General features: G+C 48.7%; 1 protein-coding gene and 3 long non-coding RNA genes across 7 annotated transcripts; 3 read left to right on the plus strand and 1 right to left on the minus strand.

Annotated features, from left to right (window-relative positions):
- Positions 1-4,789: 4,789 nt before the first annotated feature.
- Positions 4,790-20,325, plus strand: LOC134482964 (uncharacterized). The gene is made up of 2 exons (XR_010059745.1): positions 4,790-9,866; positions 9,989-20,325. It is a non-coding gene; the product is annotated as an uncharacterized LOC134482964 (long non-coding RNA).
- Positions 20,326-27,727: 7,402 nt separating this feature from the next.
- On the plus strand, positions 27,728-49,434 carry LOC103694249 (uncharacterized). 2 transcript variants are annotated; one of them, XR_005496432.2, is made up of 4 exons: positions 27,728-33,146; positions 39,821-39,924; positions 45,156-45,279; positions 46,135-49,434. It is a non-coding gene; the product is annotated as an uncharacterized LOC103694249 (long non-coding RNA). The 2 variants fall into 2 exon arrangements; XR_010059744.1 differs by lacking the exon at positions 27,728-33,146 and having other exon boundaries at positions 37,690-39,924.
- On the minus strand, positions 42,262-106,423 carry Ctdp1 (CTD phosphatase subunit 1). Of its 3 annotated transcripts, NM_001414395.1 has the most exons (13): positions 102,914-103,373; positions 93,468-93,551; positions 92,742-92,835; positions 92,204-92,332; positions 89,627-89,777; positions 86,491-86,581; positions 84,523-84,689; positions 82,567-83,613; positions 81,552-81,693; positions 79,988-80,197; positions 68,588-68,750; positions 54,664-54,851; positions 42,262-43,078 (listed from the first exon to the last, which is right to left on the minus strand). In NM_001414395.1, the coding sequence occupies exons 1-13, from the start codon at positions 103,225-103,227 to the stop codon at positions 42,937-42,939; spliced, it is 2,922 nt and encodes a 973-aa protein (NP_001401324.1). In that variant the 5' UTR covers positions 103,228-103,373; the 3' UTR covers positions 42,262-42,936. The 3 variants fall into 3 exon arrangements, with proteins under 3 accessions (NP_001401324.1, XP_006255005.1, XP_006255006.1); XM_006254943.5 differs by lacking the exon at positions 68,588-68,750 and having other exon boundaries at positions 42,266-43,078; positions 102,914-106,423; XM_006254944.5 differs by lacking the exons at positions 42,262-43,078; positions 54,664-54,851 and adding an exon at positions 75,744-75,903 and having other exon boundaries at positions 68,613-68,750; positions 102,914-106,423.
- LOC134482963 (uncharacterized) lies at positions 70,648-75,614 on the plus strand. The gene is made up of 2 exons (XR_010059743.1): positions 70,648-74,906; positions 75,453-75,614. It is a non-coding gene; the product is annotated as an uncharacterized LOC134482963 (long non-coding RNA).
- Positions 106,424-144,179: the final 37,756 nt, after the last annotated feature.

The raw sequence follows: 144,179 nt of genomic DNA on the forward strand, positions 1-144,179 counted from the left end.
CCCTTTCATGACTACGTTAACATATTACCAAAATCCAACTGGTGTATTACTAGCAAATAATTACAGAAGTAAATGGTGCCTGGATCTGAAATTGAAAATTGATTTCTTTGAAGAAATAGGAAATTATGAGCATGTTTGCCTCTCCGTCTTTGCAAACACTGGCCTGTGGGGCAGGGACATATTTTATTTTTACATCATTGATCCTTTGCACAGAGCCTGTGGTGAGTGCTTGTAAGTTAAGTGGTTTGCCTCAGTGAGGAGATGAGTGGATACTGTTGTGAGTTGCATGTCATAAAGTAAATAGAGGCACAATAAACTTGTAGAAACAGTGAGCCCATAAAGATTAGCATACCAGGGAACTGCAACCCGGAAGTTGCCTCAGGAACCAAGGGAGGCTGTTACAAGACCAATCAATACAGTGTAGCAAACAACAGAAGTCTGATTGGTCATGATGGTGGAACGGCATAGACAGCGTCTCTCTCTGCTGGAAAGCACTTGTTACGTAACACGACTGCCAGAGCTTAGGCTCTGTTTCTCTTTAACACAGGCATTTGCGAGTCACAGCCAAGTGTTCCTGGTGTTTGCAAACCAAGTGTGCTGGGTCACTTCAGAGGCCTGCCTGGTTCCGTCTGCTCAGGATTCTTCAGGCTTGGGACTCCATTTTTATCTAACATGAGCGCATATCAAGTTTCTTTCGTTGCTGGCGTTTTTCTAAATCGGTGGTTTTTCTCCTAGACATTTAACTATACTTTTCACTTCTTGGCTGCTTTTCAAAGGAAGATGATCTTCTCGTTCTGTTGCTATTAACAGTTCCAATGAGATCCAATTAGACACTGTGCACTTTGCAGTGGGCAGTTCTGTGGCTCTTACCAGGTTCATAGCCACCTCTAAGGTTTTCTATGCCTGTCGTCCATAAAGGAACTCTGGACCCTTCTCCCACTCTGGGTACTTGTGGTCCTTTCTGTTCATCGTGTCTCTTTCTGGATCAGTGCTTGCGGAGCCTGAAAGAGCTTGTTCCCTTGGGCCATGTATGCAACCTGCTCTTGGCCAAATGTCCACATAGGGCACTTGTGTTCTTTTCTAAGTCTGCCTTTCTCTGGAGTCCCCATGGTTCTGGATGACACAGCTCTGCTTCTAAAGCCTGAGCCCCCTCTGCCACTGGCCTTGCTTCTGTGAATGCAGAGCAGAGTCCTCTGTGAGCTTCAACATCCCCACAGCCTGCCAGTCTTTCCCTGTGCTCCGTGGATGTGTGTGATCATCTGTTGTTCTGGTCTCCGGTTTTTCTTTCTGTCAACTGCTTGCAGCTTTCCACACCTTCCCTCTGTTACACAATTGCTCCGAATGCTCCTCTCCCATCGGAGCGCTCGTCTGCCAGCCACACCCGTTCCTTCTTCTCTCAGCCATGCAGCGTTTGATGGATCAAACGTTCTTCATCCCAGGGAATTTGTTCTCTCTTTGAGCTTTCTCAAGTTCCCACCTTTGTTCACTACTTTGAATCCTATAGCCTGGACTCCACGCCACCTCCACGTTTATCCTCCCTATGTGTCCTTACCTCGTCTGGGCTCCAACAGGAGACAATCGAACTCACCCCTTCAGCTTGTCTTCCCATCCCTGAGCATGGACTTTGCAAGGCAGAGCTCCTTCTGTCATTTGTGCATGTGCCTGCACGCAGAAGCAGTATGCGGTCTCACTGAGGAAAGCCATGTGCTCCTGAAATCTGTGGAAACTGAAATCCTGTCTGCCTACCTGCATGAGAGTCCTGCAGAGAGGAGAGTCCCCTGTGTACCGCTTCTGCAGAGAGGTCCTCTCTTTCTTCTTCTCTGGGATACGCAGCTAGTTTTTCACTTAGCTTTTGCAAGGGAGGGGTTTCTCACCTTGAATCTTCTTATCCAGGGGACAAGGAAAAAGTCACCTGCTTCATCTGTGACAGGGTCCCTCCCTATCCCCCTGCAGTGTGCATCTATGTTGTGGCTGAACCCAGGCAGCATTGCTATATGGTGTTAAGCTTGTGAACTTACATGATCAAGGTCTAGGGAAGGAATCACATAACATTCACAATACAGCTTAAGTTTTTGTATATGAGTGTGTGCCTGCTTGTACAGATGTTTGCCACATGTGTGCTTGGTACCCACAGAGGAGAGAAGAAGGGGTCAGATCCCCTGGAACTGGAGTTATGGATGGTTCTGAGTTACCTGGTAGGTTCTGAGAACTGAACCCAGGACCTCTCTCTACAAGAGCAACAAATGCTCTTAACCATTGAGCCATCTCGCCATCCTCACAACACAGCTTTTGCTATTCAAAATTGTGCCCAGCAAGCATCTGGAGTTTCTTCTCCAGCGTCGCATTGCTCTCTGGTGGAACACGGGACTCTTCACTGTCAGTACTGCGATGCTGACTGGTTAGCATTCAGAACTCCCAGTGCTTAGAAGCAGTCTCAAGCTCGGCAGAGTCACGTTGAAGTATTTGCTTTGCCTCGTGCTGACTGGTAAGTGAATGAGGTTCCTGGTGATGGACATCTGCTTTCTCCACATCCCACGGAAATAGAGACATTCCAAAGACAGTCTCCTGCCCTGCACGTAATGGAACCCCACTCTGCATTTGGGGATAGATCATTGTCTGTCTTCAATCTATTAAATTTACCTGCTCACATGTCACATCAAGGAATGCCAGCCGCCCCCGCCCCAAGTCAGATGTTCTGGACACAGATGTTTCAAATAGTTATTGTTATTGAGAGGCTTGAGGCTAGAGAACTGTCAAAGAAGAGAACATTTTGGGTATTCAGCCTTGTGAAAAGTCAAATTCACTGGACAGTTAAAAAGGAAGCTAGAGAGAGAGAGAGAGACAGAAACAGAGACAGAGATAGAAAGACACACACACACACACATAGAGAGAGAGAGACAGAGATAGAAAGACACACACACACACAGAGAGAGAGAGATAGAAAGACACACACAGAGAGAGAGAGAGAGAGAGAGAGAGAGAGAGAGAGAGAAAGGGAGAGAGACAGAGACAGAGATAGAAAGAGAGAGAGAGAGAGAAAGAGAGAGAGAGAGAGAGAGAGAACACAGTGCCTGTAGGCTTCTGCTCCTCCCTTAAAATGATCTTTAATTTTTTTTTTCCTCCTGGGCTCAGTCACAGAACAAAGACCCAGCACCTAAAGAGAGCCTGGACTGTGAGAGCACAGCCTTCTCACCCCCAGAACCCAATTAGAACATAACCATTCTCCATGAGTGAACAGCTACCAGCAGGGGTTTCCTGCCAGTGAGAGAGATGGTCACCTTCCTGTGGAAGTTAATGAACCTGCAGAACTGTAAGAAAGGCCAGTCCTTCCTGCAGTAAGGCTGGGGCGCAGAAGGGGTCTGGAGAAGATTAGGCAGAAACAAGAGAGGCGCAGACAGCTGAGCATTAATGGCCGCTCTGGCCACAGGGCTGTAGGGGTGAGGAGGGACTACCCCAGACTTGCCCCTAAATTCCCAGCCTGCTGCTGGGATGCTGTTGGGCTAACTTCCCAACTTCCTCATGGGGCTCCTGAAGTCTTCAACAACGTTTACATCTGAGACTGTATTACAGAGCTGCTTTCACAATGCTGAGAGATCAGAACCATCGGAACCAATACAGTAGATTAATTTGGTAGATTACGTGATAACCACAGGATACTCAGACATAGGCACCCACTAAAAGTATTCCCAGAAGTTGGACACAGCAGTGCACATGTATGATTTCAGTGCTTGGGATGTGGAAATGGAGATCACGTGTTTAAGGTCACCATCAGCTACATAACCAGTTCAAGGGGGCAGCCTGGGCTACGTGAGACCTGGTCTCAAAAGGACCCCAAAGCAAACATTAACAGAAAAATCCAAAGAATGTCTTATAGCACTGGCATAATGTGTGACACTGTGGTGAAAGGCATTTGCCAAACTATGTGGCCTGAGGTCTACCGCATGGGAGAGTAGACCTCGAGTCGGGATGGGACAGGCGCAGCTGTTAGTAAGTTGATGGGACACCTCCCCTACTGTCTCACTTCGCCATCTCTGGGAACTACAAGACTCTTGAACTTCACTCTCTTGCTCCGTGATTCCGAACTTTGTGCAATTGTCCAGCGAGGGTGCTGGGTACCTGAGGGACTCTAGAAGTACTTGGTAGCACAGGCCACCCCATGTGGATAAGAACACAGGGCAGGAATCTGTGCTCTGGGGGACCCTTCAGGATTTGAGTGACTCTGTTTCCCTTTGGCCTCTCTGTGTCTCTCATATTTTCTACAAGGAACTTTGGTGACGCCTGTAGTCATGCACAGTGAGAAGTGTCCAACGATTGAAGGATCCTGCCATCCTCTAGTCACCCCATTTCTGCAGACAGTCCTGAACCCACCCCGCAGTTGACTTTTGTGGGGTATCCTGTGGTGTTCTCTTCTGATAGGCAGAGTGGACCCCAATGCATGGAGGCCTCAGTAATGTTTCCTAACAGATACCTTATAATTTAGTAAAATACTAAGAATTTAAAGTACTATTCTTAACTATGGAGCAACTGAATGACTATTAAAAAAAAACAATAAAAACAGAAAGAACTCCTCCCCCCCACCCCAATTTATAAGACTTCCTTACACTGATTTTAAAAAGGAAAAGGACCACATTAAACCAACACCAGGCTTTCTGAAACCCTCTGGTCTGCCCCCTGAGGTTTTAACTGTGGTTTCATGTTTCATTGCAACATCTTGCCTTTCACTAAGGCTGGACTCTTACTTGAAATTGAGGAACACTTTCAAACCCACGTGATGTGTGCAGACCTCCATCGCCAACATTCAGGGGTGACGGTAAGCCATGCTGCCCTTCCTTCTCCTTTGTCCCAACTCAGCTGTCAATGCTCCCATGCCCCCCACCCCCCCAGTGACTCTGAGCTGTGTTGTAATAACTCTATTCAAGTAAACGTTCTGGCAGGACTCTTGGGGAGGCTCTGACTGGGGCTCAAATGCTCTGTCCCAAAGCATGGGGAATACTGAGATGTTGGGGAAATGGGTTGGCTCAGCAGAACCACGTGCTTCAGGTTTCTGAGGAAGTAGGGTCTGACGGGGACTGAGGCTCTTGTGGAACCAGTGAGCGTGGCCCAGGTGGCACAACACTGCTGAATTGCAGTGATGAGTACACCTGGCTCTCGGCCTCCATTGGAAGGGCCATCCGGGAGGAGCTACTGGCAGAGGTGTCTTCTGCCCTGATGATCTTTGAGGGGGCTCTACACTGTGCAACGTCCCTTTTCCGAATTCTCCATTAGAGTAAAACTATATTTATACACTGCGCACTAAAGCTGAGCAGAGATTCGATGTCACTTAAATTAATGTTAGCAACTACTTGGCCCCGCTCTCCTTTCGCAGGTGAGGAAAGCTTAGAATCCTCTCAAATATAATTGGGAGAAAGAAATAGGCAAAGCCCTCCTTTGTGCCCGTGCTCGCAGGCCTGACTGTTCATTACGACGAAGGGAAACATGATCCTGACGATGACCACGGGAGAAAACGGGCTAAGAAGCGACCGCAGGCAGGCGAGGACCTTCGGTCCCCTTCCCAGGCCTGTGGACCGGCCCTAACTGTGCAAGCTAGTGACGGCCCTAATAGTCCTCAAATTCCCCAACCTGCAATACGGGGATTGCAGGAGCTAAAAATAGAGCCGTGAAGAGCTCCGGGGTAATGACTGCAGCCTGCCTTTTCCCTGCTCGGAGCTAAATAGTTCCACTTCCGCTAGCAATTTTTCTAAGGCTATATCCGCCAGCAGTCTAATCGACTGTGAGGCTGCGGATTACCCGCCCCGAGACTTCCCTCTTCTCTCGCATTGTGGGTCCAGAGCGCAACCCAGTCCTGGATCTGTCAGAATCGAGGCTGGATAATGGGGAGGAAGCAGGCGCGTTCCTGAAGAGACGACCGTCTCCAGTGGAATAGAGTTTCAACATATCTCAGAGAAAGCCTTCTTCTCATCAGGCAAGAGTGAACAGGGGCACAGCATGAGTGTGTATCTGTCTGTCTGTCCTCCACAGACACTTTACTGTAGCTTAATCGCTGTGACCTGCCAACATCCCAGGAGCGCCTGCTCTTGTAGCTGTGGAAGCTGTCGAGTAGATTTCCCTTATTGTAGAAGAACTACGCTTCCCTTAACTTCACACAGCAGCTGGTGCTCTGTCAGGGGTTCTGCCTTTGAGGAACTGCTCTTCCTAGAGGCGAGAAAGTCTCCTAGACAAGTGACAGATGGGACTGAGGAAATGCCCTTCAGGATGGATTGTTCTTTGACCCTCTCTTCCCGGGTGGACTTCCTGTTGTCTTGAAACCTGCAGGCCCAAGTGATCTGAAGGAGGGAACCAACCGCAAGGGGCCTCTTGGGTGCCTTCACTCTGAGTGATATCACAGGTGGGCCCAGGGGCAAACCCCTAGATATACAGTCGGTCTTCCATTCTCCTCCCCTCCCCCAGTCAGCTCTCTCCGTTGCTACAGCTTTCCACAAGTCCAGAGGCTTTCCAGCTTCCTGCCTCCTTCTTTTCCAAGGCACTGACCTCTCTTCAGTCACCCTTACCCATCAGTTCTGTGTCTGTCTAGAAATCTCCCAGGCCATGGCTTACTTCCTATCTAGAAAGTGCTGAGTAAGATCAGGCCCAGTGAAGGCTTCTCCACACCTCTGCCCCAGTTTGCAAAGTGACAGCTCACCGGAAAGGTCAAATCTGAGCTTGTGAGTTTCTTTCTCCAAACTCCCTTCCTGCCTGGAGGGAGTCAATCCAGGGCCATTTCTACACTGCCTTGGGCTGCTCTCCAGCTCAGCTCACTCGGAGCTGGGTCATCTGGCCTTTGGGCCCATCTATTTTCAAGCCCTGAAGAAGAGATAAACTGACAGCCAAAATATTAATATTTGAGGCCGCCGTGGACCGACTGCTTCATAAATACTGCTGAGTCGGGGGTTTATACCATCCCTTAGCTTCTCTGGCTTATGGGAGTGCAGGTGACTTGGTGTGCGGCCCATGACCTGTCCCTCACATAGCAGTCAAGTAGCGCATGAGGGAAGTGCTTAAATAGCCTTGTGCCTTTTGAATATATCTCTCTCATCTCATCCCTCCTCCACCCCCCACCAACCCACACAGCCAACTCGGGCTCCTCCTGAAGCCTGTAGATCCTTCCAGATGGTTACATCTCTCAGAAGCAAAAGGAACGTACATCTCAGCCTGCCTGTGTACATGCACATGTCCCCACAGCTTATTGTCTGAAAGCAGTCTGTATTACGGCTGACTCCTATTTGAGGGGGGAAAAAATCCAAATTAGTAACTAAGTACTGTTTTTACTCTGCCACTCTTGGAAAGGAAACGTGGAGCCCGTCCACCTCTAGCTACAATCCAGCCTGGCTAGGCCCTATCGGTGGCAGAGTTTTTCTTGTCTCTCAAAAGACAGAAGGGGTGCCTCCCCTGGGTTAGTCAGTAGATGCAGTTAAAGCTGCATCAGTGTGTAACAACAGACACGTCCCGCTGCCCTCTCACATGTGAGAAGCCATCTGCTGAGAACTGGCATGAGGGCCCTCAGTACAGTGCGGTCACGCTTCAGTCTGAGCCTGAGCCCAACAGCTGACTTTGGCTCCAGACACATCCCCCAACTGCCATCACCAGCCTGGATTTTCAGTCACTTAGAAAGTGCAACAGTGTGATTTAGGGAGGTCCTGGGGTCCTGAGGTTGGGCCTCATCTAAATCTGTGCACCCTCCCCCAGGCAGGCTCCCTGGAGAAAGCCCACTGTCTTAGGGTTTCTATTCCTGCACAAACATCATGACCAAGAAGCAAGTTGGGGAGGAAAGGGTTTATTCAGCTTACACTTCCACATTGCTGTTCATCACCAAAGGAAGTCAGGACTGGAGCTCAAGCAGGTCAGGAAGCAGGAGCTGATGCAGAGGCCATGGAGGGATGTTACTTACTGGCTTTCTTCCCCTGGCTTGCTCAGCTTGCTTTCTTATAGAATCCAGGACCACCAGCCCAGGGATGGTACCACCACCATGGGCTGGGCCCTCCCTCTTGATCACTAATTGAGAAAATGCCTTACAGCTGGGTCTCATGGAGGCATTTCCTCAAGGGAGGCTCCTTCCTCTGTGACAACTCCAGCTTGGGTCAAGCTGACACACAAACCAGCCAGTACACGCACCATGTTGTTACCACTGATCATGGCAGGGATAGCACCTCCTGGGTTACCTCATTAGGCTGGCATTGTCTGCCCTTCTAATAGGAATACAAGATGGTCCATGAGCTCTACCTCACCCTGATGAACCAATCTCCTCTCTGAGGAGCTTCAGGGCCTGGACTTGGAAATGGTATTGGGAGGGCAGGTGGCCTCGATGATTCCACACTAAGCCAGCATCTCTTCCCACGATCTTACCTGTCCTGTATGCTTGCAGACATAAAGAAATGTGGGCACTACATTAGACCTTTCAAGCTCCACACCACTATCTATGACCCCTGTACCCTAAAACAAGGGCTTTGGCCAGGTGTGCTGACTGTAGCATCAAGAACGCCATCTTAAACCCACAGCACAGCGCCTTAGGCTTGTTGGGAGCAGAGTAAACAACAGGGCAGCTTTCTCTTGCTCTGTGGCCTCCCCTGAGTATCTTCTCTTTTTTCACTCACCATGTGACATCACTCACCATGTGACATCACTCACCATGTGACATCACTCACCATGTGACATCACTCATTGCGTGACATCACTCACCATGTGACATCACTCACCATGTGACATCACTCATTACGTGACATCACTCACCATGTGACATCACCCATCATGTGACATCACTCATCACGTGACATCACTCACCATGTGACGTCACTCATCATGTGACGTCACTCATCATGTGACATCACTCATCACGTGACATCACTCACCATGTGACATCACTCATCGTGCGACATCACTAATCATGTGACATCACTCATCATGCGACATCACTAATCATGTGACATCACTCATCATGCGACATCACTCACCATGTGACATCACTCACCATGCGACATCACTCACCATGTGACATCACTCACCATGCGACATCACTAATCATGTGACATCACTCACCATGTGACATCACTCACCATGTGACATCACTCATCATGTGACATCACTCACCATGTGACATCACTCATCAGGTGACATCACTAATCATGTGACATCACTCATCAGGTGACATCACTCACCATGTGACATCACTCACCATGTGACATCACTCACCATGTGACATCACCCATCATGTGACATCACTCACCATGTGACATCACTCACCATGTGACATCACTCATCATGTGACATCACTCACCATGTGACATCACTCATCACGTGACATCACTCACCATGTGACATCACTCATCACATGACATCACTCACCATGTGACACCACTCATCATGCGACATCACTAATCATGTGACATCACTCACCATGTGACATCACTCATCAGGTGACATCACTCATCACATGACATCACTCATCAGGTGACATCACTCACCATGTGACATCACTCACCATGTGACATCACTCATCATGTGACATCACTCATCATGTGACGTGAATGTTCTCCCCACACTCACTGCCGGGTGTCCACGCCACAGTCACACAACCCCATGTACCCTCTGTACACAAGAGCAGACCCAGGAGGTAAGGGAGTGAAGAGGAAGAAGAGGATGTGAAGGAAGAGACAAGGCCTGGTCCAGCTCTTCCGTTGGCTGGAGCTCCCTTACGCTTCCCTGATCCTGCTCCTTCCCTTCAGGTTACCTAAGAACAACTACAAACCTGAGCACTGTGTTTAGATATACAGTGATAATGGTCACTGGTCACTTCAGAGTGACAGGGGCACATCCAACAGGCTCCAGAGCACCAGGTACATTGTGTCTACAGCGGGGAGGCCAGGATAGAGTGGTCCGGGGACTTAGGGGGACTTCTGAGATTCCCCTGGGCCCTCTTACCAGCTGAGGTCCTTCTGTTCTTGTCACCATCTGACAGATTACAATCAAAGCATTGGACAACGGACATTTGTGTGCCATCACCCATGTCATGCCAGATGACACCATCGGTTATGACGTCATCTCACGTGATGCTACCTCCCCTGATATCACCGTTTGTGGTGCCGTACCATTTGATACCATCTCTGTGACAGCATCCTGTGTCATATTGTCTTGTCTCATGTGACGTTGCTTCCATGTTTGGTGCTGTTTCGTGCGATGTCATCCTGTATGACATGACTAGTTATTTCTGTGGGGTTCAGACCGTCCTCAGGGTGACTGTAGGATTTCCCTGTACCCCGATGTATGCCTCCCCACTTAGTAACATTTGTGAATGATTTGGTCGCCACTCAAAGACCTAAAGAAATTATTTTTTTATTACATTAAAAAATTTTAGTGTGTGTGTGTGTGTGTGTGTGTGTGTGCGTGTGTGTGTGCTCACGCGTGCGCACACATGTATGTATGCCAAGCCACATATGTGGAGGTCAGAGGACAACTTGTGGAAGTTATGCTACTTGGTTCTCCACAATGTGCATCCTGAGGATTTGAACTCAGGGCTTGGCAGAGGTGACTTTACCCATTAAGCCATGTCACTGACTTGGAAAGTCTTTTTTTTTTTTTTTTCCGTTTTTGCATCTGAAGGAATGTTAATTCCAGGTGTGCTTTGATGATAACATTGTATTTGATTGCTGTTACAATAGCAACAATGTACTGGTTAGTTTTTATCAACTTGATACAAACCAGAGTCACTTGAAAAACAGAGAAACTATAGAATTTCTACGGGACATTTTCTTTTTAAAGATTTATTTATTTTGTTTTGCGTAGTGAGTGTTTGCCCACACACATGTTATTTGAAAGGTCTAAAAGAAGGGATTAGAACCCCTGGAATGGGCTGTGCACTGCCACACAGGTGCTGAGAACTGAACCTGGGTCCTTGGTCAAGAGCACCAACTGCTCTTAAACCACTGAACCATCTCGCCAGCCCAAGTGAGGCAGCTTCTTGATTGCTAATCGCCAGGCCATGGTGGGCAGGGCTCTCCTCATCAGGCAGTCCTGGCTGTGTGGGAAAGCTCACTGAGTGTGAGCTGGTGGGTGCAAGCTGGTAAGCAACTTTCCTCCACGGTTTCTGCTTTGAGCTTCTGCCCTGGCTTCCCTGATAAGCTGTACTGGTGGCTGAAATAAGCCCTTTACTCCCCAAGTTGCTTTTGGTCAGAGTGTTGTGTTTTTGTTTCTTTGTTTTTTTGAGGGGGGTTGTTCTTTGTTCATTTGGTTGGTTGGGTTTTGTTGTTGTTCTTTAATCATAGCAAAGAAAGCCAGCTGGAACAAGCAATGAGTCACTCTTTTAAAAGACCACAGTGGGGGTCCCCATTGGAGGAGTTCGAGAAAGGATCGAAGGAGCTGAAGGAACTTGCAACCCCATAAGAACAACAATACCAACCAACCAGAGCTCCCAGGGACTAAGCCACCACCCAAAGACTACACATGGACAGACCCATGGCTCCGGATGCATATGTAGCAGAGGATGGCCTTGTTGGGCACCAATGGGAGGAGAAGCCCTTAGTCCTGCCAAGGCTGGATCCCCCCAGTGCAGCGGAATGTCAGGGTGGGGAGGTGAGGAGTGGGTGGTTGTGGGGGGACACCCTTATAGAAGAAGGGGGAGGGAGAATGTCCTAGGGGGTTTATGGATGGGAAACCAGGAAAGGGGATAACATTTGAAATGTAAATAAAAAATCTAATAATAATAAGAAGAAGAAGAAGAAGAGGAGGAGGAGGAAGAGGAGGAAGAGGAAGGAGGAGGAGAAGAAGAAGAGGAAGAGGGGGAAGAGGAAGGAGGAGGAGGAGAAGAAGAAGGAGAAGAAGAAGAAGAAGAAGAAGAAGAAGAAGAAGAAGAAGAAGAAGAAGAAGAAGAAGAAGAAGAAGAAGAAGAAGACAATGACAGTGTTTAAGAAAACCAGAATGATTTCCATGAAACCCAAGGCAGGAGCTCTTTGACTCTTTTTGTTATTTTGTCTTTTTTTTTTCCAGAGCTGAGGACAGACAGGGCCTTGCACTTGCCAGGCAAGCTCTACCACTGAGCTAAATCCCCAGCCCCACTCTTTGGCTCTTTAAGGAAACAGCATCACCAATGGGTTTAATATGAGGACTGGCCTGGTGGGCCATGGACACAGCCTCAAGAGCACATGTTGATGGATTAATAATGGCTGAGCTCTGGTTAAATGCACTGAAGAGGTTTTTCTAATGGGAAGAACTGAGGGGTAGGCTTTCAGCAGGCATCTTTGAGGAGTGTAAACCATGGTCAGTCAGGAGGATCTGCTGATTGGGATCATAAGCCCCCAGGCAGCCTATGGCTACAGATCTTGGACAAGCCAGGGCCTTGCCTGTTCCTACAATGCCTCTTGAAGAATCAGCAACAGCAGCGATGGTTGTCTACTGGGCAGTTTCGGTACCTTGATTCTGACAAGCACTGCTACCACAGCGGTCCCTTGGATATGAATTTAGTTTGAGCATCTGAGTAGCTGAGGCTTGGACAACCCAATGAGCTACCCACAGCTCACAGGCAGGAGGAACAACTCCTCGATGGAGAGTCCAGCCGCCATCAGCGGGAGCACGAGGAAAGCCTTTGTTCAGATTGGCCAAGGGTTGGTCATCTGCCTTCTTGTTTCCTCTTCTAGCAAATGGTAATCAAGACCCCCTCCTCACCATGCCAGGCCCTGTGTCGCCTGCTGTGACTAATTTGGCCACCAAACAGTAGGCTGTGTGACCTTAAGGGCTTGGCTAACAACAGGTCAGTATGCGGATTTTGAAAATGTTTATTTTAAGAGCAGTTGTGCGGCTAGACAGGCAGAGTTCTGAGAGAGAAAAGGACCCCGTGGCAGGAGGGTAGCGCTTAAGCTTGGATTGTGACCCGGCTTAATTGTCCTGTATTTGCAGTGGAGCGGCTGGAAAATTCCTTATCCCTCAACACCTACAAGCCAGAGATTACTAGGACCAAAAATAAAAAGACGCCCCACAGCTTTCCAAACAGGTACAACCTTGATTGAAGGCTCCCCCGAGACTCCCCCAGTGTGCCTGGCAGGAACTCCGAGAAGACAGCCGCAATTACAGAAGCATTTGCTAGCGAGAGGAAAGAAAAAAAATCAAATGCTGCTGGCTTTAAAATGCTCTTGTCAGATTGGATTCGAGCCAAGTTATAAATGTGTGGATTTGGATTTTAGAAGGAAATTCAGCAGCCCAGGGCTGCAAGAGTAAAAGCCAGTCCCACAGAAGGGAGAGTGTGGATATCAACAGGGAGAGGACGTCTTTCCAGATATAACGAGTACACACACCCGGCCTTGAAACACGAGGGAGAGTCTTCTCAATGGGAGACAGGTCCAGAAACTGCACCTCCCCACCAGAGACAGACCCGGCCAGCCCAGAGCAGCTGCTGTTACTCACAGAGGCCTCTGGTTTCCTTCAAGGTAGAACAGGAGTTTGTCCCCAGCTGAGGTACTGTCCTACCTCTTACACTCCAGCAGAGGACAAGGCTGCTCCCACCCCAGCCACATGGAGGGGTGAGCCTGGTGTGCGGGCCTGGATTCTTCCCAGCACAGGAGCTCAGCTGTCATTGCTGCTGCCTGCTCTCCACACAGCTACACAGCAGCACCGTGGAGAAGGGGCTACCTCTGGAGAGAAAAAGTCAGAGACCAAGCAGCCCAATACTTAGGACAGTGGTTCTCAACCTGTGGGTCTTGACCCCTTTGGGTCAAATGACCCTTTCACAGGGGTCGCCAAATACCATTCTGCATATCCAATGCTTACATTCTAATTCAAAATGGCAGGAAAATTACAGTCATGAAGTCGAAATAAAAATAATTTTATGACTACAAAGCTTCTGAAAGGCAAAGGACACTGTTGTTAAGACAAAACGGCAATGAACAGATTGGGAAAAGATCTTTACCAATCCTACAACTGATAGAGGGCTTATATCCAAAATACACAAAGAACACAAGAAGTTAGACTGCACAGAGACAAATAACCCTATTAAAAATGGGGTTCAGAGCTAAACAAAGAATTCACAGCTGAGGAATGCTGTATGGCTGAGAAGCACCTAAAGAAATGTTCAACATCTTTAGTCATAAGGGAAATGCAAATCAAAACAACCCTGAGATTTCACCTCACACCAGTGAGAATGGCTAAGATCAAAAACTCAGGGGACAGCAGATGCTGGCGAGGATGCGGAGAAAGAGGAACACTCCTCCATTGTTGGTGGGATTGCAGACTGTACAACCATTCTGGAAATCAGTCTGGGGGTTCCTCAGAAAATTGGACATTGAACTACCTGAGGACCCAGCTATACCTCTCTTGGGCATATACCCAAAAGATGCCCCAACATATAACAAAGACACGTGCTCCACTATGTTCATCGCAGCCTTATTTATAATAGCCAGAAGCTGGAAAGAACCCAGATGCCCTTCAACAGAGGAATGGATACAGAAAATGTGGTACATCTACACAATGGAATATTACTCAGCTATCAAAAACAATGACTTTATGAAATTCATAGGCAAATGGAGGGAACTGGAAAATATCATCCTGAGTGAGGTAACCCAATCACAGAAAAACACACATGGTATGTACTCATTGATAAGTGGATATTAGCCCAAATGCTCGAATTACCCTAGATGCACAGAACACATGAAACTCAAGAAGGATGACCAAAATGTGAATGCTTCACTCCTTCTTTAAAAGGGGAACAAGAATACCCTTGACAGGGAATAGGGAGGCAAAGTTTAGAACAGAGGCTGAAGGAACACCCATTCAGAGCCTGCCCCACATGTGGCCCATACATATACAGCCACCAAACTAGGTAAGATGGATAAAGCAAAGAAGTGCAGGCTGACAGGAACCGGATGTAGATCGCTCCTGACACACACAGCCAGAATACAGCAAATACAGAGGTGAATGCCAGCAGCAAACCACTGAACTGAGAATAGGACCCCCGTTGAAGGAATCAGAGAAAGAACTGGAAGAGCTTGAAGGGGCTCGAGACCCCATATGTACAACAATGCCAACCAACCAGAGCTTCCAGGGACTAAGCCACTACCTAAAGACTATACATGGACTGACCCTGGACTCTGACCTCATAGGTAGCAATGAATATCCTAGTAAGAGCACCAGTGGAAGGGGAAGCCCTGGGTCCTGCTAAGACTGAACCCCCAGTGAACATGATTGTTGGGGGGAGGGTGGTAATGGAGGGAGGATGAGGAGGGAAACACCCATATAGAAGAGGAGGGGGAGGGGTTAGGGGAATGTTGGCCCGGAAACCCGGAAAGGGAATAACAATTGAAATGTAAATAAGAAACACCCAATTTAATAAAGATGGAGAAAAAAATAATTTTATGGTTGGGGGTCACCACAACATGAGGAACTGTATTAAAGGGTAGCAGCCTTAGGACGGCTGGGAGACACTGCTCTAGGAGGTTTGGAGAGAGTGGCTGAGCAGGGGTTTGGCACGTGGCAGGGAGAGAGGCATGGTTTCGCTTGCCAGAGCCCTTTGCTATATTTTGGTGCCAGGCATCCACGAGGGATGTTGCCCTCCCAGTTCTGGAAGCAAAGACGTTTGCCGGTTTATTGGCCCAAGGTGACGGCCAAGAATGGGTGCCAGAGGGCAGTAAGCCTTGGGATTGAGAGCAGCTGTCTTAAAAGTGTCGCCAACACAGGACAAGGCTGCGATGGCAAATTCTCACTATCTGCAGAGGCCTGGAGACCCCGTGCCTGTGGGATGTGACGCGTGGGGGATCACCCTCCTTAGCTGTTCTTAGCTGTTTACCATCATGGAATTAACCAAGTACTGTGGGGCGTTTTGTTCATAGCGTGATTCCTTACGGTTTATTTAACACACATACCCACACATGCATGTGCAGGTCAGGGAAATTCCAGAGAACCTTCATCGAATTCAATAGGAAGAAAGCTATCCCGGTAGATGGATGCAAGCTCACAGGTCTCTGTGAGGAACAGTGGATCCACCAGCACTGCCCGTGGGCTGTGGAAGCTTGGGGACACCTTCCTGAATCCTCAATTGCAGGCCTTTAGCCGGTTTCGCTCCTTGCAACGTGGTCTGGCTACTCCTGTGGACAGCGTTAGGAATGCAGGCTGAGTCCCAGCCCCGCCCCCTCCATCCCCTCCCCCACCCCTAACCCGGGATCAGGATCTCTGGCTGATTCCAAACAATAAAGGTGTGAGGAGCTTGAGCTCAGGGTCTCCGAGGGCTCATCTGACTGTGGGTTCGTTTTATTTTTGAGAAAGGAGGGGCGGGCTCTTCAAAGGCCATAAAGGGACCTCGCAAAGCTCCACGGAGTGGTTCTGGTCAGTGAGCAGAGGATTGTTACTATTGGATGCTAGCTCAGAGGGATACACAAGCGGCTAGGGCAGGCGCGGTCAGAGTGTTGGAGGCTCTCCCGAGTCAGAGAGCTATTATTATTAAAACTGAGCACTCATAAACTTCCAATTAAATATATTAAGAACAAAACTCATCGATTCCTAATTACTCCTCTAAGCCTTCTGAACGTAGCTACACTCCAGGAGGTCACTGAACAGTCGCACCGGTGTATGGAAGCTATGGAGTATGAACGAGGTTGGCTGCAGGACTCACGGGCGCCACCAGGCATGTGAGGTGCTGCCCAACAATGTTTGGTGAAGGAGTCTTGTGCATACATACATCTCGCCACACACACCTACCTCCGATATGAGCAGTGACCAGCCACCCTGTGTTTTCTCTGCATCCATGGGATATGCTTCTAGACAGACCTGCTACAGGCCTGGTGTACTGGCTGGTTCTGTGTGTCAACTTGACCCAAGCTGGACTTATCACAGAGGAAGGAGCGTCCCTTGAGGAAATGCCTCCATGAGACCCAGCTGTAAGGCATTTTCTCAATTAGTGATCAAGGGTGGGAGAACCCAGACCATTATGGGTGGTGCCATCCCTGGGCTGGTGGTCTTGGGTTCTATAAGAGAGCAAGCTGAGCAAGCCAGGGGAAGCAAGCCAGTAAATAACATCCCTCCATGGCCTCTGCATCAGCTCCTGCTTCCTGACCTGCTTGAGTTCCAGTCCTGACTTCCTTTGGTGATGAACAACAATGTGAAAGTGTAAGCTGAATAAACTCTTTCCTCCCCAACTTGCTTCTTGGTCCTGATGTTTGTGCAGGAATAGGAAGCCTGACTAAGACACCTGGGGAAGAGAGAAAAGCTCTCCTTTTATTGCTGAAGTCCCCAACCATGGCGTGGGCACCTTACACAACCAAGAATGTCCTCGAAATGTTCAAGAGGGTCATGAGTACTTGGGAGAGTGTGTGGATGGCCACAGTAGAGCAATTCAGAGGTCACAGGGACAGGTCGACCTTATGGCCTGAGCTCTACAGGTAGGATAGCATCTGGCATGGGACCCTCAGCTGTCTCCGTTACATGTCCCCACTTCCTATCAGTGCCACATACTCTCAACTCCATGGGTGAATATAAATGTCATGTTTCCATCTTCAATAGACCATGTAAGACGACTTCCTCATGTCTAGCATGCCAATGGCAAAGGAAACAATTGGCTGCTTGTGATGGTTTGCATATGCTTGGCCCAGGGAGTGGCACTATTAGAAGGTGTGGCCTTGTTGGAGGGAAGTGTGTCACTATTGGGGTGGGCTTGAAGACCCTCCTCCTGGCTGCCTGAGGATGCTCAGTCTGTTCCTGGCTTCCTTCGGGTGAGGATGTAGAACTCAGCTCCTCCTGCACCATGCCTGCCTGGATGCTGCAATGCTGCCGTGCTCCTGCCTTGATAATGGACTGAACCTCTGAACCTGTAAGCCAGCCCCAATTAAATGTTGTCCTTTATAAGAGTTGCCTTGGTCACGGTGTCTGTTCACAGCAAGAGGACCCTAACTAAGACACTGCTTGGATCCACGAGGACAGACCTGCTCACAAGGACAGTGGGCTTCCCACACCGAGGGCTGAGTGCTTCTGAAGCAGAGAAGCCAGGCTCGGGGGGGTATCCTCCCGTGTACCTGCTGGTGGGCGAGCCTGTTCACTCATCCTTTACCTGAAAGCTCCTCAGGCTGTGTGAGTGAAGCATCCTCAGAGAGCTCATTCCGCTTGCCCTGTGCCCCTCGGTGTCGAGCAAAGCTAGTCCCATCAGAACTCTTGACACGGCACAGTAAGCATCATGGCCCATCCCTGGGTTGTTAGAAGCCATGTCCTACAAGTCCCGTGCCTGGACTGACCTGGTTTCACTGGCAGCTGCAGCTCCTAGGAAGGACGCATCCTGGAGCCCAGCAGCTCCGAGAGCACCCAGGGACAGAGAGGACCACAGATCCCACCAGAAGCCAGGGGAGCCTCCTTGCTTTGTACCAGATATTAGCCCGAGCCAGCAGGGTGAGGGCAGGGAGTGAAGCCATGCACATGGGCTTCTGAGCCTCCCACATCTCTCAGTGGAAAGATCAGAAGGATCTTCTGCCCCCTGATGTGTGTCTAGGGTCAACTTCGTAACCAGCACTAACTGAACCTGTATTAAACATGCTGACGAATGAGACGGTAGCCTTCTGCAGAAGCCAGAGGCCTGAATGTAATCCGGTGTACACCAGCCATTGAACTTAGAATGTATGCAGTGCACAATGCATGAAGCCACTGGCTTGGTCTGCCAGTCAGGCTGGATGAGCAGGGTCTATCTAACACAGTGAAATCCTAGCTGAAGCAGGAAATGCCTGGGGCTAACACCGGGGTTGCTGAGCACTGGGATGCAGGCTTCACGCAACTCTACCTTTTTTCTATCATTGCTTTTGAACTGGAACCCGTGTGTGTGCCAGCGAGTGCTTGCCTGGCTATCCCCCGGGGCCTCTGGCTCTGGGTGTCCTGAAGTGGACTCTCTTTCCTCGGTAAAGAGCAAACTCGAGGCTTTTCTCCCTTGGGGTCTCCTCTGACTTCCAAGGTCGGGTTGTACATCGTGGAGGGGAGAGACTCCGTTTTTTTCTGACTCCAGATCACGAAGGTATTGTAGCATCCGCACTACCCCTAGGGGAATCACATCTCCATCAAACCGTGTATTTACACCGGCAGAAAGTTTCTCCTTCCTGGGTGGGCATGCTTACGGTCAAAGACCAGACAACAGACAACTATCACTGAGGAAACAAACTGGGATCTTCTGTCGAAGGGTTAAGACGTCCGTGGGCTTGGTTCTATTTTATTCTGCCCTGGAAGAAGTGGGGCAAACAGAAAAAGAGGCAGTTTCTATGCAGAAACGCAAAGGTGCTTGAGTTGGATACGGCCGTTCCTGATGCTCACCTCAGACTCTCTCTGTCTTTTTAGCTCTAGTCATAAGGTAAGAGCGTCTCTTGGCTTAAACTAAGTACTGTTGGGTCCTGGTTCATCATCTGGTGTCCTTCCTCTGAGGGTGAACAGCTGGGCACGCTTGTGGAGTTAGCATTTGACACTATATTCAAATCATTTCTTTTGTCCCCAGCTCTCCACTCTGGCTCTCGAGTTTCTCTGGCTCTTAGCACGGTGCCCAGGAGTAATCATATTTTCTGAGTGTGCGGAACTCCGTGTTGGCACACACATCTCCCTGTGGAGGTCGTGGATCTGTGTGTCCAGAGAAGGTAAGAGAGCTCTGATGTGACAACAGCCACCTCAATACCCTTCCAGCCGTATTCAGTCCAAATCCCAGGCCTTGGCTATGGTTCTGTCGTCACTGTGGGATGCCTCCAGTGGAGCTGAGGGTGCAGCCTCTCTTGAGCAGCATTTTTTTTTCTCCTGCTCTCAGCACTGACTTCCTGTAGAGGCCCATGCAATTCAGGGCTAATCCATGCTGCCACGCTGGTTGGCAGGCATGGACTCCACTTCCCAGAAGAAGAGCCTAGTGCCAGCTGCAAGTGGTGGGAAGTGGACCTGTTATCCACACTGGGGGATTCTGGGTCTTGTAGTCTGGTGTGGTGGCCATGGGTATTTGTACCCCAGGATTTATCCAGTGAACTGGGACACTTCAGAAGTTGTGGGTCACGGTGAGAAGGAGGTCCGTGGGACTACACATGCTGTGCTACTTAGAGGGGGTGTTGCCCCCCAGCCCACCATCGATTGTCTTCAAAGCTGGACATTGTGTTTCACATTATTTCCACTGCGTACGTACAACCAGAGGCCTACCCGCCGCCTGCAAGGATAAAGGACTGGCATTGCGTTGACCTCAACACTGTGGGAGAGGACTAATCCATGTGGATAAAGTAACAGATCATTTAGATGCCGCTGGTGGGCATGGCTGGATCCAGCGAACGCTTTTTCTCAAAATGCACAAATGTGTTTATGAAGGAATAAATGCAAACGAAAGGCAAGTCCCTGTGCCTGTGCGTTTTGTATTTATATCTTTTTCTGTGGCTGAAATGGAAAAACCACGGCTAACTGTACATGCATGATTTGTGTTGTATACAGTGTGCATTTTTCATATTCAGTTTTCTAAACGGGCTGCAAATATTGAATGTGTTCACTGGCAAACATCAGGATGGATGTTTGCTGCTGCTGCATTTCTTAGAGCTCATTCTCTCAGCTCAGAAGGGGCCTCTGATTCTGTTTTTTCCCCTCGGTTATCAGCCCCAGTGGTCCCCAGAGTGGACAAACAACTCCTCCCGTCTAGGGCACACGGAGGGTGTACAGCATTAGGCTTTCCCTACGGGATGTTTTCAATAAGACCAAGGGCCACAGCTCCAGGCAGGATGGAGAAGCCCCTGGGCCACCAGCTACTGGAAGGAAACGAGAAACCCAGACGGTTAATGTCATGACTCGTAGGTGGCAGTCCCATGAGCTCCCATAATAACCAGCAGCAGGTCTTAGGCAACGTGATCTAAAAGCTCAGCCCTTCGCCGCACCAGCCTGCCCTTGGCCGACCCTCCTAGCTGCTCCGAACCCCTCATCACTTCATTATATAAAATTTACAGAGAGCAGAGATCACTGTACTGCGCCATCCCTCCTGGGAGGGTTCAATTACCGGGTGAGCAAAGTCCTAAATGTGTGCTGTCAACATGGGCACGGCCATGAATCCCATAACCTCAGACTTCACAGGCAAATGGCAGTCTTCCCCACAGAGTAAGAGGCTCAGAAACAGGACAAAGCTTTCCTTCAATTCATGTATGGTTGTCGATAGAATATGCAGAAAATGTCAGGGTAGCTTGCTCTACTGTGTTTACTGCTCCAAGAACGCTCGCCTACAGAGATAGCCCTGCACACATTTGATAAACTTCCCTCCTGACCCAGCTATCACAAGCCCTGCCTCCTTGTTTATCTGTAATAACCGGCTTCCTCGTTCAGCTGTGTGTAATGACTTCCCCGTCCCCACCTCTGTCCAACTGCCTAGAATAAACACATTAAGCTTCTGGGGTTCCTCAGTCTATCAGGGAGCCCAGAACATGTGACCCCAGTTTTTCCTTTCCATCTGTCTACCCTCGTTCCCTCCATACCACAGTCAGATCCAGCCATGGTCCAGGGCTCAGCAGGAATGTCCGCCCAGCAATGAAGAAACAGCTACCCGGCGGAGGCTGGTTATAAACCACAGAGGCTTGGACGAGAGAGAATCCCGTTGGCTTCCACAAATGGAACAACACACTGTGTCCTGATTGCTTCAGCTGTCAACTGGACACAGCCTAGCGTTGGCCTAAGGAGGGCCCAAGTCATATGGTCTTGTCTGTAAGGAATTGTCTTGATTGTTGGTGTGGAAAGGACCGTCCAGCCCACTGGGCGTGGTGACACTGCTAAGTGTGTTGTCCAAGAAATCTAGCTGAGTGTGGGCCTGGGAGAAAGTCAGTCAGAGCCATTCCTACGTGGCTTTTACTTTAGCACCAGACTTCTCTCAAGGTTAGTTAGATTATGACCTGGACTGGTATGCCAAAATAAAACTCTTCTTCCTATTTTAACTAGGCTTTCTGTTGCTGTGGTAAAACACCCTGACCAGAGGCAACTTGGGAAGGAAAAGGTTTATTTTACCTCCAATTTCACATCACAGTCCATCACTGAAGGAAGTCAGGACAGGAACTCAAACAGGTTAGGAACCTGAAGGCAGGAGCTGAAGCAGAGGCCATGGAGGTGAAAGACCCCCGGAGTGGGGAGACCCTCACTCAAGTCTCGGGATGACACGACCCCCCAAGAACTCACACAAGACCGCCCTTGTTGTAATCACATGAGGTTTATCGATAGCAACCAGTGCACTGGGGTCGAGACTCGTATCCCACGCAGGGGCAGTGGAGTTCGACCCTGAGAGGCTGGGAGAAAGGGTATTTAAAGGGAGAAACCACAACTTGAGGGGGCAGGGATGGCGTCATTGAAAGGTGTGAAGAATAACAGTGAAAAATCGCAAGGAAAAACTCTCTGTTTTTCAAGATTGTTTCCTAGGAGAAGCTGTCTCCTACTTCTCAGATTGTTTAACTTCATTGTCCGCTAGTTCCTAGGAGAAGTTGCTTCGTGCTTCTCAAGATCGTTCTCTAAGATTTATGGTCAACTAGTTTCTGGGAGAAAGCTGTTGAGCCGGCCAATGTAATTACCCATTCTATAGCCCTAGGAGAGGCTTCTTGGAACATACAATTCTGGGGCCTAATCTGTTTTTTTTTTTTTCTTCTGGTCTAAACTTTGTGTCCTGGGTTGCTCTCACAGTTCGCTCAGCCCTCTTTCTTGTAGACCACAGAACTGCCAGTCAGGGAAGGCACCACCCATAAAGAGGTGGGTCCTCCCACATCAGTCACTAATTAAGAAAATGCCCTACAGGCTTGCCTATAGCCTGGTCTCATGGAGACATTTCCTCAGTTGGGGTTCCTTCTCAGATAACTCTAGCTTGTGTCAGGTTGATGTAAAAACCAGCCAGCACACCTCTTGTACTGGCTGGTTCTGTATGTCAACTTGACACAAGCTGGAGTTATCACAGAGGAAGGAGCCTCGCTTGAGGAAATGCCTCCATGAGACCCAGCTGTAAGGCATTTTCTCAACTAGTGATCAAGGGTGGGAGGACCCAGACCATTGTGGGTGGAGCCATCCCTGGGGTGGTGGTCTTGGGTTCTATAAGAGAGCAAGCTGAGCAAGCCAGGGGAAGCAAGCCAGTAAGTAACATCCCTCCATGGCCTCTGCATCAGCTCCTGCTTCCTGACCTGCTTGAGTTCCAGTCCTGACTTCCTTTGGTGATGAACAGCAATGTGGAAGTGTAAGCTGAATAAACCCTTTCCTCCCCAACTTGCTTCTTGGTCATGATGTTTGTGCAGGAATAGGAAGCCTGACTAAGACACCTCTCAAGTTGCTTTTGGTCACAGTGTTCACCACAGCATCAGAGAGCAAAATAGAACAGATTGGTTTTGTTCTCCACTTGAGAAAAAAAAAAAAGTAAAGCCAAGATTATTTAGATTATTTATCACTACTAATACTATTATTATTGTGAATTGCTCAATAAAGTGTGCTGCCATTTTATCAAGACATTGCAAGCAAACATTACCGATGACCATGGTTGGTAGTATGCTCTCACGGATACAACATTAACTCTGTCACAGATGTCACAAGGCTGCTCCAAGATGTGTAAAGGCTCCTGCTCTAATGACAGCTGCCTAGCATTCCAGATGTGAGAAGACCTGTGTGAACTGAAGTTCCCAGAAAACACACACATGCACGCACCACACAGTACACACTACGCACCACACACACACACACACACACACCTCCACCTCACAATACACACACACACACCTCACAATACACACACCTCCACCTCACAATATACACACACATACACACTCACACACTACACACCACACACACACCTCCACCTCACAATACACACACACCTCCACCTCACAATACACACACACACACACACACACACACACACACACACACGCACAGGCACAGGCACACCTGTATGATAGCCTCCATGAGAATGAGCAATTGATTAGAACTGTGTTGTTGTGGAGAGTTGAAAGGTCGCAACTCTGAGCCAATTATCTTGGTTTATCTTTAGTCCCTTCAATGACTGTTCATCGGACATCTAGGTGTCTGACCTGCATCCTTTAAGAACTATCAGGTAAAACTTTTGGAGTGCACTAACTTAGCAGTCCACTCGCTTCCACCAACCCAAACTCTAAAGTGTCTTTACGTAGCACCTGAGACTTAAAGCAGAGTTTCCCCAGCTTGCTTGAAACCCGTCCACCTGACGTCCCCACAAAGGCATTTGGAAAGTACATTGAATTATGATTTTTGTTTTATAACATGTGACCACCTCCATGTTGGAATGTGCCATTTGGTACACTCTCACCCAGGTCCCTGGCCATGGCTACTTTTATTCAGCTGGAGATAAGCTGTCTTGCTCCCTTTGACAGCTGCGCTGGGCTCGATACCTGAAAGCGGCTCACGCCGGAGTCATCCTCTCCCCAGGGAAAGCCACCTACCGCCCAGCCATTGATTTCGAGGCTGGAAGGTAGGGATTTTTCAGAGCACAGCACACTGCCATCCTGTAGAAGCAGTTCTCAGGCTTTGTTGAGTAGGTCAACCAGCAGGTAATAACTTTCTTCTGAAGATGAGCAGGTGTAGATCAAGCCACAGGCCCTACACTTTCAAGCAGGATGGGGGAGGTTGTTTACAGTTAGAGACAGCCTTAAAAGTCAGGACCCCTGTCTCAGCCTCTCTCATCCACCCACCCCCACTCACGACGCCTCTCCTAGCGTACGCTCACACGCATATCCCTTCAGCACAACCACAGACGCTCAGGGGTTTGGGAGGAAGAGAGGTAGTGTGTATCTGCCCACTGCCCATCCTGGGGGCCCATCGCCATGCTGGAGCTGAGCCAGGTGTCTCAGCTGTGGTCATGGACATGTTGCATTCACCGCTAGGGGCGTTCAGGGCATGTTCAGTGGCACCCCTGCCTTGCAGGATCCCTCACCCCAAAATGAGACCACCAGATATCTGTTCAGAATACTAGCTGCCCCTGAGGAACAGAGTCACTTTGCAGTCTCAGGGCTGGGCATCCGGGCACATAGCTTGGCAGCAGGGTGCCTGCCCATCATGTGTGAAGCTATGAGTTCGATTCCAGTGCCCCTCCCGCAAGGGCATAAAAGAACAAAATGACCACATACACAGTTCTGCTGGATCCCAAGAAGGAATCCACTAAGGTTGGGTCACAGCAGAGTAGACTAGTAGAGTGTCACCACCCTGGGAAGTAGACATGAAGAGCACAGTCCTAACAAGACTAGACCCAGGCTGGTGACAGATTTACCTATGGGAAGGTTTGGTCCTGGGAAAGAAGCCAGCCATCAAGGGGATCTTACCCCATCTACAAACCTACTGACTCCCATGCCTTCCAGCTTCGCCAAGGAGGAAAGTACATGCTTCATCTGGCACAGGCCTCTCTGCATGGCACCTAGTAATAAGCAAGCCCAAGGCCACCATCAGGCAGCTGGGGCGCAGTGCTTGGGTGGCCAGAGCAGGCTGGAGCATTTGCACGTAGATGTCAGGAAAGAGATCCCAACACTCACCCCGGGATTCTGAAGAACAGGCTCGCTGCAGGGCTGCTTCTCACCAGGGGGCATCCAGCCTTCCAGGCAAACATCTCACTCCCCATAGAGAGGCTCCTAATTCTACCCCACTCAGGCTGAGGGAGGGAGTGCGTGGGATGCTTCCTTCCTCATTCATTAAGTGCCTGTGGTGACATCCTGAGACTGAGCTCCCTTACCCTGTTTACAGGGAGGCTCCCACCTGCCGATGCAGATTGACTTTTTGTGTCAACTGTGTGTGGGGGGATGTATGTGTGTGTGTGTACCTGCGTATGTTTGTGTATGGTGTGTGTGTGTGCCTCTGTGTGTTTGTGTGAATATATATGTGTGTGTTGGTGTGTGTGTGTATTCGTGTTTCTGTATGTGTCTGGTTTTTGTTTGTGTGTGTATGAGTGTGTATATGTGTGTATATGTGTGTTTGCGTGCATATATGTGTATGTCTGTGTGTATGTGTGTGTAGGTGTATGCTTGTGTGTGTGTCTGTTTGTGCGTATCTGTGTGTGTGTTTGTATATGTGTATCTGTGTGTTTGTATATGTATATCTGTATGTTTGTGTATTTATCTGTGTGCATGAATGTGTTTGTGTGTGTGTTTGTATGTGTGTATGTGTCTGTGTATGTTTTTGTGCATGTGTTTGTATTTGTGCATGTGTTTATATGTGTGTGTATATATCTGTGTGTGTTTGTGTGTATATGTATATATGTGTGGTTTTTGTGTATTCCTGTGTGTATGTGTGTGTTAGGGTGTATGTGTGTTTGTGTGTATATCTGTGTGTGTCTATGTGTGCTTGTGTGCATATCTATGTGTATGTGTGCGTTTTGTGTATACATCTGTGTGTATGTGTGTGTTTTATGTGTATATCTGTGTATGTGTGTGTTTGTATGTGTGCATGTGTGTGTATTGGGAGGGGAAAGTGTGGAGTGTGTGTGTGTGTGTATCTCTGTGTGTATATCTGTGTGTGTGTATGTGTGTGTGATCATCATTTTCTTTTTCCCTGTTAGAAGCGTCATATTTAGCCCCATTCACCTTCCGATCTTATGACCTTCATCACTGCAGTCACTGTTTCTTTTATCTTCAGGAAACTGTCAAATGTGGAAGTGGGGTGTGTTACAGAGAGCTGCCTCTGGTTGAGTCTGAGGGGTCTAGTAGAAGAGGCCCTTCCATCCCTGTCTTCTTTCCTGCGTCATGCAGCCCCAGGGCTGTACCCATCATGCTCTCTTGAAGTCTGGAACACTTTTGTCCCTGCAATTGAGGGGCAACTGCTAGCACCTGCTGAGTGCAGGACCACAGGGGCCACTACTGATCACTCAGTAGGAAAGCAGGCTGGAAGATGAATGATGCTGCGTGCTCCATGAGGAGGCCGGGTCCCTCAGGAAGACCAAGCCTGTGAGCTACAGGAGCATGCAGGGATCACCACAGCTACAGTCTCAGGCCTGTGCTTCCAGGAGCCTGCTGGACTCAGGATTAGCATGTTGAGCCTGACCTGGGCCCAGCAGTCAGGGTCACACTCATTTGAATCAACTTCCGGAGAGACACACCACTGCTCCACACTGAAGCCTCCCTAGCTCTCAGAGCTTTCCCAGGAGAACGGCCTCGGTGGCTTTTCACAGCCCGTGTCCGCTGTATCACACCACAGTGCGGACTCTGGCTGCAGAGCCACTGCACAGGGGTATGTATATGTAGATATGCACACAAGCACACATAGACACACACAGATATACACACAAACACACATACACCCTAACACACACATACACACAGGAATACACAAAAACCACACATATATACATATACACACATCATATACATATACATATACACAGGGGCATGACCCTCTCGCTCCAAGTTTAGAAACCACCAATGTGAGTATTAGAGGGAGAATTGACCCTGACGAATCTAATCTGTTAGAGTGTCATCATCCCAGGCCACACGATGGGAGGAAGCACAGCCTTCAAGAGTAAAAGTGATCCAGGGGGTGCCCAGCTGTTAGGGTTTAAATCTCAGTCCATGCCGGGACAGAACACACCGAGCCAACATGGTTCCACATGGAGAGGTTTAACGAGAGAAGAGTGGAGGAGAGGAAAAGAGGCCCACCATGGGCATGTAGAGGGAAGGGGGAGGGTTGGGGAGAGAAGGGACAGGGAAAGAGGGGAAGAGAGAGCAAGAGGGGAGTAAGAGGGAGAGGAGGGGCAAGCAACTCTCTTTATAGTCAGGTCAAGCACAGCTGGCTGTTGCTAAGCAGCCGTGGGGCGGAGCATACCTGGCTGTTCCCAGGTAGCTGTGGGGGTGGAGCTTAGACAGATTACCAACACCAGCTACTTTTTAAAAAAGTTATTAATTAATTAATATTTATTTATTTATTTATTTTTACCAGGCAGTGATGGTGCAGTCCCAGCACTCAAGAAGCAGAGCAAGCAAATCTCTGAGTTCAAGGCCAGCCTGGTCTAAAGAGTGAGTTCCAGGACAGCCAGGACTATACAGAGAAACCCTGCCTCAAAAACTCTTGTTGTTGTTATTATTATTATTGTTGTTATTACTGTTACCGTTATTATTTTTTTACAAGTATTTTGTGTGTACTCATACCCACACATGCCACAGGACATATGTGGAACTCAGAGAACAACTTGAGGCAGTTGGCTCTCTCCTTCCACCACACGGGCTCCAGGTTTGGCAGGCATCTGTGCCGTCTCACCTGGCCCCCCAAACTACTCTTCGTCATGCGAACTGAGCCTTACCATTCAGTGAGGCTCTGAATTCCAGAGTTGTCTGTGGGTCAAGGCTGGTGGCAGCCAGTCACGGAGATGACAAAGAGCTGTTAGCACTGCGGTCAGCGCCGAGGTCAGTGAGTAGGAAGGAGAGAAGACCTCTTTGTCCCTGCTGGGAAAGGTTACCTCACGGCTGTCTGACTTCTCCGAATTGTGTACGGCTTCGTATTAGAACAGGCAAACACCTTCAAGATCATGCGACACCCCACCCCCCACTTTGAGCGTCTTTACAGGAAATTTGCACACAGAACCGGGCGCCCGTGACTTCATGGTGAGAGCTTCTAATTTGTTATCTGTTCCCTGTAGGTTTGGGATTCAGGGCATGTATGAAAAGACACACAAACACATTCCCACTGAGACATCAGGGCTAGCCAGCCAGCAGAGTGGGCCCTTCACTGAGCTCCCCGTGCAGCCCACGGCCGGGAACAAACACCGCCACATGGCGTTCTGTGAGCAAAACCGACACATGGTGCAATCTGTAGTCGCCGATGCCAGCACTAATTGAACGGATGCTTTCCGAACACTTGTTCACGAGTCACAGATGCCACAGAAAAACATTCCTTACGCTCAGGCAGTGTCTTCAGGAGGCCTGGGGGCGGGGTTGGGGGTCCTGAAGCTGAGAGCAGCCATTACGTCATCACCCCTTCGCCTGGCCTTTGTGATGTCAAACAGCCACGTGGGGTTTCCGTTCGATTTAGTCTTTGAATGAGCCTGCATTGGTTCCCTGGTGTGCTGGCTCTGCAGCTTTGGTGTGTCTGGGGCTGCAGCTCCTCTAGGGTCTGGGTGAAGGGAGCTTCCTTTCCCGGTAAGGGGATCTCGCGGTCTCCTTCTCTTGAGCTCTCGGCACTTGCTCCCCAAGTGCCCCAATCCACACACCTCTCGTTACGTCATAAACAGTGGCTGCTCACATGGATAGCTTCGAGGTGAAGACACACACACCATGCCTACTGGGTGACCAGTGCCTCGGGCAGGGGTATCGATAGGTGGTTTCAGGCTGACTGTGCACATGGGACCTGCCCTCCAGAAGAAGAGTAAAGGAGGCTTCCTCAAGGCCCCTCCTGCCCCAGGGTGACATGAGACCAGGCCTGAGCCCTTGGCCAGCCCTGACCTTGAGGCCCATGCAGCTAGGCCTGTGGTAAGCAGGAAGCCACGCCGTACCACGTCCTTGTTCCCCAGGTACAAATCTGGACTGACTTTTCTGGAACACACCGTCATCTCCAGGGAAGTGGGAAGTCAGGAAGCAGCATCCTGGAGAGTGACCAGGATTCTCTAGAGCCTCTCCAGGGACAGGCTGACGGGGTTTATCCCGTCATCCCACACTGTGGTGAGCTCTCAGCCTAGAACCAGTCCTAGGAAGACGTTCATTTCATCACGTGTTATTCCAGTGTAGAGAACAAGGAGCCAGACAGCTCCAGGCTCTGTGTCCTGGGGCGGGACACTGGCCAGCTTATATCGTGTCAGCATTGGCCACAGAGTTCAAGCTCCACTGGGCCGTCTGGGGTCAGAAGCCAAGAGCAATGGAAAAGTGAAATTATCAACACGGGAGAGGAGAGGCACCTGCCTGTTCCCTCCCTGAGCAGACACCTGAGGACACTGACCTAGCTGGTGCCATGGGCTCAGAGTCCGTGTGCTTAGGTGCTGTGAGCGCACACTCTAAATACACACACACGCACACGTGCACACACACAGAGACACATACACACACACACTCTAAATACACACACACGTACACACACTAAATACACACACACGCACACGTGCACACACACAGAGACACATACACACACACACACACTCTAAATACACACACACAAACACACACACGTACGTTGGGTGCAGATTCCAAGAACAATGTCCCACGTTGGACGTTTTCCAAGCCAAAAATAAAAATACTAAAAGAGACTAAAGCAAGGAGACCAAGCTTGGATTTGCGGTCAACTTCAGTGAGCCAAGGTATGGGAGGTGGATGTTGGTGACTAGCGTGCACCAAAGTTTAGATAGATGGAACCAGGACTTGAATTGTCTTTTGGGTCCTGGTCTCCCTGGGTGTCATGTGCCCTCCTGTGGTCAAGCCTTGCATCTATCAGAGACCACAGTGTCTGCGGCTCCCCTGAGAAGGAGACCTGTGGTGGCAAGTTTGGCGTTTAGGTTTCTTAAAAAAAAACAAAAAACAAAACAAACAAACAAAAAAACCAAGAAAACCCAAAAATATTATAAGAACGTTTTCACTTGAACCCCAGGTGTGGGATACGGGGCTGCTTCAGACCGTCCACAGCTGCTGACTGATTTGCCTCGTGCTCTAACAGGGGTGTGATTTGGCCAGCTGCAGACAGCTTCTACGATTGGGTGATGAACCGTGGGACTTTTCAGAGGGTGTATACATGCTAGGGCCCCGAGAGGCACCGTGGGTTGTTGTTGGTTCACCGTTGGTCATGGTTTGTTAAGTAGTCATTTACAAAGAATAAACAAGAAGAAGTTAGATATCCTGACAATGAAGATTAAACTTGCCCCAAGGAACTCAATGCCCTTCGCCAGTCCTCTCCTATCTAGTGTTAGGGGGCTTGAAAGGGTAGAAAAGGATGGTGGTGGTGGGGAGGAGAACCTACAAAGAAGTAAAAGACAGAAACACCCACCTTCTTCTGCAGCTACAGACCAACAACCTGCAGTCATTCGCGTTTCCTAGCAGAATGCCCAGGTCCCATGGACTCTTAGATTAGTCCAGCTAGTCCTAGAGCTGGGACAGCCAGGGGCTCTGTGTCCCTGGGTCGGGGGGGGTGTCTTGGGTATGAAAACAGATCTCCTGAATCCTGCCTTGGGGGCTGTGTCCTAGGACCTAAGAGGTATACATGACGGGCGGCCTGTCTGATGGCTTTAGAAGCAGAGGAACGGAAGAGGCCGCCCGATTTTGTGTTACTGGCCTTGTGGCTTAGTTGTTGATCAAAGACTAAAGAGTCCTCACCCTGTTCCTTCAGGATACTCTGTGCTAGTGGCCCTAGCGCCAACTGAGTCCTGAGGGAAATACAAACCCTCCACCTTAACCCACTGATGATTCATGCACAGGTTTGAGAAGCCGTGCCCCATAACTAAACTCACCTTCGTGAAGCACAGATTGACGCCTGAGGGAAAATATCTGTGGAGCCTAAGGTAAATCGAACCTCTCCGCTTTGCCTTGAGAGCTCCACTCCTGGGGTCTTGCGCCACTCCTGACTGGAGAATGCAGTGACCTTTGTCCAGCCTGTACAATGATGCCAGTCCGAAGGCCGTAGTTTCTCTGTAGTCTGCCACAGAGAAGAGCACATCACTGTAATGGTTGACTGTGTCTTGCTAGATGTGGCAGTAATGGGGACAAGTGTCCTTAGCCCTGTAATCAGACTTCCAGGAGGACATCCACAGCTCCTCGCTGGCCTCCTTGAAGTTACCTATCTACTTCAGTTGTACGTCTCTTCCACTGGCTGACCTGTTGTTATAGCTTCTTTATATCCTTGAGGGCAACCAAAAGTGAAGTCCCGTGTGAGAGGGAATAGCAACTTTCTCCTCATGGGGACATCCTGTGTCCCTGGACTCATGCTAACACAGCCTCTGATCCAGGGGTTGGGTAGTCTGCCTACAGAGAGCTTTTGTAGAGATGTTCAATGTCTAGCCACAAGCCAGGGTTCCCTCTCTGGCCCACCCTCGCTGTATGTTTAATGAGGAGGGCAGTGACTTAACTGTGTGGTGCCACATGGCACACAGGTGGCATACTGTAACCAACCGTGCCCGCCTAGAGCCTGGCGTGACTGGACTTAGACCAGTCCTGGCTAGAGCTGACTGGAAATACCTGGCATGGGACTGCATTTGTCAATTGCTCATGAGAACTTAGGCTCCTGGTCAGTACTATGTAAGCTTTGAAGCTTTGGATGGATAAAATTATTTCAGGGTCACTCATCCATCAAGTCGTCTGCCTCTCAAGAGCTGTGCTAACTGCTTTGTTTGTGACCTATAAAATACTGCACATGTGGTGCTTTGAATGAGAACAGTTCCCATAGGCTCCTATAGCTTATGTATCTGAATGCTTAGTCTGGAGTTGGTGCAACTGTTTTGGAAGGATTAAGAGGTGTGTCCTTGTTGGAAGAGGTGCCACTGGGTATGAGTTTTTGTGGAGGGGGGATGTAGAGGTCAACCTTGTGAAGGAAAGAAGTGGGATGGAGAACGAGGTGCCATAGGCTCTTTGAAGAGGCCTGATCGGCCATGCATTAGATCTAAACTAGCTCCGAGCACACTGGTGAGACAGCAGAAGGGAATCCAGGCCAGGGAGGTGGCTGCTTCCCGCATTTTCACAGAAGTCCTCCCAGGTGATGATACTCCCTACACTCCTGAGTTACCTCATTAGGCAGGGCTTTCAATGTTGACCTATGATTGGCTAAGGATTTAGGGACTGGGCAGTACACTCAGATCTGCACTCTGATGTCTCTGGGATACATCACATGACTCTGTCGCCTCTCACCCTCCACCCTCGGTCCTATCACCACAGGCTTTGAGGTTCTAAGAGACCCTTGTTGTTCCCAGTGAGCTCTCATTCTCTGCCTCATTCTTTGCCTCAGCTACTGTTCGGGCTCAACGTCCGCCTGCTGCCTTGCTGCTCACCAAGATGGTTGGCCATGGGCCTTACCGCCCGCCGGAACCTTGAGCTCCAGTTAAATACTTTGTTGCTGCTGCTGCTGTTGCCTTGGAGATGGCCTCTCTTCACAGCAACTGAAAAGCGAAGGTGGAAATCCTTATAAACAGAAAATGGAGTTGCGCCCATTGTTCCGCGAGGCTCCCGGGGGCCACCTGAAGTCAGATCCTGAAAGCTGGGCCGTAGCTTTTCCAGCTGGAGGAGGTTACCACATCTCAGTAGGTAATGGCGCACTTGGGAGTATGGACGTACAAAGCTGGGTGCCACTTCAGGGGACCGACCAGGTACTGGGAGAGAAGGACGGAAGGAGGCAGGAGGTCTTAGGCGATCTTATCCCTGCAGGAAGGGACATGGAGCCACCGAGGGCTGACAGGGTGATGTTAGTGACACAGAATTAACAAGGGTAGTGGGAGCAGGTAACATCTGAAATACAAGAGAGAGAAGTCTTGCCTCAGTAGGACCCCAGACTTACGGCCATTGGCATGTTCTCACTTTGGTTCCGGCCAATTTGTGTCTGAAAACCTGGCTGGGCCAGTGAGGGAATGAAGAAAGGACAGACATGTATAGAAAAGCTGGGCTGGGGTGGGTTGTGCTCACTCTGATGGACAGACCAACCACCACCACAACGCAGGACTTCGGTGTGTTTGTTGGGAACAGCCCAGGAGGAGGAGTAGAGTGGTTCTGACAGGAGGGGTCTGTAGGTGAGCAGTCTCAAGCCGTAGGCACCCAGGAGGAAGAAGCTGCAGCTGCTAATATTTGTACACGCTTGTCAGTTGCTCACCGGTGGACCCCAGAGGAAGGCTTGTTACCCCTGAGTCTCACCTGGGGAAGGCTTGGTCATTTGCATGGGTCTGAGGCATTGGGCTGTGCCCAAGTCAAAAGTATATATATTCACACAGGACTTCACTCCCCAAGGGCCTCCTCTGCTCTGTTCTAGGGGTGCCTCATTTCCTGAACTTAGTGGACAGACCAATATTGCTGCTAATGTGCCCATTCTGCAGATTGGAATGTTGTGTGCTCAGTTTCACCCTAGTTCCTTTATTATTTTTTTTTATTTATATGAGTACACTGTGGCTGTCTTCAGACACACCAGAAGAGGGCACCAGATCTCATTACAGATGGTTTTGAGCCACCATGTGGTTGCTGGGAATTGAACTCAGGACCTCTGGAAATGGGGTCAGTGTTCTTAATCGCTGAGCCATCTCTCCAGCTCCTTCACCCTAGTTCCTGCGGAGACCCTTGAGTCATAGGCTGGGAGAAGATGGTCCTTTCAGGACTTCTGGTGTCTAGGGAGACGGAGGCAAAGACTCCATTACCGGAGAGGGGAAATAAACTAATTTGGCAGGAATGGGGTGGGTGAGCTCTGCTAAAGGAAGTACTACTTCTTGTCCCACTTGGCACAGAGGTAGAGGTCACCTGGGTGTGTGGCTAACTCCCCAACATAACTAGACAAGCCCCAGTGCTTAGGGTAGATCTGGGGTCCCGGGATAGCCTGCTGCCAAGGGTCTAGAGGCATTACCTAGGGACGCTGCCCAGATAGCAAGAGTCCTTCACGGAGGTTTGAGGCTCGTTTGCTGATCTTCAATGAGGCTCCACTTGCGTGGACGCTATTGCTCTAGTTCTGGGAAATGCAGAATGGATCCGCACAGTCTCTTCTTCTGATTGGACAGGCAGCTGGAAAGTCTCAGCAATCTGTGGTGGCGCAGAAGTGACAAGGCATCAGCCACGGAGACAGCTGCTGTGGATGATCAAGGTGCGCCTTCCCGGGAACCGCTCTGAATAGAGACTGAAGTGGCGGCGTTCATTCCCACACTTTCCTCCTGCCTTGGGCTCGAGCTGCGAGTTATCGCTTTGCTTTTCCTCGACTTTTAAGATATCTGACACTTTCTGGAGAACTGAGCCATTTAAAGAAAGCACCCGCGAACAGTTCCCGGCAGACACTATGGTAACCCCGAGGGGGTTTGCCTTTGCCCAGGTGGCCCACTTTGGTACCACGCATCCGGGAACCCCTTTCTGACTGCGGACCTTTCTTCCCCCCGGGCTCCGAGATTCCCTGTGAGCCTCCCAGCCATGCCGGATCCAGACATCCAGAGCCTCCTGGCTTCAAGTGCCCGCTGCCAGCTTCTCCTTTTCCATGGCAAAACATAAACCATGAATTTTTAGAAACTAGTAACAACCAAATGATCTCGGAGCTAAAACGCTGCCAGGGCCTGCAGAAACTCTGGGATGTGGGAGGAACCACCCACGTAGGGGACGCGTAGGCTGAGATGACACACCCTCTGTTCTCAGCCATCTCTCAAAAAAGAAACGAATCTCAAGCGCACCATATATAATTTCATTTATATGACTTTCTGGAAAAAAAATCAAAACAATAAGAGACAGAAGCAGATGGTTACTAGGAGCTGGAAAATGAAAGACAAGAACTTTACTTAAACATCATCATTAAGAAAAAAATCTTAAAGTCTCTAGAATAAAACCACCGGGCAGATGTAACTACTTGACTGCTGTAGCTAAGGTTAAGTAAGATGGCCCATTGCGTTTCTCTGAGGGACGGGACATCTGTATCACCGTTAGCACAGAGTCATTGTACAGCCTGGTCTCTTAATGACCTCATCACCAAGTGTACCGTTCATACTGAGCAGAGTCATCCACTGCTCGCTCCCGTTCGCTCTCTGTCCTCCCGCTAGTCCTTAGCATGTTGTATGTAGGAGAGGGAAACAGGAAATAGGTGAGACTGGTCCACTCCACTCAGTGGGACGGTTTCCAGCTCTGTTTGTTTTCATTCTTGTGTTAGTAAGGTCGTATTCTCTATTGTGAAACGGGGTCTATTGGGTATAACTGCCACACTTTCTTTACCTTTCTATTTTTATTTTATTTTATTTTATTTATTGGTACTTGGGATTGGATCTGGGGGCCATGCATCTGTGTAGGGTACCCAGGTTGACGGCAGTACGTTGGTGTTGTAAATAGCGCTGTAATGTGCATGGGTGTGTGTGAGTATCTCTTGTGGTGTGCCTCCATTTCTTTGGGAACACAGCCAGGTGTGGGATAGCTGAGCCATAGGATATTTAAGGGGGAGAGACCGACATTATGTCCATGGCTGCCACACTACTTTACCTTCGCCCCAACGATGGATTCGTGTGTCTTTTTTTTTTTTTTGTTCTCCTCCACGTGCTCTTCAACATTTGTTGTTTCCCTAGGCAAAATTCACTGAGGCACCATCTTGGAGCTTACCCACTCCCTTGTTGTTAGCCGTTCTGATTAAGGTTCTTTTCATGGGCGTCAGATGGCTCAAGACACTGGGCACTGCCTCTGCTTTCGAGAACTGTGCGTTCATTTTTATCTGTTCATGTATTGGACTGTTTCGTTAGAATTTATTTTGTCTGAGTTTTTTTTGGGGGGGGTAGAACCTTTTTTTTTTTCTGAGTTCTTTATATATTGTAGATACTAATTCTGTCAGACGTATGGGTGCCAAAGCTTTTCTTCCATTCTGTGGTCACTCTGATTTCTGCTGGTTGTCACTGGCTGTGCACAAGCTCTTACACTTCGTGCAGCCCCATTTGTCAACTCTTGTGAGTGTGATAAGGAGTGTGTGTGTGTGTGTGTGTGTGTGTGAGAGAGAGAGAGAGAGAGAGAGAGAGAGAGAGAGAGAGAAATTGTGTGCATATAGAGCCCAGAAATGGCATGGGATCGCTCAGAGCCAGAGTTGCAGGTGTCTGTGAAATGCCTGGTTTATTATGTGGGATTCAAACCAGTCCTCATGATTTTGTCAGGAAGCAGCTCTAACCACTGAACGATCTCTTGAGCCCCCTAGTCTTCTTGGGTTAATGGTATTGAGTCTTATTTAATCTGTCCATTAGTCATGCGTGTGTGTGTGTGTGTGTGTGTGTGTGTGTGTGTCTATTATCTCATATACATTTCAAAAAATACATTTTAAAAATGACTAGATCCATCAATTATTCTTATATTGGATTGCCTTTTTATAGTTGAGTTGTAAGATAGTTCACAAATTCTAGACACTATATTCTTATAAAAGATATGCCTTGCATTCCTCCTGTTCTATAGACTGCGTTTTAATTTCTTGATGGTATATTTTGTACAAATCTTGTGGGCTTGATGAGGCCCCACTTAACCATTACTCTGTGGTTTCAGGTGCGGTAGTAACCACACTTACATCTTTGATGCAGTGCATGAAGGTTTATACCTATGTTTCTCTCACGTCTCGATGTTTCAGGTCTACATTTAGGCCTTTGTTCCATTTTGAGTGAGGGAGAGGTCTTCATTGCTTTCCATATACAGTCCAACTTTCCCAGTACCATTTGTTAAGACCTTGTTCGCAGAGGGTCTGGCTTTGTCATCCAGGCTGCCCTTGAATTCATTACACGACCCAGATGGGCCTCAAGTATGCTCTTCAAGCCCAGTGCCTGAGTGTTGGGATTACAGGGGAGGGCCACCATGCCTCTCACAACTTGCTTTTCTTTTTCTTTTTTTTTTTTTTTTTGGAGCTGGGGATCGAACCCAGGGCCTTGCGCTTCCTAGGCAAGCGCTCTACCACTGAGCTAAATCCCCAACCCCACAACTTGCTTTTCTATACTGATATTATATCCTGCAACCTGGCTGAACTTGCATCCATTTTAGGCTACTCAGAATTTTTCCTATATAAAAGTGTCCGGGTTGGGGATTTAGCTCAGTGGTAGAGCGCTTGCCTAGCAAGCGCAAAGCCCTGGGTTTGGTCCCCAGCTCTGAAAAAAACAAAAAACAAAAAACAAAAACAAAAACAAAAAACAAAAATAAAAGTGTCACCTGGGAAAAGTGTGTGTGTGTGTGTGTGTGTGTGTGTGTGTGTAGACTTGGTGGATGTTGTCCAGTCTGAATCGTCATGACCAGGGAAGAACACTTCTAAAGAGTTTCGCCTTCTCCACAGGATGCAGAAAGGCAGCAGGAGTGTCATGAAGACAAGGGTGGAGGGGTCAGGCAGAGGGAGCTCCCAATCCTGCCTGGGAGGAAGAGCCCTCATGGCCCTCCCATTAAGTGTAAGGAGAAATGTCCTGGGATGTCCTCCCAGGACCTGGGGGCAGAGCACATGGAGAGGAAGATGTGAGACGTGACAGACAGTGGGAACTGAGCTTCTCCATCAAGGCCCAGGAAAACCCAGCTGAAGCAACGGCAAGGGCAATTTATGCTAAAAGGATTCATGTATGCAGGCTTGTTCTCAAACAAAAATCAGCACGAAGACGTTACATCCAAAGAAATCCTGAAGTAAAATTATAAAAACAATGCTAAAAATGTCCTAGATGATCTGAAACATCATCTTTCACAGTCATGGCACCCATGCTGCCTTGAGGCTGGACTGACGGCTGGGCCGGTAGTCATTCTGATTTGAGAAGACCACAGTCATCTGTCTAGTCCACGGGGCTCGGAAGACAGACCAAACCAATGGCATGCAGATGAAGTGGAATTCCTGTCCCAAGAATCACGAAGTTGTGGCCCACCGAAGAGTCTTCTCTGTGTGGGCAGAACTGTGAATCCTATGGCGGCGGCCACTGCTGAGCCCACCCTCCTCTGCCCCAGCACTGGCAAAGGTTCCTAAGTTTGTCTGTCGGAGACCGTGTCTTTCCAGAAGTCTATCCGAAGGTGGCACCACGTGCTTCCAGACTTCACACAGTTCCAGTGACTTTAAAGGATTATCTGGATTGGCACGGGACAGTCTCATCCATTTGATTGCAAAGGCTTGCTCTTACCTAGTTTTATGAATTTAAAACTCATAGCCCGGAGGTGGTGGCACACGCCTTTAATCTCAGTACTTGGGAGGTAGAGGTAGGAGGACCTCAGAGTTCGAGGCTAGCCTAGTTTACAGATCAAGTTCCAGGACAGCCTGGGCTACACCGAGAAATCCTGACTCACAGAACCAACCAACTCACATGGCTACTATCTTCTTCCTATGGATCATTTCAAATCCCAAGATAGACAGGATTTCTGCTGTTCATGAACCAACTTTCAGAAGGCCGGCACTCTGCCTGCTCCTGCGTTGTGTTTTAATGCAAAATCAGACATTTTATCCATAGATGCCTCAATATTTAAAATAAAAACCCTTAAAGTACAGCTGTACCTAAAAGAAATGAACCCTTTTTTTTTTCTTTTTTTTCGGGGCTGGGGACCGAACCCAGGATCTAGCAAGCGCTCTACCACTGAGCTAAATCCCCAACCCCAGAAATGAACTCTTTAATTAATCAAATACCCACCTGCTTAAAATTCTGTTAGTGTGACATCACACTGTATCTTTCCTTAGACATTTTACACACACACACACACACACACACACACACACACACACACACGCACGCACAATTACATTTGGTCTAATCCCCTAGAAAACCCAGGAGGAAGATACACTGCTGGAAGCGAGTGATAAAAACCAGACCTCTTCAAAGATAGTATGTATGTGTGTTTATATATGTAATATTATGTGTATGTGTATGTATACATCCATATTTAAAATATTATAATGGCCTACAGGCTGTGGTCTGGCCAGTTCTAGCAATAGCTGTTCATGGGAAGGCCAAGAACCTGGCAGTTGTTCCATCCACGAGGCTGGTTGTCTCAGCTGGGCTCCCAGAGAAGTCATGACTTTGCTAGGGAGCGTGAGGGCAAGCTGGCAGAAGGCATGACCTAGATTTAGGGAAGACCGTCTTCCGTCTTCAGATGATCCAATCAAGAAGAACCCCTTGCAGGTGTGCCGTGCCCTGTGTGGGTTTCAGTTGACTCCAGGTGCAGTCATTGACATAGGGATCCGCAGGCAACTCGGCCTTGCAGGGCTGCTTACCAGAGTTGATTGTTTACTGGCAGAGGGCATGGGACCTTAATCAGATCAGATTCATCTTGTGATTTTCCACTAGGAGGGACACACCGTGTGTTTTTGCTGAAGCTTGGTGCCCAGACTCCCACAACCTGAAGGTGGTCAAGAAAGTCTTCCAACTTGGCCAGCAGTTACACTCCCAAGGTAAGATGAGAAATGTCTTAGTTTTCAAAATAGATTGTTAACCCGTGTACTGAGGGTCCATTCCACCGCGCAGGGAAGGTGTGGTAGCCAGAGCGGCTCCAGCTCCATGGGTAGGAGTGGGGGTGAACCGGTCACATTGCATTAGCAGCGAGGGGGCCCAGAGATGATTTTGGTCAGTTAGTTTTATTTCTCTTTTGTTCAGTCTAAGACCCCAGCCCATATTCAGGGTGGCTCTCTTCTCTGTAGTTAAACCTTTCTTAGGAAAAAAATCCCTCCCCAGGACACTAACAAAGAAGTACCTCCTAGGTAAATTCAGTCTCGTTGAGAATGAAGATTAACTGTGACAGTAGCATTCCCTAAAGGTGAGCAATTTGGTGTATAGGAAAACCACTTCAGAGAGCTGAGTCTCAGGAGAAAATTAGGCTCAAAGCCTCCACTTGTGACTCTGAATGCTCCTTAGAGTGTAAAGGTATGGTTGATGTGATAATTTCAACTCCACTTAGACAACCTGGTGGGAATTGTGTGTGTATTGGGGGGCGGGTGTGGGATTCAGTGGCAGAGTACTTGCCTATCATGTACAAAGCTCTGGGTTTGGTCCTATTACTGAAATGCAACAACAGAACAACGTGGGATTGAGTGTTTTCAGGTGTGACACATTCCATGCCCTTGAGGCAAGGTCTCCTTCATGCAACGTGAACTCGAACCTGGCCTGGCAAGTTGGATGTTAAGGTGGAAAGCTCACCGTGAAGACACAATGAAGTGCAAGGGACTGTGACCGACAGGAAGATCTCCAAACCACTGCTGGGACACAGAGTGGTTTCCCAGCATCAAAACTAAGTCCTTGAAAACCAGAAAAGCAATGCTGAACAATTGTACAGAATACACACACACACACACACACACACACACACACACACACACACACACACACACACACGGACACACCTGGCTTGGTGCCAGGCTTTTATTGTTATTTGACAAGTGTGCAGCCAGCTCTAGCTTGGTCTCCAAGACGATTGCAGATCAGGGGACTAGTGGGCAGTGGCACCTACCAGAGGACATGCCTAGTTCTGACAGGTGGGAGTCAGTATGGAATTCTTAAAAACCTTGTGGAAACCACTTTTGTGCTTGGTCCAGTCATGGCATTGATGTGCGAAGGCAGCTAGAACTGAAATGGGCCGAGTTTAAGCGGCTCCAGTCCGTCAGTGTGTGTTGCCTTGGTGTTAGGCCCCACCTCCAATAGGACAGTGAAGCCATGGGTGTAGCTATAAACAGGTGGTGGTGGGCTGAGTCAGCCGTGCCCGGGCTCATCACCTGCGGCAGGTCCATGCTCCTCAGCTTCAGACAAAGCCTAGCCCCCTGCTACAGCAGATTTCCTACTCGCTTTCCTGGGCCAGGAGGGGTTGGGGCCATGTTAAAGGGGTTTTGGTCATCTGGTGCATGCTGGGAATGGATGAAATTATATGCATAGTTAATGTCAACATTTATATACCAAAGGCCCTGGCTTCCGTTTTCAGCTCTAGATTCCTGACCACAACCAGTGGTTGATAGCCAGGACATGGCCTGGGGGGAGGAGTTAACAGTAGCTGACAGCCCAGCTGGGTGCACCAGCAAGGCAGAAAGATACTATGTGTATCAACATGGCACAGAAAGCCAGGAGAGCTGGTCTGGCATGTGCCAAGATGATCTTAATGGTCTGTCCTCACCTGCATCCCAGTGTCCGTCTGCCAACGAGGCTTCCTGCCCCATTTACTGTTTCCTAGGAGGCACTGACTGGAAGACACAAGAGGTTTTGGTACTGCTGTGGGAGTAAACGAAGGCACCCAGTGAGCCGGGCAGGAGGCTCTGGCGAGGGTGAGGCCCACTTCCTTGTCCACATCGCTCAGGGTAGAGCATGGCCATCTTAGCGGGGGAACGGGGAAGCCTAGCAGAGTGGAAGCTAAACCAGAGGGAGCTCTAGTCTGTGACGCCGCCTGGAGCTGGCAGCTTGCACCCTGCTCTGCAGAGACTAAGAGCCTCTCACGGCTGCAGTCGGCTGTCCTTCCTGCGTGGTAGGCAGTTGTCTTCTTGGAGCAAACGGTCCACGGTCTGGAGCATCCACGTGACCTCACGGACACAATGTGCATCTGGACTTCTTCCACGAGCACAGCTTAGCAGGACAGGCTGTGAAGAGACGACCGCGGCTCTTCTGCTCAGACAGCTTTGAAGACAGGGCCGCTGTGTTCTACCAACTCTGACAAGCTCAGGCTTGGTAAACCAACCCAACACGGCATTCAGCTGCTGAGAGAGAACCTGAAGAGAGGGCCGCTGCTCACTGCTGCCACACACCAGACAACACAACTTACAAAAAGGATTTTATTAAATGGAAGAAGAATCTGGTGGGCGGAATATGAAATATACAAAAACTTTACATCAGACCTCTTTCAGGGCGGTACAGACCAGCTCTTATCACACTGCCCGCACTGGCAGGCTATGGATGGCCCAGGCAGCCCAGGCTGCAGACAAGGACGAGCCGGGACCTCCAGGCCATCCGCGGAGCCGCCGAGGGACTGAAGGGGGCTGGGGCTCTCAGGCCTGCCTGTGAGTCTCGGTGTTCTGTACACACATATGTACACTGCTGCTTTACTTAAAAATCCTTCAAAATTCTGACAGCATCAGCTGTGGAAAAGGCCCAAGGTGCCAGGTTTTGCTCTATTGCTCTTTAAATCTTCCTGGGTTCCCAGTCCTCACACTAAATATGCTTAGTATTCAAAGGGAAGCCCCCAAGGCCCTCACCACACGACCAGACATCACATATCCATGCTTGCGTGGGAGGCCCTGTGAGCTCTTTGGCATCGCACACCAACTCCTCAGAACACTGTCACTTAAAAAAGTAGATTTTCCTATAGTAAAACTTCTTACAAACACTTATTTCTGCAAAATAATGTGTTTCTGTATGTGGAGCTCTGCAAAATATATGTTTTTCTGGAGAAAAAGGACCCAAGCCAAGGGCTGGTATGGGGCGGGTCCAAGTCACATGAGGTCATTAAGCTCCGCCTCCAGAGCAGCGGCCATCTCGTCTGCTTCCGAACTGCTGCCCTCCTCATCATCGTTGCTGGACTCCCCACTGGACTCGCTGGCCGCGTCTTCCTCATTCAGTTTTCTCTTGTGGCCTCTGAAGAGAGAAGAGAAGCAGCTACTGTGAGACACTGGCAAGCCTGCAGCCCTTAATCACCGCAGCACAAACAGACGCCATGGCCACTGCCTTGGGCAGGGCATGCTATGAGGACACACTGCACTTGGCTACATCTCGAGGGGAGGGAATGAACACATCTCCATCCTCAGGAACATGCACGGATGCATGAAGCTACGACGCTGACAGGAATTCTGCAGGTGACGGCTCTGGAACAGCAGAGACCACAGCGAGGAGAGTAGGCCAGACCTACATACGCAGCTGCCTCTAACCCAACAAGCCATAAGGGGTGGGTGGCTCCCACACTACAGGGGAGAGAGCACGATGCTTATGAGCATGGAGAGCTGGAGCAACACCACACAGTGACAAGGGATGACACTGTGGTGCCATGCCACGTTCTACAAAGACTGAGTCACAGAAATGGCCAACGCTGTCAGTCGGCGGCCTTGTGACATGTGTAAGATCCACAGAGGAACAACCAGATAAAGGCTCAAAGCCGGATTCTTTTACCACAACCACTCAAGGTGAAGCCACTGAAAAGGAATCCAAAGTCACTCCAGGCAACCAAGTGCAGCCTGAGCCTTGTTTTAAAACCCATTTCCTCAGGCCAGTGACTTCACTAAACAGTCACCCGCACCTTGTATGACTATCCAACAGCAGTGCGTTTCCAAGCCCTGAGCCCTGTTCCCAGGGAGTCTGCAGACCAGAACTAGCGTGCGACTGCGCCCTCAGCAGGCTGCTTTCCTTAGCCTGAGACAGGGTGACCCGATCTCTGAGGTTTACCTCTGTATAGCCTATATACATATATACACATATATACACATATGAGAGACAGACAGACAGACAGACAGGTAACTATAAACACACACACAGGGACCTAACTGATCTGACCCTGATAGAGGGAACAGCAACATCAGCCCCCAGTTCCATCCCTGGGAGGAAGAGAAAACACGCTGTACTCGTGGCCACAGAACAAGTTTCTTTGAACATCCACACATATATGTAGCACATCTCTAACATGTACAGTGGCAGCAAACACACCTAGACTGCAGCATGTGACCTTGCTGATGCTAGTGTTAGGGAAGTGAGGCAGGTACAGTGAGATGGTGAGTGGAAGGAGGCATTAGACAAGACCGTCCTTGACTGTCTAAATACAGAGCCCATTCCAGCTGGCTCACAGGATCTGTGTTAGTGACTTCAACACTAACAACCATGACACTTCAGTCAACCGTAAACCTCCATGAGACTCTTGACTTATCCAAGGTCATCTGCCAGTTCAGCTGCACCCTGCACCTCTGGTCCCATGCAGCCATGCTGACTGAGTGACAGAGAAGCCTGCTGTGTGGGCAGGACACCTTGGCAGGGTGGGGTGGGGTGGGGCCTGTGGAGACAAGGGAACACTCGGCCCTGCCGACACCTAGCTGTGTTCTACACATGGGGTACAGCCCAAGAACACAGAGCACTCACTCCCAGGCTCAGGCCTTCGAGGTCACACAGCATGCTCTCAGGTGGTTTCCATGCAGCAGACACAGGAACACAGAGCTGCCAGGCACACCTCAAACTCTGCCCACCTGTGGGAGCTGCCTGATGCTCCCTACAAAACCCACCAATCCACTTCCATTGTGGCTGGGGCGTACAGCTTGGTTTCTGTCTCTGCTATTCTAACCAGTGTGTACCAAGTCTCACGGTGGCTTTCCTGTACCCAGTGACTATGGCTGCATTTCCCACCTCTGCGGATATTAGGCTGTGCACAGGTTCTCAGTGCTCGGGTCTGGGGACCCACCTTGTTGGAAGACTGGAGGCTCTCAGGTCTGCATCCCTGTAACCGTCCATCCGGAGCTAGCCACCTTCTTGGTTTCTTACAGTTCCTTTTTACAAACAAAGGTTACCCATTGATTTATGGCCAGTACTTTCTATGTAGCTGCCAAAGTCTCAGGGTGTAACACATGGCTACAAAGGCTGCCTCCTGAAAGCTTCAGTCCTCTTTAGGTCTGTTCTACTCTGAGTTACTTTTTCCTGTCGGGAGTAAGGTATGAGCTGGGATTTCTTTCTTTGGCAGTTGCAGAGATCACGGCACAGCACCATTTGTGAAGTCTGAGGGACGATCAGGACCCACTGTTCAAAAAGAAACCTTTTGAAGCACAAGAAGAAACCTCCTCAACACCGTATTTAGCTGTAGGAAAGTGAGTATTTGTTTAACCAAACAGATCACAAAGTTGCAAACACTGGATTTACAAGACAGATGGTGCACACTTGGCCATGTATGTGACACAGTATATGAGACACTAAAAATGGCAGGACAACAATTAAGCCAGAGGACAAACACTACAAGTGAACAAAGCCACCAAAATTCAAAGCAGCAGCAAGCATCAGTTGTTGAGAAATGTAAATCAGAGCAACTTAGGCACAGAACACCTCACTCCCCATGTAGGAGGCTCCTCTTCAAGCTGGGTGGAAGAGCTCAATGCCAACAGGCCCAGCGGCATGCTGACACACAACTGCTTTGACCCACGTCTGCTCTGTCCCACCTGCAGGACATCCTGTGATGGAAATGTTGGTCTAGGATGAACGCCTAGGAGGCTGCAGGACAGGACAGGTCAGAGAGTAAAGTGCAGAAGGAGGACCTGAGTTTGGACCCCTAGCTGTAGTGTAAAGTTTGTCACAATGGCGCACATCTATAATCCCAGCCAGGGGTGGGCTGGGGAGGAGGACAGGGGATCCTGGGGACATGCTTGCCCACGAGCCTGGCTGAAATCAGTGTAGTGTTGACCACATGTGTAGACACAGGCTAACAGTGGGCATGTGTACACACACATGAAGACAAGCCAGAGGGGAGGTCACTCAGTCTTGTGGCAATAGAGAAGGAGGTACAGAGCCCATGATTCTGAAGTTCAGAGCCGGCAGAAGTTGGCACAACTTTCACCAGATTCTGAAATACATTTTAAACTCGTTCTTGCCATCCATGCTCAAAAAGCTTTAAATAGTTTTTATTCACCCTCACAAGTGTCTTGTTCTTTTCATGCTCCTTGTCCCAACAGCATCTTCAGATGAAGTAAGCACAAGGATGGGCAGCCCCAGCTGTGACCGTGTGGCCAATGACGGGGGCACAGCACAGAACAGCCGCCTCCCCACTTTCAGGGCCTGCTGCATTTTTCTGTTTAAATGAGTGCCCAGTGCTCAGGCAGGAGGAGACGCTGGGCAGATGGGCTGACACGGAAGCCACGTGGCTGTGCTCTGGAGTACACGAGAGCGTGCAAGTCCACTGGTAAGATCCTTACTCTGCTAATGTCATCGGCAGTAAAACTGACAGCTCAGCGCACACTGTCTGCAGCTCAGAGCCTAGAGGGTCCTGACTGTTGTCTATGCTCGGCCCAGGGACTGGCACAATTAGAAGGTGTGGCTGTGCTGGAGGAGGTGTGACACTGTGACACTGTGGGCATGTACTCCCTCATCCTAGCTGTCTGAGAGCCAGTATTCTGCTAGCAGCCTTCAGATGAAGATGTAGAACTCTCAGCTCAGCCTGTACCATGCCTGCTTGGATGTCGCCATGTTCCCACATTGATGATAATGGACTGAACCCGTGACCCTAGAAGCCAGCCCCAAATATATGCTGTCCTTTAGAAGACTGCCTTGGTCACGGTGTCTGTTCATAGCAGTAAAACCCTAACTAAGACACTGAGTAAATGTGAGGGGGAGAGGTCCCTGGTAGGATCCAGGAAGGATCAGGAGAAATAAGGTTAGAGAAATACAGCAAAAGATACAAGAACAGGTCCTTACAACACCTTTCTAAAGCCAGGGAGAGATAGCCTCGCGGCAGGCAAGCATTCTAGTGGTGGCCCACAGAGCACTCAGGAGAACACAGAATGGTCAATACCTCAACATGGCAACTTCAGTGAATCTAACAGACCCAGTACGTCTTGACAGTAGGTACATTAAAAAAACCAGGAATGGCTGGGAAGAAGTCTACAGTAAAAAGCTGATGGCCCAACCCTCAGGTGTTAGAACCTAAGACTGCAAAGTGCCTTAGAGGCCACTGCACAGGCTGAAGCCCCAGCTCACAAGCTACGTCAGGCTCTTTTGAAGACACCGCTTCCAGCAAACAACGCTGATGCTTAACCAGAAGCCGGTCACAATACACTTACATGGAAAGACATTTTACTACCTAAAAACTAAAGACAGAAACATCAAAGATGCGCACGTGAAGCACCCATGCCTTTAATCCTAGCACTGGGAGACAGACAGGTAGATAGATCTCTGAGTGTGTCAGGCAGTGAAGGCTACGCAGTGAGACTCGACTCCAGAACAAAACCCGAACCCAACCACCAGACGAGAATGCCACAGAAACCCACGTCAAAGACAGTGACAAAGTGATCTAAAGGCTAAAAATGTGGAAGGTACCTGAGCCTGTTTCCAGTGTTACTGTCCACATCCTGGAGACCACACAGGGGAGGACAGCAGCACCACATGTGCCTCCACTGGGTGCCTGCTACAGTGAGGGGGAGACTGCGGGAAGCGGGCAACACTGACCGAAGGAGGACCTTCACTCTTTGTGAGAAAAGCTCACACAGACAGAGATGGCTACTGTCAAATGCTGGTGCCATCTGGTGACTTTCCACTGTCAAGCAGCAACACACACTTCATGACTCCTGGACTGCCATCAGTCACAAGTGTAGTTCTGTATGGGAACTGACTCCCAGTGAGTTCAAGGGTCAGCACTGTTGGGCCTCCTCCTTTCTCTAGTGCCAACCCCTATTCCCCAGCCCACCCCCGAGAAGGCAGGGAAATTTGGTTTATACTTTGGAAAATTTTCCTACTTCCTCCTGGAATTTGCTGCACAGACTTCAGCCACACAGCCTGGTTTTGCTGTGGAGAGTTTATTCCCTTAAGCACTTTTTTTTTTTTTTTTTTAATACAAACTTCTTCATGGGGAGAGGTCATGAGATAGGATATCAAGTAGCCAAGGCTGCTCTGGGACTCTCAGTCCTCTGGCCTTTGCCTCCCTGGAATTACTCATATGCCACCACACTAAGCTTAACTCTGATAACAGTAGGCAGAGTATAAACACCACTTTTTTCTGTCCTTTAGAAAATCCTGTGAAGGTCAAATTGTTTTTTAAAATTTTTACTGTTTTAACTGGTTTTAAAAGTTATGCGTATAAGTAAAAGGAATGTAAAGGTGGAGTACTGTTTCTGACCAAAAGCCAAAAGATGAACTAATTTAAATTTTAAATGAGAAAGGATAGACACTGGAGGCAATCTGTAAACAGGCTTCTTCTCACTTGCAGGGCACTGGCTTGATAAGACTCTTTCCACACAGCCTCTGGGCAGCCTAGGGCGGCCTAAGCTGTAGCACCCACACCACTGGCCCCACGAGAGTGCAGGCAGTCACCGCTCAGCTCTAGTGGGCGCTATCTCCTGTAATGCCCACAGGAAGCACACTGGTGGGTGCTGTTTTATTTGTCTGAATCTCGAGGAGTTGACTCTCATAGGCTCTAAGCACAGGGGCAGTGTCTGAGCCATGGTGACAGATCAGAGGGACTGCATTACCTTTAGAATAAGTGACTCTTCCTGAAACACAGGGATCAGGCAGCACACGAGGACATGTGTCTGGGATGTGACTCCATGGACACAAAGCAGCAGAGCACATGGCTTCCCCAGAGATGGTAAGACCAGAAGAGGACAGACAGATTGAACCAACAAGACCACAAGGGAAACAGACAGGCCCATGGGAGGAGGAGACAGACAGATGGCGAGCAGGTCCACAGTGAGAACAGCAGGCCAGATCTTCAGTGAGGATTCCTAGCATGGACAGCCGGACTAGGCCAGCATGAGAGACCCAGGCAGAGCTTCATAGGAAGTGAAGCGCAGGCTCCACTCGGCTAAAGCAATGTTTGCAGCACTACAGTTTAAAATACACCACAAGAAAATTTAGGTTAATTAAAAATTACCTCAAAAATTACAAACAGACAGCTGTAGGCCACAGCAATAAATGTCTACAACTGAGATGTTTCGCTTCCTCTTAGTGTAACATCCAATATTTATATTTTGTTCTTACAACCAGCTGCACAATTCCATAGAGAAATATTAGCAGATTTAATTCTGGAACATCTGAAAGCTTGAAAACAGCATATCAAATTCAATGTGGTAGAAGGATATAAATATGAATAATAGATGTAAATTTCCTCCCCAATATTTCAGCTTTCTGGATTCACTGTTGTCACAGCATACATGGACCAGTACCAAGGTTTATTATTCAAAAAGATGCAGAACTATTTTAATAAACACAGTGCTGCTTTACAGCACGTCGAATGCTTTAAGAGTCACTGGCATCTCAAGTGTGCACTGACGACGCCCTGATCACACCTTGTGTGGTTTCTTTGGCAGAGAGGGCGGCAGTAGTCCGTGGTGGTGTGTATTAGCCAGTTTACTCCTGTCTTCACTGAGCAGGGATGGGTCTGGGCCTGCTGCACAAGCAGATGCAAGGGTTTCTAACACAAATCAAAAGATTGGTTCCTGTGGCTATGCACGCACGAAAGAGTGTGACTTGGCGCACAGATAAAACTTTGTAGAGAACAAATGTGTGCCTTCTCTTACACACACATTCACACACACTTTGAGAGGTGCGTCCTAGCATGTGGAGGTCCAGTTCTGAACAGGTAGAGCACGGAAGCTGCTGTCGGGAAGCACGACATGGTTCGCGTGTGTTATAAGACATTCGCCTTTCAGCTCTGGAGAGCCTGGACGCTCAGACACGAGCGCAGGGGATGCAGGTCTCCTGGGTAGAAGCGCTTCTGAGTGGTTCTTGCCCCTCCTCCCTGCTAGCCCAGATACTCTGACTCAGGCCAGACTTCTCCATACACAGCAGTCCAAAGACCCGGAGCTTCCTTCCGCCCTCCCCCACAGGGGGAGCAACGTGGGCAAGCCAGCATCACACGTGAGGCTACAGCTACGAGCTCATGGCTGCAGGTCCCCACCCACCTCCTCTACGGCATGCAGCACTTCAGTGTGCCGTGGGCCCGCGGGCACAGCTGTGTGCACGGGTAACTGCCAGGGAGAAGGAAGAACTGTACAGCACTCTGACCACGGCTGCCATGTACTTCCTTCTGCCTGAATAATACTGTTGGAGAAGTATGCTCTTGGTCTAAAGGGCCAGGGCTTCCTGCTGGCAAGGAAGTCTTCCCCTGCCTGAAAGCACCTTCACCTCACTGGACAGCTTCTGGCCATCCTTCCTGCCCTATGTTTCCTCCAAATCTTCCATGTTCACACTTTTGCTGTGCTGTGTCTGTGTGGATTTCTTATCTTACATGGGGCACGTTGAACTTTTGGGTCATATAAATCAGTGCCGGCAAGTCTAGGGAAGTCGTTAGACATTTATTCCAGAGAATCTTCTTCTGCCGAAACTAGTTCTGTGTGAGCATCTCCGTAGCAGTGCTTACTGAGGTCCATCTAAATGTGGGAGTTGGGGCTAACGGAAGCCTCCAGAGAAAGGAAGGGATGGGGGAGGCTTGGTCAACTGTCTTAGCCATGGTAACCACATGCTCTCAATGAGGAAGACAAGACCAGGAGAGGGAACTTGTATATGGAATTATTCCTTTATAAGGTAGGGCTATATTCTGTGTTCGCTCCGTCTGTGCTGTCATTCCTAGGGCAGTGGCAGATAAGAAGCAGGGCCTGCCTGGGGCTTTGTGTCCATTTGGCATATCCCAGGCTGCTTCCAGGTCCTCAGAGCCAGCATGTGTGGAGCACCAACAGAGAAGTCACCTTGAGATCAACATGCCCTAGACTCTATCACCCTAGGTGATAACCCAAGGGTTACGTGTGGTCTGCAAAGCTGCTGTGGGCTTTGCCTTCACTTCCCCAGGACCTCCAGGAACAGACTACCATCACGCTGCACTTCAAACCTGACAGCTGATGGCCATAGACCCTCACACACCCCCAAAAACGCTCCTGCTGGAAGGGAAGGGAGCCATGAGGGGCCACACCTGAGAGGTCATGAGAGGTCATGGTGCACCGCGTGATCACCCTACTGGGTGGCAGACACCTAGCAAGCTCGTGCTGGATCTCTCACCTAGGGAATGTGTACAGAGAGTGCAAGGGCCCTGCCTGCTGTGAGATGGGAAGGAGCACTTCTCGGTAGAGAGGAACATAATATGGCCTCCTTCCTCTGCTAGTCATCTTCAAGTTCAAATGGTGCTGATTCTGAACAGCGTGGCGGCATGAGTCTGACAGGAAGTGCTGCCAAGCTGGGAACCACATGACACACCAAACCTGCACCTCAGCTGCAAGGGTTCATCACACACAGGAGCAGAAGTACTAGGACACTGGCAGAGATGTGAGACCCCTAAGCTGATGGGAGCTGGACCCATCCAGAGTGCCACCTTCCTGTCCAGTTTCTAAGAGGCTGGGCTGGCTCTGTTGGCCACCATATCCATCAGAGGCAGCTCGTGCACGATGGCATCAAAGGGAACTTGCAGCACTCCCTGCAAGACCTGCTGTGGATGACATGGGTCTTGGGGGTGAGGAATGAGCAGAGGAGGTGAGGGGTGTCCTGTGTGTTTGCTAGCAGACTCTCCTTCAGACTGTGGGCTATTTGTTCTTCTGCCCCCTCTAAGTTCCAAAATAATTAGTCACAATCAGAGTAGCAATGACAGAAACAGGAGCTCTTACCCAAGGAGCTAGTGAGTTGACAGGCCTGTTCCCTAGTGATCACGTGAGCAAATGCCAGCCCAGTCCATCTTGAATGCTGTACCACAGGCCAGCTACACCCAAATGCCTTTTCCTAAATCAGGTGGGTTTTGCTTAGAGGACTCATCCTGACCCTGGCCAGCCTGGGTTCATTGAATAATGTTAAAATGGGGGTGTAGAGTAGATAAAATACAGGCAGGGATGTGCCCAAGAGCCCAGTGAGCAAGGGACAGAGCAGGGGCCAGAGCCTTGCCCACCCCACTCCCCCCGGGAAACATTCTGTGGTTCTCTTCAGCTTAAGGGAAGAGCGTCCCCTATACCCAAGACTGAGAATCTAGAGCTTCCTTAATTCCAGATCCACACAGAATTAAGACTAGAGATGCAGCTTGGATGTGACCTCTCTAACCAGAGGTGGCAACCATGAGCAGGACAAGTAGAGAGAGCACGGCTCCAGCAGGTCTATGGAAACAGCTCCATGTCTTTCTGTCTAGACTGAAAGTCCAGCAGAGACTGTTAGAACATGTAGCCCACTTACATTCAGGCTCACCTGGGGGCAAGGGGTCTAACCCTAAGAGCAGACTAATCCGCCATGATTCCCTCCCCACGGCTGGCCCCAACGTTCCCTAAGACCCTACTGTCTTCCCAGACACGAAGACATATCTACCAAAACACATGACTCCTGCACAAAGACCTAGTACAGAACCTGCTCGTCTCTCTGAGTGTGACGTGACTGCAGCATTTCAGTGAGTCTGGAAAGTTCTCCTTCCTAACTGCACAGCCAACCCTGAATCCTGCTCAGCCGAGATCCCAGCTATCCCAAGCCACTAACCATGGGGCTAGGACTAGCCCTCTACAAGCCACCCCATCTCCAGTTGCTGCTGGTAACTGGACCTCAGTCACAGCATTCTTTCTGAGTGCTGCACTCACTACAGAATGGTCAAAGGGCAGGCCAGATGAGAGCGCACCGATGTAAACACCACTACTGCTACTCTCACTCCGCTTTCTCACGCCGAAGCCAGGAGCCTCATGTCAGTCTGCACATCACACAGCCGCTGGAAACAGCACCAGAAACTGAGCTCTAGATGAGAGCCTGAGGATGTATCTCGCTTGCATTTCTTTGTGAACGGAGGCTCTGCCAGACTGCTGAGCTCGGTACTTCTCTCAGATGAGCTGGTTTATGGACAAAGCATGCTGGTGAGGTGGTACAGCCAGCAGCACACTCTGGGCTGTGAGGACCACACAAAGGACAATGCTAGGGATAAGACAAGACCCTGAGAGAGGGGATAGGGCAAGGCATCTGGGTTGAAGGGCCTACTGTAATGGAATTCTTGGACAAGGACACAGGACAGCACGATATTCTCTGCCAGAAAGCAGCTGTACTCACGTGGGCTTAGTGGATTCACATCCAAGGGCTGAGCGCCGAGTGCAGTGGGGCTTAGTCCCTTTGTCCCCTAATATGGTAGCATGCACTTTCACTGGGTATTTTATGGCTATGGGGCTACGTCACCAAGGCTACATGGATGCAGTAGGTCACATGACATCAAGCCCACAGGAATGCCATATGGCTGTGTATGTATACACCGACACTGAGGAAGCCATGTTTTTGTTTTTTTCTATTTTTTCTAAAAGGGCCCTTAGCACATTGTTTCTGAGAGGACAACAGACACATGTGACTTTGTTCTCAGCTATTCTCTGCACAGGCAGGCACACACATTACGCAAATACAAGTCAGAGAATTATCAGGTCAAGAAGAGACCAAAGGTGGTTATGGAATGATTTAGGTCAGAATAAATGCTACACAGTCCCATAATTTAACCCTGAAATGGCTACACTGGCAGGACTGAGCAAGGAAACGCTTAAAGCACAGTCTTTCTCTCTTAACAGTGAAAATGTAACTCAGGAGTTAGAGAATGTCAACAGGGCAAGGCCAGGGCTGGGACACTTGACTTGGTTATCTTCTAGTCCATACCTTGTAGTGTTTTTCTGAGTTTTACATAAATCCACGTCAATCTGCTAAAGCACACTTTAAAGGCTGGCTAACTCGCTGAGGATGCGTCCTACCACCACCCAGTAACAGCATACGAGGCTCAACAGAGCAGACCAGGAAGCCCACCACATATCCAGAGACTCACTTCAAATTAGTGGCGAATAAGGGACCTCCCATTAGTAGGTCCCTCATTTGTTTACTAAAATAGGTGAACTTTTACACTGTGACGCCAGGAACCCAGCTCCCTCCACAGCTATGCACGCGGGCTATTTAGCAGCCGTGCAGTGGAACGAGGCAAACCAGGTGACAGGCTAAAGAAACACTTCGCAGAGATGAGACCATTTTGTCAACTGAAAAAGCACCAACTAGTCATTAAGAGGAGGGTGAAAAGACATGCATGGCTCCCAAACACTTGACCAGGTACCACATGCTATTCTGACAGCAGCAGATGGAGCCGCTCGAGTCTTGCTCCACCACTAGACTGCCCACTAACTAGTGACAGACACCCACTGCCCAGCTGGGAACTCGGCATCACGATGACCCCTAGATTTAGGGAGCGTTTCCCCCGGCAGCAGCTCCCCCATGGGCTCGAGAGTGGACTCTTGGAACATGAGGACCATGCTCCTACAAGCAGGGCCAAGGGTGCACTTGAGGCCTCTCCTTCATCCTGAGGTGGGGCAGCCAGAGCTCTCAGTGCAGAACTGAGAACCTAGTCGCCATGGATGTCGGACAATTTGACAGTGAGGAGGATGCCAACAAAGGTGGGGTTTCTTCTCTCCCTCTCCACTGCTGTGACAGTGACCTACATGATGCGATGTGTGGTGCTGCCTGCTGTTTGCCTCCCCTTGAGCTTCTCCATGGTCTCTCCACTGTCCAGACCCTTGGCCCCTCCTTACCTGGGCGCACGCGTGCCAGCGGCGCTCCTCTCGCCAGGTGAGGGCAGCCCTGCCGGCTGCTCTCTTCGGGTGCCTGGGGCCCTGGGCTTCCTGGGCTTGCGTGCTCTCTCCTGCTCACTGTCTTGGTCTTCTGCCTTCTTCTTCTCGCTCTCACTGTCATCACTGCCTTCTCCAAGGATGTCGTCCACCTGACAAAAGGTGCAGAGTCAGTGACTGAGCTGTTTTGCAAGTTAGCGTTCTGTAGGGGTCACATGACCCACACCCACCCAGGAAGAACTCAACAGATTCACACTGTCTTCATGCAAGAGCAGGCACTCTGCAGTGCCACTCTGCAGGGGTTGGGTATTCACTTCTGCTTTCTACTTGAACGCTGGGGACTGAAACTAAGCTTAAACGACAGCGGGAGAGCAGAGGAGCACTGACATGTATCCAGGATGCCCACGGAGCCTGCACACGTGAGTCCTCAGAAGGGTGGCAGCTTCCATCCACAGGGACACGCTCTCACACAGTGCTAGGATTTCTCTAAGTTGCCCGTCCTTTCCTAGATCAGTGAGACCCACAGCCTGAACATGGGCTTCCCAGGAGGAAGTAGCTCTGAGATACTGGCATTTGGAGTGCAATTGTGTTCAGGATGGTTGAGCTGGCTTTTCTCTCTTTCCCACCTACCTCAAGCTGGGGACCTGACATGAGGTTGATGGGTAGGAGGAACCGGCCGGCCTGCTAGTCTGCCTGCCTGGGATTCTTGCTGATATTGGAGGGCAGGCAGAGGAAAGTGAGGTGTCATAGTCAGAGAACTTGGGGATGGGGCGAACGACAGTAAATAAAAGCCAGATGACAAGCAGGCATTTGGGGAACCTCACTTGGGTCCAACACTACAGTGAACCACCTTGTACCTCAGTACCAGAGAGGAGAGGCTGGTGTTACTCTGTTGTGCACATGGGAGCCAATGCTATGTAGAGAAGGCCCAGAGCAAGCACCTGACTTTGGCATTCTGGCCCCAGCTCTTAGCTCTACTCCTGCACGGAAGAGATGGGCAAAGGAAAACCTCAGCGTAGAATGGGTCTGCGTCCCACTGTACCAGGGAAATGCTTACTGAATTTTAGCAATGATAATGAATCCTGCCCGTCAGTCCTGGGGAGTAGCTCCACTGTGGGCTTCTACCCACGGCATAGCTTTGCTGGGCAACCTGGGCGAGATACATGGCCACCCGTCTTTGTGGTCGATTGCACCTATATCCCAATCAGAAAGGCATTGTAAACATCTATGCCAGCATCCTGTGTGGCAGACAGCTAACCTGAGCATTCATTAACTCGGCTGGCTGTCCAAAGACCTAGAAACACCTACCTTAAAAGCCAAACCACAACTGTGGACATACACTGAGTCTGGCCTCATTTCAATCAAGTTTCTGTTTGGGAATGACATGAATTTTCCAAAGACATTCTTTTACAAATGTGTCAACTGCCCTTTGAAAGTTATTTGTGATAAGCTGAACTTAAAATATGCAACAGAAAAAGTTGTTTTAAATGTTAAGGCAAAACTTATGAGACATGGAAAGAAATCAATATACACCCCATTGAGTTTTCAAATGTACAAAAAATGGCAGCACAGCACAGCACATCAACTGTGTTGTCCTCAGCACACAGCCTCATGTGGCTCCAGCAGCCACCTTCAGAAGACAGCTCTCTGAGAATCTGCCTTTTCTCAACGTTGCAGCCAAAGGGTATGGTGGGAGGGCAAGAGTACAAGGTAGACAGTGACACCTGAACACAAGGGACAGGAGACAGCAGCCAGCCCACAGCACAGAGGCCTGGTGGCCCTTCCTCCTCTGCAGAGATGGACAGAGAGCCTCTTCCTAGCCTGGTACGGAAGCCAGAGGGCAAGCATGCAGAGCCGATGTCCCGGAGAGCAGCTCCACACCAGCTTCACCACACAGCTAGGGCTGCCTTAAAGGTGCCACCATTCACAAGACTGTCCAGGAGATGGCCTCCAAGGAACATGTTTCTATTAACCTTAAACCTTATCAATGGATAAGGTTTTGGAACCCACATATATATTTATTTCTTTGTTCCAAAGAAACGATATTCTGAGTGGTAGAACTTTCTGACAGAAAGACTGAATGCATTATAGATGCAGGAAGTCACTCTTTTCTGGAAGTTTCTTGATGATGTTACGAAGGATAGAGGGGACTTCACACAATTTTTTCCTGTTGGACAAGGCCTTGTATTTTACAGAGATGGCAGTGGAAGCTCCTCAGTGTTGGGCACTTGAAGGTCAGTGGGACCAAGCACTCCACTGAGAGCAGGAGTCTGTAGCTCACTCCAAGGGCAGATGTCATTTCTACCGAGGACACTGTCAGACAAGGCTGCTTTGGCCACCTAGAAGAGACCCTCCCACTGTGGTCCAGTAGCCTAGTGATCATACCAAGTAGAGTGTCAGCCCAGCCCTCTGGACTGCACTCCTACAACAGTAAGAATTAACCTGTACCAGCAGAAGCAGGGAAGACACTGAGCTTGTTGGCTGACAAGAATGCTCTGAGGCCCTTGCACTTGACTCCTGACCCCGTGAACATGCAGGAGAGGAAGAGAGTGGCTCCTTTAATCTTCTGCATCTGCAATCCTTGTTATGCACCACAGAGAACTAATACCGTGGTAGGATGTATTTTAAGGGGAATGATGTCAACCGAGAAGCTATTTTTATGAACAGAAAATACTTTGAAGGCCAAAGAGAAACTTAAATGACATGTGAAAAATCCCAAACTTGGAAAACAAACTTAAGGTGTTCTGAAACTGCTTGAGAGGATTAAAAACTGTCACACAACGATGGCCTACGGCAGCACATATGTTCTGAAAGTGACTTATGCAAATTACACTCCAAACTCCCAGAAAGTTCTTTACCCCAGAGCAAGGAAAACAAACAATAACCCCGAGTCTCTCTCACAGATAAAGAAGCCATCTTCTCACTGAAACTCTAGGGACCAACAGGGAACTCTAGGGAAATAGAGGGCCAAAGACACAAGATCATTCTTTCAAACATCTATCAACTTAAAAAAAACAAAAACAAAAAACCAAGCACAAACGCCCGATGGTGACCTTTTAAATCACCATACCATCAAAGAACATCTGTGTAGGACAGCTTTGCTTAACTAGGATAACTCTCTAAGATCCAGTCACAAGGTGACGAGAGGTGGCTACTGTTTAATAACAGAATATCCACAAACACTGCCTTGACATGTCTGCTGTGCATCCTGATACTAATCATCAGATGTGTACACAGTACATGGCCACGGCTGAGGTGTTCCCCAGTGTTCCAGACAGTGTCTAATTCAGTGTGAATTACTACTGTTGTTGATCTTAGCCAAATGCTAATTGATTATATGTAAATCAAATATAGACACAAGCAGTAGTAATTACTGTTATGCTAAGAATGGGAGCAGACCTGAGCAGATGAGTGCTGAGAACAGGAGCAGACCTGAGCAGATGAGTGCTGAGTTCTCCGGAACACACCCACTCTCACTGCGTCAGCTGTTAATTAGGGTGCAAACACTGGTGATCGGGATGTTGTTTTCAACACATCCTGTTGCAACAACACACAACCCAGCCTTCACCTGGCAAGCACCAGCCACAGTGCTTAGATTCTCTACCTAGGAGGAGCAAACCTTGGGGGCTGGGGATGGCCTGAAGGTGGGCAGTCTGCCAAGGAGAGCGGTGACAAGTGTGGCGCTTGGCTGCTGGCCACTCTGCTCTTCTCCCCGGCCGGCCACTGAAGGCACTGAAGGCCTTGCTTCCTCTGCTGAGGGTCTTCCCCAGGAGCAGGCAGGCCCAGAGATGATAGCGCTCCAATCGCCCACAGTGCCCTCTACCATTTCTTCAGCTCTCAACTCCGCCTGCTGGGTTTTTAAGTTATTATTTATTAATATCTGAAGAGAAACAGCTGTCCACAACAGTAACGCAGAAAGATGAAATCACAGACACAGAATTCTCTATCACTGATCTGGGAAGCCTGCAAACTCAGGCACGTCAAGAGTCTCCTGGTCTCATGGCTGACCAAACACATTCTGTCCAAGAGAGTATATAACACAGGGGGACCATGAGACAGAAGATGGGAACCGTGCCTGCTGAAATCACAAGATAAACTCACAAACCAGCAAACAGGTTGGGAATAATACACACAAGAATTTACATTTTGACCTGCACAACATCTCTCCTGATCCATAGGAGTCCATGGGGTCACTGACAGTCATAGACAAGAGTCCATGGGGTCAGTCAGGCCTTGGATAATCCCCCTCCTCTCTCTCCACACATTAAGGAGAGAGTCTACACAAGTCTAGCTAGTGACCATGTGACAAAGGATCCCCCACCTCATGTGCACAAGCAAACACAACGAGCCATGGTCTCTCTGACCCCAGCAGAAGGTACTGGAATGTCTGAAGCTGAAGCAGACACAGTGTGGATTTAACTCGTCCGCCTCCACGCCTGGTCAGACCAATCTGTACAGAGAGGCTGTTGTCTGCCTCCTCCTCCTCCTCCGTTCTGATACTCCAGCCGCCATTTCTTCTAGAATTGTCCTGCTCCAGCCCCCTTCCTCAGTCAGATTCCCTGTGAGCACTACTCCAAGGTTCCTGAACCTCTGTCTGTTCCCTTCCATGGTTCTTAGGTGGTCTTCAGGATGAATCACTCCTGAGATTATGTCTTGCAGGATCCATGTCATTTCCCTGTCACCTTGCCCATGATGGTTCCACTGGTGGGTTTCACTGGTCTGCCGCACTTCCTGCAGCGCTGCTTCTGGTTCCACTTCTGCAGTCACCGAGGGACAGCTCACCTTCCAGTGGCCACATCGGGGGCACTGACGTTTCTGTTTGACCGTTTCACTGCCACAGTCCTGCCTCTCATGGTCTAGGACTGACTTAGCAGATGACTTTGCCTTCTGTGGACAAGCTCCAAGGGAAGCCTGGAGACCCTGTAATGCTATACACGGCCTCAGGCCCTGGGGGGTGGGCTCAGGTATCTCCTTCACCTGCACTCTATCTGTTCTAAAAGCCGCTGGTCCCTGTCCTTTTCCTGTTGACCCTGTGACAGGCTTGGGCTCATAACCTGCACAGAGGATTCCTTCCCAGGTCCCCCTCTGAAACTGACCCTCAACCCCACTCTGCGCTGGGCAGTAACATGAAGAGTTTTGGGACCAGAGTTGCCCTTAACAGAGTGACGAGAGTCATGAGCAACGGCACGCTACACCCCACCCCACCCACCAAACTCTCAAACCACAGGGCTGGTTTTGATGAAAACACTGACATTTTACTGGGACCACCAGATGTCCAATGGCGAAGAAGAAGCTCGGCATCCCTGCCTTTACCGTAGCCATCCCCTTACCACAGCCATCCTTCCCTGGGAAGCTGGGTCAGTCTGCACATAGACACGCATGACTCCAGGAGTGCCTGTGCAAACTGGTAACCCTCCTTGGAGACTGACAGTCCTCAGATACACATAAAGAGATATTTTCAAGATTTATAAGGACATCAGAAGAAATGGGACTGTCAACGGTCACTGTTCTACAACCCACATCCTTGGTGTGGCAGGACAAAGGCTGTCTGTCTGTCCTGCCTACTTTGCCCAGAAAACTTCACACTGCTTTTCCATCAGCTCAGTGCTCCTGGTATGGGGGATGGTATGGCTCCACACTGTCAGTGCAGCCAGTGCTGTCAACGAGACCAGCAGAGGTCTCAAGAGAGTGTGCTCTTAGCTGCTTCCCGCCCTCATGTACAAAGTGGCCTGACTTTTACAAAGTGAAGGCACGGTAGAGCGGCTCAGGCATGAGATGATGCCAAGGATGGGAGGTTCTACTAGCAATGCTCACTACACTGCGTGAGGGCTTGTATCTGTGCCCTGTCCCCGGGGACTGTTACAGCTCCCCAAGAAAATTCTTAACTCTTGCAGGGCAATGGAAAAGAACCAGTTTCCCTCAGAAAATACTAAGTGCTGGACAATTTGCCTCCAGCAGAGGACATGTCGTATGCAGTAGGCATGTGACACGGTACCCAGCAGGAGTGGGGAAAGCGTGATGTGCAGCAGCACAGCCCCACACTGACAACAGCCATCACCACCAAAGGGACAAAGTGCCATGTCACATGATACCTGCCACTGCTGGGTTCCCCAGAGCTGCAGGTGCCTAGACGGGGACTGTGCAGACCAGTCTGTACAGAACAGCTTGCAGGCTCACTCTGGGGTGTCTGTAGGACCCAGCAGTCACTCCCCTAAATAAGCTCTCAACAAAGAGGCTTTAGACAACCAGGTAATAATGAAGATGCCTCAGGGTTTCCATTGTCTCCAATCACCTTTAACTCTTAAGCATGAACCGAGCATACAACCATTAAGCTTACAGCTTGTACACATCCTAACCAAGTGTATAAACGTTCAATAGAAACAAACCTCCAAGACCAGCATAGGACTCAGCTGTAAAGGTGTTTGCTGCCACACCCGACAACCTGAGTCCTGTCCCCTGGCCCACATGGTAGGAGAAAACCCACTCCTGTTACTTCTCCTCTGGTCTTCAGTATGCATGCTGTGACATGCTCCCTGCCCCCAAACAAAAACCAGTAACAACACAACACAAAACAAGATGACCTTCAGACTACAACCTTGCACTGGGGTGGCTCAGTAGTGAAGCTTATGCTCAGGTAAGGTAAGCTCGATCCCCACCCACTTAACAAGGAACTCAATCTTTCTTTGAGAGAAGGTGCTATATACTGGGAGTGGGAGTGGCTAACAGTGCAGTCATAATGCACACAGGCTGTGACTGAGGGCAGCCTGATCAGAGCTGCTGGCTCCGCAGAACTGACCTGTATCAACGCCTCCTGCACGGATGCTCACCCACACACACACCTCACACACATGGTGCTCACCTTCCACCCGACCACATCTATGTCCACATGCACTCGTGTCTGCCTTCCATTTGCAGATGCTCAGCGCATACAGGACAAAAGCAGCACACACAACCCTCACTGGATCTGCTTATATTTTAACTCTCTCAACAAAGAGTTGAGACTGTTTTCTAGAACTTCTGACTCTGCTGAAGGCAATGGAGTATTCAGGTGCTGCCCACATGGCAGGGCACCAGTCAGGCCCAGCAAAGGACCAGGCCAGAGGGGCTTTGGAGCCATGTTAACAGTGACCCCTCGGCAGTATTCAGAGAGGCACTGGGAGGCAAGCTGCTGGGAACCACCTTTGGGAACCACCTTGAAGACCACAACTCAGAACATGCTCAGGGACATAGCCTGCCTTCAGAATTTCCTCTGTGGGGCCACAGCACACACGAGTGACTCACTGTCCCAGGTATTCTAGGATCTCCGGGGACTTCCAGGTGGAAGGCAGAGAGCTGCAGAGACAGCAGGAGTGAAATGAGCAGTGGAGCCTCACAGACCTTTAGTTCAAGAAACTATACGCCATATTTAAAGTACTTTTACTGGCAAAACAAAAACAAAACAAAACAAAACACCCACCAAAGAACTGGGGGGGGGGGGGTTATCTTTTAATGGAACAAAAACCTGCTGATAAGACAAGACAGAATTCACATCCTGGCAAGGAACTATGTCACCAGAAGAGGAAGAGGTAAATGATTCTCATCTTTGTTATGGATGACAGCTGTTATATCTGAGCAGGGACTCCGGTCTTCTTCCCACGCACCAGGAAAGCCGGGGCGTTGTACTATGCTGAGCAACCTTCCCTCGTTCTGTGCTTCACAGGAGATGAGTCACAGGACAGGAGTCACTGCAGTCAAGACTTAAGAGATTCAGGCAGCTTAGGGTTATGAAGTGCTGTTGCACCTGCACCAAGCTCGACTGTCCCTGCATAATGTGACAGGGGATTGTGCATCTCCATGCTTAAAACGACACACAGGCATCTTCCATGAGAAACACGTCTTTTAAATAATTCAATAGTGTCTGCGAAGGCTAGAGGAACCATGACCTGCAATCCAAGAGACGACAGTGGGCCTTCATGAGAGACCTAACTTAGCGAGAGCCTTGCTGCATGTGCTAGGGGAGCCAGAGGAGAAAAGGCAACTATGTGCTGGGTATGTGTCCTCCCTCTGACTGCCTGTAAGGGAGGTACTGGGCACAGGCCCATCATGTAGAACCTCTGGGACAGAGGAGGGACTGGTGGCCTCCTGTGGCTCTATAGGTTTCTCTGAACTACTTGGCTAGGCCTGGGATGCACGGGCACTTGGCCTCAATTGTTAGCCATGGCCATGGGTGGTCAGGGTTGTTGGTAGCACGCTAACAATTACATCACAGGAGTGTGGACTGCCAGCACCCCTCTCAAGGGTGGAGATCTTGCCCATCAGGTCAGCTAGAAAGGCCATGGCTGGGTTCTGCTCAAGGGAGGAGTGTGACTGCTTCACTGTTATGATGTGCCTCTTCTCTCCAGCATGGACTCAGGAGGCTGAGGCCATATATTGGTGCCTAGACTGTTCTCATTTTTCCTTGTAGCTGGCAAACTGAATAAATTAGGAGTGTAAATTAGAGTGTAAATTCTGACCATAAGCCGGACTGACTGAGGTAGTCTCTGCCTCCAAGAGGTCTGTCAGACTAGCTGCAAAACTCTTGGTTCTGATAAACACTTAGGCGGTCAAGTTCATGCTGTTCTGAGACAGCTGAGAAGCCCCTTTGCAACAGCATCTTGGTAATGTAATGCATATTACGTTGGTAAACTGGCATGTGTTATTTAAGCTCACTGAGAAGCTGGCTCAGACCCACACACGTTGTTCCAAAGTGTCCTCCAAGACTTCCTATCTAAGGATTAGCTAGCCCACCTCAACTCTTGACAGGGAGTGAAGAGAACAACAAGCAGCTCAAGAGTTAAGTGTCATGTCCTCAGGACACCTAGGAGCCTTTCTATCAGTGGCTAGTGTTATTCAGTCTACGGTAGAGCAGTGCCTACAGCGGGAAAGGGAAATCAAGTTCAGCCTAGGAAGCTCTTCCACAGAGAGAACAATCAAGAACCCCAGCCGACTGCTTCAACTTAACATGCATTGCTGCTGGGTGAGTCACAGTGCCTGGTCCCATGACAGTCTATGTGCTGTTTGCTGAATGCTCTTTCCCATGGAATCGGTATCCAAGGGGACCCTGTGCTCTACCCGAAACCTGGATTGGTAATTCTACCTTACGCCCCTACAGGGCTTCCAGTTGATTTCTGGGCATGTTTGTAAGCACCTGACTGGTGATGCTACTTTCTGTTTGCTCTCGTAATTGGGCCACTCCAGTCATCTCTGCTAGATGTTTTAAGTACTTGATTTGATGGTTATCTACTGACACTTCTATCTGCTATTCATTTTTCTACATTTGCTTGCTGTGTACTCAATAAATTCACCCACTCAAAACCAGGACAGCTACCAAAGACCATGGTCTGGACTGTACCGAGCAAGTAACTATTAGTTAATTAGTGATTAAGGTCTGGGCAGTCTAATTAGTCTGGTGACTTACCCAGTGCTACTAGTGATGCAGCAGCCCACATCCTGCAAGCCTGCTTGTTCTGACACAGAAAAGCAGTCTGCAGGTAGCCCTGCCCCCTCTTCATGCTGGTCCTACCTTGGGGGCTATACTTGATTATCAAGAACCTTTGGCTTCTACATGTTCCTAGAAATACACACAGGATTAAAGCAGCTAAGAGAAAGCACAGTGTTGGCTTTTATTAGCTTTGCACATTTCTGTCGTACCTGTTTTGGCCCATCCCAATCTCTAACTTGCTTTCTAAGGTTGTGGTTCTCTGTGGTTCTGGACGGAGAACGCCACCCTCAGTGCAGTGCTTGGAAGAGCACTGGCTCTGTCCCAGCTCACAGCGGTGGCAGCGGAGGTTCCATTAGGTGTTTGGACTCGGGGCAATACATCTTCACCAAAACCTCTGTAAATCGAGTCAGGAGTGAGGGGTGACATGGGGAATCCTGCCTACCAGGTCAGGGAGAACGGACACAGTGGGGAGAAATGGAAAGTAACACTCCTGAGTCTCCTTTTTCTGTAAGCAGGCCCTCCCTCACCACAGGTATAGTGACCCTGTCACAAGCACCATGCCTCAGCCATTCACCATGGCTCCCTTATTCTTGTGTCTTTCATGCCTTCAAAACCAGTATGATGTGGACAATACTCATACATTGCTAGGTTCCGCTGGAAGCACAAGATGTAGCCTGACCCCCTTGGCAGCCATCTGTCTGCTGACCCAGAGGAAACATGTTCCTCTTGTCCCAGTGAAGCCTAGAACATTTCACCTCTGGTGCTCAGCTCTGACAATCAGACGCTTCTCAGCCCCAGGCACACAAATTTGCAGCAAAAACATCCACAAATAACCCCAATCCAGGTAAGGGCAAAAATCCTGGTTCCCCTCTGAAACATTTCTCCATTGTTTGCATTATTCTTACCATACTTATCTTCCAAGCTCCTACCAAAAGGCCACTAAACAATTAGCACTCATAAGCTTTTTTGGCCCAAAGTTCCAAAATCTCCCACAATCTGCCAATAAAACAGTCCACAGCACCAGAAGGCACGTGGTCAGGTTCTCTAGTAACAATCCTGTTGCTATGATAAACACCTCGACCAAAGCAGGCCTGAGGGGAAGAGAGGGCTTACTTGGTTCTGATTCTAGGCCAGTCCATCACTGAGGAAAAACCATGGTGCCAGGACAAAACAGCTAATCACAGCACACCCAGCGAAGGTGGAGACAAGTGATTTCACCAGGGCCTGCCTGCTTGCCACTATGCTGGGCAGACTTTCTTCACTCTTAGACAGTTTAGGGCTCTGTCTGTGAATTGGTGCTGCCCACATTCAGGGTGGGCCTTCTTGACTCAATTAACAATCTAGAAAATACCCCATAGACATACCCACAGGCAACCTGATCAAGGTCATTCCTTGCTAAGATTCACTTTCTGGGTTATGTCAAGTTGACAGTTAAAACTAACTAACAGAGTTATGGACAGACGTGTACATTTTGTACCCTGCCATTACACACAGTGCCAATGGATGCTGTCTGAAATGCCTTGGCTCAGAGTGGAGGCTGATGTCTGTCATGAACTGCAGTGCTGTTCATACAAGACTGTCTGCTCTTAAAGAAACACAACAGTATAGAAAACAATGAATATTTTCCTATCGTTAGGAAACAAATATGAAATTAGTGTATTGCTTTCATGTGTATTGTATTAAAATGCTGATTTTTAAATTGCTGTTTTGAGTTGCTGATTTGAATTACATTAAAAAAAATCATCAAATGAACATTGGTTGGGATTAACACATAATTTCCCAACAATTTTTGAAATGGCTCTGAGTATATTACTGCTATCTTCTATGATTTTTATTTTTTATAAAATGGTACCATCAGAATTGATGATTACAAAAGCAAAATATCAACTAAAATGAAAAATGCTAAGAAAGTTCCATGTTCTGCAGTATCAAATATTTAATCGAGATTTAATGTTTTAGAAGGAAAATCATCTTTTCCTTAAAAAAGAAGACGTTCTGAATTAAATCCCTAGAACTTACTCAAAGAGCCAGGCACAGTGGTACACATTATAAGCCTAGCTCTGTAGGCAGACAGGTGAACCACTGGGTTTACTGGCCTGGCCAGTCAGCCTAGCCCAGCTGGTGAGTTCTAAACTGGTGAGACCCTCCCTTTCTCAAAAACCAAGGTGGACAGCACTGTAGGAACAATGTCCAAGGCTGTCCTCTGGCATTCACATGCATGACAACATGTATTTATGAACACTTACTGAATAAGCATATTATTAGAATACAAGTTTGCTTTGACTGTTAATAAGCGACAAGGTTATTGGTATACCAAAGAATTCTTTTAAAATAAATTTCTTCATGATTCACTACAAGTAACTGTGTGGTTTGCACACCTAGTCTATAAACCAGGTTAAAATATCTCAGGAAAACCCCACTCCAGCTCACCCAAGGAAGCACCTGGGCAGCAACATGGATGGAGGGGACTGTGTGCTTCTTGTCAAGCTCCCGGGAGACTGATCACGCAGGTTGATGCCTCTCCCCATCCCAAGGCCTTGCACCGGTCCTCGTGTCTATGGTTTTATTGGAGATCAGGGTCTCTGTAGATGTGACAGGCCCCTGAGTAATGACCACTGTCTACTGGAAGCAGGACAGACACCGACACAGAAGACAGTTAGAGCACCCACGTGGCTTATCACTACCTAACGGATGTGGACGTGTCATGAGGATCCTAAGTGGACAGAGGCTAATGTTTTGTGAGACTACCTGCAGCCCACTTTGTCCCCAAGAAAACTGGACAAATAGTCCAAGGTGATCCAGGACCCATGAACTCAGAAGGCATCTCCCTTATGCCCACACGGAAAGCCTGGCTCTGGCTCTGTTGAAGGCCAAGGATGCTTTATTTATGGTCTCAGGACATAGGAAGGATCAAAGCCCGTGTAGGAATGTGAAGCTGCCAATCTTCTCCCCCCAGCTTTGCAAGATCAGCAAGCCAGAGCTGCAGCTCCTCCCCAGGAGGAGGAGCTTCTGTAGGCCTGAGGTTAGGCAGAGGTAAAGGCTGGCTTCTATGGCTAAAAGCATAAGATTTTAGAGTAAGTAAAATTTGCTGTTTCACAGCACAATTTGAGGTCTTAGGACATGAAGGGAATAAAAGCCAACAATAAGGCCAAGTAGTGTCAAATGGACTGCAAGGGAATTCCTGTGAAGTCAGAAGGGAAGCAGCAACATGGCAGGCCCCCGGGTGGGGAGAGCCAAGTGTGCTCACAGGAGCCAGCACTGCTCTCAGATCCAAGACAGCTGGGACTGAGGACAGGGAAGCAGTGACCGAGAAAACACTCATGAAATGACAACTGTTAGTTCAAAACCCACAGAACATGGTAGACAGTTCAGAAAAGAAGCTACCATCTGAGAGAGAATCTGAGTTCTGATGAGATTTCATCTTAAAAACAAATGTATTTTCTTGCGTTTGCTAAAAACGTACATAAGAGCCATGGTTTCTTCTTCCTTGAGCACTCTGCTGCATGGTCAATAGCGAGGAAGCCTTTCTGTCCTCACAGCAGAGCAGTGTCAGGTGGATGCACTCACCCGCAGCTGTAGGAGGCATGCAGAGGGCAGCTCCTGTCCCCGTGACCTGTAGCCCATCTCTAGAGTGCACTTGGCTCTCCCCACCCTGGGGCCCGCCATGCTGCTGTTTCCTCCCAAAGCAGTCTGCAGAGCAAATGACTGCACAGACCACACCACAAAAACCCCTGGAGCAAAAGCCCAGAGGAAGATGTGTAAGGCCAAGGGACACAGGAATACCCTGGTCTAAGGTGGTATAAGAACATGAGTCTAGAATACAGACAATACTGACCTGTGGCACAGCTTTGCTTTTAGCTCTAAGGGATAACCTGCCCCACTCCATATCAATTAGGCTGTAATTAAAACACACCTGTAGTCAGGGTATTCAATTCTCCATATTGAGCATTTGAAAAAACTAACTTCACATTATGAACTTAAACATGGTGGTGTAAAAATGACAGAAGAAACTGGTCTTAATTTATCTGAATTAATGTATTTAAAAAAAACTATGACTGAATGCAAGCTAATTAAGCCTTTCTTCTCTCGACTCCTCTCAGCTTTCTGTCTGGACAGCTCCTTCAGCAGGGTACCCTAAAAACTCCTGTGGCTCCTGTACCTCAAAATGCCAGAAGCGCCCTCTTTTTATGCCAACTTGGAACACCTGCAGATACGATCACGCACCCTGGGAGTGGCGGCTGTGTGCTCTTGTTGCCAAACACACGGGCACGTCATTTCACATGGTTACAAATCCTTCGGAATAGGAAACCGGAAGCTGGCTCACCACACCTGCGCCTACCCTGCATGGAAGGAAGCCCAGCTTCCGGGATCTGGGATGTGCTTGTGCACAGCAGCCTCTGGAGACTGGGGCCTGCAGCACGTTCTCACCTCTTTGTCCATACTCTCTAAGTCCTCCTTACAGAGAGTGTACAGCGGCATTGTCTCTGACATACTGGGCTGTCGCTTTCTTCTAGCAGGGCCAGGCTGCTCTCCATCTTGGGATTCTGGCAGCTCTTCACCAAACATTTGCTGCTGATGTGGCTGAACAGCTCTGTAAGGAATGTTACAGTCCCGCGTGAGGAAGGCAGTTCCACAGTACCTTTCCAGCTCGGTAGCAGACACCTGACTCTTGCATGGGTGAGACACACAGAGAACACTTGTAGGGAAGTCAAGGCAGCCCGTCCATGCTACCCACTTGCTATCTCTGCTTGTGTAGCAGACCCAGCATCTCCTCCTGGGACATGTCCTGAGCCTTGAGGACACCCACACTCACCTCCTTTACAGAGAAACCACCTTGTCTACAGGCCATCACCTGACTAACTGCTGGAAATCATCAGGGAGTGCCATTTACCCTTGAGTAAAGCTAAGAACCATTAAAAACCAAAAGGAAGCAGAAGTGGCGTTTACATTCTGTTCAGAGCACAGAACAGAAGCCAGACAGGAATGGGGAGCTAAGAGGTGGACCTCAGTGGGGTGGAATTAATCTGCCTACAAAGGAAGAAACATTAGATTGCGGGTGCACAGCTTCACCGAGTACTACAGTAACCAATCAGCTGCCAGGATCAAAGTCAAGACACTTCCAACCTGGACACCTAAGATGCTAACGTTACCAGCAAAACTGCAGCTCTGTTGAAAAAGTTTCTATCTGCAATGTGCATCTGCGTGTGCCAAACCTCACTGAATATATTTTATTCATGTTTAAATTGGTGTCAAAGTTTAAGGTACACCAGGCAAAGTGGCTCCCATGCACAATTCTAGGACTTAGAAGGCTGAAGCAGGAACACTGTTGTGAGTTTGAGGCCAGCCTGTGCTAGAGAGTAAAACAGTTGTTTCTAGAACAAGTCCTTCCTGAGGTGAGGAATGAAACGAGAAGCTGAGCACCACTGGCCACGGGATCCCAGGCTGGCCATTACAGACACTGCGCATAAGGTGACAAGCCCTCATTACCTCAAGGAGAAGTGTGGCACCTGACAAGACAGTGGGGCTGATAAAGGCACTCTCAGGCAGGCCGGACCACCTGGATCAGCTCCCCAGGATCCACAAGGTGGAAACAAAGAACTGACGCCCACAAGTCCCCTGACCTCCACAAGGATGTGATACCATATACACACACACACACACACACACACACACACTCTCTCTCTCTCTCTCTCTCTCTCTCTCTCACACACACACACACACACACACAAAATGTAATAACAAAGAATAATGGGGCATTAATTCTAAGTCACAAAATTAAAAAGAAATTATATTAGGTTAACTGAATGTTATTTATTGAGGGCAAAAGATTTTCTACCCAGAAATCTAAAAAGTGCATTCTCTGCTTTTCCAAAAGTAAGACTCCATGTTCCTAGCTTTGGAACTCAGTGTGACCTCAGACAGACAGCTCAGCGGAAAGCAGGAAGAGGATGTGTGTAGCCAAGGCCCAGCACTGCCCTATAAGACAGATGAGGACTTGAACAGTGAGACACCAGGATTACTGGTAAATGGGCTACAGTAAAACCCTCATGCTATTTTTTGTAAATAAATTTGTAAGGGATTTGGGGATGAGGCAAGTAGACCCTCACGGGCAGCTGTCGGACTCTCTGTTGCTTGGTTACCTTAAATAGTCAGCTGAGCTATCTCTACACAACACTGGCCATCCCTGAACACTCCACAGACACTGTAGGAAAGCTACAGGGCAACCTCAGCTGCTTGCCCAGAGCTGTTCAAACCCTCTCAGATTTTGATATCATGAGACAAGCCTAAGTAAGTTCTAGATGACCCTAAAACAATTTCCCAGTAGACTCAAGGGACAACACTTCCTCTGGTGACCTACCATAGACTCTACCGACTGGTACCAAAGGGCAGTGCTTTGAGTGCTGTGAAAGCCCCTCCTCTGGCTATCACAGAGCAGACCGATGGTTCTCTTGGTGAGCTAAAGGGCGACGCTCTCCTAAGAGGCAACATTAGGCTTCTCTTTAATCTTTATTTGCTTATTGCTAGTAGAGTGGGCTAAGAGACTGCAGTCCAGCCACGCTGGAGGCAGCAGAGACTGCTGAGTGTCAGCAGGGCTGTCCAAGTGCCCAGGCTTCAGTGCCAGCTCAAGAGGGAGCTCGAGAAGGGAAGCCAGGGGCCGTGGTGGCTGGAAGACTTTCACGAGTACTGCTAGCCCTTGGAGTCCGAACCATCTCAGGCTTGGACGCTGTGATACTAGCTATAGTCAAGAGGTAGGGAATCCTCCAATGTCAACTCCTGCCAGCATCTTAAGGAATTCCAAATCTCCTAGGCTTGCAGGGAGCTGTTCTCTTGTAGAACCTTTATAAACACTTAGAGATGGAGGGCCTGGGCATTTGAGGCTTGCAGGAGAACTGTAACACCAGAGGGTGCCACCTCCTGCCACTGTTGCTCCTGTCCAGTGCTGAGTAACAAGCCCTGGAAGGAGCCTCTCCCTCCTTATGCTTTCTAACCATGTTCAGCAACAGGATCTGAAACATCTGACTGACCATGTTTACAACTGCTCAAAGTACCACCCTTTGCTCCTGCCAACACCCACAGAAAACAGGGAAAGGGCTCATGTAAGTTTTCCTTTCACTAAAAATAATACTATAGTTCTCTTTAAGGTTGTCTAAAAGTTTCAACCAAATCTGAAGTGTAAGAACAAGACCTCTCTACCAAGAGCTTAAGGTTAATCTTTAAAGGTCAGCACTGCCAAGGCCACGCCAAGTTCATAGCCACCCTGGTCTGACAGCGCCAGGAGAGTTCTATAAAGGGTGACAGGCTTGAGGTGCATGAAAAATGCAAAACCACTTTCTTTGACCTATAAGACATTACAGATCAGTCACTACACGGAAGCTCTCAGGTACCTTCTGAAACACCTGTGACCCCCTGCTCTTCCAGGGCTGTCCTGGTGCAAGGTCAGTTACTCTAAGAACTACCTACCACCAAGAGAGAAAGTCTGACAGAGCCATAAAAATGGAAAGCACTCTCATTCTACTCCTTCTCAATTTGAAGAAGTAAATAAATGAAATGAAATGTGTATTAACAATGATTAATATGCTAAATGAGTGGATAAAACAACACTGAGACAATTCCAATTCTACTATAACCAAACAAAGCAAAGACCCAGCTTGCCTAGCTTGTGCCATCCGGTGCCAGCAGGGAGGAGACGGTAGAAAGCCTAGAGTCTAACAGTGCTGTCTTTGCAGGCAGACCACTCCATGATGGGCACCAGAAGCAGCCAGGGGAGACGAGGTTCATGTCCCAGTTACTTGCCGCCCCTCCCCCACCTCAATATCAGTTGTCAGTTAAGACACAGGATGCTCCAGACCAGATTCTTAACACGATGGGAAACAGCCAAGCTTCTGTCGCATTTACTGGTGCAAGAACAGGACAACCTCTACTGGAAAGGACAACAGCAGAGGGCTGTTAATTCCAAGGTGACAGTTTATCTTACAAAGATTTTAGACCATCCATGATGAAAAAACTTTAATCATCAATTACAAATATATCCTTCACTCCAGTCTCAAAATCCACAGCAGCACACAGTGATAGATCTTGCAATTAAAGACAAAAGCAGACAAACAAAAGAACATCGTGGAAGCTGTGTGAGGAAAGATGCCTCCCTACTCCTGTAGGAGAAAGAAAGCCAACAGAGAACCTGCCTGTCAAATTCAGAGACCAGGAGGAATCCGTTGCAGTCAAGGTATGGAAATGGAGCTGTTAGGGAACAGAGTCCACCACAGGTCTTTCTTAGGGAAAGGAATGGAGTCCGAAGCCCACACGGGACAGAAGCCTGCCCGAACCCTCCCCAGGAAGGACACAGGGTCTGAGGGAGACTCTCAACTGCATGACCACACACCATCTAGGCTGGCCTGAGGATGACAGTGAACTTTTGATCTTCTTGCCTCTGCTTCCCAAGTGTAAGTAACCAGATTTTAGAAGAGATCTCCAGAAGAACTGTAGGTTCTGCAAAAAAAGGTAAGACTCATGGTGTCAGGGTCAGTCAGAATCAGGGACATCCAGACACTCCAAAGTATGGCACTAGCTCTCTACAGGCTCAGTGAAGGAAGGGGAGAGGAGAGGACACTACTCACGCCATCCTGTGAAGAAAGCCACATTGGGCATGTGACAATGCACACAGTGGGAAAGAGATCATAAGATTCATGGCTACCGTGCCTGCCGACATAACACAAGCCAACAGCAACAGCTCCATTCCAAGAGTTCAACCACGTTGTTTTGTTTTAAACCAACCAACGGGGCAGGGAGACACTCTGAGTAAAGGTGCCAGCTGCCAAGCTTGCTGTCCTGAGCCCTGAGTTTGGACTTACATGGTGGGAGGAGAAAAATACGCTTGTAAGTTGTCCTCTGACCTTCCTAATCACTCTGGCATACCTCGCAAGTCCACACCTTCCCTCCAAAAAAAGTGAGTACGTAAATGTAATAAAATCCAAATAAGGTAACTACCCATGTAGAAGCAGGTTCAAGAAAAAGATTGTTTATAATACATGCAACCACTGAAAACACCCAGTCACCAGTAACGAAACTTCACATATGAGGGAGGGAGGAGGGACGGTCTCCAGTGGGACAAGGAAGATGCCACAAACTCCACAAGCTCCCCAGAGACAGTATTTCACTCAAGACTGAAGGAAAGGTGCCACTCAAGTCCTCTGGTCAGTGCAACTGACAGAGCCAGGAACCAGATCCAGAAAGATGTACTTGCTTGACTTGGAAACAAGCGCCATCAAAGTCCAGGGTCTCTGAGGAGCAAGGAGAGGTTCACAATGCAGTGACACACGCCTGTGACCCAGCAGGGGGGAAGCTGCGGCAGGAGGACTGCAGGCTTCATCCCACATGGGCTAAATAGAGACTGTCTCAAAGATCTAACCAATCCATCCTTCTCCGCATGCCCCTCTGTGGTAGGACAGGGCTGAAAAAGACCTCAGTAAACTGTCATGCAAGCATGGATGCTGGGATTGGGATCCTCAGATCCCTGTAAAAGCCTGGTGTGGCCACACATGCTCCTTTCATCCCGGTGCAGGAAGGCAAACAGGCACATCCTGTGGAATTCAGTGAGCAGCCTGTTTGCTTACTAAGTTGGTCAGCTCCGACTCTGTCTTAAACTATAAAGTTATGAGCACATAAGGCTGCCAGGGGCACACTAACCTTGGCCGGTCTGTCTCCACATGCACATGTGTGTGCACACACCCACACACCTCTTCATATCACCCTCCTCCCAGAAACAAATGACAGCAAACAGACCGCATGTAAGCCTATGTAAATGTGAGGAAGAGAGCATGCTCAGAGAAACAGTGAAATGGTGAGACACTGGAAGGTGAGGGTGTCGGTAACAACTCAACATGAAAACACAGTTCACAACAAAAACACTGCTAAGTAGAACTCCACAAAACTCATGGAGTAAAAACTTACTATTCTATCAAAGGCCAGTTAGGAGGTAAACAGACAAACTACAGTAAACTGAGAAAATGCTTGTTTCGGTGGAAAACACACAAAGACAAGTTAGCAGTAATAACCAAAAAGCTCAATTAGAGAATGGGAAAACCACAGTTATTTCACCAGAGTAACCATCTCCAATAGATGCTCCGTGCTCAGTGAACCCTTAAGAGGGCCATGTTTGGCTCTCTGGCTCTACCTTCCAGATGGACCTCTATCATCTTAAGTTCAGTCAGGCCAAGGGGTCAGCCCCTGAATTCACCTGGCCAGGGGAACCTGTATCTCACCCTGCTTCAGGCACCAAGAGTGGGATCAGATGACATCACCCACCAACTGGACACAGTCGGCTCTCAAGCCACACATTTACTGAGCCTGAGTCTCATTAAGTAGCCTGCAGATTTCCCTGACTTCACTTACTGACAAGTCTAGGGGACTCCACTGTACTTCTAGCCCCCAAGTACAAAGCAAAAGTTACAACTTCACAGCCAGGGCGACAATGCTCACCCAGGATGATGCCTGGTGCTGTTGCCAAGCACCCTGTCACAATGGGTCTGCAGAGTTCCAGGCCCAGCAAGGGCTGGCTGTCACTCTCATAGAGCTACAAGGCTGAGCTCCCAGACGTATAGCAGGCATGGGAGTCCTGGGACAGGCAAAGCAGGAGCCACACGAGTTGTAGGATGGCTGGAAGAGTGTCCCTGCCACTATGCTAGGGGTCTGGCATGGGCCGAGGATTCTCTACTGTGTTCCAAGGCCACTGTGAATGGCTGCACCTGTGGTGGGTATGAGTACAGACGAGGAAGCCACCAGTGCCAAGCATGGAGCACTGAAGCAGAGCACATGAGACTCAGCAGAGAGGAAGCAAAGTCCAACGCATAAGGGAAGAGGTCTCTAGTAAATCAAAAGGGAGTGGAAACATGGGGGTAGTCTGACCAAGGTGGGATAACAGCTCTCAGCTACATTCCTTGGGTGACACGGACAAGGAATATATTCCTCACCATGTGATGCGCCTGGCTCCCCAGACACAGTTCTCTGCACTCAGACATAGGCAGTGAGAAGGGAGGGGTGGGGCCCCACTTTTCCCTATGTAGACGGGTCAGTTCATCAGCTGTGGAATCAGGGTCATGACTCTAGTTCTCACACTGGCGACCTCGCAGCATTTCTAAGGCTCCTGTGCATTCCAGCAAGGCAGCAGAGTATGGTTTCCTGACACGGTCCCTGGCAGCCTCCAAAGTGAACTAGGCTAAGGTGACATGTTGGTGTCCATTGTCAAGTGTATACAGGGACAGAGTGATGACTGCCATCCTCTTATGTACCAAGACAGGTCGGCAACCTGGATGCACCAGATACTTGCAGGTCTAAAAGAAAACATCGCCTCCCCAGAAAGCACCGCAAGAAACTGGCTCCTGCAGCTGCATGAGGCAGCGCCCGCCACGTTTCAGATATGGCTTCCTCTGCTGCCGTATTAAAAGCTTTATTGAGCTCAGCCTGCCAGATGCAAATTATTTTCAGACAACACTTTCTTTTCACTTGTCTCGGAAATCCCTAGTCTACTGACACACACTTAAACAAAGTGGAATAATTACAGAAAGATCGTACCTAACGCTGTACTCACCTTAGGACAAGGTGCCTTTGCTTTTTATTTAAGGAAAAATAAGTGGGAGGCTGGGTTGGCTCCGCAGTGTGGAAGGCAGACTGCGCAGGTGTTACGCAGGTGCACACCAGCACATACTGACTTTGCGGCTGCTTTAAACTCTGGAGGCACTGCTGTCCAACTGCAATTTAGAAACTGAATTTCAGAGATAGCCTTCAACGCACAGCTCCTTCTATTCTAACCCTTAACAGGTCATAATGACACTGCAGAACAGCCAGCGGCAGAAACGTGAACTCCTTCACCACTGGGACTGTGTGCTCAAAGGGGAAGTCTTAGGGTGCTGCTTGTTCCTGACAGTAAAGTCAAAACCTTGCTGTCTCCATCACGTGTGAGATGGCTTCATAACAGGGTTGCTTCTTACAAAGACCCAGACCTGAACTTCAAAACCCAACCTCTGACCTCCAGAAAGCCAATCACTTAGAAGCAGGGATTTAACCTAGTACGCCCATGTGAAGGGACCTCCACAAACCCCCAGAGTCGGTTCACAGAGATTTAGAGTGTGTCCCAACTTCGTAGGTGCTGAGGCTCTTCTGACAGTGTCCACTATCCCAGAAAGGCCCAGACCTTCCCGACTCCTGCGTGAGTTCTCCATTGTTTCACCTTTTTCCCATATCTGCCTCTCTGGCTGACCAAAGCACACCCCTCCACAGCTACTACTGGCTGGCACGATGTGGAAGGACTCAACATCCAGAATAAAAAGGAAGTCTGTAGTCACCAGGCTCCTTGTTCCTCCCCTCTCTTGGTTTTGATTCTCAAATCCTGGATGCTGTGGTGACCTCAACTCCCCCCGTGTCACTCGAGATGAGAAGAATACAGCCTGTATGGCCTCCTAGAACACCACTTGGGTCCCAACACGGTCCGTTACTGTTACACGTGACGGCTTTATGACCATGTTCAGCAGGAAAGAAACAGAGTTTCAAATCTTGCATCTCACTCCACTGCCCTCAGACTACTGCTAGCTCACGCCTCCTAAAGCAAAACCTGGGTCACAGAGCCTGCATTCTCAGTAAACACTGCCAGGGATCAACCAATGCTCAACCCACCAGACCTTCCTCAGCAAAACCCAAGCACACATCGCCTCAGAATGAACAGGCGGCCCTAGAATGAAGCCTTTGTACTTAGTGATGTGTGGAGCTAGTGTTCGTCACACCCCAATACCTACAACCTGAACACTTCATCTCTCTCCACTGCTAGTCTCCTCCTGAGATCACCTAGCATCATGCATGACATGGGCCCCAGGTATCTAGCTCAGTCCCAAGACCACACTTGCCGACCTCCATGTGTGCCTTCGTCCCACACGAAGGAGGCGTAGACTTACGGCCTCACCTGGTTCTGAGCTCTTTGGTACCACGTGTTTGACTTCTGGTACGAACTTTGCTCTGTGGCTTTCCTAGAAGACTTCAGAACATTCCCACTCCACCTTCCACACTGCCCTACACCTGTGCCTCTGGCTTTCATGTGCCAGAGAAGCAGAGATGACAGAGGTGACAGAGCAGAGGCCTCGGCACTGCTGCCCATCTCTCCATTATAATGTATGTAGCATGCACATGTCCATACGAGTTATGTGCACGTCAGGCCTGAGGCTACCATCATGTGTCTTCTCAAGCACCCTCCACTTTCTATGTCTCAGGCAGGACATTTCTCTCCCTGACTCAGGCAGGCGGCCGCTCACTGGATTTCACCATCTGCCTGGCTCCACCCGCCCGGGTACCAGTGAGACTGCACATGCCCTCCACTGTGGCCCACAGCCATGTGCACTCTAGGTGCACCACCCACCCACCTCACTCGTGTCCCCACACACTCCTCCTCTCTATTTGCAAACCAAGACCTCAGAGATGAGGACAGCGTTACCATGGTAAAAAACACGTTGGCAAAAAGGTAAATGTTTACCTGAGATATTTGATGATAGTAAAATAAATCCAGTGCTCTGAACCAAACTCAAGATTTCTCATACTGTAACACTGTGACACGAGTGTGACTGTTACCTCACACCTGCTCTGACTAGGTTTCTCATACTGTGACACGAGTGTGACTGTTACCTCACACCTGCTCTGACTAGGTTTCTCATACTGTGACACTGAGCGTGACAGTTACCTCACACCTGCTCTGACTAGGTTTCTCATACTGTGACACGAGTGTGACAGTTACCTCACACCTGCTCTGACTAGGTTTCTCATACTGTGACACGAGTGTGACAGTTACCTCACACCTGCTCTGACTAGGTTTCTCATACTGTGACACGAGTGTGACAGTTACCTCACACCTGCTCTGACTAGGTTTCTCATACTGTAACACTGTGACACGAGTGTGACAGTTACCTCACACCTGCTCTGACTAGGTTTCTCATACTGTGACACTGAGTGTGACAGTTACCTCACACCTGCTCTGACTAGGTTTCTCATACTGTGACACGAGTGTGACTGTTATCTCACACCTGCTCTGACTAGGTTTCTCATACTGTGACACGAGTGTGACTGTTACCTCACACCTGCTCTGACTAGGCTCTGCATAGCAGCCAAAATTGGCTGTGGCTATGGCAGGAGGTGCCAAAACTTCTGTCCTTGTGTTCTGGGATCAGGTTACACTTGATAACAGTATAGAATTTGCCAAATAGTATTGATCACAACAGAATCTGAAAGGAGGCTCAGTCTGAATTGTGAATAATTTCCTGAAAAAAAGAGAGTGAATTTATACTGAATGTAATTTTATAGACACCGAATGAATGAATGAATGAATGAATGAATGAATGTCTATCATAGGTACCTGCTGCAGAGGAAAAGAGCTAGTACTCCATACCACTGGGAACTGAGGATAGATACACACAGCCAGGGAAAGCTCTGGCAGCATGGTGTGCACCAAGGCATCTCTGGTAAGCACGCAGGCGGGCAAGCTGCACTGTCCTTTTTTACGACCCCTCCCCAGAGAAGAACCCAGCAGAGAAGGAGCAGAAGTGAGGAGGCATTTGCTGCCGTGACTAACAGTGAGCCACACAGGCAGAGGCTGCCTTCACAAACCCATTCGCTCCCCAGGACCAGCACACAGGTCACCAGGAACACAGGTCTACTCTTCTGGGCATCTGGGAAACTGCAGCATGGTTTGTCAAAGCGGCTGCTATACTGTACCACAGTTAAAAGTAGTCACAACCGTCAACTCAGTGACTTCGTAACGTGACGGTCCAGGCTAAAGCAGCAGCACGTGACACACTCCAGCACATGGTGGCTACCGGGAAGAAACCCAGCTGCAGTGATGATGACCTTTCCCTTTCACACTGCGAAGCCGCAGGTGCATTCCAAGGGGCATCGAGGAAGCAGAGCCACTTCAGACCAGTCCTGAACGAACATCCGGCTGTCCGTGCCGATCCTGCTTCCCGCTGCCTGTGTGTCACTGAGCTGGGCACAGTGTGGACACAGGACTAAGCTCTTGCTTAGCTCTAAAACACTCTGCTGAAAACATGCAAACCGCTCAGGCCTGCCAAAGAGCACTTGTAGTCGGAGCAGAACCAGCAGCTCTACAGCTCTGGGTGGCTGACCCCAGGCTGACCCCAGGCTGACCCCCAGGCCGATCCCCAGGCTGACCCCCAGGGCTGTGTTGGTGCTTGTGGAAGAGCAGAGGTTGGGCAGTGGCTGTGTCCTGACTGCAAGTTGAACATGGTATCTACCGCCCCAAATCTCTAAGCTCTGTTTAAATAAACAGGACGTGCATCGGCTCCAGAAGGGTGGTCCGAGGGTTCAAAGGAGTGGTGGACCTAGACTGCACAGTAGGGACTGATAAGGGTCTGTCACCTGTGGGGCATCACTAAACCCACCATCGGATGACTTTTGATCTACTCCAGTGTGTCTGACAAAACATCTCTTCTCAGTGAATGGAAGAGTCCAGGTGGCTAAGGCCGAGTGCCTGTGAGCAGAGACCTAGGAGGGCGGTAAGAGTGCCCTGGACCTCCTCTTCAAGGCACCCCTGGACTCTCTTGGGTACTCTATGGGCATTGAGCATCCTGTACACACGGCTCATGGAGATGTCCTATGCACTGGAAATCACCACTGTCAGGCAGGCAGCCCAGCACCAACTCAGGACTGACGAGAACCTCAGCTATCACTTGTCTATACAGTAGCCCAATAAAACCATCTTAACAGGTTCAGAAAACTAATGTTCAACACTTTAGACACCCATTTTCTCAGCAAAGGAGGCTTCCATGTGCTCTAACATACCTGAAGGAGGAGGGCTCTCCATGGATAAGTGGGGCACTGGAAAGAGCTGGTGCAGGACCCTGGGTGCCCATCCGGATGAGCTTGCCTGTGTTAGAGTCATAGATCCGAACCTCAGGACCAGGATGGGCCTTGGAATGGATGGGTGTTGGGTGGAACAAGGCTGTGGGAAGCATACTGTGTCTGTCTGGAAAGACTGCAGGGCTGTTATCCCTGTGGGATGAGATGGGACATGAATTATTAGTTATTAGTAACACATGGCCCAGGGACACAGGATCAAAGGGAGGCACAGCAATGTGAATGGCATGGATTGAGGAATGGGCACAATGAATCAGGGACAATAGACACCACAAGCTAGGCACCGAATGAGATGCTCTTTCAAATCCTTCACTGATGTTTCCGACGAAGATTGGCAACTCTGAGTTGTAGAACACAGTGACGTGTAAAAATAGCATCATACTTAACCACCGCACCACCAGTGGGCCCTGCCTAGAGGAGCCCTCTGCCTTGGCAGGGCAACCTTTGTACTTTGTGGCTCTCTGTGATCTCTACTTGAACTGAAGATGGCCACAGCTCCCCTCAGAAACTAGCGTTTGTACTGACTGCCACTTGTCCCCAACGACCAAGTTTCTCACAAATACACAAAAGATGAGAGACTCCATTTTCCAATATGCCTCCCTTTGAGTAATCTTGTATTCCGGTGCCATGGCCTCTATCCCATACCGTTTCTTTGGTTCTGAGATCTAAACCAGCCTTTCTATGTGTGTGATGTTATCAACCCTGAAGAAACACATGCAAGCTAGAACTTACTACTGAGTACCGCCACTGAGTCTTATTATGAGAAAGTCCAGTTCTAACGCTTCTCTGGCTGTTAACAGTCACTCGTCTCGGACACAGAGGAACTGCAGCATCACTCTGCAAAGGCCAAGACCAGGGTGGACAGAGCTGACCCCCTCTCAGGCTCTGCAGCCTTGGGAGACGGGTAGCATTTGTAATGGTTAATACAAGGCTCTGGCCGTGCCTGTGAGGATTATTCTGATTAAATTTATTAAAGGAAGATATCCTAGAAGTAGGTGGGGGTACCATTCTCTGGGCCTGGGGAGGATGGGGGTGTCCTGACACTACCCAAAGAAGAGCTGAGCATCAGTATTAATCATTCCCTCTTCCTAAATCCTGCTACAATGTGACTAGCTACCTCAAGCTCCTGTCACCACAACTTTCTACCAGGATAGAAAATAAACCCCTTCCTCCTTTCAATTGTTGTCAGGGCATTGTGTCACAGCACCAGGACAAGTAGCTGACACGTGACGGGTCTTGGACGAACGCCTCAGCAATAAGGCTCTCAGCACTGTACCCAGCCGGAACTCAAGCTGTCCTGCTGGCAGCACCGCTCGACACAAGAACAACTGAGGTTACAGAAGCTCCTGGCCCAGCTCGGGAAGATCACAGGGGACGGGGGTGGGGCTCAGGGAGGGGAGAGTGCATTAGATGTCTAGTTGTGGCTGGGTACTTCAGGGAACTGGAAGGAGAGAGGCAGTGTGGGACAGGATAGATGGGAGGGACCTACCTATGTGTCCGGGTATCCTCATCCATGAGCGGGAAGAGCTGCTCCTCTACCTTGTCCCAGCGCTCCAGGCAGCTCCACAGCCATTCAGGGCTGACCACATGCAGGTGTTTGCACTCCTGTGCCTGGCGCACCTTCTCTGTGCCTGCAGAGACAACATGTCAGCCTGCAACCATGAAGTACCAGAGCGGGGTCTTCTGTTCCTCTTAGGAAGGAGCCTACATCAGGCTTACAGACAAGCATCCTCCTCACCACTGGGGCAGAACTTCTTGTCAACAAGGTTTCTGTTCACCTACTTCCTAATCCTTGAGCCTTCCCTGCAAACAGCCTGAGGTCTGCCTTCCACCTGCCGATCAAGCCGGGTTCTGGTACCAGCCACGGCAAGAGATCCCTCAGGAGTCCTGCTGACTCTCCCTGCATGGAGGCACACCATCTAACTTCTGAACTCGGGGCTTCCTTAACCAGCTTGGCACCTGTCTGGTCTTGTTCCCTGCCTCACACTCTTCTCTTCTTGTCCTTCTGGGTCCTAAGGGCCCCTGGAAGGCTACTGACTCTCCACTGAGTGGCTCCTCACCCATCTTTCAGCTGATCCTGCCCTGTCCCAGTGTCTTATAGCCATTTTATACGCCATGCTGTAGGATGGCCAACCGAGTCCCAGCCCAGCCGAGTTTTCAAGGAAGTCACTCTCTTCAAAGGAAAAGGTAAAATGAGAACACGTCTCACATCTCAGAGCATCCCTAAGGCTGCAGTGTCCACAGAGAAAAAGCTTCAAAACCAGGCAAAATAGACATGGACACTAGTTACTACAACAGTCTCTCTATGACAGAGACTGTAACACCTGTATGACAAGCACTTCGCCTACTGATTCATTTCCCTAGTAAGGCAGCCTGTTTTTAAACCATCGTGCGTATAAAGACGCACGTGCACGGCACTGTGGCCTGGCCTGGAAAGAGGGACGGAGCTGAAGCACTCCTAGCTGCATTTCCCTACCCACAGGAGCAGGGATGGTGGCACATACCGGCCCGCGCTGCAATGAGGTGAGTGGCCCTGTCTGGAGCGTCAGGGCTCAGCACTAGCTGGGTGAGGACCTTGGCTCCCAGAGCTGTGGCATGATAGTGCTCACGAGTCTTCTCCACAGGAAAGTTTGTTGGGTGCAGCCCACTGAAAATGACGGCCACATCTGCTAGCACCTTGCTCTTGAGCTCTGGCACAATTTTCCGTATATCTGGAGCTTCCTCAAGCTCCTTGTTGAGGTATCTGTCATATTTTGTGTAATAGTCAGTGTGTACTCGCACTAGGATCTCCTCGAGGTGTATCAAGTGGTCATCGTCATCTGTGTCCTCTTCCTCTTCCTCCCCAACACTCTGGTCTAGGGACTCGCCTGCAGTGACACCTGACTGTTCACTGTTCTGTGACTCTGTCTCAGCCTCCTTCCGGTCCACACTGCCGTTGCCCAGGCCACAGAGGCTGTCTCGCTCACCCTCCTCCTGAGTATCTGGGTCGGACACTTTGTCATGTGGGTGGAGAGGCCCAGACTCTCCCGAGGGGCTTGCTGCAGACCTCCCCCCACTCGTGTCATGGGGCCCACTGTGCTGTGGAACTTTTGTTCTATCCTGGGTGGCTGGAGACTTCTTTCTGCGTCTCCTCTCCTCATTCTCCCCATCGGAAGCAGAGGAGAAGGACTTCTGGCCTTCTGACCTGCTGCTCTCACTGCTCTCACTGTCACTGGACAGGTCGAAGTCCAAACCTTGGGTGGCATCTCCCTGAGTAGGGTGCGCTCCTGGTGCTGTCCGACTGTCCCACTCACAAGACACAGGGAGCTCTGGAGCTTCTGTCAGCTCTCGGCCACCAGAGCTGCTGGCAGGAGAGGCACGGGTGAGGGACCAGGTTTCCTTCTCATCTGTTTTACTGGAAAAAACTCCTGGCACAGCCTCACCACCATTGAGCTCCCGGGAGGCCTTCCCAAGGCCATTGCTCTGTTCCACCCCAGGAGGTTTGCCTTCCTCAGGGTCCTTGACTGGCAGAGCTTGTTCCAAGATGTCCGCTCCTTTGGAAGAATGATTTACTAAATATACATACAAAAGGAAAAGTTACGGTTATTTAATGGTAAATAACTTTTGAACCTAAACCTCACCCTTCTCCAGGACAGTCTGAACTGTCTGTCCTCTCTGGCTCAGGCCTAGGGAAATTTCTGATCTAAGAGCTGACAATAACCAGCTCATGTCTGTGGCCATGAACAGACCTTCTGCCTTTGCAGCCTATATGGGCGGGTGATCCGAGGCAATGTCCTCATCTATGAAAAGTTTACCCTCGTTGTCTACTTCAGTGCCTACAGAAGCAATATATGCCTCTAAACATTCTATTTCAGTTCACCATAAAAACTTAAAACCAAAACTTGCAAACTGAACTTGGTGGTGCACACCTGTACCCCCATAGTTGGGAGGCTGAAGGAAGGGCCTGTGCTACATAGACAGACTACGTCTTAAAAGCTCCATAGAGAGAAATGTAATTTCCTTCAGACAACCTCTGGCTCCTGTGTGCCTCAGACTCGATTCCCTGCAGTTTTCACGCAGGCAACATAGACTGAGTCCCGGCTGTTTTCTAAGAATCTGCTGGTTCTTACAGGGGAACCACTGCACCCCACCTGTATCTCACACACACCTTCCTCCCTCCCTCCATGGGTGTACAATCCAAACTCCCGGGATGGAATGCGGTGGCATCACACTCAGACCAGTGTGGCGTCTCCCACCACTCCCCCCCCCTTCCCCTCCAGCACCAGGGACTGATTGTGGTAGACACAGATACAGCACCAGCCCCGATATGATTTTTAAATATCCTACTTCTCATTACGGAAACCCAACTGCTTCAGGAAAGTTGAAATACAAATAAGAAGCAAAACAGAATGAAGTGAATATTCCATTACAGAGATTAAAAATAAAAGATAGACATTTACCAAAATGCTATTTTCACCCACCTTTTTTCCTTGTCTGAGATTCCCGGGCCCCAGGGGGTGCGTTCACATCACCTGTGCCTGGGAAATAGACATACTTCTTCACAGTTATAAGGTTAGGGGCGAACTTCCACACATCCTCTCGGTCATCAATGATGCAAACCATTGAATCTCCACAGGGAAAGAGATTTCTATGAGCAAACACATACAGTTTACACAGAAAGTGGTTTGCCAGTTACAATAATCTTTTATTCTGCTAAAAAGAACAATCGAGGACTTTCAGCTATCTATGAAGAGCAGAGAGCAGAGTCCGTAAAAGGAAGCACGCTATAACAGGGGGCTTTCATATGTTTGTAATTTATTGTTTTCCAGAGAAAGTAAAATTAAAATATTTTTCTCCATTGCTTGATTCTCCTTAACAAAACTTTAAAAAATGGGTAAATATTTCAGTCACAGGTCAGAACACAGCCCTGAAAACTCAGTTTTTATAAACAATTGGGTCAGACCACATTAATAAACATAATAACAAACAGCGCAAAGGCCAAGTGCTCACCGGGCACCCTTACAGTGGACCTCGGCTGACCCTGAGCACAGCACAGGGAGTCTATTCCTGCGCAGTGCTTCCAGTAGACTCTATCACCCAGCCCTCAGACAGCTTTGCACTGAGGAAGCACCAATGCTACCTCCTGCCTTGCTTTGCCCCCAGTTTGCTCCCTCTATACTATCTAGCAATAGTATTCTTCTAGTTAATAATAACGTGCACAATTTTCAAATCTCCATGGATCTCTTAATCTAAAAATGAAACTTCAAAGGAAGATGTCTGTACATCCACACCCCGTTCACTGCTATACAGAACTGCTATGGTCCAGGTCTTAAGAGAAACACACTATAGAAACAAATGCCACTTGACACATGAGAACGGTGGACACAGCTCTCTACTGGTAGGAATGGGACACATCTTGTGCAAAATGACAAATTTCAGACATAGGGCTGCTTCCCAAGCAGGACTGAGGAAGAGCAAGCCCGGTCACAGAGCTTAGAGAAAGACAGAAAACAGACAGATGACAAAAAAGGAAGATGGGAAACAGCAAAGATAAAGCAAGTTTGGCTGTTTATTGGGTGTTATTCACTAGAGGAATGTACACCAGGCAAATTCCTAGGAAACTGTAACTCTGAGAGGCTGGCACTGGTGTCCTCATCTTTCAACCCAGAAAGTTGTGTGGAACGAAAACGGGACCTTCTGGCAGCTGCTGTGCTCACAATGCTGTGTGCATCCTACAGGCCCCGCACCTTCTCTGGCCTGCGCCTTCCTTCTCTAGGCTACTTTGCCTTCTCAGCCCTAAACCTTCACCTGTGTGGTCAGTGCTTCACCTCTGCAGCAGTGAGCTCTACCCTGAGGCCTAATCTCTGAGGCCAGCTGGTAAAGGGCGACATGGAAGGCAATGGCTGAGGTGGAGAGAAGCTAACACCCAGCATGTGTGGGGAAGACGACCATCGCGCCTCTTCTGAACCACACAAAGGTAGTTTCAGATCAATATGGCCTGGAATAGGGAACAGGACAGGAGGACACAGAAAGGGTTGGGTTCTCTCGGGGCCTGTGGTGCTCTGAATGAGAATGGACCCCATAGGCTCACATTTCCATATGCTCCCTACAATGACAGACTCACACTCTGAAACTGTGAGCAAGCCCCTAATTAAATTCTTTCTTTTATAAGTTGTTTCCGTCATGGTGTCTTATTACAGCGACAGGACATTAGCAGAGGCAGGGCCCAAGCATCCAGAGCAGGAACAGGACCCACGTGGGAGGAATGCAATGCAGGGTCTAATCTAGAAACGACCTGTCTGAGTACTCTACGGGTTATGCTGAAAGTTGGAGGTTACATTCGTAGAAAATGTTAATCACAGAACTATTACGCTACTTCTCAAAATTCCATTTTTAAAGAGGAAAGTGAGTAGTAAGTTGTCTCCATGGAAATTCAGCCAAGTACTTACCTAAGGTTTCCTGTTTTAGAAAACGGGTCAATACATTCATCTCTAGATAATATTCGATGAGAAAAAAGCTTCTTCTCAGGGTCCAAAAAGCCTGTAGAAAGATGGGACAGAGGTCATGCTGTGCACACAGCACCCCACACCATGCCTTGTGCAGTTTGGGTCTGTTCTTCTTGACCCACGGATCTAGAAGTTTCAGTCCATGGTTATCTGACCCTCTGTTTGAGGCCTTTAACAACATAGTACATCAAAGCTGGAACACGAACTTTGGGGAAACTGCCCACTCCACAGCAATGAGGATTTAAACAGAAGGGGCATAGCCCCAGTATTCCCTTTAATGACACTGCCCTAACTTCCTCCCACTAGACCCTACTTCCTAAAGGCTGAACTAATTCCTACTCCCAGTAGTGTCCACAGTCACTGTGCTGTGTCCCGTGAAGCAGCACACGTAGGACTTAGTTCTTTGGGTGTGACTAGCACTGATACCTTGTCCACAGCTGTCCCCAGGCCTGCCTGGGAGAATTTATACTCATGTTCTTGAAGGTACGTCTGGAGCTCTAGTGGATACTGCGTCCCACTCTGTCCAACACTCTCTGGATGAACTAGATACTAGACGTTTCCACAAAGCCACAGCTAGAAACGGAGTAGGTGCCTAAGGCCTTGAGTGCTTGACTCGCCCAGGAAGACACAGCAGCAGGACTTGCTTTTGGCAGCCCCACAAAGCCAGGGCTGTTAGCAGACTCTTGTGGCGTGGCCCTGCCGATGACATCATCAGCACAGATACTATGAAAGCAGCAGGCAACAACATGCTCTCTCATGCTTCAGGTCTGAAAGCAGACTGGCACCCTTCCCTTTCCTCTTACTTTACCCTTCTCACTGGGGCCTCTCTGACAAGAACTGAGTGTCAAAAGGACTAATGATGGTCTGACCTACAACAAACTCAGGGATGTGGCCTCTTACTCAGTACTGACGCAGTCTCCAAGCCTCCTTCATGCTGGACCTTGTTGTGTTCATGAGGTCACATCAACAGAACAGTTTCTACAAGGAAGAGTGAGTGACTCTAGAGCAGTGGTTCTCACCCTTCCTAATGCTGTGACCTTTAATGCTATGCTTCATGCTGTGGTGGCTCTGGACCATAAAACTATTCTTGTGGCTACTGTAATTTTGCTACTGTTATAAATCATAATGTAAGCATCTGATATTTATAATATCTGATATGCAACCTCTGTAAAGGGCTCTTCAGCCCACAGGTTGAGACCTCCTGCTTTAGGATGTGTCCAGCGACTGTCTCAAATACCTATGGTCAAGATGATCTGAAAGACCCAAATAGGACATACTGGCATTGCCACTAGATGGACAGGATGTTCGTCCAGAATCCAAATCAAGACGTCTATTCATGCTTAATCTCAGTGGGTGTTTATCTTGTGATGAAAGAGGAGAATGGGCACAACTGTTCAAAAGGAAATCACTACGCTGTAGTTTTGTGACACAGATCTATTAATGACTACGATGATATACAAATCCTATATGATAAGAACTCTGCATGGATGTGCACGGACACAGACAAGCTATGCAGACTATGCAAACACACACACTCAGCATGAGGAGAGGGAACATGTGCATGTGACAAGAGGAGGGAGTACACATGCACGTGACAGCGCAGAGTCTTTTCTAATTTTTAATGTTTCTGATACCTTTAACGGAAAGTATCAAAGTACTCATTTAACTGGGATGTTTTCTTCATTAGACTCTGCTGGTGCCTCTCCCAGTCACCTGTCTAAAGCTTGCCCCATTATCACTATTAGCCTGCGTCACTAATCAGCACCCAGAGAGGCGAGGTTTCAATGGGAAAGCCACAGCCTGGGTGTGGATCTGCCGTTTAATAGGGAGGCCTCGGCTGTTGGAGCTGGTAATTTACAACCCACAGGGAGCTACTCATCACCGCTCTGCAGGCTGTAAGCCCAAGATGAAGGCATCAGCAGCTTCCCTGACAGGTGGTGGCTGTTCTGCTGATGGTACCTCCCAAGGTCACCTCCTAATAATCACCTTGCTGATTAAAGGTTAGAATATTAAGTCAGTGCACAGGGCTCTTCTTTATTGGTCTGAGATGCCTTACCTTCCCATTATACAATTACACACCTTCAAATCCTTCGTCCCACCCAGATACACACGAGTGACAAACCTAAACCCTGAAACTCAGACAAAGGGAGTCAGCTTTAACACATGGCCTGGATGTTCATGACAAACACCGTCAGCGTAGGCTGACAAATTATAAAAAGTACACATTCTGGTGGGAGCCATTGACAGTGGGGAGGCAGGGAGCACTGTGTGGGGTGTGCACAGCAGGCCAGAGTATAAGGAGGGAAGAGTGTATACGGGAAACCTCTGTAATTCTGCTGTGAGCCTAAAGCTGTCCTAAAAAACACTGTTTTAAAAACATAGGCTGCAGAGATTCTAAACTACCAACTGCACCAGATTTCTTCCTCTATCACCTTTGGCATTGCTTCTTTTGTTGTTTTCTGGTTTTGGTATTTTTTTGAAACAGGTTATTTGATCTCACTGATTCAGAAATTGGCTGGCCATTTTGATTTTTAGTGGGTACTAGGGATCTGGGGATCTGAACTCTGGTCCTCACGCTTGCACAGGAGGGGCTGTGCTCATCGACCTTTGAATTTTAAACTGCTCAGATGACCAAGTTCTGCACCTGCTATTTAGGTGCCGCAGCCTGCTGGGCTGCAATGTGTCCCCCTTATTCAGGCAGTGACTGGAACATACTCAGAGGTAATTTCCCAACTGGCTGCAGCCAGCACTAATTCCCCAGTCAGTGCTGCCACCAGGTGGCCACTGCACACAAAGCACATGGAAGGGATTGCCAGTGCAGCAGTTCATGTCCACCCAAGACAAGCACGAGTCACTAGGTCTTAAGGACTCACTGTGGCTGTTAAAGTGTTTGGCACAAACACACGCGGACCACAGAGCACCAAGGCCATCTTTAGTCAGCTAAAGAAGCCACCTTTGAAAACACCCACATAAGTTTTCTTTCCATCTATCTATGGTCCCAGACACTGTTCCCTCTGCAGCTGCCGGTCCTAAGCCCGGGTTCCATTCTGCACCACCCCTCAGACTGTGCCAGACTGACCCGCGATGGTGTGGGCATACAGACGGCTGCCGAAAGTGAAAACATGCAGCTCATACAGCTTGGCGATTTTCTCCAGGAAGTCCTTGCAGTGAGGCCTCAGGCGGGTGTGCAGCATGGGCTCCCCTCGGCCCAGCTGGAAGTGGAAGATGCCCTGTGGACAAGAGTCGAGGGTGAGGAGAGGATGAGGGACAAGTGCCCAGCCAGCACCTGAGCTGTGGGCCCAGCAAGGGATGGCAGACGCAGTCAGATGTGGAACCACAGGACACATGAGCTCCACATAGTGCATGAGTGAAGCACGGGAGGGTCCATGATGATGGATGCACTCCACTAACTACCGTGACTATGCCAACCAGCCTCGTAAGAAGAGGCTGCAGTAGCTACCTCTCATAAGTACAACTGTCCATGACGCCACTTCCTATAAACTGCCCGGTAACCACCAGTCACTATAACCCGTCACTACTCAGGACCAACCACCTCAATAACTGTCTGTGATAACCACAACCAAGATAACCCAATAATGGCTGTAGTGACTGTCCAGTCATTTAACACCTCAGGACAGTGGGTGGTGTCTTGGGATCAGTGCTGTTATCTTGGTGACATCACTGTTCTGAGCATCCCCATGGTGACTGCTGGGCTTCTAATGAGGGTAACAATCACTAATGGTGAGGCAGCTTCATTCAGTACATGTGAGTGCAGAAACAGTGCTCTAGGTCACCTTGCAGGCTGGTGACACCGGTTTTACTCCCATTAATTTTCAGCTAGAGATGCTTGTTTCTCATAGGAAACTCAGCTGTCATCCTTCTATTTCCCATTATTTTCCCTGCAAAATATACTGATTTCTTTAACAATTAAAAAGATTAATGACTTAGGCCAGATGTTGATTAGCTCTAAAAACAAAACACCCAAAACCCAAAAAACCAACCAACCAACCAAACCAGCAGGATGCTGAACCTGAGCCATCCGAGTTAGAACAGGAAACTCTAGGGTTGGCTTTCCTCTTCTCAACAGTGGAGTCCAACAGCCGCCATGTCCACTTCCACAATGGTACAGGCATGGATGGTGCTCAGAGCAAGAACTAAATACCCTTCCCTAAGTGTCCAGACACCAGGAACTCAACCCAGAGGCTGAGCCCCAAGGCCTGCAATTATGTTTCATGGCGGCCCAAGCCCAGGCCAAATCCTCAGACATTGACTAGAGGCTTCCTAGCAGCACCGATATTAGTAGAGGAAGGGTCCTACTTAAATCATCCCACACCAGTGCTTCTCAGCCTTCCTAACGCTAACGCTGTGACCCTTTAACACAGTCCCTCATGGTGTGCTGACCCGACCATAAGTTATTCTTCTTGCTACTCATCAGTTTGCTACTGTCACGAGTCATGATGTAAGTCTGTGTTTCCTATCGTCTGGGGGGCCCCTGTGAGGAGGTTGAGAACCACTCACTGCCCTATACTGATGGGGAGACACTAGCTCCCTGGATCCTTTACAAGTGACAACTGTTCCCAACTATCTCACTGAACTAATTTAAAATGCGCAACTCCAACAGAAACAACTTAGGCTCACACACCGAGTGCAGAACCTCTTCCATCTATGTGCCCTCCAAGGTGCTGTCTCTGGGCAGGCTGTGACTGAAATAATAGAATGTTTGGAAGAGCTGACCCCAAATGGAGTGGACGGCTCTGTTGGACCCCACGACACAGAGACACCTAACATAAGTGTATCAGCTGTGCCGTCCGTGCATGGAGTTCGAGCTCTAGCCATGTTAGGGTGCTCTTCACAAGTCTACCAGCACAGGTCGTCACCCATATCACCATCACAGCCACAGTGGCTCACTCAAAGCAAAGGCATTTGGCTCTGTGGTAAACCCTACCCTAGGCTGTGATCAGCTTCTAGCATCTTCCTGTCCCTAGACCTGGGCACAGCAGGACACATGAGACCTGTAGTGGTACCCAAAGTCTAAAATAGTCTGTGGGTAATTTGCTCAACAGCTAGCATTTAAAAACATGGCAACGTGACACCATCCAGGTCTTCCTTGTTAGTGGTCTCTGTCACCACAGGGTTTAGGCCACCATCCTCTAATAGGCACTGAACGCTTTCTGCTCCTGACTCCCAGGGTGTGGTTCGTCTCCCATTCAGGCTTAACTTGCATGGGACTCTACACTTGGCCACGTCTATGTCACCCTGGAGACTTCAAGTCCTTCATGGTGACTCCCAGGTTCCCTTTAACACAGACCCAGATATCTTCTTGTTCCAGACATCTACAAGGCACCACCTCTTCCCAGGACCATGTTCCCAGCAGCGTTCCTTGTGCTCCCGGCTGCTGTCTTTACGGGCCTCTGAACTCTTCTATCTAGTGTGACCCTCACACAAAAGCTCAATGCCAACAGTAAGAGAGCAGGTCTACCACCTGGACCAGCACAAACAGCTATGTGCGATCATGCCCACAGCAGCTGACTGACCTGTTCCCCACACCTAGGTGGTCACAGGAACCCACTTACCACACGACCGTGTACTTTGGAATGGAGTCATGGGGTCTAACACTGCTGTGAGAGCTACCAAGGGACAAGCTGGAGTCACTCACTTTGTTGGACATCTGGGGACAATGCTGCTCAGTCGTATGAATCAGGGTCTGGTCCAAGTCTACCATGAGAACCAGCTTTCTGTTTCGATGTAGTCGCTGCTGATCTTCTCTTCCTAGTTTTTCAGCTTGCTAAAGTCAAAAAGTAAAAGAGAAAAATGACAAAGTATGTATATTTGGATTCAGAATGAAATTCAACTTTACTAAGGAAAAAGAGCACAGACGAGTCCTAGCCACACACTGCTTCCACAATAGGAGCCTATTACAGCATCTCTGAGGGAGGTCTGGCTCGTGCGGAGCTCAGGCCACCCCTGCTGCCGGACTGGCAATGCCAAGAAGGTGGCTGATATACAAAACTAAGAGCTGTGGGGCTTCAAAGCATCCACGGAGAGACAGCTGTTTAGGAGCAGAAGAAAGGAAAATGGCAGCTAGTGGAGCCCCATCTTAGAAAGCCGTACTCCAGATGGGGGCTGCCCATACAACTGCCTGCTAACCCATGCGCCAGAGTTCCCACATAGCCCAGGAGTGCTATTCTTCTCACCTCAGAGCTCACCATCAACTCCGGCACACTGTGCACCATGGAAACAGTCGCTGTAGAAAGTGGTACCTGCTGCTTTCCGTTTTTACTCTGCAACCTGTAAGTGTGGAGAGTGTTTGGTTAACTGTGTGTGGAAAGGCGCATCTGTCTAACTGTAAATGGAGGGGTATGATTTCAGCAAGTGGTTACCAACGCTGCTCTCTTAGCACACAACTCTCTTGTGCAGACAGCTACGTGAATGCTTTCTTTAAAAAAAAAAAAAAAGAAAGAAAGAAAATATGAGAAACTGGGCTCTAGGTCACACCTGCAGTCAGATATGGTAGTCAGTACAAGAGTCAATTCTCCATGTAAACCGACTGCAGTAAGGTGGGAACAATTACAAGTAGCAGCAACTACCCACCACCTACACTGAGGAAGGGACAGAGGTCTTTTAAGATCAGTATCATCTACACAGAGCATTAGAAACAGGCTCACTGTCAACGCGGCAGGGGATTTGCCATCTTCACAGTGAAGACAGAAAGCACCATGTCCTCCAGAGATACTGGGGAAGAAACTCAGCATAATCTAGGGTGTGAGGAAATGACAGCCTGAAAGCAAAGGGTTACTGCTCAAGGTCCTGCCCAAGGCAAAGGTTTCCAGGCAAAGGCAACAGGACCCTGTGTCATGCCTCAGTGTCCACAGGCTCAACCACCTGAGAGCCAAAGACACAGCCTCGTCCCAGGTACTCACTGGGTCAGGTCCTGGCCACACTCAGCACACAGGCCCTTCATGACAACAGGGTGGCTACATCCTTCCAACCGCACCAGAAGTGCCCTGCAAAAACAAAAGCAAACATTAAAATCTCTCCATGGGCCACATGGTATGAGAAAGGGCACCCAAACGGGAACAGAGTCCCAAAAGAGCCTTCAGGCTAGCTCTAACTGACTCTCAAATCACTCTGGCCGGGACAGCCATGCACTGCATAGGATAATGAAAGAAGTGCAGTGTCTGCACACATGTCTCCATGAGTATGTGCACAAGATTCTCACACTTCTGATAAGAACACACCAAAGCCAAAGCTCACCCACAAGTACTGTAAGCACATGTGGTGTAACTCCAATACACTTCTGTCCCCTCCCACATGTGGTGTAACTCCAATACACTTCTGTCCCCTCCCACAGATGCTTCCCAGTCTAGACTGGCTTATATTCATCAATGTTTTTCTGACAGAACTACCATAATTTCCCTAGTTGTTTGTTTTACCCTTTAAAACAATACTTGACCACGTAGCCCACGTTGACCTTGAACCTTCTGCCCTCAGCCTCTCAAGTACTGGGTTCACAGGTGAGTGCCACCATGCCTACTTTCTAGTTTTTAAATCAGCAGAAACTATTTTTCTTGTTATGGCCACAAAACTCAATGCCTTAAGGATTTATTATATATCAATCAAGATCATAAAATAGAGGCTGTCGCCTGCCCCCAGCAGGCCTCTCCTATCATACTATAATCCAGAGCACTCGCTCTCCCAGGGACCTGGCTAGAGGAGACTTCCATTGTTCCCCTCATGCACTTGGAAAGAGAAGAAGGGAAGCAGGAAGAAGATTGGACCAAAGCACAGCCTTGCAGGCACAACAGAGTGCACTTCCCTGGTATGTCACAGAACTAGAAGGCGGAGACCTAAGACTCATGCACACAGCCTGTGTCCAGCGTCAGCTGACAGGGTCTTGAGTTCAGGGTGCTCTGGCTTGTACCCGCCTCCTCCCTTGTTGTTGTGCATGAGGTTTCAAAGAGGGACCCACCTGACCTGAGCATATACCCAAGGGTCTACACTGCAATCCAGTAAAGCCAGGAGAGACGTCTACTAATGCTGTGAGATACCACAGCCAAGAAAAAGCAACACAAAAGGACATTTAAAGGCTCACACCTTATACAAAACCTGACTTAAAACAGGTAACAACTAAACATAAAGGCCAGTGCTAGGTACCTAGCAGGACCTCTGAGTTTTTAGTCAGGGAGGCCCCATGACAGTCCTAACAAAAAGATACCACCGAGCATGAAGAGATCTCATATCTCAACAGTAAAAATGGATGAGGTCTTGATTGTTGTAGCTCTAAAATAAGTCTAAACCAGTTAATACAAGCTCAATTCTATTCTTTTTTCCAAGTGGCTGTTCTAGGTTTCCTGTATTTTTGTACAAACATCAGGACCAGACCGACATTTTGCACAAGCACAGCTGCTAAGCTCTGCTGGAGTAGCAAGTCAGCATCTTCCACACACCCAGTGGCCACACCGACCACAAGGCTGACAAGGAAGCATGTGCTGTGCAACCTCCTCCCCACCCACCAGCGGTGGTCACCCAAGTCCTACCTTACTGAGGTTAAGTCAGACATACCACAAGCTCCTTTAAGTACCCCGCCCAGCAGCCTGTGTGGACTCAGCCGGGCTTTCTACTTCCTGTCCCTGTCTAGAAACCTTGTGCCATTTTACAAGGTAGCACTGAGCTGCCATCAAGGACATGGGTAAGATTATGAAGGAAGTCTGCTGTAAGGGCAGAGCTAGTAACAAAACCAACTGTCTCAGTGGGTTACCTGCCCAGTTGGGTCTTCCCTGGAGCGTGGGCCTAATATCAGTTTTGCCATAGGCAAAAATTCCTCTGAGAGTAGCCTCAGCTTCATAAACAGGAAAGCACAACCATGATCCAAGCAGTGGGCTACACAGTCTTGCTCTCAAAGCCTTGATGAAAAGGAAAGCTCAGTCAAACTCCCATGAATTAAAGGACGACATGAAGCACCAGAAGCAAGGATTCCTCCAGCACAGATGGTGAATTCTCAGCAGTACCACGAGGCTGTGAGAGGGAGTGAGGACAGCCATGCAGTAGTCTGACCTCTGCACTTTGGACACTATGAACTCAACATCCTCCCTGTATGAACAAATTATGTTTTTGTACTAGATTCAATTCTACAAGCAGATTTTGCCCTGGAACACGTGACCATGCTTACAGACACTCTAGATGTCGCTCAGTCATCCCACAGGGTGAAGGAGAGGCGCAGCACAGTCACCCGACCCAGAGAGTCCCTGTGCTGAGACTGGAAACCGAGGCAGAGACAGGAGACCAAGGGCACAGCCGAGCGTTCACTACTGGGCTCACCTAGTTTACGATGCTCTCAGTTCTAGAGACGCCATCCCTGATGAACAGCTGCCGGTCGATACGCTCATCTACATGGATGGCTGTCTGTGACCACTTACATCACCAAAATGACCTGGGACCATACACAGGTGACACTTATCTTTGCATCCCTCATAGCATGCCCTGGATTTAAAAATCTCAGTGGGCAAAGGGCAGAGCTCATTGGTAGAGCACTTGGCTGCCATATACACCAGCCTGTGTTCCATCTCCAGAACTGCAAAAAACCCAACCCTAAACCTCATCTGTGGAGTTCTGACATGTGACTTTCCTTTTTCTAAAGAGGTAATACACAAATTATATTCATTAAAAATATTAAAAGTTTCCAAATTCAAATTTGATCTCCCCAACTCCAAGTGACTTTAAGAACTCTTGTTCTTTGCCATCTGATGTCTTGAGGATTTATGAGAAAAAGCCATACTTAGACACTAAGACGTAGGCAGTAAGTGCCTCCTCCCCTCTGAACTCATGGCTGACGGCACCTCAGAGAGTAGGAAAATTCGAGGCACAAAGCACGAAGTTATGATCCAGCAAGGTGACCACTAATCTAAAGTCCACTCTGAGGCATATCTGGAGCCCTACCATAGGACAAAAAGAATGCTCATGCCACAGGTACCAGTTTAAGAAAAAAAGTGACTCCTCAGTAGAGCAGGAGACCCTGGTTCTCTGCAAGCCGCTGAGGTCTGGACGATGTCAGCTAAAGCTAAGCAAATCCCACATGGCGTCTCCTGCCATACTCTTGTTGCCTGTGTCCACTTGATGAACCCCAACCCTTTCTGTTTCTGGAACCTGGAAGACGCAGGTGTTTGGGGCTGGGCCTGTGGTAAAACATACCATGATGGCCCAGAGAGCACACCTGCACGCACTTCCAAGAAACTCAGCACTGCAGCAAAGGCTTAAATGCATGCGGCTGGGTAAGGCCGAGCTGCTCCTTAAGCCCCAAAGCTGCGGGGTGCACCTACAGCCTGATGGCAGGCACAAGACCCTATCCCCACTTCACAAGCACACACACTTGCACACAGTGCATAAGTGGGTGAAATTCACATCATTCACATTTTCATGTGCCACAGGAAAACTGAGACTTTTACAAAACTACTATGAAACAAAATATTTAATAAAATTAAAAATAAGTCAAGTTTTTAAAGTTAAATCGATTAAGATCTTGGTTTTTAAACTTTAAGATGTATATCTTTATTTTCTAAACATTTTGAAATTTATTTGTTCTATTTTCTCTTCCCCAATATCAAATGTTTTTCTCCTGAGACAATACACATTTTCACTTCTTATATGTTGTTCAATTTATGGGTGACTTAAATACATATGAAATTAACTTATCCATTCCTCCACATCAATATGAGTATTTCTTTTGATCTTTTTAAAAAAAGGATTTATGGGATGTGTTTGGGCATTTTGCCTGCATGTATGTCTGTGTACCACATATTCCTGCTGCTGGCAGAGGCCAGAGAGGGTGCTGGCTCCCCTGGCACTGGAGTTACAGATGGCTGTGAGCCACCCCGCAGAGCAGCCAGTGCTCTTGACCTCTGAACCCTCTCTGCAGCCCCCTCATTTAATCTCTTTGAAGATGAAATAAAGGAAACATGAAGGGAAAGAAACGTTTTATAACCACATACCCTTCTTATGACTTAAATGCTGTTCCTAAGCAGACACAGGTCAAAGCCCTCCTCAGAGGCTTTTTAAAAGCTACTTAAGTCTACACACGTACAAAAAATAAATAAATAAATATAAAGAAAGAAAGAAAATAAATAGATTTTCCTAAATCTATCTTTAGGGAAAAAAAACCCTCAACACACAGAACTCAGGAACCAAAAAGGCCTTTGAGTTCTTCCAAACTAGGAGCACAGCACAGTATGGCCCAACGCCATCTAAGATAGATCACCTGACTCCGCCTCTTACAATTCTCTTAAGCTTCAGGAAAGACCGTCTTCTAACCAAGTAATCATTTAGATAGGGCAGATAGATGCCAACAATGAGTGCTTGGCCAAAGAACATTCATCACAAAAATTCTGGGCACCGGAGTGTAAAGAAATCTAATTCCTAAAGCCAAACTGTGTAGACAACAGCTTCTGTGGCACCTGTGATGGGCGCCTGTGACTCTGAGCCTCCCTCCCCATCTAACCTTCCAACACTGAAAGGGGAGGAAGGCACAGGAGCCACTGAGTTACTTTGTTACAGACTTTCTAAGATGGGTTTCCTCCTCTAGGCCCTGCTTTTTAGCAGGGTGCTCCTGCCAGAGCTGGCTAAGCAAATGCTCTTCTCCCAGTGAGCCACAGGGGCTGAATGTCCTCCACACACTGCCTCTACTGGCTCATGGTTTTTGTTTTATAGATTACATACTTAAAAATTACTTCTTTAAAATTTTTTAAGATTATAATATACTGTTTCTCCCTTCCAAACCTTCCTGGTTACCCTTCCTTCTCAAAAACTGTTGCTACACACATACATATATTGCCTAATTATGTAAGTACAACCGGGTCAATCTGTATGATGTTACTCGAATGTATGTCTCCAGGGTTCACCATTTGGTACTGGATAATCAAATGGTGAGCTCTCCCCCGTGGAAGACTATTTCTGCCACTGTCCACATTCTTAAGTTGCCTGTAGTTTTTTTTAAGGACTCCCTTATCTAGTAGTGTTATTTTATAAGTGTGTTGCAGTTTTCCTCTATCCCAGCTAGTGCCCAAATAATTGAATCTGGACTATTACATTTATTTAACAAGCTTTAAGGGCACAATAACCGAGCAGTATTACTCTATATTAATCCTCCAAACTAATCTGGCAACCTCTCAGTGATATCTGCATTTTAGTACTGATCTGGCTCTCTGGGCTCCAGATGTTTTCTCACGGTGTCTCCTGGGTTCTCTCTTCCAGTGGCTAATCCTCACTTCCTCCTCCGTCTCTGTCCCTCTCCCCCTCCTGGCGGACAGGAAGTCCAGTCCTATTCTCTCCTCTGTTCAGTCACTGCTGATCAGCTACTGTATTGACCGATTACAGGATAACTGAGGAGCAATGTTTATATGACATTGAGACAGGAGAGTAAGGACTATAACCAGATGCAGGGCATAGAAACCAGCATCTGAATACAAGGCTAAGCTTTACTCAGGGTACAAGAACACTCACCCATGCTCCTATGCTTACTGTTGTCCTTGCTCCGCTCAAACTTAGGCGTCAAGGTCTTAGGAGATAGACTCTGACGTCACTTGGAGGCACAACCTTGCAGCAAACTCCTGCTCTTACCCCACCCTACTCCCGCTTCCACAATGGCCCTGAACCTAGTACTGGAGATGTATTGTAAATGTGTCCATTTGGACTGTGCTCCACAACTCTGCACTTTGATTGGTTGCAGCTTTCAGTAATGGTCTCTACTGCAAAGTGAAGTCTCCTTGATGTGGGGTGAGCTTCTCTACTGGTTCTTATTACCTCCTTCCACCCTACTCTCCCAGTAATTACACGTTCAACCCGCTCTGGGAACTGAAATCCCTGCAGATGATCAGGGTCATATGACAAACCAATTCAAGGGTTTGTTTCTAACAGATGGTGAATGACAGTGTTTTTAACCTCAGGAACTGTAAACTGAACACTACAAAAAGGCCAAGTCACCAACACACAATATCACCCTCCCTATAAACTGGTAAGGAGTATCACTCTCCTGGTTTGCTACTGAGCTCTAGCTTTATGATAGGCTTAAAGAGCACACTAGGTGGCACTGGCAACACCTTATACTCCACAGCCTACCACGCAGCTCGCCACACGTGTGCACCTCCCGCTCCCCACAGAGTTCCTTCTCTCGTCCAGGAGGAGGAAGTGCAGTGGAAACAGCCTTGCACAGCTCAAAAGCACTCTATTCCAGCTTCAACCTCACACAGATTTTTGGGAACAAACACAGATGAGGCAAGACTGGATGGTGCTAATGACCAAGACAACAGTGACAACTACAACCACAGGGTCTCATTTTTGTTAGCACACAAGCCACCAACTCTGCTCAGCTTCATGGTCTCAGCAAAACAAGTTAGCATCAAGCAACCTGTCAATGCGGTCTGCTGTCTGCCACCAAGTGTGCACTCTGGGCTCGGCTGTGCCACAGCACCCAGGCGTGGAAGATCATCCTTCAAAACATGGTGCAGCCAACACTGGGAGGGATCAGGAGGATGACAAAGGGAAGGGAAACCAAAGATTTACAAGTGGCCTGATCAGCCTCAGAAGAGATATCACTGAAGACCAAGTAGTGTGGCACACATATGAAGACTCTGGTCCATGTGGCCCCAGAAGCAAGCTTTAGGTTTTGGCAGACCAGCTCAGCTAGCATTGTTTAGACAGTCGTATAAGACTGCCACTCTAACACGGGCTTCTCAGCAGTGTGGTGGGCCTGCTGCTGCTCATACAGCCACAGAATCCACTGCTCGTGTGTGTGTGTGTGTGTGTGTGTGTGTGTGTGTGTGTGTGTGTCCTCCTGCAAATGTCTCCTCTGCCCACAGGCAAGCTGAAGGTGGGCAAGACCCTCCTCAAAACAGTTCTGAATCCACCAATCATAAGTCTATATAAAGTGCATGTTGTGGGTGGAGGTTAAGAACCACCATACAATAATCACTCTACAAAGGTTTAATGCAAATGTCAGTAAATGTTGGCTCTCCCATGTGATGTTAAGAATATGAATCTGCAATCCAGCACTGACAGAAGTGGTGCTGCTAGACGAACAGAACTTAGATCATGAGCAAACTTCCAGGACTGCTCAGATGAGTTCATTATAAAGTAGTCTTGAGTGTGATTCTGAGACATGCTCAGAAAGAAGCAAACTTCTAGGGCTATCAGGCTTGGTTGCTCCTTCCTGACACCCTCCCTTCCTGCCCCCACCTGGGGTGAAGAAGTTCTGTGATGGAACAGATGCTGGATGAGGCTGCACCAAAGCCAGACACAGAAATCTAAAAACGGAAGGCTTTGGCTCAGCGTACGCGGTGTGTATGAGCCAGACGGGTCTTTGCTGACCAAGGTCTACCAGTCATGGCAAGTCCAATTCAACACCAGGATCCAATGGTATCTACTACTCTCTGTTTTCTCAAATAGAGACATACGGATGCCTTTTAGAAAGACTTCCTAATATTCAAATCCCTCATTCGAAATGCTGGAGACCAGAAGTGCTGCTGTTTCAGGACTATTTGGAGTGTGGCGTGTTTGCACAGGACTCACATGCCAAGCACTAGAAAACACAAGAGCATCTATGCCCTAGTTTTAGACCTTGGAATATTTTAGATTTTGAATGTAAGATCAAGGACACTTGGCCTGTATAGCGAAGTTGTGGGGGAAAGGCCTACTTAGGTGTAACTGTGTGCTACAGAAAGCCTGTAGGGACCATGGATGATGAACTCTGTTGACCGACCGCTGCCTGCCCTGCACAGATCTGCTCAGTGGGATGCTGCTCTTCAGGCTGTGCCTTGTGAAGACAATTCTGTGCATGGTGATCTTTGTACAAAGTGACTCAATCCAGTGATTTCTTTTTAAACTTTGTTCCGCAAAAGTATGACAGGCATTTTGGGGGAGGCCTAATTGGTGTCCGGAAGAGCCAGTGGCTGGGGAAGAAAGTACTACCCTTCTTATGAGCCCTGGGTCCACGCCCAGACACCTATGAACGCCCTTGACATTTATTACAGAGAAACTATCAGGACTGACACAGGGAATACAAATGGAGCTAAGTCCAGGCCTTGGAACTTGCTTCTTCCTGTCACCCACGTACCTTCAGGTATACAGGAACAGTACAGGAAGCACACATGTCAACTCACTACACTCCTCCCCAGAATGCTGACAAGATGCTGTCCACAAATGCACATAACAGGAAAAGGGAGGGAAGCATTTTAAATAAAGTGATGCTGCTAGTGACTGTCCCAGAAGCAGGAACTCACTTGACACCACTGGACTGGTAGCCACTGTGAGTCACCCAGGATCCCAAGAATCACTTCCAGAGGAAGCCAGACAGACAGGTCCCTCAGAGTCAGTCCCAAAGAAGCAAGTTTTCCTGGTGGTTGTGCAATCCAGCAAACCAGTGGGCAGGGGTACGGATAGGGTCCACAAACCAAGAACCCAGGCAGTATCTCCAAGAAGCACTAGGGGGAGTTGACCAGGAAGACAGCCAGGCGGGGTTCTCGGTCTATGACAAGATCAGTGGAAAATAGAAATTTTCCTTGTGGAGAATGCTAGACAGGAAATACTCAATAAAGAAGAGACTTGACCAGTCCAAGAAGTGAGCAGTGGGCATCAGAAAAGGAGCAGAAAGAATAGTCTTCAAAGAGAAGTTCTCAGCCCAACCCACAGTAGGCAGGAGCATTCACTTCTCCCAGTAGTTTTTGTTCTTAGCAATCAAAACAATCACAGCCACGTGACCCACATGCCCACGTGTTAATTTAGGTTCAAAACACAACCCTGGCAAAACTCGAACATAAAACTGGACAGTGGCAGATCGAACCGAACCAAACCAAGATCCTACAGAGACAGGACACAAGTTTGACAACTAAAGAGTCCTCACAGGACTTCGAGGACCAAGTACATCACCCGATACAGTCTGGGTTCTGCCCTCTCGGTGGCTATGTTGCAGAACCACCGGGTTTTTACAACGGCGTTTCACAAAGTTTTATAAGCGTTTGTAGAAACACACACGCCCGACAGCTTCTATTTCTGTAACGAGCCTGGAACCTGCCTGAGTAGTCCCGCGGCCACAGCCACCCAAGTTGCCTTCACTTTACAAAGGTGGAGTCCACCAATTACAGAAGAGGGACGAAGGCAAAAGATATCCCAAAGGGAGTAGTAACCTTGGGTCACCGAGAAGTTTTCAAACTCAAAATATCTCAGGGCTGGCAAAATCACTAATGGTGACAATTCTTTCTATGGTCTCACCCCGCAGCCCCTTAGCGTAGCTTTCACGCCCAGTCTGTGACTGTAGCCAGAAATCCACCCCACACCCCCGACATCCTGAGAGCCCGGGTGTCCCTTTTCTCAGTACACTCACCCAGGGGCCACCACCTGGCCTGGCTGCGCACACAGTTCACGGACCACGCCGGCGCGCTCCGACCTGAGCCTGCGCTCTGTCCGCGAGGCGCGCACGCAGCCCCCAGAGGCCGCGCGAGCCGGGGCTGGCCCTGCGGGCTGCGCGGAGACTGCGGCTTCGTACACTGCCAGCACCGAGCCAATGCGCACGGTCGCGCCCGCCGTCACCTTCCACTCCAGCAGACGCAGCGGCGCGGGGCCCGGGCAGCGCACCTCTGCCCCGGCCACCGCCGGAGTGCACTCGGTGGGAACGCCGGCCAAGGGCGGCGCTTCCATCGTGACCCAGCGAGCGGCACGGACGGTCACAACAGAGGTGAGAAACGAAAACACCGGGCGCTCAGGGCGCGGCGCCCACCGCGGGCGGCGGCGACACTGCTGTTCCCGCTCCGACACCGGCTTCACCCGCCGCTCGCTGCGCACCCACTTCCGGGGGGCGTGCTGCGTCATGGAGGGCGGGACAGGCGACGTGCATCCGCGTGACTGCGTGCGCTCAAGATAAGGATAAACACTCGGCCCTCGCGGAGCCAAGAGGCGCTGGTCCACACCTACGGGGCGCCAGTCCGTGGTATGGAGACTACAGCCATGTCACGCGGACCGCTGTCACAAGACTTTTGTCACACACTGCTAGTCCTGACGCATCAAGACTACCAGTTCCGGCATACAGTGCGTGTCTATGGCAACTCCCGTCGTACACTGCGAGTTCCAACCACAGGAGTCTTCTGACGCCGGCATTCGGCGCGGACCGCTGTATTGGATAGTACATTGTAGTCCTGACGTCAAGAGAGACTACCAGTCCCAGCATGCATCACGAAACTCGGTCCCACCTTTCCCGTCGTGCACTGCGAGGTTTTCATGGAGAAACTATAGGTCTCCCTCCGCAGAGCGGTCCGTACGCCTGGAGACTTTGGGTCCGGGTCTTGCTCATCCTCCCGTCAAGCACTGCGAATGCTGGACTTAACGAGACCGAGTTCCAGCGCAGGTCGCGGCCTAGACTCGATCCTTCTTTAGCCGGCTACGCAGCAGAGAAGTGTGCGCAGTGGCTGCTTGCAACTGCGGCGCTTTTCAGAGTGGAGTTTCTAGCATTAGACTGTGGATTAAGGATGTCCACCTCGCCTGCTCGCTCCTCCTGGGGCTGCTGTGCACTAATTACTCATCAGATCCTGCTTGATGCACATATCAAGCCTACAAATGGGAGCCAAGAGACACTCTGACTGGGGATTTCGCAATTCCTGAAACCTTTAAAATAGCATTCTCATAAAACTTGAGTGGATGACCTGAGGTGTGAACATGTTTGTATCAAGATGCGTATACTCGTGACTGCGTCTTCTGCAAATCCAACAGGCCTTTGTTGTTACGGGTTGTTTCAATGAATTGCCTAAACTGTAGCCTATAGCGTCCAAGGTGCCTGGTTTTCTAGGGAGAGGGCTCAGGTGCCACGCCTGGGCTGGTGGTCCTGAGTTCTAAGATGGCCGACTGAGTTAGCCAGGAGAAACAAGACAGTAAACAAGACCCTCCGTGGCCTCTGCATCAGCTCCTGGCCCTGGTTCCTGTCCTGACTTCATTAAATGTGGATATATATGCCAAATAAACCCTTCCCTCCCCAATCTTTCTGTTTCACCAACTCTAACCCTATATATGCACACGTGTAGCAATAGTTACCTTAACTAAGACAGGCAGCCATGTGGAAGTGTAAGCAAAATAGACCCTTTCCCTCCCCAGTTGCGTTCAGGCTTAGTGTTTTATCCCTAACCATCCCAAAGACACCAAGTAAGGATTGCAGTTTGCAGTAGTAAAGAGCTCTCCGAGTTATCATTAGTCTACCAGTAAATATCTGAGGAACTGAGTTGTGTGACCAGACATCCAGAGATGTGACTGCTGTCCTAATGCCCAAATCTACCAGGCAGTTATTTTGTTTGTAGGAGTTTGAGGCCAAACATGAGCATTAAGCAAACTGTTAAGAATTGTTACTCCTTGGAAAGAAAGATAGCTGTTTTGCATATGGTAGGGCCATAGCCTAGAGAGCTCATCATAAGCTACAACCCTTTATCCTAGAATCTTAGGAATGGATGGTCTCAGAGTCTACAATTTTCCAGATTTTAAGAAAGGGTTGTGCAAATGTGGATGTGCAAAGCCAGCTATCCAACTGATCATGGAATCCAATGGAGGAATTAGGGGAGGGACTGAAGGAGCTGAAAGGGCCTTGTCTGGCATCAATGGGAGGGGAGGCCCTTGGTCCTGTGAAGGCTTGATGCCCCAGTGTAGGGGAGTACTAGGGTGGTGAGGCAGGAGTGGGTGGGTGGGTGAGTGGTAGAGCACCCTCACAGAAGCAGTGTAAGGGGGATGGCATAGGAGGTTTGCAGAGGGGAGACCAGGAAAGGGGATAACATTTGAAATGTAAATAAATGTCCAATTAAAAAAAGAAAGTGTATGTATATAGCATATGCAAGGCCTTCATGAAGCAGTATAGGAAAATGTAGGTGAAATGAAACCATGCCATGCCCAGTCACATCAGATTCTGCTGTCAAATAAGCCACATGAAAGTTTCTTTCTTTTAAACTGTGGCTTTGGGGTCCACAGGGAATGATGTAACTGCTATGAATAATAAATAAAGAAGGAAATAAAAGGAGAACAAGACTGCTCCTGGGTATGATGGAGAAGGTTTATTGCACATACAGGGAAGGCATGGACAGAGGCATCGCCAAGGGTCCAGACTCAACATGACCAGCTAACTGAACTGGGCCATATGAAGAGAGGGTGGAGGGAAGAGGGAACCAGGGAACCAGGAGCAGCAATCAAGCAGCCAAAAAAGGACCCACGTAGCCAAAATGGCTGGGCTATACAGGGAAGAGCAGCCAGAGGAAGGGCAGCCCAGCCCCGTACCTGGGCTTGGAGAGTCAAGGGTGGGGTATGCCAGTCAGGAGGACCTTATAACAGGTAGGGACTCAGGGAGACTGGGAGAACATGGCGGCTATTGTTAGCTTTGCTATGCTCATAGGCAACTGTGTTTGAGACGTAACAGATCACACATCTGATGTAGTAACCTTTATGACCAAGGGGAAGAAGGCCCCACCTCTCTTGAATTCCAACCTGATTTGCTTTACCTAGACTGTTTTTCAAAAGCCAGAACATTACCTCATCCATTTTCCTGGCTGAGATACGCTCCTTTCAGACTCAACTTTGTTCTCTGATGAGCAGACTCTGGTCAATGTTAGTGAGGCCAAAACTAAGAGGCAGCTGAGAGGAGAGATAAGACGACTACCAGGGCCAGGGTAACCCCTCAGGAAGGCTAGATTTCCTACACTCGCAGACCTTCATCTGCAAGTTTGTATGCCACAGGCTGTTTCATGCACCAACTGTGGCTTTAAGAAACGCTATGAGCGGGGTTGGGGATTTAGCTTAGTGGTAGAGCGCTTGCCTAGGAAGCACAAGGCCCTGGGTTTGGTCCCCAGCTCTGAAAAAAAAAAAAACCAAAAAAAAAAAAAAAAAACCCGCTATGAGCACACATCTTCACGAGGTAAGTGAACTCGAGCTTGGACTGGGTTGTGATAGACGTAAAGCTACAACATTTCTAAAATAGGAGAAGCTTCGGAACATCGGGCTTAGCATTGATTTCTAACCATGACACCGATCAACAGGCAATAGCAGGAAAGACAGACGAAATTACATCAAGCCTTAAAAATGTCTGCTATCAGAGGACACAGCCATGAAAATGCAGCCAGCAAAATTAGAAAGCCTTTGCAATTAGGGGCCAATATTCAGAACATGCAAAGGATTTCTACAACTCAAAGGAAATCAAAGCAAAAATCAACCTAATTTTAAAATGGGCGGGGGGTGGGGTGGGGTTAGGGGATTGATCTCCAGAACTGAGTGCAAAAAGAGGCATAGTAGGCATTTTCTCCAAGGTAGTATATATTATAAAATGATCAAAAATCACATGGGATAGGGATATAACTGAGCTGTAGACTTCTTAGCTAGGAGGATGTTCAAAGGTCCTGCCTTTGCCCCCTCGAACCACAGAGGGAAGAGAGAAAAGGATTCATTATTTCGATGTGCCGGGAGGCACATCCCGTGATCCAAGTACTCCAGGGGATGTGGGATGATTACAAGTTCAAGGCCGAAGAGACACATACAACCCGTCTCAGAAACCCCAGATGATAATAAATGAAAGTGTGCTTACAGTTACTAATGATGCCACAGCGAGCTGCCTTGACCGGTTGTTAACAGGTTCCTGGAATCTTATTTAAAAGCACACAGCACACGAGAGCAAGGAGTTTTATTCAGAAGCAAAACAAAAGAACAGAGCAGACGAACAGCAAGGGAGCCTTGAGCTACCTGAACTAGAGTGCTCAGGAATACTGGGCTACTGTTTGAACCTTTCTTTTTATAGAATCTAAAAGGAGGAGGGGTTGGTTACTAGGGGTAGGTGGTTTTCTGTTTTGATCGACTGGACTTGTGGGAACCTCTTCACTGTGCATGATCTTTGCTTTGATGTAGCTGATTTCTAATCAAATGAATGCCTAGGCATGCCTAGACATAAGTAAGGGACCCCCCCCCAAAGTTAATTTTGAAGACACAGTTAGCCTTACCTACACTGAAAACCAATATAAGTTGGATTAGCCACTGTCCTTAGATTCAAGAGGAGAGATTATGGTGGTTCTGGCTTTGGAGTCATGGAGGAGGAAGGAAAGGAAGGGTTGTGGAATCTTCCTTCTCAGTTAAGGAAAGCTGCTGAGGCCATGTGGCAAGGGAGGCCATGGTTGGAGACCCTGAGACCATGAGTGAATCTGTGAAACTGACTTCTGAATTATGCTGTAGACCCTGAGGTGTGTGATCCCTGCCAAGGAGAGCTGCACATGGGAAGTGGAACCAGCGTAAGAGAAGTGTGTTGCAGTCAGCAAAGCTAGAAGGACAAAGCCATCTGAGTGCTTTGACGTGAGACACATAGTTACAGGATTTTGTCCTGCTGGGGTTTCAGTCTTTCTTTAGTCCAGAATTTTCTCAGTATGCCCCAATTCCTCCATTTTGGAATGGTAATGTATATTCTGTGCCTTGAATGTTGGAAGGATGCAATTGACTTCTTGACTTGCAGGGGGTTACAGCTAAGAATTGCTTTGAGTCTCAGAAGAGACTAGACTTCTAGACAGTCTTGAGACGGAAAGACTACAGACACTTTTGAAGTTGGACTAAATGAATTTTGCATTATGATATGGCCATAAACCCATGGAGGCCAGGGAGTGGAATAGAGTAGTTTGAATGAAAATGGCCCCCATAAACTCACATATTTGAATACTTAGTCTAAAGTTGGTAGAACTGTTCGAGAAGGATTAGAAGGTATAGCCTTGTGGAGAGAGGTATGCCACTGGAGATTGGCTTTGAGATTTCAAAAGCCAGCACCAGTTCCAAGTTAGCGCCCTCTTTCTCTCCACTTCACGTTTGCTATCTTGATGTGCAAGTTCTCAGCTCCAGTTTGCCACGTGTGCCTCCCTGCTGCCATGCCGTCTGTCACGATGGCCATGGCCTTACCCTCTGGAACTGTAAGCCCAATAAACTCCTTCTTCCATAGTGGCCTTGCTCATGGTGTCTCTTCACAGCAATAGAGAGGCAACTAAGACAGGGAACTATTAGAGGTGGCCAGGGATGCGTCAGACTGCGGATTAATTATTCTTTGTTTCTGTGATAAAAATACCACGACCCAAAGCAGTTTCTGGAAGAAAGGGTTTATTTTGCCTTAGAGGTATAGAAAGAGACTCTAACGGTAGGAGCAGTATGGCAGCAGGTACCAGAGCAGGAGACTAGAGAAAACCTCCTCGACCTCAATGGGAAGCAGAGAGTCCACTGGAAATGACTAGGTGAAAAGCCTGCCTGCAGTAGCATATATCCTCCAGCAAGACTCCACATGCTAAGGGTTCCATAACCTCTCCATATAGCACCAGCAGCCAGGAAATGCATTCAAACACCTGAACCTATGGCATACTGCATCGCCCTGCTTGCTATGATACCGTGGATTTCCAGAACTCTGTATCTGCTAGACCATGCCTACCTCCCTTCTTGCAACCATTGCATAAGCAGGGTGTACATTTCTTGTTCAAAACACAATCGACATCGTAACAGTTGCTTTTGTCTGGAGAGGGATGTGCATGCAGCCTAGTGAAGAAGTCTTTGGTTTCTAAGTGCATTGTTAAGAAAGGTAGGGGTGGGGGCTGGGGATTTAGCTCAGTGGTAGAGCGCTTACCTAGGAAGCGCAAGGCCCTGGGTTCGGTCCCCAGCTCCGAAAAAAAAAAAAAAAAGAAAAAAAAAAAAAGAAAGGTAGGGGTGTGTGTGTGTGTGTGTGTGTGTGTGTGTGTGTGTGTGTCAAGCCAAACAGGGCCACAGGTTGCTAACTTCTCTCTATGCTTGCAAGCCTCAATTAGAGGAATGCAAATGAGCGCTTTATTGGACTATCTCCCATACCCATTAGGGCAGCCATTATCAAAACAAAATCAGTGTTGGAAAAGGTATGAGAAATTGAAAGCCCGCTTACCAATAGCAGGTATGTAAAATGTCACCATGGAGGCCCCTTGGGATTCCTGTGTACCCCAATGATCCTAAAAATGGTCAGGGAGTGTACTCGCCCAGGGGAATTAGAAGCAGTGTTTAGAAGAGATACTTTGATGCCCAGGCTGGTAGAGCCATTATCCACGGCAGCCAAACAGAAGCAACCAAAGAGCCTGTGTTTGCAGTGACACTGAACAAAGGGTAGTATATCCATGCTGTGGGGCACAGCCTTACAGATACCGAAGGCCTGGCTCCTATTATAATGTGGTGACTGCTAAAGGTAGAATACATGAACTAAGCTACTCACAAAAGGACACATAAGTCCACCTGGGGTGTGCCCAAAGTAATCAGTTCCTAAAGAAAAGGCTGACGTGTTAGTTAATGGTTGCAAGAAGGGATGTAGGCCTGGTCTAGCAGATACAGAGTTCTGGAAATCCACGGTATCATAGGAAGCAGGGTGATAGTGTTTGCAGGTTTATCGTGGGTGTATGGTTCTCTGTGAATTTTTTTATTATAACAATTACCAGTGGAATGTGATGATCTTCTCTTAGACTCTTTAGAAAAAAAATCCCTTTGCATGGTTTCAGTTAATTCTTGGCACAGTAAAATAGATAATGTAAGAATATTTTTGGGAGTGCCGGGAATTGAATCTAGGGCCTCGTACATGCAAAACCAGTGATCCACCGCTGAGCTATCTCCCATAAAGTTAGTATTAATTTTTGTGAATCAAATACTCTAATAATACACTTGTTTTTATTTCATAATATAAAGTAGAATTGCTGGAAAAGCATGAAGACAGATCAGGGGAGTTAGTTGCACAGAATAAAGAAAGCACCCCTCCATTTAGATCCTTTATAAATTAAGAACAAAACATGAAACTTTACTTAGTGTGTGATGTGTGGATATACAGAAGCATGCGTACCGCAGCGCTCACGTGGTTGCCAGTGGACGGTGTGAAGAGACCTGGTTCCCTCCTTCTACTATCTGGGTCTTGGGGAGTGGGCTGGAAACATCAGTCTTGGCAGCAAGCGTCTTTACATGCTGAGCCATCTTGCTGGCCCTCAATGCTCCTGAAGGGTTACTTCTTGTTGTTGTATACTTCTAAGAAATGAGTATTTCTAAGCAAGAAAGTAAGACAATGAATGTCGCTTTCCACTGTGCTAGATTGCTTTTCTTAAAAAATCTTTTTCTTCTCCCAAGTAATACATAGCTTTGGATTTTAGTTACATGACGCGAATACTAATCTTCTTTTTTTTTTTTTTTTTGGTTCTTTTTTTCGGAGCTGGGGACCGAACCCAGGGCCTTGCGCTTCCTAGGTAAGCGCTCTACCACTGAGCTAAATCCCCAGCCCCGCGAATACTAATCTTAATTGCCAACTCGTTGGGACCGATGTCCACTAGGAAGGCCCTAAGAATGATTGACAGATGGAGAAAGAACACCCTCCTCCAGAGTGGGCGGCACCTTCCTGCCGACGTCCTAAATATAAAGAGGCCTGGGCAAAAGAAGCAGTGTTCCTTGCCTTCTTGACTTTGCTTCTTAATGGCAAGTATGTCTATTCTGTAGCTGTTGTGGCCACACTTCTGACATCCCATTACAGCTTTCTTGGCCTTCCAATGTGGACCGAACACCAGAGGCTTTCCAGGAATCTTCTAGGCCATCTGCATTAGCTTGGAACTGGCCAGGCACCCAGCCTCATGGACTGAGCAGCTACTGGGATCTCAGGCTCTCTTTCCAACATGGGGGCAGCCATTGTTGGGATACATAGCCTTTCTGCTGTGGCAGACTGTATCTCTCACTAAATCCTGAGCCAAAATAAATCCTTAAATTGCTTCTGTCAGATATTTTCTTACAGTGACAGGAAAAGTAAGTGAGAAAATTGGTGTTGAAGGAGTGGAGCTGTTGCCATGACTACAGGACCGCATGGTTTGTAGGACTTTGGAACTGGTGTGCGGGAGGAATTTGGGAAAGCTTAGTCCGGTAGAGTAGAAGCTCCCAGAATGTTTGGTGAGGAGGGTGTAAAGAGAAAAAAAAGCAAGTAGATAAGACTGCTACAGAGTTTCATAGGAGAACAAAGGCTGTGTTAAGGAATGGAATGAGAGGCCATTCTTACACTCTGGGGGGAAGGGGGGTGGGAATCTGGTCGCATTCTGCTTGTGTCCTAAAACTTGAATGAGGCTGAATTCGAAAGGAACAGACCAAGTTGTTTTGCAGAGGAACATTTGAGGCAGAGCAGCATTAAGTCTGTGCAAGGGTTAGCATTCACTGTACTTGAGAATGTTAAGCATACGAAAAGTATGCAGTTTGACAAGGAAAGATCAAGCAGAGTTTAAAGTTGCAAGCAATGTAGGGGAGGAGGAAACAGCAGTCCTTAAGGACATTAGTGTAAATAAAGTGGAAACCCTGGGCTCTGCACTGAAGGCTCCACTGGCGTGCAAACACAAATTCCTTTGAAGGAGGAGAGGCTGAGCTGAGAGTGCTGTTTGGGGCTGTTTGGTTCCTAAACACTGGATAGGAAAGTGTTCTCCCAGGTTCAGAAATGAAAGCTGCAGAAGGCATTACTGTGGTGGTAGAAGGACGCCAACTATACCATGACCCAGCAACGGAACTTGTCAATATCACATGGTGATGGCTTTATAGGCATTCAGAGTGCAAGCATGGACTGGAGAGATGGCTCGGAGGTCAAGAGGAAAGGTGGCTACTCTTCCAGAAGACCAGGGTTCAGCATTCAGTAACCACGTGGTGCCTAACAACCGTCTGTAACTCCAGTTCCAGGGCGTCTGACATCCTCTTCTGTCCTGCAGACATGTGCTACAGAGACACGTGCAGGCAAAACATGCATATGTCTAACAGAAAAGTAAAACTCAAAATGCAAAAGCAAGAGGGCTGTGGAGGCTTGCACCAAAGTTTCATGGCAGCGCTGGTGGCAGGCAATGCTGACAGGGTCAGAGTCCTCACAGAGAGGCCGTGGAAGACCATTGTGTGAAACACGTAAGGTGAAACTTAAATTACAGTGGAGACCCCAGAGTGTTGGAGATGTCCGAAGCATGATACATCCACCAGGAAAGTTACAGGTATTGGATGAAGCTGCCTTCACTGCCACGTGTGCTATAGGCAGTGAAGGTATAGATAGGGTGGGCTACCCAGAGGTCACTGGAAATTAAATGATTTTATTACGAATTCCAGATGCTGGCAATGGAGATGAGTGTTGGATGTTTTCCTTGCAGGGTTTCAGCTTGCTCTGGGTTCCGTTTTCTTTGCTAGTCCTCCATTCCTCCCTTTGGGAATAACAATGTTTATTTTGTCCCATTGCATATTGGTAGATATGCAATTTTAAAAATCTAAATGGGTTCATACATAAGGGATTGCCTTGAGTCACAGAAGATACATTGAACTTTTGAAAGGTTTTGAAATTGTTAAGACTTTGGGGACTTTTGAAGATAAAACTAAATGCCTTTTGTAACTTGAGATGGGGTGTCAAGTTGACAGGGGCGGACCTGCGATGTTCAACATCTATTGTCAGCCTGACAGGATTAGGAATCACCTCATGGATAGATCTCTAGGGCTTTTCAGAGAGGGTTAACTTAGGGTGGATGATCTACCTGGAATGCAGTCTGTGCTGTCCCATGGGCTAGGGAAAAAGGAATAATTCAGCTGAACACCAGGACGTTATCTGTCTCCACTTACTGACTGTGTGCCAAGCTGCATACTGGGGAGCAGTCAGCCAAAAATCCTTAGCCTGGCTGGCGGGAATGAAAGGTTTCTTGGGGATACAGCTCTCCAAGAGGAAGCTGGGTCAAGGCAGGCTAGGAGCTAGTCAGACACCAAGCAGGAAGTGGCTGCAGTCAAGCATCTGCACCTGGCCTGTCGGGTGGGGTGGAGGCCCAACATGAACGCTTCTTGACAAAAAACTCATCCCTGGAGTATTACAGCTCAGTAAGACAGGCACCCCCCGCCCCCAGACGATCTTTGATGAAATAACTCATGCTCTTTATTCTTTGTGGACAGGGACCTTATAAACATCTTTGGGGTGGGATTCGGAGATAAATCTTCCTATTGGCTCAATCTGTGAAGGTAGGGACCCCGCTATTTGCGTGGGGAAGCATTTCAGGTGCCGGCCCTACACGACTGATTGCTACGCTCCTCTTAGTGGGGTGGTCACGTGCTCCAGGACTGGAATCTGATTGGGAGCTAGTGCGAAATCCTGCCGTTCTCAATCCGGGTTCTGAACTTCGCTACTATCTTACCAGTTCTTCTGTCTCGTGGCACAGTCCACTGCCCCACAACTGTGGACCACAATGTGACCAGCCACCTCATGTTCCTACCCAGACCTTGGGGACTTTTGAAGTCTCTCTCCTGGCACCCTCACTATTGCCGTTTTCTAGCTCCTTAGCCATAGACTGTAGCCGGCCACTCGGCAACACTGCCTCTGAGCTTCCTGTGTGTGACCCTCTTGAATGCCAGTTACTGTGTTAGCTACTTTTCTTGCTGATGTCACCAAACACCTAACAAAAAGCAATGTAAGGGCGGAAAGGTTTATTTTGGCTTACTGTATGAAGGGATGAAATCTATGCCTGTCATGAAGGCATCCGGTCACGTTGCAGCTCTAGTCAGGAAGCAGGGCAGGAAGTGGGCTGGATTATTAAAAGCTCAAGACCCACTCGTTCCTGGTAACCCACTTTCTCTAGTGAGGCTCCACTTTCTGAAGGCTCCATAGCCATGGAAAACAGCACCACCAGCCAGGGACCAAGTATGCAAATCCGTGAGCCCATGGAAGACATTTTACATTCCATCACATTCCGCCCTTGCTCCCCCCTACCCCACAGGTCCCCTCATAAAGCAAACTGCACTTATCCCAACTTCAGAAGTTCCTAGACTTTAACAGCCCCAACACGATGAAAAGTCAGACGCTAAGTTTTCCAGTGCAGATTCAGCTTGATTATCATAGCTTCAGGTCTTGCACTCTTCCTGTCTACTCTAGTCCTGCTGTGCACTGCCTGGCTCCTCAGCCTTTCCTTTGCAATCTGGATGGAAGCCTCAATGACTGTAAATGTTATCTGCTGTATGCCGGAAAAACTAATAGGACATTACATTTAGTTAGGTTTTTGTTGTTGTTGTGACAAACACTTGTCAGAAAACAAAACAAAACAAAACAAAACAAAACAAAACAAAAACCACAGGGACCAGAAGCTGGTTTTGGCTCATAATTTCAGGGTTATTGGTATCCTTGGTGGGGGATGTGTAGTATCTAGCGTGGGTCACATCTTGGCAACTGGAAAGCAAAGGTCTTGGGTTGGAATAAGGTCCAGGCTATAACCTTATGACCCACTTAGTGACACTTAGTGACAACACTTTTGCTGGCCATTCACAAGCTCCCCAAACTGTTCTGTTGGTGGGGACCAAGACCTTAAAGGTAAGTTGCTGGGAGATGTTTTTACACTCAAGCCACAAAATTCTATCCAACTCCCATATGCTCACGACCAACCTCCTTGTAACAGCTTGACTTTAAGAGTCTTCACGGGGTTGGGGATTTAGCTCAGTGGTAGAGCGCTTGCCTAGGAAGCACAAGGCCCTGGTTTCGGTCCCCAGCTCCAAAAAAAAAAAAAAAAAAAAAAAAAAAAAAAAAAAAAAAAAAAGAACAACAACAAAAAAAAAAGAACAACAAAAAAAAAGAGAGTCTTCACGTTCTTTTGTTTGTCTTGTTTTGTTTTGTTTTTCAAGACAGGGCTTCTCTGTGTTGCCCTGGCTGTCCTGGAACTTCCTTTGTATTCCAGACTGGCCTCGAACTCACAGAGATCCATCTGGCTGTGCTTACCATCTAATGGGATTGTAAGCATGTGCCACCACGCCCAGCAAACGTCCTCACATGCTTAACAGTTCCAGCACTGCTCAAAAGCCCAAAGTCCTTTCTGAGGCTCAAGGGTCTTAACTACCAGCGTCAAACCAAAACCAAACTAAATACCTCCAATATACAATAGCACAAAGGAAGCCTTCAGTAGTAGTTAATTTGCCCATCACGGTGACAGAATACCTAACAAAAGCAGTTTAAGCAGGAAAGGGTTTATTTCGGGTCACACATAGAGGATAAATTTCACGTGACCCCTGATGGGAGAGGAGTGGCAGCAACAAAGGAGGACAGCTCTTCAGGTGGCATCTAGAGTCTAGAGGCAGAGATGGGCGGGGGTGGGGGATGCGGGGGCAAGGATGCTGGTACTCAGCTCACTGTCTCGCTTTACTCCGACCAGAACCCCAGCCCATTCGATGGTGCTGTCCAGAGTCCATCTGGGTTTTCGTACTTAGTTAAACATTGTAGAAACACCCTCATAGGCACACCCAGAGGTGTGTCTCCATGGTCATTCTAAATCCAGTTTAGTTGACAATTAAAATTAACCATTGCTTATTCCTATTTTAAAAAAGGAAGAGGAGGGGAGGAGGATGGGGGAGGAGGAAGGGTAGGGGAGGGGGAGAGGGGAGGAGGATGAGGATGAGGATGAGGGGGAGGAGGAGGGGAGGAGAAGGAGGAGAAGGAGGAGAAGGAGGGGGGAGGATGAGGAGAAGGAGGAGGAGGGGGAGGAGGAGGAAGAGAAGGAGGAGGAGCAGGAGGAGGAAGGGGAAGAGGAGGAGGGGGAGGAGGAGGAGAACAAGAGGATAGGAAGAAAAACCAAGACCAGACCATGGCAAAATCCCATCGAGCAAACCTTAAACCCCTCAGCTAGCTCTAAGTGTGACATCTGGGAGACACAGTGGCACCACCTAGGTTCTGACGATCTTAGACAGTTGTATATGTGTTGGGGACCAGCTGTGGTTCCGAGTCCTCTATTTTCTCCCTCGGGTATCCAGGTGCTGCTGAACAGCACCAGGCTGCAAGGATGAAGCAGAGCCCAGGTAGGGTCTGTGGGTTCCCCGCCTGGCTGGGAGTGGGTGCAGGGGGAGGAGGGAGGTCTTCTCCGAGGATTTTAGAGTTACAGCTGTTTCAGAAGATAGTCGATGAAACAGCTCTCTTAGTCTTCCCTGAACAGCTGGTGCTCATACACTCTATTCGGCGAGACCCAGGGCTGTACATGAACCTCAGAGAGTGGGAAGGAGTTCTTAGGGTGACTGTAAAATCCTTGACTGGAGCTTAATCATACCTCGAGCCAATGCCTCGTTTGTATGGAGAGGCATTTCAGGAATCCCGGGTACTTGCTGGGTGGGTTCTTAGTTGGGAAAGCAGAAGTTGAACTCCACGCTGGTTTTCCAAGGACTATGTGACAGTTCTCAGGGGTCGGGCTCCCCAGGTCAGGCAGAGAAGAGGAGGCCCTGCTAAGAAAAAGGAGTCCTCCATTTTGCACTGAACTCAGAGGAGTTCATGTCTATCCAGACACCGTAGACTTCGAACTTAAGTGTCGAGGTGCGACAGACGTCACTCTGACCTCATCGCCTGAAGCATCAGGGATCTTTCCTGAACAGGGTCCACTCAGTGTCTACAGATTTCTGACAGATGGACCACATTCCAGGCAGTGCCAAAATCTTGGGATTCCCATGACAGCTTGGGCTAAACCTTCATTGCTCCCTTCTTTCCTCCAGGCCCCTGCCTTAGCTCCTGCCTTGGCTTCCTTTGACAATGGACTGCGATGTGGAACCGTAAACTGAAACAAACCTTTCCCTCCCAAAGTCGCCTTGGATCATGGTGTTTAGCACAGCGATAGGGACTGTATTGCTTGTATTTGAAACTTCAGTCAGGTTTTGTGACTGACCGTCCATCACACTGAGACCTTTCATATCAACATGGCTAAGTCTCGGTGGTGGTGGTAAAACCCTTGCCTAGTGAGGCCTGGATTCAATCTCTAGGACTGCGAGGACAAAGACCTTTTATTTCTAGTGGCATCAGTAGAATCTGTGGCATTTGCTATGAAAAGTCATATCATTTACAAACAGTAGCACTTCTCCCCAACTTCGTCGCTTGGCCTGCCGTCTTAGTCTACTCTCTATACACAAGTGACCAGGGTTAGCCCGGCGGGATCCCCGCTTCATTCTAGATGTTAAAAGGAGAATTCAAGCACGTTCTTACTGTGGGCAGTGTCTGCTAAGACAGACGTTATTTTCCAAGTGAGCGAAACCAGAATCCTGTCTTAGTTATTTTTCTACTGCTGGGAAGAGACATCTTGGCCTAGGCAACTTATTGAAAACAACACTTGACTACGGACCCTATTACAGTTTCATGGCATGGATCTTGGATCACCGTGGTTCAGAGCGCGGCAGCAGACGGGCAAACCCAAAGCTGAGAGCTTGCTTTGGATCCACAAGCCCAAGGCAGGGAGAGAGAGAGCTAAGTGGAGTGGTGTGGGCTTTTGAAACCTCAACCCTCACCCCCATTGAGATACCTTCCCCAATAAGGTCATGCCTCCTAATCCTTACCAAACAGTTCCAACGGCTAAGGACCAACCACTCAAACATATGCTCCTCTGGGGTTGGGGATGGGAGCATCCTCACTCAAACCACCATAAATCTATCCCTCGTCTCCTGAAATATTCTTATGGCTATTTTAGAATATTATCAAATACCAGCCTTCGTCAGCCGACAGACTAGCTTACATGCACACATGCGTACTTGAATATACACTTGTATGCGATTCTGTCTAAGTAAAACTGGGTGTTCCTGAGACACGCTCACTTAGTTCCAGATAGTATTCTTCCTAGAATCTCCTGCTTCTAAGTGAGATTACCTCTGGCGTCTCCTCTCTGGCGTATCCAGGCTTAATTTGGCATCACAGTTTCACCCATCTTGTTGAACAGCTTGGGGGAACTCCCCCTTATTTTCTGTCTCTGTTTCTGTTTTGAAAGATCTCCAGTAAGTTTTGGAAGTTCGGTGGAATAAGTCTTTCCTCCGTGTCTTGAGGAATTGCTGATTTTAGATCAGGGGCCCCATGCTCTTATGTCTCTACCAGCTTTAAACAAGTGTTTTGATTTCCTCACACACACACACACCCCAACCCTCAACTCCTGTGATTTTCTGTTTTTAAATATAGCCATTGTCAGATCGGTGACAGAGCCCGGGAATAGAACCTGGGTCCTCTGAGAGAGCAGCCTCTGCCCCTAACTGTCGATCTGTCTCTCCAGTGCCCATTCTATTTGTGACACGAGGGTGGCTCTCCTCCCACCTACTCAGCGTGGAATATAATATTGTGGATTTACCAATTTTCCATCCGTGCTTGAAAGCCTTCAAGCCAGAAGTCGGGGGCTTGGAGTCTCCTTTGCTTGCAGCGTCTCTGGAACGCTGAGCAAGCCGTTTGTTAGTTAGCACTTCCGAGTCTCTGATTTGTCCTCCTAGTTCCGTGAGTCCCGTTTCCCTGCCTGACTTCTTTATAAGCAGAAGTTCAGATTCTTCGGGCCCACACTCTGTGCTCGTCAGCCTGTTGTCCCCTCTTGTGAGATTTTAATTTGACAATTGATCTTTGCATTTATAAATCTATTCAGGTTTTTTTTTCTCTTTTTTTAAAGTGCTTCTTCACTGGCACTCAGTTTTTCTCACCTTGGTGACTTTTTCTGTCTTGGTAATGACTTGCATTTGACTTTTAAAGTAATGTGCTTCACACACTTTTGAGCAGTTGGTGTTCCGTGATCCGTCTGCTCAGTGTCCTCGGCCTTCGGCTCCGATCCCCGGAGTCCGTCGTGTATCTGTGCTCTCCTTATGAGCACATTTTTGGTTGGTGTTATTTGGTGGAAATTTGGTAGCATTTACTGCTGGCAAGGGCTAGGGGCCAAAGGGGAGCAATCCTGCTGTACCCTGTGGCCGTCTGGGTGGGTCCGGGAGAGCCTGTCTTCTGGGTCAGCTTCTTCTCTCATTTCCTTCTCTCATAGGCTTGCCTCTCCTTCCTTGACTGGCAGGCGACAAGGGTTTTCTTGGTTGGGCGTTTCTTCAAGCCCAATGAGGACGCCAAAAACTGAATCCTAAGTTGGAGTTTAGATATTGTGCTGCATGAGGCCTTCAGAGTGTCTAGGATGCTTTCTTGTCAGAAGCAGACATTCTCTTTGATCTTCCAGCTCTGTTTGAAACAGGCTTGCAAAGATTCAAAGGGTCGCTGACTCCTCCCCTCCCATCCATGTCCGCCCATGCCTACCCCCCATCCTGTTCCTGTCTTCTGATTTTTCTCTTCCCTTTGGCCTGATTTCTTTTTCCTTCTTCCTGCCTCCCTCCCTCCTTCCCTCCCTCCCTCCTTCTCTCCCTCTCTCCCTCCCTTCTTCCCTTCCTTCCTTCTGTCATACCTGGATTGTGTCCTTTTTTGAAAAAAAGATTTTTAATGTACTTGTACTCTATTTGCATGTACACCTGCATGCCAGTAGATGGCATCAGATCACATTATACACAGTTGTGCGTCACCATGTGGTTGCTGGGAACTGAACTCAGGACCTCTGGAAGAGCAGCCAGTGTCCTTAACCACCGAGCCATCTTTCCAGCCTGACTTCTAAGACACAGTCCTAGCCTCAAAGGCGATGGGCACTCACAGCCCTCTTATTTTGACGAATGGGTTGGAAGACAAAGGAGGACGTAGAGAAGGTTCCTGCTAGGAAGAAGGTCTGGAGGAAGAGATACTTTTTGGTATGGGCTTTAGAGAGAGAGAAGCAAGGACCATAGGATGTCCACAAACACAGCAGGCTTCGCGTCAGGGGTTGTTACCTAATGGATTAACTCAGGATGGCTGGGCTCTGAGACAGGATGATGCAGCCTTTCTAGACCTTTCCATTTGCCCATGGCCCGCTGTGTCCTGACACTTCCCTGTAGGTTGAGCCACGCAGCACTGAACTTTCAAGGGAAGTGTCTTTTGGGGAACAGAAGAATCTTGCAAAGATGCATTTTGGCTAAAAGGGATATGCCACATTTTCCGTTTTTGTTTTTCAAGGAGGCAGTATGAACTGACTTTTGTTTTTCAAGGAGCCGTACGCTGTGTGAACCTGGGATAGCGCCACGGGGAAGGTGGAGACACGAAGGGATGTGACAACTGTTGAAGTTTGTCACTATGAGGGTGGCTGCTGTGCTGTGTAGGGCAGATGTGAGTGGAGGGGAGAGCATGATGGTCTCTGTCACTTCTGTGGTGCGCGGGAGTCATCAGGGCAGACAGAAGACAGGGGCAGCTTTCATGACTCAGCCACCCTCCTCTGCATCCTCTAAGCGGCAGTCTCTTCACGATTGGGATTCCGGTGTCTTTCGACGGTGAGAAAGGTTTGATTTCAGCGCAGAACCACCACAGTGTGTATGTTAATACTGCCAGAGATGAGGGCGTGGTCAATTGCAGCACTCTGAGCATTTGCACTCAGCCTGGGTCTAATTTCCCACTGTTATTACAAGTCAGGCATTAAGAAAAGGAAACAAGGAATTTTGGTGACTCTGATTCATGCTTGCAGCCTACAGACTTCCATTCGGTGCTTCACTTTGCCAGGTGTGGAACTGGGTCTCTGTCCCCCAGAAACCCTCAGCACGAGGAGAGCAAGCGGTCAGGCAGATCCTACCACTGTTTATTCCAGCAGCCCAACTGCCACAGGCTGCCAACCACTGCATATGACAATGTGTGCCTCCCAGCCGGGACTGGTAAAATTCTGCACAACGGTGCAAAACTTACTTGCCAGGTCTTTTCCTATGTGTCTGCGAGGCCCTGTTGGAGACCTCTGGCTTCCTAGGCTGAATGTAGCTAGTCCATGCAGCCCCAGGAAGGTGTCCATTTATATGAGGAAACCAACAGGAGCTTGCTGGTGGCTTAAACCTTGATTTTAGAGCCCTTATCGGTAAGAGGTGCGAGCCAGAATTCTCGAAGACGGATAGCATTGCCCTCTGGGATTTGCCTCGGGATAGTCTGGATTGGAGAGCTGTCAGGTAACTGGAACCAGGTGGGTTTGCGCTTGTGACTCTTGGAGGAGGGGGAGGACTGTCAACCTTTTTGCATCGTGTTTGAAAGTTTTCATAACGAACAACTTTAAAGGTCAGAGGCAACAGTCTCCACGAACAAAGTTGCTCATGACTTAAGTGCAAATTACCGCCCAATTTGCTTCTTGTCTCATTTTTCTTTCGATTCACTGGGGAGTTTATAGAAAGTAGGTCTCTAGGTGGACCATTCTAGCATAATACAAAACAGAGCAGGCTATCGTCCTAGACAAAGACTGCAGGGCACATGACCACGACGCCGGAACTTCATAACGAGTTCGAGATCGAGCGGTGTGTTCCCCGAATTCTTTTCTTCTTCATGCTGTTCTGATTGTTCTCTCTTCTCACCCACATGCAGGGACAGCTTGGCTTTACCTATTTCCACAAAGGCATACGGACATTTTAACAGTGATTTCGCTGGATCTGTAGCAATTAGCAGAGGACTGACATATCAACATGGCTAAACCTTTCATCTGCGGGCGTAGGCTGTCTCTATCTAGGGTTATGTTGGGCATGTGAAGCAGTTGCAGGCCCAGCTCTCGTGTTTCTGCAATTTTCCGAGAATAAACGGTACACGCTTTTGTTGCATTTAATAAGAAGCATATCCTTTTACGATTACTTTCTTGACCTGATCTCGCTCCGTAGCCCTGGCTGGATTGGAATTCATGGTGCAGCTGTAGCTGGCCCCGAATCTCACGGAGATCTCCCTGCTTCAGAGTCCTGAGTGTTCAGATTGAAGGCAGTTGCTTACCGTGCCAGGCATTCTATTCTTGCTGGGGCTGTTTTTAGTGGAATTGTTTTCTTTTTTCTTTTCTTTTTTTTTTTTTTTTTGAGAATTTTTTCCATCTTTATTAAATTGGGTATTCCTTATTTACATTTCAAATGTTATTCCCTTTCCCTGTTTCCAGGCCAACATCCTCCTAACCCCTCCCCCTCCCCTTCTCTATGGGTGTTCCCCTCCCAACCCTCCCCCCATTGCCGCCCTCCCCCCAACAGTCTAGTTCACTGGGGGTTCAGTCTTAGCAGGTCCCAGGGCTTCCCCTTCCACTGGTGCTCTTACTAGGATATTCATTGCTACCTATGAGGTCAGAGTCCAGGGTCAGTCCATGTATAGTCTTTAGGTAGTGGCTTAGTCCCTGGAAGCTCTGGTTGCTTGGCATTGTTGTACATATGGGGTCTCGAGCCCCTTCAAGCTCTTCCAGTTCTTTCTCTGATTCCTTCAACGGGGGTCCCGTTCTCAGTTCAGTGGTTTGCTGCTGGCATTCGCCTCTGTGTTTGCCGTATTCTGGCTGTGTCTCTCAGGAGCGATCTACATCCGGCTCCTGTCAGCCTGCACTTTTTTTTTTTTTGCTTGCTATAGGCCGTGAAGGTATTTTATTTCTTCTCGAGACACTTGTGATTATTTGCATCTTTCTGGTTTTCCCACATGAACTTGTGTTCAGGGATTGGTGTGCTCACACAGTAATTTCATTGTTGGTTTAGTTGACAGTGAGGTCCCTTTACCTCCTGACTCCTGCCTTCTTTGCTTCCGGTGCCTTTCCTTGGTCGGTCTGTCTCAGGGCTCTCAGGGGTTCTATAATGCTCTGGCTGGGTGATTCTTTGCCTCCTAGGCTGCCCCTTGCATCATTGATTAGGTCTGGCTTGCAGGTGGACTTCTGGGTGGGATCCGTTTAGGAGTCATAGCTCTGAAGGGCAAGGCAAGCAAGTAGGACCAGACAGGAAGGAGGGGTGTAAAAGGGGAGGTAGGCAGAGCATCCCAGACTGTGGCCTAGGGCCCCATGTGGAAGCAACTCCCTAGTTCATCCCCAGTGGCTGCACACACTTTGCATTCCAGCCCTGGAGGCAGTACCATCTGCCTCTTGCTTCGGACAGTACTTCAGGTTTGCTGGTGAAGAGACTTCCTGATCTGACAGAGGAGGACCCGTCAGGGTAGGGGTAACATATACTTGCCAAGCCTAGGGGTGGGGGGTGGTCACCCTGGGTCCCCGGAGACCCCTGTAGCAGCATCTTGAACATTTGTACAGGCAGCTTCTTCTCGTACACAGAGCTGCAAGGAGCTGTTCTCAGGATTCCTTCTGAAGACGCGAAGCTATGCTTCCCTCAGACAACTTTGTTTGCCTTCCGATCCACACCTGTAGCTGTGTGTGTGGCTAAAGCTGCATCTCAGCTGGAAAATTAGCACTTGAATCCTAGATAATAATAATTATTGTTTCTGGTTATTTTGAATCCACTGACAAAGACCTTCGCAGCATAATTGCACTGATCAATCCCACGGAGGTGCAGAGGAAGATCCTCGAGTTGGTGTGTGATGAGAACATTAGTGGGAATTCTGCGTCGGGATTCTGTGTGGCGAGTCTAATTGCGAGGAATATATCGTGTTAAAATGCCTGACGTAAGGGTCTTGTAATAACACACAGCTCCCATCAAGGAGCAGATGTTTCTTACTCCCCTAGAATAAAACATCATAATTTAACCACACCCACCAGCCCAGTGGAGCAGGAGTGAAGGCCTGTGTGCACGGTTCGGATCTGTAATTGCAGCCCTGGAGTCTCAGTGGGGGAAGGTGGCCTTAAAAAGAAACATCTCGGGCTGGAGAGATGGCTCAGCAGATAAGAGCACTGACTGCTCTTCCAGAGGTCCTGAGTTCAAATCCCAGCAACCACATGGTGGCTCACAACCATCTGTAATGGGATCTCATGTGACTGAAGACAGTGACAGTGTACCCACATACATAAAATAAATAAATGTTTAAAAAAAAAAAAAGAAACATCTCAGAGAAGGGGTCCTAGTCCGACTGCCTTTCCAGAAACTGAAACACTGTTTCCAAACACACATGAAACAACTGTTTCTGTTTTCAGACCTGTGATCCCTGGGTGTCAGACTTCACATTCCCACTACCATGTGAGGATAACAGTCTCCCTGGGCTTCTGGTCACGTACGTCTACCATAGATACGGACCATTCCTTTCTGTTCGTAAGACACTTCACACTATTCTTTTTATAACTCGAAAAACAAACTGTCCATATTATAGCCTCCTTAAAATGTTCATATAAATGATTCTCATCGTATTCGAACAGTCATGAAACCATCACCCTCATTTTATTTCACTAAAGATCCCAGGAAAACCTCTTGGGTCTCCCGGACCCATGGGGACAGAAGGAACTTGCCTCTCCGATGTAATGAGAGAAGTAACCACTAGATGGCGACCGCTCTCCATAGCCTTGTGGGCTGTGTGGCCTGGGTTGTGGTCCTATAGAGGCAAGCTTTGTCTTCTCAAGTGCCCAGAACACACCACACCTGCCGCCGTGGCCCTGGAATGGCATTTTAGGAAGTGTGTGAACCATAGTGTTTACTTGATTACAAATATGTTATGCTTGACTGATTACGTATATATTTTGAATGTGCGAAAGAATCATTTGGCTAGTGGTGTTAAGCGTACTTTAGGAAGAGACTAAATTCCATTAAAGAAAAGACTGTTAAGGGCTAATATAATGAAGGATAGATCTGGTGGCATACACCTTTAATTCTAGCATTCAGGAGGCAGAGGCTGGGGAAATCTCTGTGAGTTTAAGGCCAGCCTGGTCAACCTACTTAGTTCCAGGCCAGTCACAGTTACATTGTAAAACATTGTTTCAAAACAGCAACAAACTAATTAAGGGGCGAGAGATACAATGGACAGCCTTCTGGTTGTATGAGGGGCAAGGTTGAGGCGGGGAGGTGCAGGTGTCAGTGGTCAACAATGCAGGGGTCAGGGGTACAGAAGTCTCTTAACTCAGAGTGGGCGGGAATTCTGATACTGAAAACAAGGAGCAATTAGTGTCTACCGTGGTGTTTGGGGATCTTTTACGGTGGAGGGAGGGATAATTTGCTGCTCTCAGGCCTCTGAAGCAGGCGGCCTTTGATTTACTTCATGCCATCAGATAAGCAAAGGGAAGGCCTGCCCAAGGATGAGAAGGAAGTTCATCTTGCAGATAATGCAATCAGGAAGCAGCTCTTTATGGAATTAGGGGCCCGTCCATGTGGGCTAGGAGTTATGGGTGTCACTAGGTGCTCAGTGGGTGTGGAAGAGGAGAGAGCCAGGATCTTTGGGACACACAGCCATCCACGAGGCTTAGCTAGCTTTTCTGAAACTTGACAATCAGGTTAGTGAACCCCTTGGGTTTTCTGGCTTTATTCTACTGAGATATATCTCAGGGCTAGGAAGAGTAGGGAGGTCTCTCTTTTTCCCCCAAGTGCCTCTCTCTTTCCATGCAATGTTGATAGATATGTGAGTGTACACCTGTACGTGCATGTGAGTATGCATGTGTGGGCTCCCAAGGCTTCTGGACTTCTTGATTTTAGCGACCAGAGGTCCAACTCTCCTATGATCCTCATTTTCCGAAGATATCCTACATTCTGAGTAGCTACGTGAGTGGTTACCAAAGAGGTTGCCTAAGGTATTCAAAGGTTACATTGTAGACATTGTTTCAAAACAACAACAACAAACTTTAGGTCATCTATAGATCTTTGGGTCTGTTACCAGAATCATTCTGCCCTTGCTCGCACACATCGCAGGCCAGCCACCGCTTTCTCCTAGAGAAGCTGAGATGGACGGAGTGTGAGCTTCCCAGGGATGCTTCTCAGCATAGCTGCGGGCTCCTGGGTAGGAGTGCCCACACTTCCTCTCATGTTCATGTGGACAGGCATAGTGTTGCACAACACTGTTCCACAGAAGGAGTTTGTCCTATTATTAAGCATCTGCTGGCAGTGCTTGGGGGCGAATAGAAAGACGTTTAAGAAACATTTACCAAGGGACCAAGCCGATGGCTAAATAAGCAGAGCATCTGGTCCTGGTGCAGCTCCTCTCAGGCACCCCATAAACCACAGCCTGCAGGGAGCTGAGGGGGGGTATCTCTGTCACTTCCTTACCATGCGCAGGGCTCTGTGCAAGTTTGTCACACCCACACTGATGGGTGCTCTCCAGTCTGCATTCTTTTTTTTTTTTTTTTTTTTTTTTTGGTTCTTTTTTTTCCGGAGCTGGGGACCGAACCCAGGGCCTTGTGCTTCCTAGGTAAGCGCTCTACCACTGAGCTAAATCCCCAGCCCCTCCGGTCTGCATTCTTAACTGTCACCACACCGGGGCACAATTGCCTCTTCAGAGACTACGAGTACAAAGTGAAGTTTATTTTTCTATACTTAATGCATCCTCCAGCCAAACCTGCGCCCCCCCCCCCCCCCCCCCCGCTTAGTGAGCGTGGTGAGGATTAGCCTTGGGACGGTGACATCCTGTCCTGGTAAGAGTGGACAGTTTCAGAGGAGCCTAAGGTTGACTGGAAGACAGAAAGACTTGGTGTGTCCTAAAGAACAGGAAAGTGGGAAGAAAGAGAGTTATTGATGGTGGAGGAAGAGGAGAGGCCACAGCAGGAGAAACCTCCAACAGAGCTCAGCCCTGGAACATGGGTCAGGGTTTTACAGCTCCCCTCCTCCCTTACCTACCCTGCCTCTTCTTTCCCTGTGTCTCTCCTCCCTTCCTTTCCATGTCTTTTAGATCCCGGAGTACTTATTAGCAGAGATCTTATTTAGAGGCAGCTGTAGTTACAGATGTGAAAATATTTGCCACAAATTCATCTCAACTAAATAAATGTAAGAGTTTAACGAATGAGTATGAAAGCGTCTTAAGGAAAGACACAACCATTTCTTGAGATACAGTGAAGACCGGGTGTAGATCTGAAGCTGGAAGCCTGGGTTGTGCAGGTTGCCCACTCGTCACAGCAGCCGAGAGGGAAACAACCTGCCCACTGCTTGATTGCTGAGTGGGTAGGCCCCCGATATGGAGTAGCACTCCTTTCTAACATGGGAGACAACACACAGGCCACATAGGCAACACACGGTTGAGCCTTGAGAACTCTGGGATGAGCCTGCCAAGAAAGGGGGGCACACATATGTGACACCCCCAAACCCGCAGAGACAGAGTGTGATGGTGGGCGCTGGCTGGAGAGGCTGGAGCTGCAGTTCCATGAGGCCAGCGTTTCATCTGTACACGAGGGAAGAGTTCTCTGGCTGCGGTCGATGATGGCTGAACTGTATCCCCAGAGCTGGTTAGATGGTAAGGCGGACAGTCTGTTTTACCATGGTTCCCCAAAGCCTGACGAAGGTGCGACTTTTCATTTCAGGAAGGGTTAGTCCTAGGTGACTTGGTTTTGGAATTCTGGGTGTTTCACTCTACTTAATTGTTTCTAGTCAATAAGAACCTTTATTCCTTCTTAAAAACCTCCAATGTTTTCTTGTCAGATACGTTTGGAGCGTGTGCTTTCTAGGCTGGAATATTCTGATCCTCCTGAGCTTTTGGAAGAGGCACTGCCTCTGGTCTGAGGCCTTCTGGATAGGCGCCTTCTTGCCTGGCCTTGTTGCCCTTATTGGGCAGTAGTTCATCATCACTATCATCACCACCACCACCATTATCACCACCACCATCACCACCACCACCACCACCACCACCACCACCACCACCACCACCACCATCATCACCACTCCCACCATCACCACCACCACTACAACTACCACCACCATCATCACCACCACCACTACCACTACCACCACCACCATCATCACCAGCACCACCATTATCACCACCACCACCATCACCACCACCACCACCATCACCACCACCACCACCATCACCATCACCACCATCACCATCATCACATCATCATCACCAGCAGCAGCAGCAGCAGCAGCAGCAGCAGCAGCAGCAGCAGCAGCAGCAGCAGCAGGATCTGTTGCTACAGCCGTAATGGCAGCTTTAGCAACTGACACTTTTGGGGGGGGGGTGTGTGGAGAGAAGCTTCCAGCACAGCCTCTTTTTGATGTTTCTTAGCTTCATTCCTTACTAATCTGTTCATGGTTTTCTCTTCCTTCATGACTTTGAAACAGTCACAACCCATCACCTTGGCTCTCCTTTCTCTTCCATCAATCCTCTTGGTCCCTCCTGTGGCTGTCCATTTTGCATTGATACCCGCCTTCTCCTAAGCCTTTCCCTACATGCTTCTGGGAGGGGGTGGGCACTGTGGGGGAGCTTGGAGATAAAGTCAGCGAGCAGCTTGCATTTGAAGGGGGTGGCCTGCCCCCTTAGCCCACCAAAGCCATGTTGTGACAATGTCTACAGTCATGCTTTTCCAGCACGAAGCTCAGAGGAGAAGCTCGCAGGCCAGTGAGCCAAACTCCACAAAATACCTGAATATCGTGTCAGCGGTGAGAAGGGTTTATTTATTTCTGGTTGACACAGAGTCTCACTCTGTAGCCCAGGCTAGCCTGAAACTTACTGTATAGCTTAGGGGATCTCTCAATACTCATCTTGCCTTGGCCTCACGAGGGCACCAGCCACTGTACCTATCTCTGGTTATTTTTCAAGTGACAGAATCCTGGTAGGTAGGGAGTGAGGCAGAGGGATTGCCCATGAACTCTGTCTGTTCCACAGACTGCCAGATGAGCAGAGGTTCAAAGCATCTCCTGACCACTGATTCCCAGCTCCCACCGCACTGCGCGTCCTTCAGGAGGGAGCGAAGTCTGAACATCTCGGGCGATGGACTCCTTTTCCTTAAACTAAAATAAATGCATATATGTGTGTGTGTGTGTGTGTGTGTGTGTGTGTGTGTGTGTGTGTGTGTCAAACTTCTTAAGAAATAACACTTTAAAAGTATTTTAACCAAGATGTTAAAGGTTTTATAAAAATGTTTAAATTATATATTAAAAAAATGTTTAAATTGGGGTTGGGGATTTAGCTCAGTGGTAGAGCACTTGGGTTCGGTCCCCAGCTCCGAAAAAAAAATGTCTAAACTATATATGGACTTGGTGTCTCATGCCTGTGAATTCAGAAATTGGGAGATGGGCAGGAGGATTGCCCTGGGTTCTAGGCCAGCCAGGTTCACATACATTCTGATGTGTTTCTCAGGCAATCGAAACCCAAATTTTGACGCCAACGCCCACTTGACAGTGATAAGGTTTGCCTTTGTACGGATGCCAGACAAGGACAGAAGTCAGCAGAACCTTCTCGGTTCATAATAAACCCCGGGGAGTCACTCGCCTGCCCTTTCTGAACGGGGGCGGCGTTTTGTTGTGGTGGTTGTTGCTTTTTTCCTAAACCTCATGGGAGACCCTCCCCGCTCCCAAGAATTTTAGAGCTTTTAAAACTGTGGTTCGAGACCCCTTTGGGGTCGCCTCAGATATCCTGCATAGGATATATATTATATTGCAGTTCATAACAGCAGCAAAATCGCAGTCATGACGTAACAGTGAAATAACGTTATGGCTGGGGAACTGTACTAAAGGGTTGCAGCCGTGGGAAGGTTGAGACTTGCTGCTTTAAGGACTTGGGTCACTGACGACCAGTCAGCCGAGAGCCTGGCTGTGTCTCACTGCTTCTGCAGGATTGACATAGACCCTGGTCCACTTGGACTCTGTAGGGCCATTTAGGAAGCACCCTCCTGGGGTTCTGCAGGACATCAATCAGGACCACCATCTTGTGAGATCCTGTTGCCCCTGTTTCTAGGAGAGGTGGCCCCCTCCGCTGCCCAGGCTCCACCCACAGGGCCCAGGAGGACGGGAGCTCTTCCCACGGGTGCTTAGAGCCTTTCCAGAACATGAACCTCCTCCAGCAGTGGAAACCTGCTCTCGGCTCCTGTTCCGCTGTCGCCCACAGGATGGCAGCCCGAGCGCTGGAGGAGAGCGAGAGCGTCGGTTAATTTCACAGAAAATTAGAGCCAGTAATGCTGTTTCCAATTTGAAAACAGAAGTCTGAGGTTTTCTCTAGAGACGACTTGTCTTCACCATCCCTACTGCCACAGGAAAAGAAAGTGTGGCTGACAGTGGGCGGCTCCGGGGCTGGCGTGGACTGGAGTTTTTGCTGGCCTGTCAACATTATGGTTCTGTAGGGCCCTGCCTTGGGAGTCTGGACCCACACTATTCAAATTCATAGCCTGGAGGCAGCGCCCTTCCTAAAGATGTCTCTGGGATTCTGTTTCAGGTACTGAGAGCTGCCTCTTGACCGGATGGTGTCTCACTGTCTCAGCCCCTGCTCGCGGGGGATTGTGGTCTGGGGGTTCTCTCGTACTGGCGAGCCTCCAACAGCTGCTTGCTGTTCTGTTCCTTCATGGTCACCCCTGTCCACAGCAGCGCCCTGAATGGTGCTTTAACCTCAGCCGTTTGCATTTCGGAACATTAAGAACCAGACCCACATCCCCAGCCCATTGAAAACAGAGACCCTCCAGGATTGAGTGGGCAGCACTTATGACTCTCTGCCAGTGCTTAGGGACAGGGGACAGAGTCTGCTTCCTTAAGAACACAGGCTGCCATTGCTTTTGGAGGTCAGAAGTGCCTGAGAGTACTGTCCAGTGGTCAGTCCCCGACAGGGACTAAAACGTTGACGCTCAGCTGATCACAGAAAGGCATCAAGGTGATTGCTGAGGTGGTGAGGGGCTGTGATGGCTGCCTTGGTGCCACATTTTTCACCAGACCCAGCTCGGGACTCTGCATGCAGCAGAGGTTAACAGATCTGGCCTTTGGGCTTCAGGCTGTGAAGCAAATGATATGTGTCTAACAGGGAGAGCCCAGTGACATCTTCAGCTTTAAAAGCCACAGGCAGTGGAGCGTTCCAAACTTGCTGTTAGACAGAAAGAGATGCTTGGCTGCCCGGATGCAAGTCTGCTGGGCAGGGAGGACATGTCCCTGCTGTGGGAGGGGATGGTAAACAGAGCTCTGTGTGTGTGACTCTGCCTTCTGACACTGACACCACAGGAGGCTCAGGAAGTCCTATGTCCTTTCTGGGACAGGAAGTGGTCATACATGGGCAATGGTTTTAGGGCACAGTTGGTTTCTCCAGCTGTTCTCTTCCCTTCGTGGGTCTGCCTTCTCACTCTGCAGAGGAGAGACCATTTCTAAAGACACCTAGTGCATAGAGGGAGAGCCAAAGGCCCCTTGGCCTCATTCTCTCAGGGACCAGTCTTTGAGTAGGATTTGGCCTGGGACTAGAGACAAGAGATTGTTACCTTTTGAAGGCTGTCATCACCGACTAGTCTGTTTAGTTTTGGGGTGGTAAGGGCACTTATACCCCTATTAAGAGGGAAAATATAGCAACATGGTATGGTGCGGGTCCCAGGAAGGCTTGTGTGGGATAATCCAGTTCCCTGAAGAATACTAGAATGGGGCAGCCTGTGAGGGGAGGGGTGAGTAGAAGTAAGCAGGAGGGGAATCCTGGGGATGTGGTGGGGCCTGGCTGGGGTTAGTGTGGGGACTCTCAAGGTGCTGGCAAGCTTGGGATGACCCTCAGGATGGTTGAAGAGAGGGGTTAGTGGGCAGAGGGACAGGATCCATCCTTCTCACCCCGACCTCTGTCATCCAGCAGGGGGAGGGCTTAGGGTTAAGGAGGTAGTGGGTGGAGGAGCACGTGAGCTGTCAGTTGGCGTGTGTGAAGGGATAGCAGGGTGGACTAGGCAGGACTACCAGGGCCAGAGTCTGAGCACCACAGGCCAGGGAGGAACCCCAGCTTGGCAGCCTGATCCAGCCCCACCAGGGCTCAGTTTACAGATGACAACCTTGGAAGCAGCTTTTGCTCCAGGCCTGGGAATTCATGCCGCCACACTAATGTCCCAGTTGCATATATCTCTGAATTAAAAAGAGAATTAGCTGCTGCATGTGGGGGTAATTACAACGGATATTTTTATTTTCCTTAAATGACTTCTTAGTAAAAGTCAGTCTCTTAGTCTGGCTACTCTCCTATTGGTTATAATGTTTATTTCAGCCTATAAATTTTTTTAAAATGGGGTGGCAGAAAAGAAAACAAGCTAGTCTACTCTCAGACTGGTAGGTCTATTGATTACCGGCTTATACTGCACTGGAAATGTTAATCCTGACCCTACACGATAGGCACATTCTCCTTCCCCTCCACACACGAAGACGAGAAAGCTGAGAGCATGGCGCGTGCGTGCATGTGTGTGTACATGTGTGTGTGTGTGTGTGTATGTATGTGTGTGTGATGTGTGTGTGGTGTATGTATGTATGTATGTATGTGTGTGTGTATGTGTGTGTGTATGTATGTGTGTGTGGTATATGTGTGTGTGGTGTATGTATGTATGTGTGTATGTGTGTGTGGTATATGTATATATGTGTGTGTATGTATGTGTGTGCATGTATGTGTGTGCGTGTGCATGTGTGTGTGCATGTATGTGTATGTGGTATATGTATGTGTGTGGTATATGTATGTATGTGTGTATGTGTGTATGGTATTTGTATGTATGTGTGTATGTGTGTGAGAGAGAGGGGGAAGGAGAGGGAGGAAAGCAGATAGATAGATAGATAGATAGATAGATAGATAGATAGATAGATAGATAGATGATAGGTAGATAGAGATGAGAGAGCGCTGTAGTGGTCACCAGTGTCTGTGGAACAAAGGTTACAGGACATCCTCCTATTCTTTGGTGATTCTCCTCTCTTAGGGGCTCATAACTTTCTCAGGAATCTGCCTATTTCCTGGGGTTCCACTGATTTCCTTGGGATCTGTCCACTCTCTCGAGATTCCCTAGGGATCCTACCTATCTATGTTCTGGGGATCCACCTCTCAGGGGCTGAGAGTCCCAACATACTAAACTGAAACACAAGCTGCTGAGGACCTTAGAGCCCCCATTCCCTGGGGGATTCACCATTCCCCCAGGGAATAGTCACCTGGCCATCACTTCTCTGTTTGTCCCTCCACTGTCTCTTACCTGCCACTTGTCTTCCCTGGAGTGGCATAAAGCAAACAACAAGTTCACAGTCACCCTTTTCCTGGATAGAGCGTGGTTCTTTCTTCACAAGGACCCTGAGAAGTTGAGGTTAGTGTCCATCTCCCTGGCCTGTGGTCCAGATGTCTAACTAGCCTGTTCTACAGATTCAGTTTCCTCAAAAGAACAAACTGTGGGGTTTTTTTTTATCATAATGGTCATGGAGAAGGGAAGATTGAAGAGTGTGCCTGATATTGGCCTCAGTACCGTTCATAACTCTCACCCTTATTCTTTTAGAGAGGGCCTGTGTGTTGGTTAACCTTGATTGTCAACTCGATGGGCTCTAGAATCAGATAAGAAACAAGCCTCTACCACCCCTGCGAGGGATTACGTAGATTAGTTTAGGTGGGGCGGGAAGACTCCCTTTCACTATGGGAGGCACCAGACCGTGGGATGGAAGCCTGGATTGAACACACAGAAGGAGCTGAGGTCAGTCGCTCTGTGCTTAGATGTAGTGTGACCAGCTGCCTCATGGACCCACCACCACACTGTTCCTGTCACGATAGACTCTACCATTCAGCGCCTGTCCCCAGATAAACCCTCCCTTAAGAGGTTCTTATCAGGCATTTGTCTCTGCAACAAATCACTAATGCTGTCCACATATCAGGCACTGGGATGCCTAACTCCGTCACAGTTGGTGCTACAACTGTCAGGGTTACAGCATTTGGATTCTCAGCCCTTGACAAGTGTCACAGCTCTTGGCCACTCACAGCTCCGTGTGGCTCTGTTGTCTCTGCTCTCATCATTTCTGCCCCAGACACTTTCCAGAGCTCCTCATCTGCCCTCACCTTGTTACTGCCTGTTGCTACTGCTGCTGACCTTGGGGCAGAGGCCGAGGTCGCCTCCGTTCAGCCGCTGCTAGGCTGCTGGTGTAGTCCTGTCTTTGTGTTCCTGGTTCAGCTTCTTATAAATGAGAAAGGCCAAAGGCAGCGGAGGAAAGGCCGCTCTATACAAACCTTTTATTGGGCCTAAAGTTGCTGCATCATGGTAAACACAAGAGAGTTTCCTGGCTGGCTGGCTGGAAGAGTGAGAAGAGTGGCCTGCTTATTGAGTCAGAATGGGGTGTGGCACAGCCCCTCGTGCAAATGAAGGACTGTGTTTGCACCAGTCACAGGCCTTTGCTGGGTCACTAGGGAAAGTGCCCCTCCTCTGGCCAGGGTGAAATGGCCATTTAGAGTTTTCTCAAACGAGGCCCATCTTGCTTTGAATGCTGTTTCCAAAGCTAGATGTCTGAAGGGTATCTTCAGCAGAGGGAACGGTGGTCCTCTGCAGCTGCAGAAGTGACCGTGAAGTGTCCACAGCAGCCCAGGTGTCACAGGGCAACCTGGCTGGTAGTCAGTATTAGGGTCTGCTTGGCTGACAGCTCTCTGCTGTTGGCTGCCAGGTATAAGGGAAGGGCTTGTCAAAAAAAGCTCTTGCCAGCTATCTTAGGGTTTTTACTGCCCCAGTGAAACACCATTGACCAAAGAGAAATTTGTGGAGGAAAGTGTTGACTTACACTTCCAGATCATAACCCATCACTGGAGGAAGTTAAGACAGGAAATCAAACAGGGCAGGAAACTGATGCAGAGGCCATGGAAGGGCGCTGCTCACTGGCTTGCTTCTCCTGGCTTGCTCAGCTTGCTTTCTTATAGAACCCAAGATCACCAGCCCAGGAATGGCACCACCCACAATGGGCTGGACCCTCCCAGCCTTGATCACTAATTGAGAAAATGCCTTACAGCTGGGTCTCATGGAGTCATTTCCTCAACGGAGGCTCCTTTCTCTTTGGTGATTCTAGCTTGTGTCACGTTGACACAAAACCAGACAGTACAACAGTTTCACCATTCACAAAAAAGCATTAAAAAAGCGTTTACAGATAAAAGACTTACGGTTGACATGAGCGGAGCTCCAACTACATTTAACAGTGCTCTCATAATGCATGCTCCCCGTAATCCAGAAAGAGGTACGTCCCTCTAATCTCCCCCCACTAACGCTCTTATCTACCTGCTAATAACGAACAGTTTGAGGATGAGCGATTTTTTTTTTTAATTTTGTATTTTGTATTTTGCATTTGCCAGATCCAGGTTAAGTAATGTGTGGTCTTCTGCAGTTGTTAAGTGACCGGTTGGTTGAAGGAGGAGTGGAGCAAGAAGGAACACACACATGTACTCGCACATGCTACCTGCGTATAATTGAGTTCTTATAGAGAGAAAACCCACTCTAAACACAGGGAGAGGGGATGACCCATACCAGCATTTGAAGAGACCTAATGTTTTATCAAGGCTGCTTGGCAGGTGTGACTTTTTTGGGCCACTTTGTTGGGTTCTTATACCTACCACCTTATACCTACCACCCACCCAAACCTTGTCCCACCCTAATCCCTTCTAAACCCTCAGCACTAGGTAGGAGAGAAAGAAGGGCAGGGGGAGAGAGGGCATAGACCTTTTTAGACCACTTCCTGCTGATTTATGGCCTTGGGTTTCTTAGGGCAAATCAAATCTTTGTCATCAGGATATCTGATTTCTTCTTCTCATCTCTTTGCTCACAACCCCTTGACAAACGGCAGCAACAGGAACCAGTAGCAGCAGGGGGAGCCGCAGCCTCCTCGGAGGGTATGTGTGGCTTCTCTCATGGCTCTGGCATTTATAACTTCTGGAGAGTTCCCAGAATTCCAAACTTCACATACTCGCACAAATCGCAGAAACCATATCCAGCTGGTAAAACCACGCCCCTGCTAGAGTTCGAGGCAAATCATAGTCACCTGCTGGGAAGCAGCCTCTTATCCCACACCTGGGATCAAAACAAAAAAATACTCATATAACTGGGTTTTAAAAGAAACCCAAATTCTCACTACCCTGCACCTCATGCCTTATTGGACTGCAGCATGAAATTCCTTCCTCTGTAGTAGGGTTTATATCCTTGGTCAAATGAGCTGTGTTTTTGGGTAGAGGCATGACAAAGTTGGGTTCCATCTCCTGATCCTGTGGTGGCCAGTTGTGTGACAGTCACACTGGCAGAGAGCAGGTCACTTAGAGAGGGCTGTGGTCAAGTGGTCCGTATTAGCTTCCACTTTTAGACTTGGGTATCTAGTGACGAATTCTCATGCAACTTGTCATACCTTTTATTTTAGATAGTTTATGCTTTATGAAGTTTATAAATTGCTTTAGATCTAATATAATGTTCACTTTAAAAAAGATTTAAGTTTAAGTAGAAACTTAAAGTAGAAACTTAGTGGCTTTAGCTGCCTACCAAGTTCCAAGATAATGTAGTTCTGTCAACATCTGGTGTCCTTTGAACCCTGTGAAGGTGACAGTCCATGGTTCAGCAGCCTTTACAATGTAACTGTACCATGGGAAAGGGGAATAAATCGTAGTGATGTCCCTTGTCACATGCCCTAGGACCTCAGTGTATTCACAAAACAGTCATCAAATTCCCAGCATAGCCCCCCGACCCCCTTGGCTGTTCCTGGACCTGCAGGTTTCTCCTGTTACAACTGGGTGAGGGTCTTGCCTTTGCCTTTTTGTGTTAAGATTTATACCTTTCCTGAGTCCAAAAAGGACAAGGAATTTACAATGCTAAGTCAGACGTGAGGCAACATAGGTAAAAACCCAGGTAGCACTAAGCATGAGGAAAAACAGACAGAGACAGGTTTGTTCAGTGGTTTGACTTGGGTACATGTGTTCCTCAGGCACAGTGAATGATGCCATGCTATACTCTTGCCCCAGTGGGACTAGGACTGTTGTCTGAGAAGGGAGGGCTCCCTGAAGACTTCTGGAAAGGAGGCTGAGGCTCCAGATCAGGAGGAGTGCAGACGCAGGAGACGTCTCAAAGGAGAACGAGCAGCATTCTCCCTCCATCCTCTCCTTGGTCACCAACTTGCTGTCTAACACTTACCTTTGCTTTTGAATGTGGAGCTCTGCCAACCTCAGGAGCTGGCAGGTGTCGAGAATGGGGAGTGAGTGCTCCAGGGACTCTCCTCAGACGTCACGTGACTGGTTTACATGACCAAGTGTGCCTTTATACTTTATAAAACCACAACGGTACGTCTATACTCGTCCTAAGGAAGTGAGTGCAGACGTTCTCGCCTGGCCTCACACAGGAGGCTTCGGCCATAGTACCACTATAATCAGGAGCAGCACGGGCTTCCGACAATAAACAGCATGTTGGATGGAAGTCATGTTTTCAGGTCGGGGAGATGGCTAAGTTGGTAAAGCCCTTGCTATCAAAGCACGATGACTTGAGTTCAAATGCCCAGCACGTGCATGTAAAGCGAGGTATGGTGTGTCTATGTAATCCCAGCATTGAAGGGTGGAGTCAGATGGATCCCCCCTAAGCATGCCGACTGCCTGGTCTAGCTCAGCAAGCTCTGGATTCCATGGGAGACACTGTCTCAAAAAATCAAGGTGGAAATTGACTGAAAAAAGATGGCGGATGTTGACCTCTGGCCTCTGTATGGCACACGAACACACACATGAGAATGTGTACTTATTCATACACCAGGCATGCTCACGCAGTTAGAGACAGCACTGCCACGGGATTGTGATGGGACTGTGTAAAAGGGCAGGCCTGGTGCCCATATGGTGTGTACAGTGGCTCTACAATCAACTGTTAAAAAACACCTTCTGGGTGCTGAACCCTGTTGCTGGGACCTACCTGTAGATCTACATGGGCCTCACAGACAGTTTTCCTTTTCCCTCTGTGCAATGCTCAGGAGACCAGTATTTTGAGAGAAGCCGTCTCAGCTAAGTCTCTTCAGACCCTGACTGATCTACACACGCATGCACACACACACACGCACGTGCACACACACCCCCACACACGCACACACACATACACATACCTGCATACACACATGCACACATGCACACACGCACACACATGCACACACACATACCCACACACATGCACACACATGCACACACACCCACACACAGGCATGCACACAGGCATGCACACACACACATCTTCACACTCACACAATCAGAAGGGCATATACAAAAGTGTCAACATCAGCTACATTTCCATGCATTAACACCCAGCTTTTCTTTCTTCTATTTTTTGTGAGCTTTCCAAAATCTGGATAATGTCCCTGTCTTACTTTTCTGAGGAAAGAAAAAAGTGGTTTAATGGGAGTGCACATGAGATGCTTATGGCTATGCAGAGTCCTCAGCTGGGTGCCTTCCCGCCACCAAAGCCATGACAGTACGTATTTTAAGTGGCCTTGATTTGCTGTAGGTCAGCCCTTAGGTGAAAACAGTCTCTGGCCACTGCAGGGTTTCCTGAGAGCAGAGGAGAGAGCATGATGGGAGGCAAAGACCTCGCATCTGCAGCTCGTCGCAGCCATCGGACCAGACCAGCGGTCAGATGCCACATCTGATGCCCTGTGGACACCAGCCCCTTCAAGAACCGAGGACATGGGCTTCCTGTAGCATGTAGGACACCCATGAGGGGATGTGGCTTGTGCTCAACTCATTCCCAGCCTGTGACAGGTCGTTCTATTGAGAAAATGGCTCGATTTTGTATTCAGTTTTTAAGGTCAGGGACACTTAAGGAAACCCTTTCCTCTTGTCCAATGATCTTAGTGTTCTCTGATGTGAAACGTCACAGCCTGAGGCCTTACCTGTGGCGTATAAAGGGAAATTTGCTCATGGAATGGCCTGGCCAGGTGTTGCCTAGTACAGGTGCTCTGATGTCCTTGAGCTTGCTGCTCATAGCACACACGCACAATAGTTCACATGCCTGTGCGCGCGCGCGCGCACACACACACACACACACACACACACAGAGACAGAGACAGAGAGAGACACATGCACACACACACAGAGACACACACACAGAGACACACTCACACAGACATACACACAAAGACACACACACACACACACACACACATACACACACACACGCTGCACCCATCCACTGCATGTGACTGGCTGTCCTCAGACCAGTGAGTTTATTTCCCCCCCCAAAGCGTCACAAACAGCAAGTAAACGCCAACTGCGTCCTGACTCAGTTCCCAGTTAGCCTGAGTTAAGGGTGAGTCACAGCTAGAACCGGGAGTCAGAGTCTCAGACTCAGCTCCAGAGGGTTAAAATCACATAGTCTTCATCTCTACAGCTCTCTTTATTTCTCGTTGGCTTAAAGCACCCACTCTCACACCTTACTCTGAGACACTGAGGCTCAACAAATGTTCTGTGATTTGGTGTGCCAGACCTGAGCTTCAGTTTGGTTGGTGCTCAAATGGCTGATGCCGTGGGTACAATGTGGCCAAGGAATCACTTCTGCTTTTCTTTTTGAAGAATCTCAAGAAAGGGTCTTCCTGCCCACAAATGCCATTGGTGGATGGACATCTGGTTTTAGGGGCAAACCTCTTGGGATTCCCCCAAGGAATCCTTTGATGATGATACGGTGGCCATAGAAGAAGGCTTGCAGAGCTCACAAAAGCCACTTGGTGCTTTCTCTAAACCGAGCTGGTGGCTGAGCAGGACTCCAAACCAAGTTTCCACAAGTGAGGCAGCACCTCCCATTGCTAGACGCTATATGGTAAATATGGCTGTGCGAGAAAACAGCAGGGACAACTGCGGTTTCCATAAAGGCCCTGCGACTAGCACGAGAAACAACTTGTAGTTACCTGGACTGGCCACTGCCTGTGCCTAGGATGCTCTAGGGACACAGCTTATCTCATGCCCACACCCTCTGCTGGGACAGGCCCTCATAAGGGTCATGTTGGATGTTGGGATTAGTTTTCATTATGGAACATTCTGCAAGCTGGAGCCTGGGTTCTCACTCTGTAAGACATTCTCCCCGAGTCTCTAGGCTGTTTTGTATTTAGCATTTGGGGGTCTCTCATCATTGGCCACAAAGCCAAATGCTGTGTTCTCAGCTACTTCGGAGGCTGAGATGGGAGGGTTCGAAGTTCAAGACCAGCTTGGGCAGTACAGAGAGACTTGGAATAAAAAGTAGACAAAAAACCACTACTGAAGCTAACGGACCACAGGGTCCAAAACCCTCCTTGTCTTTTCATATATGTCCTGCCAGCTTTATCTCCCTAAGAACCCTGCCATTATTCCTTGAATCCCCATGCCTCAAATCACAACACTCCAACTTCCCCATACCTTGACTCATGGGCTCACCTCACATTTTGGCTTCCAGTGTGTCAGCTCTGTCTGCGATGTAGCATCTTGGGCTCACTGGGTGTGGCCCAGGGCTTTTCTCCTATAGTTTTCTCCATGAGATGTGACCATGTGGATGTTCCACCCTGCAGAGAGCCAGACAGATGGTTTGGATAGGTGGGTGTGTCTGGGATGTGAGGTCCTACCATCTGCTATCTTCCTGGGATGATCTGGAGATATCAGAAGCCATTGTGTCCCTGGAGACCTGAGGGTTTCTATCTTTCTAATGAGGTGTGGGACTAAGAAGAATGCATGTGGGGTCTTTGTTTGGGGTGGGCTTTCCTGCCAAGGGAGGAGTCTTCAGTTCCATGGATTTCTCTTCACTTCTTGGTTGGTGGTGTCCTTTCCCATCTTTGGTCTTCTCTGGAACGTCCATCGGAACCGTCCCTGGCCTCTCCCTTGTGACTTCTCTCTTATTGATCCTGATGTCTCTTACCTGTATTTTCTCCATGTGTCAACTCTTGTGACTTTCCCCCATCACCAGGGACTTCTTGTGTCTTCTTGTTTTGCGTGTTCTGAAGTGTTTTCTCCATACGTCATGGAGAAGGTTAAGGCTTCTTTCCACACAGCTCCTGCTTCCTCCAGTCACTCCTAGTTCATGCATTTCCTCCGCTCAGGTGCTGTCTGCATTTCAGGACTCCGTGTAGACCGGCCAGCTTCCTCAACAGAGCTGTATTTGCTTGAGTATCTGTCCTAGTCCCCGGACAGGCAGACAAGAAGCCAGAACTGTTGTCTGTGCTTATGCTGCTCCAACTTGGCTGGACTGCCTGGGCCAGTCTTAGAGGTTATGTCATGGTGTTGCAGAGACACGAGCTTCTTGGGGCGCACAGATTACAGGTTACAGCACCTGGTCCTGACCATGCCTTCAGTTGGAAGGTATCTCACCCTTGTCAAGGGTTTCAGGGATCTGGGTTTCTGGGTTCGTAGTAAGGCATCCTCTGAGTCTCTCAGCTATGGGGACAAGGACTTTCTGGGCCTCCTCTTTATTCCTTATTTGTGCTGTTCTGTTTAAGGAAATCCTTGAATTATAGTATGATTGAGTTTTAGGAGAAAACAAAATAGATCTCTCTCTCTCTCTCTCTCTCTCTCTCTCTCTCTCTCTCTCTCTCTGTCTCTCTGCTATTTTTATACATCTGTTAGTCCCAACAACATTTAAAAAAATACAATATTAGGGCCTGCAAGATATCACAGTGTATAAAATCACTTGCTGGCAAACCAGATGGCCTGAATTCAATCCCAGGAATGACACAGTGGAAGGATAGAACCACCTCCTGAAAATGGGACCCTCCCATGCCACATCAACCTCTCCATCTAGCCAGATAAATCCCCACACTCTAGGCTTGGACAAGACTTACATCCTGCATGCCAGCATGACCCTCTCTGTCCACCAGATTTCATTCTATTTAAACCATTTCCAAAGTTAAGGCCCAACCTGCCCACACATACTCTCTTCTCCTCAACCTGCTTTGTCCATATCAGACACAGAACTAACCAAAGAAATCCACATGCCCAGATCACATTCCCAAAATACAAAACAATATACAAATGAAGTGTGATCATGTGCACACACACGTGCACACACAGTATATAAATAAAATGTAGTCACATGCACGCACATGCATGTGCACAAACAATATGTAAGTAGAAACATGATCACATGTGCTCACACACATGTGCACACACAACATATAAATAGAAACATGATCACATGCACACACACATGTGCACACACAATATATAAGTAAAATGTAGTCACATGCACGCACATGCATGTGCACACACAATATGTAAGTAGAAACATGATCACATGTGCTCACACACATGTGCACACACAACATATAAATAGAAACATGATCACGTGCACACACACATGTGCACACACAGTATATAAATAAAATGTAGTCACATGCACGCACATGCATGTGCACAAACAATATATAAATAGAAACATGATCACATGCGCTCACACACATGTGCACACACAACATATAAATAGAAACATGATCACGTGCACACACAATATATAAAGATCTGAGAACATATAATATTTTTATTAATTCTTTGAGAAATCCATACATGTTTAGAGTTTCTTTTGATCTTACTTATCCTCCACTCCTTCCCTAACCACTCTTGGGTTTACTCCCATCCTCTCTCAACATCTTATCCTTTTAAAAAAATTGATCAGAGTCCAATTTGTCCTGCCCATAAACTAAAGGACTTGGGCCCACTGACTGGATCATGGTTGACCTACCTGGAGCTACACCCTTGGAGAAAATTGGCTCTCCTTCCTTAAGAGCCCATGCACTGCCCATAGCTTCTCAGTTAGAGGTAGGGGCTCACGAGTCCTGACCCACTCTATGCTGGAATGCTGACTGGCTTGGTGTTGTGTGGGTCTTATGCTGACAACCAGAGCTACTGTGGTTGGTGATCGTAGTGGTCTTGTGGAGTCCAGAAGTCAGAGTTTTGCTCTGGTTGGATTCAGTCTCTGACTCTTACAGTCTTCCCATCTGGTCATCCGTGATGGCCTCTGAGTGTTGTGAGAGGAGGTGTGGTACAGAGACCCCATGCGCAGCAGAGAACTCCTTGGACATTTGTTTCTGCATCAGTTGTGACTTTTTGCCTTTAGTAACATTTCTAGGACTTTACTCAACCTAGGATTAGGCGTTTAATAAAAAATCAATTGGCCCTGCTCCATGCCATCTACAAGGTCATAGGCCCTTTTGTTTTGCCCATGCATTTCTTCCTTGGTTCCCTCCCAGCTCCTGGGTCTGAAGACCCACCAAGGCTTCTGTCTAAGAAGCCTCTCCCCTCAGCCCTCACCTACATCCTCTCTCAGCTCTATTCACTTTATCCTGGGTGTCTGGCCATCTGCCAGCCTCCAGTCATGGTGATACACTTACACCAGGCTGGCTGTAGTTCGGGTCTCCACAGCAGGCAGTCAGTTAACACTTGCTATATGAACTCATTATGAAGAACTTTAGGCATGAGGGTAAGTAAGCTAAGGGCAGCCTCGCCCAGAAGCTTCAGGGCAGCAACCGCAGATGTTAACGCCCTCAGAGATATCCCTCAGGTGTGGAAACCCTTATTTAGATTCAGGTAAGAACACTGAGCCTTGCGTGGATCCTTATATTTGGAGCCAAAAGTAGGCCTTTGGGCTCTGAGGGTGTGGCTCACGGCGGGAGGGATCATGCTGGGATGTTGGAAACATGGCGGGAAGAAGCAGAGCTCTGCTGGATTCGGGCTTTTTGCATCTTCATCCACTTCCCCCTTTGAGAACAGCTGGGTAGCAACCTGCAGCCTGTGCCTCCCTCAATGGCACAGAGAAGGAAACTGCACCTGGGCCTCCTGCTTATCTGAACTGGCAGCTGTTCTCAGGGCCTGAGGCCCTCCTGTGGTAACAGTCCTTGGCCACGCCTGTCCTGTGCCAGGTGGCCCTGCTAACATCAGGTGTTCGTTAGGAGGTTGGGTTGTCTGAGCTACTGAAGCATCACCCTCTTGGTGGCCCCACAGGTGCCCTGTTAGCCTCTAATGCTGGTTCCCGGTGTGACTACTCTTTCACTTGTGCCCCAGTCTCATGAACTGCTCTCCAAGAGTCCCTTCCACCTTCCGGGAGCTGGCCCTCCTTCTCCCACGGATAGCATAACCTCGCAGAGACGCCACTGGCCCACTCTGCTGACATGGAGCAGGGCAGGAGAGAGATGTGAACGAAGGCTGTGATTTAGGGTTCCACTGGGGAAGAGTGACACCTGCTTATTTGGACGTGACAAATGAGCGTCCCCCTCTGCATGGTCACTGCGCTCGCTATCTCGCAAATCGAGCGTCTCTTAGCTCCCTCTCTCGCCTCCACATGACCAGC

The sequence above is a fragment of the Rattus norvegicus genome, chromosome 18, assembly GCF_036323735.1.
Source record: "Rattus norvegicus strain BN/NHsdMcwi chromosome 18, GRCr8, whole genome shotgun sequence".
Classification (NCBI taxonomy): Eukaryota; Metazoa; Chordata; class Mammalia; order Rodentia; family Muridae; genus Rattus; species Rattus norvegicus.

Excerpts from the sequence above, each read along its gene's own strand:
- Ctdp1 (NM_001414395.1), bottom strand. The coding sequence starts at position 103,227 with ATGGAAGCGCCGCCCTTGGCCGGCGTTCCCACCGAGTGCACTCCGGCG. Across the intron at positions 92,333-92,741 it reads AGTTGATGGTGAGCTCTGAG|CAAGCTGAAAAACTAGGAAG; the intron begins GTGAGAAGAATA and ends TTTTGACTTTAG. Across the intron at positions 68,751-79,987 it reads GGAGAGCCCTCCTCCTTCAG|AGCTGTTCAGCCACATCAGC; the intron begins GTATGTTAGAGC and ends CATTCCTTACAG.